Genomic DNA, 144,179 nt, shown 5'->3' on the forward strand with positions numbered 1-144,179 from the left:
GCAAAAGGCCCTTTTAAAGGGACAGTAAACCTAAAAAATAATGTTATATAATTCTGCACATAATGCAGAATTATATAACATTATTTTAGTGCTATAGTTATAAAAGCCTTTTTTCCCTTTTAATATTTTAAAAATATGGCGCTTTTACAGACCCGCTCTCTGCTCAGCAGGTCTGTTTTTTTTACTCAGCGCATCGGGCCAGCTGTATAGTCACAGCCCGGCCCGACCGCGCCATAAGACTAAGTGCAGCTCGCTCCTGCTCTGTCTGACAGCAGGAGCGAGCTTCACTTAGTCTTATGGCACGGTCGGGCCGGGCTGTGACTATACAGCTGGCCCGATGCGCTGTTTAAAAAAAACCCAGACCCGCTCAGCAGAGAGCGGGTCTGTAAAAGCGCCATATTTTTAAAATATTAAAAGGGAAAAAAGGCTTTTATAACTATAGCACTAAAATAATGTTATATAATTCTGCACTATGTGCAGAATTATATAACATTATTTTTAGGTTTACTGACACTTTAAGGGCTGGTAATAGAGCTGGTTACTTTATTATTATTATACTTTATTTATTAAGCGCCAACATATTCCGCAGCGCTGTCCATGGGTACAATTCATTTAAATAAAACAATACAAGACTTGTAAGATACAGGACAAAATTTACAAACACATACAGGAGGGATTGAGGGCCCTATTCCCGTGGGAACTTACAATCTAGAAGGGTAGGAGGTTGAGAAACAGGAGGTGAGGACTGCAAGATTGAGAAGGATGTTAATACAGAGTTAGAAGAGGGAAATGTTAGGTAAGTGAAATTAATTTATTATTGAGTTGGGTAGTAGGCTTCCCTGAACAGAAAAGTCTTCAGGGAACATTTAAAGGAAGAAAGATTAGGGCAAAGCCTGACAGCACGAGGGAGAGTGTTCCAGAGGGTAGGTGCTGCACAACAGAAGTCCTGCAGTCTAGCATGAGAGGAGGTGATAGTTGCGGATGCAAGGAGCAGGTCATTGTTGGATCTTAGTGGACGGGCTGGAGTATACTTGTGTATTAGAAAGGATAGGTAGAGGGGAGCGGCGTTGGTGAGAGTTCTGTATGTAAGGGTGAGAATTTTGAATTTAATTCTGCTGTGAATGGGGAGCCAATGAAGGGATTCACAGAGAGGTGCAGCAGATACAGATCGACGGGAAAGGTGGATCAGCCTGGCAGAGGCATTTAGGATGGATTGAAGGGGGGATAGGCAGGAAAGAGGAAGGCTAGCGAGTAGGTTGTTGCAGTAGTCAAGTCGGGAGATAACAAGGGAGTGGATTATTTGCTTTGTGGTGTCAGCGCTCAGAAAAGGGCGAATTTTGGAAATATTGCGTAGATGATTGCGGCAGGATGTAGAAAGCGATTGGATATGGGGGATGAAGGATAGGTTTGAGTCAAGTGTGACTCTGAGGCAGCGGACTTGGGGTGATGGGGAAATGGTGATGCCGTCAACAGGGATAGAGAAGTCAGAAGTCGGCGTAGAGCTTGAGGGGGGGATAAGAAGGAGCTCAGTCTTGGACATGTTAATCTTTAGGTGGTGAGAGGCCATCCAGGAAGAAATACCAGATAAGCAGTTGCTGACATGAGAGAGGACAGAGGGAGAGAGAGCAGGGGTGGAGAGGTAGATCTGGGTGTCATCAGCATAGAGGTGATATTTGAAACCATAACTGTTGATAAGTTTACCCAGCTAAGAAGTATAGATGGAGAAGAGTAGAGGACCCAGAACAGAATGCCCTGCAAAAGGCCCTTTTAAGGGCTGGTAATAGAGCTGGTTACTTTGGGGCAATGCCACGCAAAAGGCCCTTTTCAGGGCTATTTGTAATTTAGTTTAGGGTAGGGACATTTTAGTATTTTAGTGGGTAATACATTTATTATAGGTGGCGGCGGTGTAGGGGGATTAGATTAGGGGTTAATCATTTTAAAATAGGTGGCGGCAGGGGTAGGGGGATTAGATTAGGGGTTAATCATTTTAAAATAGGTGGCGACGGGGTAGGGGGATTAGATTAGGGGTTAATCATTTGAAAATAGGTGGCGGCGGGGTAGGGGGATTAGATTAGGGGGTAATGTAGTTAAAATAGGTGGCGGCGGGGTAGGGGCTCACATTAGGGGGTAATAATTTTAATATAGATGGCGGCGGTGTAGGGGGATTACATTAGGGGTTAATAATTTTAATGTAGGTGGCGGCGGTGTAGGGGGATCACATTAGGGGGTTAGACATTTAATGTAGGTGGCGGCGGGGTCCGGGAGCGGCGGTTTAGGGGTTAAACAATTTATTAGGGATTGCGGTTGACAGGTAGATAGACATTGCGCATGCGTTAGGTTTTATTTTGCAGCCAGTTTAGGGAGCTACGGGGCTCCAATACTCAGCGTAAGGCTTACTACGCCTGCAATTTGTGGCGAGGTGAAAATGGAGTAAGATTTCTCCATTTTCGCCACGTAAGTCTTTACGCTGTATATTGGATACCAAACTGCGCAGGTTTGGTATACCTGTCTATGGGCCAAAAAACTACGGCCGAAGGCAGAAATATACGAGCGTAACTTCTATGTTACGCCGTATATAGGATACCAAACCAGCGCAATATTGGGCGACGCTGCATATCGGATCGGGCCCTTAATTTCTATTAAAAAAAAAATCAACTTTCAATATGTATTTTACCTAAAAAACAACTTAGATGACATCTAATAAATTAATGTTTACTGGCACTTTAATTCCATATTATATATGTATACTTTACAATAGTATAACATGTTCTATTATTTATGAATGTGACTTTTAAGATATCCAAAGCACAAATTGCATAATTTAACAAAAAAATATTTAATGATTTGTTCAACAAACATTGAAATTATGTAATGTTAGCTATTTTTTATCTTAAAGGGACAGTACAATTGTTTTTATCTTAAAGGGACAGTAAAGTCATAATTAGACATTCATGATTTAGACAGTGCATACAATTTTAAACAACTTTCCAATTTACTTCTACTATTTAATATCCTTCTTTCTTTTGTTATACTTTGCTGAAAGGTTTATCTAGGAGATCTCAGGAGCAGCAAAGAACCTAAGTTCTAGCTGCTGATTGATGGCTGCATATATATATATATATATATATATATATATTTATACTAATTGTCATTGGCTCACCCATGTGTTCAGTTACAAAACAGTAGTGCATTGCTGCTCCTTCAACAAAGCATACCAAGAGAATGAAGCAAATTTGATCAAAGAAGTAAACTGGAAAGTTGTTTAAAATTGTATGTTCTACCTTAATCATGAAAGACAATTTTGGGGTTTCATGTCCCTTTAATGTGTTTCCAATGACATATATCAGCTGCAGAGTATAAAATGTATGAGAAATTGTTCCTTTGGGTTTATTTTTTGTTTTTAAAATAGCTTGTTTTGTTCTTTAAAACCACAACCCATAAAAATGGGTTGAGTTTGCGGGGAAATCAAATATCCTTATTTTATCACCTACTGTACACACACATGCTTCTTTATATTATCTCTGTCTGTAAACCAAAGCCGAATAAAGAGATCAATTGGAAATTAAAATGTTATTGCTTATCTCTTCTAACTCTTTCTGAAAGTGTAATTCCTTCTGCAGGTTATGTTTACACAGCTTTTATATAGCTTATACTTAAAGGGATGTTAAACAGTCTGTTTCATTATTGTGATAAAAAAGCACTAAACAGTTGCAAATAAAGGAACTTTCAGGATGAAGTAGTTTATACTTCATGACTGAAAGTCCCCTTTATTTGTTGCACTGGTAAATCCCAGCGTTTCAAAAACACTAGGATTTATCATCACTTTAAAATATCACAGGCAAAATCTGCCATTTCAAGTGCTGAAATAAATTTAATACACTCCAGCAGGTAAAATGGACTACTGGGGAAAAAAATTAAAAAGGAAAAATGTAGGACATACTGTCCCTTTAACAGTGGCTTACATGTTAGTGGGGTATACCCATTAAAAAAACTTCTGGGGAGAACAGTATATAATTATTATCATGGTTTATTTGTAGAGCGCCAACAGATTCCGCAGCAAATGTTGCTAAGCATTATGATCTAATTAGTCGTATAGGTTTTTTGTACTGTACTAAACTCTGCAAATCAGCTGCCCCCTGCACCCCTCCAAATGTTTTGCTCATATTTGCAACATATATTTCTTCTCACAACCAAATGTCATAGATGCATGAATGAGTCACACACTAGACTGCAGTGGTAATGACATAAATCATTTAGACACCATGTGACAGGGGAAGCATCATCTCATACAAGTACCCAAATGTTCTACCCTCAAACACTAGTCGTCTAAACCAAAATAAAACACTGGCTCCCATATTACAAACGTCTAGCAAGGCGATTTGCCCGTGGTATCTCGTTTCTAAGACTTAAATGTGACATGAATTGAAAAAGGCAAAATCACTTTTTTGTTAACGTAATATGAGTATTGTAACAATCGCGTACCTTGAATTCCGATTCAGTGTACGGCGGCGATCGTATAAAAAGGATCCTCCACGCTCCATGGCTCCGGTCTTCAGTTCCTGTGTCGCCGGTATTCAGTTCCAGGGACGACGGTCTTCAGCTCCGCAGTCATCGGTCTTCAACTCCTCCACTCTGCACCGGCTGGTTCCTGGAAGAAGAGGTCGCCGCCTGGAAGAAGACTTCTCCGCCTGGAACAGGACCTTCTCCGCCGGTCTTCAGGACAGGTAAGGAGCACTTGGGGTTTAGACTTAGGTTTTTTTTAAGGGGGGATAGGGTGGGTTTTAGAGTAGGGGTGTGTGGGTGGTGGGTTGTAATGGAGGGGTTGTTCATTTTTTTTCACAGGTAAAAGAGCTGATTACTTTGGGGCAATGCCCCACAAAAGGCCCTTTTAAGGGCTGGTAATAGAGCTGATAGGTAGGGACATTTTTTTTATTTTGGGGGGCTTTGTTATTTTATTAGGGGGCTTAGATTAGGTGTAATTATCTTAAAATTCTTGAACTCTTTTTTTATTTTTTGTAATTTAGTGTTTGTTTGTTTTTTGTAATTTAGTTTAGTGTATTTAATTATATTTTAGATTAGATAATTGTAGTTTATTTAATTAATTTATTGATAGTGTAGGTGTATTTGTAACTTAGGTTAAAAAATTTTTACAGGTAAATTGGTAATTATTTTAACTAGGTAGCTATTAGTTATTAACTATTTAATAGCTATTGTACCTAGTTAAAATAAATACCAAGTTACCTGTAAAATAAATATAAACCCTAAAGTAGCTACAATGTAATTATTAATTATATTGTAGCTATCTTAAGGTTTATTTTATAGGTAAGTATTTAGTTTTAAATAGGAATATTTTAGTTAATAAGATTAATATTATTTAGATTTATTGCAATAATAATTAAGTTAGGGGTGTTAGGGTTAGATAGGGTTAATATAGTTAATATATATAATATAACTATATTAACCCTAATATAATTAGGGTTAATATAGTTAATATAGGTGGCGGTGGTGTAGGGGGGTCAGATTAGGGGTTAATATATTTAATATAGGTGGCGGCGGTGTAGGGGGATTAGATTAGGGGTTAATATATTTAATATAGGTGGCGGCGGTGTAAGGGGATTAGATTAGGGGTTAATATAGGTGGCGGCGGTGTAGGGGGGGTCAGATTACAGGTAAAAGATCTGATTACTTTGTGACAATGCCCCGCAAAAGGCCCTTTTAAAGGGACAGTAAACCTAAAAAATAATGTTATATAATTCTGCACACCCGCTCTCTGCTGAGCGGGTCTGTTTTGTTTACTCAGCGCATCGGGCCAGCTGTATAGTCACAGCCCGGCCGCGCCATAAGACTAAGTGCAGCTCGCTCCTGCTCTGTCTGACAGCAGGAGCGAGCTTCACTTAGTCTTATGGCGCGGTCGGGCCGGGCTGTGACTATACAGCTGGCCCGATGCGCGGTTTAAAAAAAACAGACCCGCTCAGCAGGGAGCAGAGAGCGGGTCTGTAAAAGCGCCATATTTTTAAAATATTAAAAGGGAAAAAAAGGCTTTTATAACTATAGCACTAAAATAATGTTATATAATTCTGCACTATGTGCAGAATTATATAACATTATTTTTAGGTTTACTGACACTTTAAGGGCTGGTAATAGAGCTGGTTACTTTATTATTATTATTATACTTTATTTATTAAGCGCCAACATATTCTGCAGCGCTGTCCATGGATACAATTCATTTAAATAAAACAATACAAGACTTGTAAGATACAGGACAAAATTTACAAACACATACAGGAGGGATTGAGGGCCCTATTCCCGTGGGAACTTACAATCTAGAAGGGTAGGAGGTTGAGAAACAGGAGGTAAGGACTGCAAGATTGAGAAGGATGTTAATACAGAGTTAGAAGAGGGAAATGTTAGGTAAGTGAAATTAATTTATTATTGAGTTGGGTGGTAGGCTTCCCTGAACAGAAAAGTCTTCAGGGAGCATTTAAAGGAAGAAAGATTAGGGCAAAGCCTGACAGCACGAGGGAGAGTGTTCCAGAGGGTAGGTGCTGCATGACAGAAGTCCTGCAGTCTAGCATGAGAGGAGGTGATAGTTGAGGATGCAAGGAGCAGGTCATTGTTGGATCTTAGTGGACGGGCTGGAGTATACTTGTGTATTAGAGAGGATAGGTAGAGGGGAGCGGCGTTGGTGAGAGTTCTGTATGTAAGGGTGAGAATTTTGAATTTAATTCTGCAGTGAATGGGGAGCCAATGAAGGGATTCACAGAGAGGTGCAGCAGATACAGATCGACGGGAAAGGTGGATCAGCCTGGCAGAGGCATTTAGGATGGATTGAAGGGATAGGCGGGAAAGAGTAAGGCTAGCGAGTAGGTTGTTGCAGTAGTCAAGTCTGGAGATAACAAGGGAGTGGATTATTTGCTTTGTGGTGTCAGCGCTCAGAAAAGGGCGAATTTTGGAAATATTGCGTAGATGATTGCGGCAGGATGTAGAAAGCGATTGGATATGGGGGATGAAGGATAGGTTTGAGTCAAGTGTGACTCCGAGGCAGCGGACTTGGGGAGATGGGGAAATGGTGATGCCGTCAACAGGGATAGAGAAGTCAGAAGTCGGCGTAGAGCTTGAGGGGGGGATAGGAAGGAGCTCAGTCTTGGACATGTTAATCTTTAGGTGGTGAGAGGCCATCCAGGAAGAAATACCAGATAAGCAGTTGCTGACATGAGAGAGGACAGAGGGAGAGAGAGCAGGGGTGGAGAGGTAGATCTGGGTGTCATCAGCATAGAGGTGATATTTGAAACCATAACTGTTGATAAGTTTACCCAGCGAAGAAGTATAGATGGAGAAGAGTAGAGGACCCAGAACAGAATGCCCCGCAAAAGGCCCTTTTAAGGGCTGGTAATAGAGCTGGTTACTTTGGGGCAATGCCACGCAAAAGACCCTTTTCAGGACTATTTGTAATTTAGTTTAGGGTAGGGACATTTTAGTATTTTAGTGGGTAATACATTTATTATAGGTGGCAGCGGTGTAAGGGGATTAGATTAGGGGTTAATCATTTTAAAATAGGTGGCGGCGGGGGTAGGGGGATTAGATTAGGGGTTAATCATTTTAAAATAGGTGGCGACGGGGTAGGGGGATTAGATTAGGGGTTAATCATTTGAAAATAGGTGGCGGCCGGGTAGGGAGATTAGATTAGGGGGTAATGTAGTTAAAATAGGTGGCGGCGGGGTAGGGGCTCACATTAGGGGGTAATAATTTTAATATAGATGGCGGCGGTGTAGGGGGATTACATTAGGGGTTAATAATTTTAATGTAGGTGGCGGCGGTGTAGGGGGATCACATTAGGGGGTTAGACATTTAATGTAGGTGGCGGCGGGGTCCGGGAGCGGCGGTTTAGGGGTTAAACAATTTATTAGGGATTGCGGTTGACAGGTAGATAGACATTGCACATGCGTTAGGTGTTAGGTTTTATTTTGCAGCCAGTTTAGGGAGCTACGGGGCTCCAATACTCAGCGTAAGGCTTACTACGCCTGCAATTTGTGGCGAGGTGAAAATGGAGTAAGATTTCTCCATTTTCGCCACAAAAGTCTTTACGCTGTATATTGGATACCAAACTGCGCGGGTTTGGTATACCTGTCTATGGACCAAAAAATTACGGCTGAAGGCAGAAATATACGAGCGTAACTTCTAGGTTACGCCGTATATAGGATACCAACCAGCGCAATATTGGGCGACGCTGCATATCGGATCGGGCCCTTAATTTCTATTAAAAAAAAATCAACTTTCAATATGTATTTTACCTAAAAAACAACTTGACAGACATCTAATAAATTAATGTTTACTGGCACTTTAATTCCATATTATATATGTATACTTTACAATAGTATAACATGTTCTATTATTTATGAATGTGACTTTTAAGATATCCAAAGCACAAATTGCATAATTTAACAAAAAAATATTTAATGATTTGTTCAACAAACATTGAAATTATGTAATGTTAGCTATTTTTTATCTTAAAGGGACAGTACAATTGTTTTTATCTTAAAGGGACAGTAAAGTCATAATTAGACATTCAATATGTATTATTCATCAACATTTGTGCTTCTTGGCATAGCTCTACATGGAGTTGGAGGTCTTTGCAAGAAGTTGTATCTTAAGCCTGATGGCATAAAACTTCTAGGCTAGTGAATAGACTAGATAACAGGGAGACAGAATAAAAACGTTTTAAAAACGTTTTGAAAATCATCTGCTTTTAAAACTCTGGGGGCAGGGGCTACACCTTCTGCTGCGGGTGTCCTGAGGCAAATAAAGGAACTTTCAGGATGAAGTAGTTTATACTTCATGACTGAAAGTCCCCTTTATTTGTTGCACTGGTAAATCCCAGCGTTTCAAAAACGCTAGGATTTATCATCACTTTAAAATATCACAGGCAAAATCTGCCATTTCAAGTGCTGAAATAAATATAATACACTCCAACAGGTAAAATGGACTACTGGGAAAAAAAATAAAAAGGAAAAAATGTAGGACATACTGTCCCTTTAACAGTGGCTTAAATGTTAGTGGGGTGGTATACCCATTAAAAAGAACAATATATAATTATTATTATCGGTTATTTGTAGAGCGCCAACAGATTCCGCAGCAAATGTTGCTAAGCATTATGCTCTAATCAGTGGTATAGTTTTTTTTGTACTGTCCTAAACTCTGCAAATCAGCTGCCCCCTGCACCCCTCCAAATGTTTTGCTCATATTTGCAACAACAACATATATTTCTTCTCACAACCAAATGTCATAGATGCATGAATGAGTCACACACTACTGCAGTGGTAATGACATAAATCATTTAGACACCATGTGAGAGCTCATACAAGTACCCAAATGTTCTACCCTCAAACACTAGTCGTCTAAACCAAAATAAAACACTGGCTCCCATATTACAAACGTCTAGCAAGGCGATTTGCCCGTGGTATCTCGTTTCTAAGAATTAAAAGTGACATGAATTGAAATAGGCAAAATCACTTTTTTGTTAACGTAATACGAGTATTGTAACAAAAAAAACAAGAGACGTGCAACAGAGGTCTCCAGTTATCAGGATACCCAATATCATCACTACACGAAAGCCACCATAGTACGTTTCCAACAAGCTGTAGGGCGAGCGGAAATTACATAGAACCTGCCCGTACTGATGACGTAGTCGGTGTTGACAGCGGAGGGCGGTTTGTATTTGCCTGAGAGGTCGGTGTCCGGTTTCCCTATCTGGGAGCATGGCGTCACCAAACCAGAGACCCATTAGAGGCATCTTAAAGAACAAAAGCACTGAGTCCGGTGGCCCGTACCTGATTAAAAATCCCGAGCTGTCCAACGACCGGGATGACGATCTGAGGTACCGGGACATTTAACTCTTTAGAGTTTAGACAGGTTGTAACGTATTGTGTAGAAGCTAAAGGGCCAGTTTAAGTATTTATATTTGTTTGAGAGTGCTGCGATTTATGATCAATTTCAAAGTAATTTCCGTTAAGAACATATACTGACCATGTTACACTTTCAGTGCAGATTTAAATCCTTATAAATGTGTACTACCGCATAGACTAAACTGTATACCCCTGACTTGTCCTACTGTGAGGTTTGCTGTCTCAGCTTCTGGACCATTATCCCAAGGAGGCTCCTGTAAGTAAATATACCTACAGATGCAGATTGAAAAGAAGTGTGCATGTATTCGTAAGTGTTAATATATTTTTCTATGTGTATGAAGAAGAGGGCTTGACATTTTTTTTTAAACACATTTAAAAGCCATTCAGAAATTGAGTAGCTGGTCACACATTGTTAGCCTATAGTGAAAAGTATTTATAAAGAATAATCTAAAAATAATAGAAACAATAAGTAAAACTGCAATCATATTTGTTTGTAACCCAGGATAAAGTATAGTTATAGGGTAAAGGCCCACAACATATACAAACAAGTGAATTTTATCTCATTCTTATTCCCCATCATTTTTCTTCAGTGCGCTCTGGTCTGTGCTGCTTCCACTACAGAAGTGTGCTGGAGGCTGCACCCTGAACACAATGCACAGTCTTGAATAATCACATTTGTTCAAGGGCTTCAGCCTGTCCCCTGCTTTAGCCTGTCAACCTTACTTACCCTGCTGTCATTGCTACAACAGAGTGGTACAAAAGTATTGAGTCTGATTATAGGGTAAAGGTGTTGGGTGTTTAAAAGGATAGGTCAAAATTACAAAATAAAAATAATAAAAGACCAGCCGGGTGAGCTTATCTCAAATATGGTAGCTAATAGTTTGGATGGCAGACATACTTTATATAAAGCATCATCAGTAAAAAATAATAATAAAATGTGTAATTTCTCCCTGTATTTTTGCTATTTGAAGTATGTTGCAGAAATGCTTTTATTTCAAATTCAAATGCACCCATGCATATTTACATTTTGACCTTTCTATCCCTTTAAGGTGGTGGTGTGAACTCCCCACTAAACATGTAACCAGCTGTGCTAATTTGCACGGCAGAAGCTCTTTTCATGTCTTGTGTTCTAGCCAGAACAAGGACATCGGTAAAAAAGGTGATGATTATTGTAAAAATAAATACAGGAGTAGGTAGTAGAAGATGAATTTCATCACCAGTGTCAGCCTGCACCAATGATTAGTGTTCACCAAAGAAAAGTTTGCCAGCCTGGTGGCATTGTGTGGTAGCTTGGTGGTTTGGACTAATACTTTGTAATATTATAACATTTTCTCCTATCCAAAGCACACATTTATTGCATAATTTAACCCCTTTTTGACCAGACCACTTTTCCATTTGTTGACCTTCTGGGACCAAGGCTATTTTTGCATTTCTGCGGTGTTTGTGTTTAGCTGTAATTTTCCTCTTACTCATTTACTGTACCCACATATTATATACCGTTTTTCTCGCCATTAAATGGACTTTCTAAAGATACCATTATTTTCATCATATCGTATAATTTACTATAAAAGAATATATAAAATTTGATGAAAAAAATGGAAAAAACACACTTTTTCTAACTTTGATCCCCAAAATCTGTTACTCATCTACAACCACCAAAAAACACCCATGCTAAATATTTTCAAAATTTTGTTTTGAGTTTAGAAATACCCAATGTTTACATGTTCTTTGCTTCTTTGGCAAGTTATAGGGCAATAAATACAAGTAGCACTTTGCTATTTCCAAACCATTTTTCCCCCCCAAAATTAGCGCTAGTTACATTGGAACACTGATATCTGTCAGGAATCTCTGAATATCCCTTGACATGTACATATTTTCTTTCTTAGTAGACAACCCAAAGTATTGAGCTAGGCCCATTTTGGTATATTTCATGCCACCATTTCACCGCCAAATGCGATCAAATAAAAAAAATTGTTAAATTTTTCACTATTTTAGGTTTCTCACTGAAATTATTTACAAACAGCTTGTGCAATTATGGCACACATGGTTGTAAATGCTTCTCTGGGATCCCCTTTAATCAGAAATAACAGACATATATGGCTTTGGCGTTGTTTTTATGGTAATAAGAAGGCCGCTAAATGCCACTGCGCACCACACGTGTATTATGCCCAGCAGAGAAGGGGTTAATTAGGGAGCTTGTGTGGTTAATTTTAGCTTTAGTGTAGTAGACAACCCAAAGTATTGATCTAGGCCCATTTTGGTATATTTCATGCCACCATTTCACCACCAAATGTGATCAAATAAAAAAAATCCCACCCCCTGATCCCTCCCAAACAGCTCTCTTCCCTCCCCCACAATTGTCCCCGCCATCTTAAGTACTGGCAGAAAGTCTGCCAGTACCAAAATAAAAGGCTTTTTTGAAAATTTTTATTTAAAAAATAAATAAAAATTATGTAGCTCTGATGGACCCCCCCTTAGCCCCCAACCTCCCTGATCTCCCCCAAAGAGCTTTCTAACCCTTCCCCCGCTACCTATTTGCCGCCATCTTAGGTACTGGCAGCAGTCGGCCAGTACCCATTTTGCCCCCCTAAAAAAGTTTTTTTTTTAATTTATCTTTTAAAAAATATCAATTTTCTGTAGTGTAGCTGCCCACCTCCCAGATCCTATGATCTTTATTTTTTCTCCCTCCTTCTCATTCATTTCCATTGGTGGCAGTGGTTGCTGCGCAGGTCCTGCCTGCATCGGTAGAGATGGGCCGCCCACTCGCCTCCCTGCTAATGCTCCCACCCACCAATGATCAGCACCATCGCTACCGGTGCAGAGAGGGCCACAGAGGCATCACTTTCAATACCATGAAAGCGTCTGGAATTGATCAGGATCGCTTCCACCGCTTGAAACACTAGAGGAACTGCCAGAAACGTCCTTGGTTGTTAAGGGTATTTTTTTGTAGGAGTTTCCTGGCACGTCCTCGGTCGTTAAGGGGTTAATATAAATTAGTTTAATGATCATTTGTGTAATGTTAATATTAGCTCATTTTAGCTTAACATTGTTTTAAAGGGACAGTCTGCTCCAGAATTGTTATTGTTTAAAAAAATAGTTTATACCTTTATTACCCATTTCCCAGTTTTGCATAACTAACAGGATTATATTTATATACTTTTTACCTCTGCAATTACCTTGTATCTAAGCCTCTGCAGACTGCCCCCTTATTTCAGTTCTTTTAACAGACTTGCATGTTAGCCAATCAGTGCTGATTCCTAGGTAACTCCATGAGCACAATGTTATCTGTATGGCACACATAAACAAACACCCTCTAGCTGTGGAAAACTGTCAAAATGCCCTGAGATAAGAGGCGGCCTTCAAGGTCTTAGAAATTAGCATATGAGTCTATCTAGGTTTAGCTTTCAACAAAGAATACCAAGGGAACAAAGAAAGTTTGATGATAAAAGTAAATTGAAAAAATGTTTAAAAGTGCATGCCCTATCTGAACTATGAAAGGTTAATTTTGACTAGACTGTCTCTTTTAAATTTTAGCCAGGAGGTCAGAAAAATCAACTGGTTGATGTGCCCATTAAAAGGTCCTGGGGACTTCAGTGATTTTGGTTTTAAAGGGACAGTATACACTCCTTTTCATATAACTGCATGTAATAGACACTACTATAAAGAATAAGATGCACAGATACTGATCTAAAAATCCAGTGTAAAACTGTTTAAAAACTTACTTAGAAGCTTTCAGTTTAGCTCAGTTGAAAAGGTAGCTGGAAAGCCCACTGCAAGTGGCAAATAAGACACTCCCCCCTCCCCCTTCTTTTGCATATGAAAAGACCCTTTACACAAACAGGAGCAAACTGGAGAAGGTAGCTGACGGTATTCACATAAAACTTTGGGGCTTGGTTAGTCTGAAAATCAGAGCAATGTTATTTAAAAATAAGCAAAACTACAGGTAGCCCTCAGTTTACGCCGGGGTTAGGTTCCAGAAGGAATTGGTTGTAAATCGAAACTGTTGTAAATTGAAACCCAGTTTATAATGTAAGTCAATGGGGAGTTAAGGAGATAGGTTCCAGGCCCCTCTCTAAAAAAGTAGCACCTAATACATTATTTTAAAAGCTTTGAAATGAAGACTTTAAATGCTAGATAGCATTATAAACCTAATAAAATAATCACACAACACAGAATATATAATTAACTTAAGTTAAATAAACAAAAACATTTGCTAGACAGCATTATAAACCTAATAAAATTATCACACAACACAGACTTCACTTGCATTTTTCTGCAAACAGTTCTTTCTATGCATTCCAATCTGGACTGAGTTATAGACAGGAAGATCTTGTTCCTTTGAAAGCTGCTTGATAGCTCAGGTCTGGTTAAACTGATTAATTTCAGCTTGCTTGGCTTTGCTGTGACACAAGCGGACAGCTCCACCTACTGGCTATTTTAATAAATGCACTGCTTCTCAATGCTTTTCAATATCAGTCACATGACTGGAAAAAAAGGTTGTTATTCTGAAACGTTGTAAATTGAACCGTTGTAAAACGAGGGCCACCTGTATACATTTATTTTTAAAAAAAAACTTTATGGGCTATATAAATAGATCATCTACAAAACATTTATGCAAAGAAAAAATTAGTGTATAATGTCCCTTTAAAGGGACAGTTTACTCAAAAATGTTCTCCCCTTTAATTTGTTCCCAATGATCCACTTTACCTGCTGGAGTGTATTAAATTGTTTACAAGTAGCTCCTTTACCCTTATATTGGCATTTGAAATTGTTGATTTAGCATGTGGTATCCCCACCTATTCTGAAAGTTTGTGGCCGCGCGTACCAGCTATAGATAAGCTTTGTAAACACAGCCAGCAGAAGAAATTATACTCCCAGTGCGATATAGCAGAGATAAGGTAATAAAATGTTGATTTTCCATTGTTCTCTCAAAGTATTGGTGATTGTTTTAAGGACAGATATAAGATAAAGAAGCATGTATATGTGCACAATGTGATACAGTAATGAGATCTGATTATACCTACAAGCTCAACCTATTTTATTAGGCTGTGGCTTCAAAACACAAAATCAGAGCTTTAATATACACAAATAAACCTTAAAAAGCTAATTTTCATACATTTTTTACTCTGAAGTTGGTAAAAAAAGCATTTGTAAACACATTAAGGGAAAAACTATTTTACAGTATACTGTCCCTTTAAGCTTTGTCTTCACCTTTGTTAGCAGCCCCTATTTATATGGTCTAGATTAGAAGCATCATTGAGGGTTAGTTGGCGGTGCTATCTGTCACTCTTTGTCTACGACTCAGTAGTTTCACTTTAGACTCCAACATTTATATATTTTTTGTGACCTCTTGATTTGGTAAGATTTTACTTAACAATTAAAGCTATATTTAAATATACATTTTATTTTCAGCAATACAAATAATGTGCTAAATAAACCTTCTTCTTCCGTGTATGCTTGTGTTTACTTGCCACTTTTCACCAATATCTGTTAATAATCAATATTTATATTGTATATTTGTGTATTTCTTGCTGCATTTTCAAAATGTTTAGTTAGATTATATTTACAGATGCATTTGAATACAGTGCTTGACACATACTGGGAATCATGGTTCTGAATTAAGCAGCTTAGTGATGACCAGCTAGCATCTTGTGAGGCAGCTTGCAGCCTGTCGCACCATTATTTGAGGTCTGCCATACCATTGCGTGATAAGAGCTGGTCCTGTTGTGCAGTGGGGATGTTAGCAGTCAGCCGACAATAGTTATGCTAAGAGTAATCGCTTTGTTTCCTTAAAGGGACGTGAAACCTAATTATTTCATGATTCATGTATGGGATTTTAAACTTCCCAATTTACTTCTATTATCTACTTTGTTTAGTTGTTTTGGTATCCTTTGTTGAAAAGGATTCCTAGGTAGGCTCCAGAGGTGCTGATTGGTGGCTGCACATATATGCCTCATGTTATTGGCTAACCCCAGCTCCCAGTAGAGCATTGCTGCTTTTTCTACAAAGCATACCTAGAGAATGATAATGAGAATTAGATAACAGAAGTAAATTGCAAGGTTGTTTAAAATTGTATGCTCTATTTGAATCAAGAAAGAATAAATGATGGGTTTCATGTCCCTTTAAGGGGACAGTAATACTGTGTAAATTAAGATAGATCGTCAGCATGTAGCAGGTGCTTTGTTTTTAGAGTTCATTCTCTATATGTAGCTAGTCTGCAGCCACTAAGTATTGTATGACTGCCAAGGTGTGCCCAGTATTTTCATCTCCAATGCAGGAGATAAGTGTTTGTGCCATAACTCTGTGCTGGTGCTTTTCAATGCAGTGCCAAATGATCTAATTCCTCAATTCCTCAATTACTCTGTGTGCTCTGGGCAGCTATGCTTTTTTTATATATGTTTTATATATAAGCATAAAAATATGCTTAAAAGTAGATTAAAGGCACATGGATCACAATTTCATTATTCAGATAGAGCATGCAATTTTAAACAATTTACTCATTTTCTTCTATCATAAAATGTTCTTCATACTCTTGGTATCTTTTGTTGAAAAGCTGGTATGTAACACCAGGAGCGTGCACGTGTCTGGAGCACTATATGGCAGCAGTTTTGCAACAATGTTATCCATTTGTAAGAGTGCTAGATGGCAGCACAATTTCCTGCCATGTAGTGCTCCAGACATCTACCTAGATAATAGATAATGTTTCCTATGAAAGATGTTTAAATATGCATGCTCTGCCTGATTGATGGATGTTTCATTTTGACTTCTCTGTCCCTTTAAAGGGACATTATACACTCATTTTTTCTTTGCATAAATGTTTTGTAGATGATCTATTTATAAAGCCCATAAAGTTTTTTTTTTTTTAAATAAATGTATAGTTCTGCTTATTTTTAAATAACATTGCTCTGATTTTCAGACTCCTAACCAAGCCCCAAAGTTTTATGTGAATACCGTCAGCTACCTTCTTCTGCTTGCTGCTGTTTGTGTAAAGGGTCTTTTCATATGCAAAAGCTGGGGGAGGGGGGAGTGTCTTATTTGCCACTTGCAGTGGGCTTTACAGCTACCTTTTCAACAGAGCTAAACTGACAGTAAGTTAAGTTTAAACTGTTTTATACTGGATTTTTATATCAGTATCTTATTCTTTATAGTAGTGTCTATTACATGCAGTTATATGAAAATGAGTGTATACTGTCCCTTTAAGTTTTCTAAATGTTAAAGAAGTTGGACCTATGTGAAGTTGGCACCCCATGTTTGTAAAAACTGAATTAAAATATACAATTCGTTTGTGCTGATTTGTGCCGCAAAAACCAACGTTTGTGCCGGTTTGGTTTAGGAGATATTGCACATTATTTTTTTATGAAACCCCGCCCACTTTGCACCCCATGTTATGCAATTTTAAAAACAAATATACCATTTGTTTGTGCTGGTTTGTGCCGCAAAAACGAACTATAGCGCATTATATTTGCTGAAACTCCGCCCACTTTGCACCCCATGTTATGCAATTTTAAAAACAAATATACCATTTGTTTGTGCTGATTTGTGCTGCAAAAACGAACGTTTGTGCCATTTTGGTTTCGGAGATATAGCGCATTATTTTTTATGAACCCCGCCCACTTTGCACCCCATTGCACAAATATACCATTAGTTTGTGCTGGGTTTGTGCTTATTTGTACCGCAAAAACTAACTTTTGTGCCGGTTTGGTTTAGGAGATATTGCGCATTATTTTTTTTATGAAACCCCGCCCACTTTGCACCCCATGTTATGCAATTTTAAAAACAAATATACCATTTGTTTGTGCTGATTTGTGCCACAAAAACGAATGTTTGTGCCGGTTTCCCACTTTGCACCCCATGTTATGCAATTTTAAAACAAATATACCATTCGTTTGTGCTGATTTGTGCCGCAAAAATGAACGTTTGTTCCGGTTTGATTTTGGGGGTATTGTGCATTATGTGTACATGTACTCTTTGATTCAAAAGTATTATAACAACAAAAATGTTTGTAAGTACAAATAGAATTATAAAACTTTGGGGTATACAAAAGAATAGATGTGACTTCCACACCAGAAAAAAATATTTAAGAACATATGGGGGAGATTACATCCCTGGCAACTGGAAAAAAAACCTGTTTCAGTTTTCTATGCAGCGCAGCAGCGTAGCTGCTCAGCGCAACAGTCTAGTTACGCTGCATAGAAAACTAGTGAGACAATTTTTTCCCCATCCCCAGGAATGTAATGCCCTCCTAAATGTTTTTTTTTTTTTAAAAAAAAGCGACTAAAAAAGAATTGACTTATATAAGAAAACTTGCTTGAGTGCTTTTAAGCGCTTGTTAAATCTAAGCAAGTTAATATTGGGCTGTCTGTGGTTAACATGACATTACAGGCGATTAATATGGCAACAAAGAGGTTAAATTGGCTAAAGGAGGTTTATTAGACCTAATGGGGTTGAAGAGGGCTTTACTGCAATGTAATTGAAAATTTCCTTTTTCAATTAAGTAGTGGGTTTCTACTTATTCACTTTGCAGTTAAATTACTTAAAGGGACACTAAACCCAATTTTTTCTTTTGTGATTCAGATAGAGCATGAAATTGTAAGCAACTTTACTCCTATTATCAAATTTTTTTCATTCTCTTGGAATCTTTATTTGAAATGCAAGAATGTAAGTTTAGATGCCGGCCCATTTTTGGTAAACAACCTGGGGTTTCCTTGCTGATTGGTGGATAAATTCATCCACCAATAAAAAAGTTCTATCCAGAGTCTGAACCCAAAAAAAGCTTAGATGCCTTCTTTTTCAAATAAAAATAGCAAGAGAATGAAGAAAAATTGATAATAGGAGTAAATTAGAAAGTTGCTTAAAATTGCATGCGCTATCTGAATCACGAAAGACAAAAATTGGGTTCAGTGTCCCTTTAAGCTATGGTTTGGGCTTCTTCCAATCCATTACTCTTCAATAACCCCATGTATGCCGTATAAACCGGTATGTTACCATGTTAATCCTTTAATGCCCAGGGCTGGATTTACGTTTCGGGCGCCCATAAGCACAGAGTGCACTATACAGAGTGCATCCCCCTTGTTTTCTGTTACCGGCGTCTTCCGTGGTGCCAATGAAACGCCTGCCTGTGCTGGACAGACTTTTTAATGGGCAGCCTACACAGAGGTCCCTCTGTGCCCCCACGGAAGCTGCCGGTAATGGAAAAGGAGGTGTGCTCTTAATAGTGTTCTATATAGAGCACACCCTCCTTGTTGTTGTTGCCGGTGTTCTGTTGAATTAATTAACAGAACACCAGCAATTAGGCACGGCTCCCCTCTATGGAGGGTGCCTGTAGGCACATGCCTACTCTGCCTCATTACAAATCGGGCCTTGTAAATGCCACATTAACCTCTCTGGTGCAGTATTAACCCTCTTACATTTTACTTTCTGGTGCAGTGTTAAAGGGATAGTATACACCAATTTTCATATAACTGCATGTAATAGACCCTATTATAAAGAATAATAAGCACAGATACTGATATAAAAATCCGGTATAAAACCATTTAAAAACTTACTTAGAAGCTTCCAGTTTAGCTCGGTTTAAAAGGTTACTGGAGCACCCTTTGCAAGTGGGAATTATCAGACACTCCCCCTCCCCCTTCCTTTGCATATGAAAAGACCCTTTACACAAACAGAAGCAAGGTGGAGTAGGTATACTTCGGTATTCTCCTAAAACTTTGGGGCTTGGTTAGGAGTCTCAAAATCAGAGCAATGTTATTTAAGAATAAGCAAAAACTATCCGTTTTAAAAAACAAACAAAAACTTTATGGGATATAGAAATAGATCATCTACAAAACATTTATGCAAAGAAAAAATGTGTATAATGTACCTTTAATCACTGGTGTTCTATATTTCCCTTAAAGGGACACTGTACCCAAAATTTTTCTTTCGTGATTCAGATTGAGCATGACATTTTAAGCAACTTTCCAATTTACTCCTATTATCAAATTGTCTTAATTCTCTTGGTATCTTTATTTGAAATGCAAGAATGTAAGTTTAGATGCCGACCCATTTTTGGTGAACAACCTGGGTTGTCCTTGCTGATTGGTGGATAAATTCATCCACCAATAAAAAAGTGCTGTCCAGAGTACTGAAACCAAAAAAAAAGCTTAGATGCCTTCTTTTTCAAATAATGATAGCAAGAGAACGAAGAAAAATTGATAATAGGAGTAAATTAGAAAGTTGCTTAAAATTGCATGCTCTTTCTGAATTACAAAAGAAAAAAATTGGGTTCAGTGTCCCTTTAACACAACACGACACAAACGTTTGTTTTTGCGGCACAAATCAGCACAAATACAGCACAAGCAATCAGTATATTTGTTTTTAAAATTGAATAACAGGGGGTGCTAAGTGGGCAGGGTTTCATAAAAAATAATGCGCTAATTCTCCGAAACCAAAATGGCACAAACGTTCGTTTTTGCTGCACAAATCAGCACAAACGCAGAACAAACAAATGGTATATTTGTTTTTAAAATTGCATAACATGGGGTGCAAAGTGGGCGGAGTTTCAGCAAATATAATGCGTAATTTCTCCGAAACCAAACTGGTACCAATGTTCGTTTTTGCGGAACAAATCAGCACAAACAAATGGTATATTTGTTTTTAAATTTGCATAACATGGGGTGCAAAGTGGGCGGAATTTCATAAAAAAATAATGCGCAATATCTCCTAAACCAAACCGGCAGAAACGTTTGTTTTTGCAGCACAAATCAGCACAAACGAATGGTATATTTGTTTTTAAAATTGCATAACATAGGGTGCAAAGTGGGCGGAGTTTCAGCAAATATAATGCGCTATATCTCCGAAACCAAACCGGCACAAACGTTAGTTTTTGCGACACAAACCAGCACAAACGCAGCACAAACAAATGGTATATTTGCATACAAAGAGAGAAGCGCTCTACCAGGAACGAACAACGGCTCTGTGGCTTGTTCTATGGCGATTTACCACCCGGAAGCAGCCTCTTTTAGACCAGTGTGCTTTTCACAGAAGAAAACTTTCCTGAAGTATATCAGTCTGATCCTGCCAAGTAAGGTCAGTCCAGCCCCGAAATACCAGGCAATTCTTCTCTGAACAAGGAACATGACAACCCCAGACGATCATTACGGCCTCCTATGGGCCTCATCAGTGAGGTGCAGCCACATTCCTCTAAGCACACTGGGCAAGGAGTCCACGTCTGGTTTCCCCCATCACCCATAGGGAGACTTCCCCAGGGTCATAATAATTTGCATACAAAGAGAGAAGCGCTCTACCAGGAACGAACAACAGCTCTGTGGCTTGTTCTATGGCGATTTACCACCCGGAAGCAGCCTCTATTAGACCAGTGTGCTTTTCACAGAAGAAAACTTTCCTGAAGTATATCAGTCTGATCCTGCCAAGTAAGGTCAGTCCAGCCCCGAAATACCAGGCAATTCTCCTCTGAACAAGGAACATGACAACCCCAGACGATCATTTCGGCCTCCTATGGTATATTTGTTTTTAAAATTGAATAACATGGGGTGCAAAGTGGGCGTGGTTCATAAAAAATAATGCGCTATATCTCCGAAACCAAAATGGCACAAACGTTCGTTTTTGCTGCACAAATCAGCACAAACGCAGAACAAACAAATGGTATATTTGTTTTTAAAATTGCATAACATGGGGTGCAAAGTGGGCGGAGTTTCAGCAAATATAATGCGTAATTTCTCCGAAACCAAACTGGTACCAATGTTCGTTTTTGCGGAACAAATCAGCACAAACAAATGGTATATTTGTTTTTAAATTTGCATAACATGGGGTGCAAAGTCGGCGGAATTTCATAAAAAAAATAATGCGCAATATCTCCTAAACCAAACCGGCAGAAACGTTTGTTTTTGCGGCACAAATCAGCACAAACGAATGGTATATTTGTTTTTAAAATTGCATAACATAGGGTGCAAAGTGGGCGGAGTTTCAGCAAATATAATGCGCTATATCTCCGAAACCAAACCGGCACAAACGTTCGTTTTTGCGGCACAAACCAGCACAAACGCAGCACAAATGGTATATTGCTATATCTCCGAAACCAAAATGGCACAAACGTTCATTTTTGCGGCACAAATCAGCACAAACACAGCACAAACCAATGGTATATTTGTTTTTAAAATTGCATAACATGGGGTGCAAAGTGGGCGGAGTTTCAGCAAATATAATGTGCTATATCTCTGAAAACAAACCGGCACAAACGTTCGTCTTTGCGTCACAAACCAGCACAAACAAATGGTATATTTGTTTTTAAAATGGCATAACATGGGGTGCAAAGTGGGCGGGGTTTCATAAAAAATAATGCGCAATATCTCCTAAACCAAACCGGCACAAACGTTCGTCTTTGCGGCACAAATCAGCATAAACGCAGCACAAACAAAGGGTATATTTGTTTTTAAAATTGAATAACATGGGGTGCAAAGTGGGTGGCGTTTCATAAAAAATAATGCGCAATATCTCCTAAACCAAACCGGCACAAACGTTCGTCTTTGCGGCACAAATCAGCATAAACGCAGCACAAACGAAGGGTATATTTGTTTTTAAAATTGAATAACATGGGGTGCAAAGTGGGTGGCGTTTCATAAAAAATAATGCGCTATATCTCCGAAACCAAAACGGCACAAACGTTCGTTTTTGCCGCACAAATCGGTACAAACGCAGCACAAACAAATGGTATATTTGTTTTTATAATTGCATAACATGGGGTGCAAAGTGGGTGGAGTTTCAGCAAATATAATGCGCTATGTCTCCGAAACCAAACCGGCACAAAAGTTCACTTTTGCGGCACAAACCAGCACAAACGCAGCACAAACAAATGGTATATTTGTTTTTAAAATTGCATAACATGGGGTGCAAAGTGGGCGGGGTTTCATAAAAAATTAATGTGCAATATCTCCTAAACCAAACCGGCACAAATCAGCACAAACGCAGCACAAACGAATGGTATATTTTAATTCAGTTTTTACAAACATGGGGTGCCAACTTCACATAGGTAGAAGAAGTTGGCCATCACTGATGTAGATTATTCTAAATATGTCTGTAAAATTGTGTAAATTGTTGGAAGAACTGCTGCCATTAAAGTGAAGGTAAACAATTGCTTATTGCCTATAGTATTGCCTTACTATAATAGCATAGTATAAAGCTGATCGGCCAAAATAAAAAATATTTATAATTAAAGTATTAGCTTATAATATTATTATAAAGTACCGACCTGATTATCTTATTTTCTACTCCAACTCCACCCACTTAGTTATTTTCCCCTTCCAACAGGTGATTTACATAGCTATACCTCCCACTACATATGTCACCGTTATTGCGTGCTCCTGATAATTAGCATACCAATGCGCATGCTCAAATCCGGAATTTACAATACTACAAGTAAACATTGAATCTTGGGATCCAATGTTTACTTGTGGAGGCGTAAGGTGAACAAACTCTTTAAATTTTCACGCAATTAATCATCAATTTTTTACTTCTATAAAATTGTAAAGGTAAATACAATTTTTCATAGCAAGCACACATGCGCATCCATAATCGTGAACGCGCACGAACACTGAAACTATGATCTGCTTTTAACTAAGATAGCGCAACTACAGGCATGCGCATTAACTAATCACATAGACGAAAGTGAGCGAGTTAAACGGTAATCCGATTGGATAATAGAAACCTTCCAAAAAAGAAAAACCTATTGCGTTAATAGGTTGAATTAGAATATTGACAGAAATCTGTAAGGTAGAGAGAAATAGAAAGCGCAAATATATTTTTTACATGAAACATGACTTATCAGAAAAAGTTTAACAAGTGAGTTTACCAGGATGTGCCACTGTTGCAAACACTGCATTGATATAGTCCTGAGCCTACCTCAGTATGCTTTCATGGAAAGGATCTACATTTCAACAAAGGATACCAAGAGAAAGCGGTACTTTTAGTAATAAATAGGAAAGTATTTTACTGCACAGTCTTTCTGAATCATAAAAGTTTATCTTTGTCTTCCATATCCCTTTTAAGACTCAACAAGAATACTGAGGAACCAGACAAGGATATTTGTTTAGATATATGTAGAGTCAAATTTGTTAGGATTTATCCATCCAGGATTACACAATTGTTTTCCTATGAAATTTCAATATGCTTGGTTTTAGGTTTATTTGTACCGCAATATGTGTTGTAGCATTTGTTTTATGTGGCTCCCTGTATTCTGTCTGCAAGAATCCTAATATTTAGGGCCAGATTACAAGTGGAGCGATGTTTAACGTTCCCGCACTAACTCAATTACAAGTTAAAAGTAAACTTTTTTCACATGTGGGCTTAAAAGCATGAGCGTTAACATATTCCCCCATAGAAGGGGGGGGGGGAAACGAACACCCTACTCGTGCGTAAACCCGATCGCATATTCTCAAGTGTGCTAACCCGTCATGAAAATATGAACATTTTACATTCCTATGTATATTTTCCTGTGTATATTCCTGCAGTTATCAATAAGCAATAAGTATCGTAACCTATCCAAATTCTACATATATTTATACACAAAAACTGTTGTTTCATGTACATTTGTCAGCCCCTGATGTAACAGAATACTAAAAACATTCATGTTTTAACAGCGGGTACCTTTTATTCTGTTAATCTCCAGAGTAACATATGGTCTGTCTGTTCTGTTTGTTTATTTGGTAGGAAAAAAAATATTCCTGGAAAGCAATGAAGGCAATGACGTTGTAGGGTTTTGGACAATTTAAATGACCCTTTTCTGGATTTACTGGCCCAGAGTATTAAAGCTTTATTTTTTTATAAGGTACGGAGATCAATAAAGTAAATAATTGTGCACATGCTGTACAATTGTAGTATACAAATGGGGCTTACTGTCCCTTTAAATCACTGCTATGTTACACTTGGACAGCAATGATTTAAACTCATGATCAAACTCTTTGGCTACTTTTTACACATTAGGAGAGTCACTGGATTAAATAACTACAGATTAACACTCCTGTAGCAGTAACTTGTCACCTTTGCTGCCTGGAACACAAGCAGCAGCCCCTAGGGCCAGGCCACTACATATAAGTTTGTGTGCTGTGCCTGGCTGCCACCTGAAGTGCACACGCTGCACGATTGTACTATTAAAAAGAAAAAAAAATATTTTGCCCACTGTCACTTTAATCCTTGGCTTGCCCTGTGTCCTGGGTATATCTGTAATTGTACTGTTTTCTTTTTCTTGTTTTTTTAAGTGGAATAACCATGCATACAGGGAGTGCAGAATTATTAGGCAAGTTGTATTTTTGAGGATTAATTTTATTATTGAACAACAACCATGTTCTCAATGAACCCAAAAAACTCATTAATATCAAAGCTGAATAGTTTTGGAAGTAGTTTTTAGTTTGTTTTTCGTTATAGCTATTTTAGGGGGATATCTGTGTGTGCAGGTGACTATTACTGTGCATAATTATTAGGCAACTTAACCAAAAACAAATATATACCCATTTCAATTATTTATTTTTACCAGTGAAACCAATATAACATCTCAACATTCACAAATATACATTTCTGACATTCAAAAACAAAACAAAAACAAATCAGTGACCAATATAGCCACCTTTCTTTGCAAGGACACTCAAAAGCCTGCCATCCATGGATTCTGTCAGTGTTTTGATCTGTTCACCATCAACATTGCGTGCAGCAGCAACCACAGCCTCCCAGACACTGTTCAGAGAGGTGTACTGTTTTCCCTCCTTGTAAATCTCACATTTGATGATGGACCACAGGTTCTCAATGGGGTTCAGATCAGGTGAACAAGGAGGCCATGTCATTAGATTTTCTTCTTTTATACCCTTTCTTGCCAGCCACGCTGTGGAGTACTTGGACGCGTGTGATGGAGCATTGTCCTGCATGAAAATCATGTTTTTCTTGAAGGATGCAGACTTCTTCCTGTACCACTGCTTGAAGAAGGTGTCTTCCAGAAACTGGCAGTAGGACTGGGAGTTGAGCTTGACTCCATCCTCAACCCGTAAAGGCCCCACAAGCTCATCTTTGATGATACCAGCCCAAACCAGTACTCCACCTCCACCTTGCTGGCGTCTGAGTCGGACTGGAGCTCTCTGCCCTTTACCAATCCAGCCACGGGCCCATCCATCTGGCCCATCAAGACTCACTCTCATTTCATCAGTCCATAAAACCTTAGAAAAATCAGTCTTGAGATATTTCTTGGCCCAGTCTTGACGTTTCAGCTTGTGTGTCTTGTTCAGTGGTGGTCGTCTTTCAGCCTTTCTTACCTTAGCCATGTCTCTGAGTATTGCACACCTTGTGCTTTTGGGCACTCCAGTGATGTTGCAGCTCTGAAATATGGCCAAACTGGTGGCAAGTGGCATCTTGGCAGCTGCACGCTTGACTTTTCTCAGTTCATGGGCAGTTATTTTGCGCCTTGGTTTTTCCACACGCTTCTTGCGACCCTGTTGACTATTTTGAATGAAACGCTTGATTGTTCGATGATCACGCTTCAGAAGCTTTGCAATTTTAAGAGTGCTGCATCCCTCTGCAAGATATCTCACTATTTTTTACTTTTCTGAGCCTGTCAAGTCCTTCTTTTGACCCATTTTGCCAAAGGAAAGGAAGTTGCCTAATAATTATGCACACCTGATATAGGGTGTTGATGTCATTAGACCACACCCCTTCTCATTACAGAGATGCACATCACCTAACATGCTTAATTGGTAGTAGGCTTTCGAGCCTATACAGCTTGGAGTAAGACAACATGCATAAAGAGGATGATGTGGTCAAAATACTCATTTGCCTAATAATTCTGCACTCCCTGTATTAAAAGACAAGTTTTTGAGAGTTACCTCTTTTTCAGGCCAGATGTAATACTGATCAATATGGTAAAATGTATAAATTATAACTGAGCACACAGATAAGGGTTTAAAGCCTAATTTGATCAAAGTGATGCGAGAACAGACATCAAGGTTGGTAAAATCATGGTCCAGCGAGTAAAAGGTTTATGTGGTTTGAGAAGATGAGCTAATATATGAAAACATTTGGAGTCTAAATAAGCACACTTAAATCAGCTGCTTATATACAATATCAATCTGAAAAACAAATATGTGCAGAGAAAGAAATATAAATACAATTCCATACAAATAAATGCATATACATTTATGTCTAAACAGACTAAGGTAGCATAAGGGTATACATACCCTTACAAACCTACACATCGAGGACACTTCTGAGGACTGTAAACCAGAAAAGGGGCATGGTTTTTATGAAATCTTGTTAATGTGATGGTGCACTGTAACAGTTGTTCCTCTTTAATGTGTTACTATTGATTCATTTGGCCTTCTAGAGTGTTAAAATAAATATAAAATGTGTTTGGTTTTTTTTGTCATATTTTTTTTCTGCTTAAACCCCTATCTATACTGAAAATCTAAATACTACAGTAATGGCTGTAAACAAGTGGCTGCAGAAAAAAACATCTACCAATGGGGATGGGAAAGAAGTAGCCCAGCCCTTTTTTTAAGAGTGCTCCTACATCAGCTTTAAATGCAATCAATGCTTTGCTGCATGTCTGAGTACACTGTCCCTTTAATGTGTTAAGAAGCAACAGTACATATTCAGATGTTTGAGTCATGTGTGGCATGATGGTTGTTCCCATGTGGGCATTCATAATGCCAAGCGGTATTCACAGAGTGACATCAGGCACATGTTCTATTTAAAATGTGTTGTCTGGAACAGTGTGACAGTAGAAAAATGGGGCTCAGCAGGGTTTGCAAATCTAGGCATAAGGCTGAAATGTTTGAATTGCCCTGACGCATTAGTGAAACTGATCTTCATTAAACTGTAAAATTGACTCGGTAGAAATGAGAAAGTATTTGTAATTTTAGCGGTAGCAAGTTATTCTGGTTATAGCGTTTGTTTACTAAAGAGGTTACAGTCTAACATATTATTGTAGTTGAACTTTTTGATAAGAGAATTAATGCAAAATTTGTGTAAAAACATAAGCTTTTAATTCTGACATTTAATGTGGTTTGTTTTAGTAAAAAGTCCCAAAAATGGGATGAAATGAATATACTTGCAACCTACCACCCTTCTGACAAGGACTATGGGCTAATGAAGATAGATGAACCTAGCACACCCTACCACAGGTAAGGCTAGTTTCCTTTCCTAATGCCAGATTTTTTTTTCAGATAGAGCAGTGCTTTCCAAACTGTGTGTCGTGGCGCAGCAGTGTGTAGGTGTGCCTTTGCGTCAGCACAATTTTTTTTAATTTAACATTTTTTGGTTATGCCTGCTGGGCATATCACGTGGTTTACACGTGATTGATACTTAGTGGGTCACAGATCATGTTAAACTATTGGCGCAGCTCAGCGGGAACTGAAACTATTCCTATTGGCGGCTTTGGCGGCACATTGGCTCGTGACTGCAAGTGTAGTCTCCTCAATTGGCTTGTGACTGCATGTGTAGTCAGTGAGTGGGACAGCAGTGTGTTTGTCGCGCCGGCAGTAGTCAGTCAGTCAGACTCGCAGAGCTCTGAGGGCAGCAGCTTAAACGCTGAGCAGAAGTCAGTGTTGTGGTTTTTTTGCAGCTAACTCCCAGTAGTGCATTGCTGCTCCTGCTCTTGATATATGTATAGGAAGTGGAAACTTAAACATGCTTGATGATGAAATGCAAGTGTCTATCTAATATTCCATTAAATATTCAGAAACTGTGTTCATCCCATCAACCTCATGCATCCCATTAAAATAGTAAGTAGCTATTGGTGTTATTAAACTTGTGTTTAATTCTTGCAAATATTTACATACTGTTACTTGTAAATACATTGTTATCATATAATTTATGTATGTGTCCGTATCGCTTAAAACAAGTTAGTTTAACCTCCTGTTTGCTAGTTCAACTGAATTACTGTGTCGCAAAATAATCTAGGTCTAAAAAGTGTGTCACCAACATGAAAAGTTTAGAAAGCTCTGAGAGAGAGCATGCAATTTTAAGCAACTTTCTTATGTACTCCTATTATCACATTTTCTTCGTTCTCTTGCTATCTTTATTTGAAAAAGAAGGCATCTGGACTAAGGAGACAGCCATTTTTTGGTTCAGAACCTGGACAGCAATTGTTTATTGGTGGGTGCATTTAGACACCAATCAGCAAGCACAACCCAGGTTGTGAACCAAAAATGGGCTGGCTTCTAAACTTACATTATCTCACAAAAGTGAGTACACCCCTCACATTTTTGTAAATATTTTATTATATCTTTTCATGTGACAACACCGAAGAAATGACACTTTGCTACAATGTAAAGTAGTGAGTGTACAGCCTGTAAAACGGTGTAAATTTGCTGCCCCCTCAAAATAACTCAACAGACAGCCATTAATGTCTAAACCATTGGCAACAAAAGTGAGTACACCCCTAAGTGGAAATGTCCAAATTGGGCCCAATTGGCCATTTTCTCTCCCCGGTGTCATGTGACTAGTTAGTGTTACAAGGTCTCAGGTGTGAATGGGGAGCAGGTGTGTTAAATTTGGTGTTATCGCTCTCACACTCTCTCATACTGGTCACTGGAAGTTCAACATGGCACCTCATGGCAAAGAACTCTCTGAAGATCTGAAAAAAAGAATTGTTCCTCTACATAAAGATGGCCTAGGCTATAAGAAGATTGCCAAGACCCTGAAACTGAGCTGTAGCACGGTGGGCAAGACCATACAGCGGTTTCACAGGACAGTTTCCACTCAGAACAGACCTCGCCATGTTCAGAACAGGCCTTGCTCAGGGTCATATCTAGAGGTTGTCTTTGGGAAATAGACGTATGAGTGCTGCCAGCATTGCTGCAGAGGTTGAAGGGGTGGGGGGTCAGCCTGTCATTGCTCAGACCATACGCCTCACACTGCGTCAAATTGGTCTGCATGGCTGTCGTCCCAGAAGGAAGCCTCTTCTAAAGATGATGCACCCGCAAACAGTTTACTGAAGACAAGCAGACTAAGGACATGGATTACTGGAACTATGTCCTGTGGTCCAATGAGACCAAGATAAACTTATTTGGTTCAGATGGTGTCAAGCGTGTGTGGCGGCAACCAGGTGAGGAGTACAAAGACAAGTGCGTCTTGCCTACAGTCAAGCATGGTGGTGGGAGTGTCATGGTCTGGGTCTGCATGAGTACTGCCGGCACTGGGGAGCTACAGTTCATTGAGGGAACCATGAATGGCAACATGTACTGTGACATACTGAAACAGAGCATGATCCACTTCGGAGACTGGGCCGCAGGGCAGTATTCCAACATGATAACGACCCCAAACATACCTCCAAGACAACTACTGCCTTGCTAAAGAAGCTGAGGGTAAAGATGATGGACTGGCCAAGCATGTCTCCAGACCTAAACTCTATTGAGCATCTGTGGGGCATCCTCAAACATAAGGTGGGGGAGCGCAAGGTCTCTAACATCCACCAGCTCTGTGATGTCGTCATGGAAAAGTGGAAGAGGACTCTAGTGGCAACCTGTGAAGCTCTGGTGATCTCCATGCCCAAGAGGGCTAAGGTAGTGCTGGAAAATAATGGTGGCCACACAAAATTTTGATTCTTTGGGCCCAATTTGGACATTTCCACTTAGGGGTGTACTCGCTTTTGTTGCCAACGGTTTAGACATTAATGGCTGCGTGTTGAGTTATTTTGAGGGGACAGCAAATTTACCCTGTTATACAGGCTGTACACTCACTACTTGATTTTCAAATAAAGATAGCAAGAGATAGAAGAAAAAAATGATAATAGGAGTAAATTAGAAAGTTGCTTAAAATTTTGCATTATCTATCTGAATCATGAAAGATAAAATTTGGGTTCAGTGTCCCTTTTAATAGAAATTGTGTAGATTTCTCCCACCTACACTATATCCACAAATAAAGTTGTACGCATTGTATTGCTGAAATCGCATTCCAAGATTTTGAATTGCTAAAGTATGAAATGGTGGATTCTGTGTGTAGAAACTAGGAATTGGTGATGCTCTTTCTAATAAGAATTTACCAAGACAATGACTAAACCATCTATAATAAAAATGTCACACCGTGAACTCTGTAGGTTTTTAGAACCAATTTTAAACTGTGATCACTGCAATTAATCATTTGTTGGCATCTGCTAATAGTGAGTTGTTCAATTCATTTAGGTTCAAATGTGTCTTAAAAAGTTATACATAACCCTTTTTTTCACAAATGCATACTTTATACACAGGGTAATAAGTTTTCATAGTATTTTGTTGGGCATTAAAGAATATCCAGTATATCTGCTGAAGAATGTGGATGGTGGCTGCTGCTATAAGTTTATGGATACATATATCAAAGGGACTTTATACTATATGCTAAGTATATGAAAGTGATGAAGCATAACTGTAAAAAGCTGACTTGAAAGTACTACATGAACATCTCTATGTAAAAAAGCAAGATATATTACCTCACAATTTCTTTCCTTAGATATGGTGAGTCCTCAATTACTAGTGGGAATATCACTCCTGGCCAGTAGGAGGAGGCAAAGAGCACCACAGCAAAGCTGTTAAAGGGACAGTCAACACTTCCGTTAACATTATTTGATATTGAAAATTAAAAACCGAAGATCCGCCTGCACTATACCCCTTCTGCCTTGCCGCCTTCTGTACTAATCAGCGTCGCTAACTTCTCTCATACCAGGTAAATATGGCAGCCGAACTCCCCCCACCGTTACGTAGCTGCCTTCTTCTTCAAATGATCAGCAAATCAGAATCCAATCCTCAGTCAGAAATTGCACGCGCTTGCAATAGACTTTTTATTCATGATGGGCATTCAGAAACGTAGGTTTCATTAAAATAAGCAGGCTGCTTGTTTTTGAGGTTGTTTTTTTATTGGTATGTTGGTTTATTCACTGAACAAAGTGAATCTCTCAGTGACATTGGGCTAATGGTTTTTAACTTTGCTGTCGAGCGCTTGCCTTGTAAGTTGTATAAGACAGCGTTAAGGGGGTTGGTGCTTTTATTAATTCGGGTCACTGCTACTGAGGAAGAAACGTGAATTTAGAACATTGATGTTTTTATTACTCTGTTTCTTTTAGCCCACGTGACCCTTTTCCGATTTCTTCAAAGCGGAGTGGCGTCCTCTCTGCTGCCGCCATTTTGCAAACCTCTGTCGGCAGGGGAGTTTTTCCTGCAGCTTGTTCTGCGGTAGTAGTAGTAGTCTGTGCTGCATGGTTCTAAAGGTGGCTAGCTAGTTAGCGACAGTAGTGCTAATCTATCTCAAATTTCTCATGGTTTTTTTGGTAATAATATGACAGTGTTTAATAATTTCTATGTTATTTCATGGAATATGGACAGGGATGTTTGTGTCCTGTGATATTCTTATTTTGCCCTAATACTCATTTTGTCCCCAAGTTTTAGTTTATGCTTATGTTGCCAGCATATGAAGAGCTGGCGTTACCTGCGTATACTCAACCAGCCAAGAGTACACATGTTCATGATAGAATTTCCTTCACTTAAAGGGACAGTCAACACCAACATTTTTGTTGTTTTAAAAGATATATAATCCCTTAATTACCAATTCCCCAGTTTTGCATAACCAACACAGTTATTATACACGTTTTACCTCTGTAATTACCTTGTATCTAAGCCTCAGCAGACTGCCCCCTCATTTCAGTGCTTTTGACAGACTTGCATTTTAGCCAATCATAGTTGTCTCCATGGTAAATTCTCGTGCAAGAGCTCAATGTTATCTATATGAAACACGTGAACTAATGCCCTCTAGTGGTGAAAAACTATCAAAATGCATTTAGATTAGAGGCGGCCTTCAATTAGCATATGAACCTCCTAGGTTTAGCTTTCAACTAAGGATACCAAAAGAACAAAGCAAAATTGGTGATAAAAGTAAATTGGAAAGTTGCTTAAAACAACATGCCCTATTTGAAACATGCAAGTTTTTTTTGGACTTGACTGTCCCTTTAAGGAATTATTTAAATTATTAGTTACTTTTTCATAACTATCCCAATAAAGAATTTTCTATAGTTAGAGAATTGGGGTTATTTTTATGTTATACTACAGGAGTAGTATAAAATGAAAGTAGTATAACAGAGGTCTGTTCCTATTTATATTTATATTTTTCCTGTTCTAAGACAAGCCTCTATACTCTTAAAGTGACGGTGTTCATTTTTAAGTATTTTAATTTTCAATAATTATAGCAAATATATTTTTATAGCCTTGTGTCTCTCAGGGTGATGCTGTTTAGGCAATGTCACAGCTTTCTCCTCAATTGTCCCAAGCCTTTATGGCATCACATGCAGTGCCCTGCGGTTTCTTCTCAACCTCCTGGAGGAGTTATTTGCCTGCAGAATTGTTGCCCAGGTATCTTCTGCAGTATCTGTGGTATTATCTGCTTTTCCTTTACTAAAGGCAAATAGCAAGAGGAATATTAGAGATTCAGATATTAAGCTTTATGTTCCACCTACTGCTACATAGGTTGCCCGTCCTCATAGGTCTGATGAGGAGGATACGTTGGTAGCCTCTGGGGGTGAAATCTCAGATTCGGACAGTATAATTCCTAAATCTGATGCTGAAGTAGTATCCTTCATATTTAAGCTTGAACACCTCAGTGTATTGTTTAGGGAGGTTTTGGCTACTTGGACGACTCCGATAAGCTTGTCGTTGACAACCCTAAGAAATCTAGTAGACTTCTTAGTTACTATGATGTTCCTCTGTGGAAATGTTTCAGTTCCAGACTGTGGAATGGAGGTATTTCGCAGGAATTGGATAAGTCAGGGATTCCTTTTCCCCGTCTCCTGTATCTAAAATATTTCCTGTCGCTGACTCACTGACATTAATGGTTCATGGCGCACGGTGCCTACAGTAGAAGGGACTATTTCTACTCTGGCTAAGAGAACTACGATCACTATAGAGGATAGCTGCTCTTTTAGGCTCACTGGACTAAGCTGGAGGCTTATTTTAACTTTGTATTTGTACTGTGTCAAGTGCGGCATTTTTGGGTGCGACGCCTTGTCTGATTCAATTTGGTAGAGACTCCTTTGGAAGATCCTGGCCAGAAGCCAATTCTTTTATTTCTGATGCTATCTTCCAGGTTATTAAGCTGGGAACCAAAATGATCTAGTTTCGCTGTTCTAGTCCACAGGGAGTTGTGGTAAATTCTTGGTCAGTGGAATTGTCCTTTTAAGTCCAAGCTTCTGGCGCTTTCTTAAAAGGGTAAGACCTTGATTTTGGTCATGGTCTGGCAACAAAATTTTTTTTTTTTAAAAATTTGACTTTACGGGTGGAAAAGCGTCTCTTCTACCACAAGATAAGACAAATAGACCTAAAGGACATCAGCCCCTGATCCGGGATTTATCTGTTTCTTCAGAATGAATACGAGTTGTCTCAGATGGGCTGTGGACTTTGTAATTCAAGGTTTCTAAAAAAGATTTAAAACCTTACTTTCCAGAGGCAGGTTCTTCCTCCTCAAGTTTATCTACAGTCCAGATAAAAGAGGCATTTTGGAATTGCGTTTGGGATTTTTTTCTCTCTGGGAGTGATAGTTACTTTCCTGTAAGGGCACCGGGTCTAGGATTCAAGATGGAAATATTTGTTCCATTCTCCTTGGTCCAAGAGGATCAGTTTTTGATTACCATTGACCTGAAGGGCACGTATCTTCAAGTTCATTAGAATTGCCTTTCTGGACAAACTCTTTCAACTTGTGGCTATTTCCTTTGGCCTTGCCACGGCTTCCAGAATTTCTTCAAAGGTTCTGGAGACTCTTAGGTTTCAGGGAATTGCAGTGGTGCCTTTCTGGATGATATATTGGTTCAGGCACCATCTTTAAAAAGCAAATTCTCAACTGACATCTTGTCCTTTCCGCCTTCTCATGGATGGAAAGTGGAATCTGGAAAAGAGTTCCCTTGTTCCAGCTGCAGGGGTATTTTTCTAATGGACCATAATAGTTTTCCCTATCTATGAAAATATTCTGACGGAGGTCAGAAAATCAATGAATTTCTTCTTGCCTCTTTCTGCAGTCTACGATTTGTCCATTAGTGGCTCATGGTATGGAGGTCATTGGTCCGATGTTTGCTTCCATGGATATCATTCCCTTTGCTCGTTTCCGTCTGAGAGTTCTGCAGTTATGCATACTCAGACAATAGAACGGAGACCATTCGGATCTGTCTGAGGATAGATCTAGATCAATCGACAAGAGATTCTCTTCCGTGGGGTTTTCTCAGGAGCATCTGTCTCGGGGCACATGTTTCTGGAGACTTTCCTGGGTGATCATGACCACGGACGCTGGGCTGGGGAGCAGCCTTGGACTCGTTTAAGGGGCTAGGACTTTAGAGGAGTCTGCTTTCTCCATAAACATATTGGATTTGATTTTCTATGCTCTGATATATTGGCCTCAGTTGTCCTTAGCCTGGTTTATCAGGTTCCAGTCGGACAATATCACCTCTGTGGCTTACTTCATTTTCCTGGGAAGGAACTCAGAGCCATGAAGGAGGTGACTCAGATTGTTCAGTGGGTGGAAGCTCACAATTGTTGTCTATCTGCCATCCACATTCCAGGACAACTGGGAAGCGGATTTCCTGAGCAGGCAGATTTTTCTTCCGGGGAGTAGACTCTCCATTCGGAGGGAGGTGTTCTCCAGGTTAGCCCTCAAATGTAGGGTGCCGGAGTTGGACTTAATGGTGTCTAGGCAGAATGCCAAGCCTCCAAGGTACGGTTCAAGGTCAAGAGTTCCGCAGGCCGCCCTGATAAATTACCTGGCGGTTCCTTGGGATTTCAGTCTGGCATACCAGTGTGCTCTCCTTTCACGAGTAATTGCTTGTATCAATCAGGAGAGAGCATAATTTTAATAGCTCCCGTGTGGCCTTGCAGGATCTGGTATACAGACCTAGTGGAGATGTCATCTCTTCCACCTTGGAAGTTGCCTCTGAGGAAGGACCTTCTAACTAGGGTCCATTCCTTCTCCCAAATCTCGTTTCTCTGAAGCTGTCTGCTTGGAGATTGAACCCTTAGTTCTTTCTAAGCATGGTTTTTCTGAGGCAGTCATTGGGACCATGATTCGGGTTTGCTAGCCTGTTTCTATAAAGATTTTCCATAAGATATGGCATAAATATCTTTCTTGGTATGAATCTGAGGGCTACTCCTTGGAGTAGGGTCAGGTTTCCTAGGATTTTTTGTCTTTTCTCCAGGAAGGTCTGGAGAAGGGTTTGTCAGTCAGTATTCTGAAGAGTCAGATTTCTGCATTATCCGTTTTGTTACATAAGTGTTTAGTCGGATACGTCAGATGTGCAATCTTTTTGTCAGGCCCTGGTTAACATCAGGCCTGCATTTACATCTTTTTCTCCTTTTGGGAGTTTCAATCTTGTTCTTTTAGTTTTGCAGCAGGCTATGTTTGAGCCTTTGCATTCCATAGATAATAAATTGTCTTGGAATGTTTTTTATTTCTTTTTTGCTATCTTTTCTGCTTGGAGAGTTTTAGAACTCTCGGCCTTGCAGTGTGATTCGCCTTATCTTCTCTTTCATGTTGATAAGTTGGTTCTAAGTTGTTGTTTTTGTTTGTTTTTTCTTCCTATTGTGGTTTCTGATAGAAATGTTAATCCGGAAATTGTTGTTCCTTCATTAAATCCTTCTTCTCATAAGGAACGTTTGTTGCACAACTTAGATGTTCTGTGTGCTCTAACACTCTACCTATTGGCAACTTAGGATTTTCGACAGTCTTCTGTCCTTTTTGTTTCCTTCTCAGGAAAGTGTAGGGGTCAGAAAGCCACTGCTACTTCTTTTTTCCTCTGGTTGAGAAGTATTTTTAGTTTTGTTTATGAGATGGCTGGTTGGCAGCCTCCTGGGAGAATTACAGCTCATTCCATGAGGGCTGTATCCTCTTCTTGGTCCTTCATAAATGAAGCTTCTGTGGATCAGATTTGCTAGACTGCAACTTGGTCCTCTCTGCATACTTTTTCCAAATTTGATTCTTTTGCCTCGGCTGAGGCTTCTTTTGGGAGACAGGTTCTTCAAGCGGTGGTGCTTTCTGTTTAGGTCTGCCCATCTTGTGTTCCCTCCCTAGTCATCTGTGTCCTCTAGCTTGGGTATTGGTTCCCACTAGTAATTGAAGACATGGATTCACATATCTTAGGAAAGAAAACAAAATTTATGCTTACCTGATAAATTTCTTTCTTTCCGGATATGGTGAGTCCACGACCCAACCCCCTTTTTTTTTTTTTTTAATCAAAACATTTATTTTTGACTATACGTCAGACACTTCTACACCTTGTATTATTCCTTTTTACATTTCCCTTTGGTCGAATGATTGGGGTTTGTGGGAAGGGAAGTGATACTTAAAGGGACACTAAACCCAAAAATTTTCTTTCATGATTGAAGTAGAGAATACAATTATAAACAACATTCCAATTTACTTCTATTATCTTATTTGCTTAATTCTTTATATATCTTTTGTTGAAGAAATTGCAATGCATATGGGTGAGCCAATCACATGAGGCATCTATGTGCAGCAACCAATCAGCAGCTACTGAGCCTATCTAGATATGCTTTTCAGCAAAGTATATCAAGAGAGCAAAGCAAGTTAGATAATAGAAGTAAATTAGAAAGTTGTTTAAAATTGCATGCTACTTCTATATCATGAAAGAAAAAATTTGGGTTTCATGTCCCTTTAACAGCTTTGCTGTGGTGCTCTTTGCCTCCTACTGCTGGCCAGGAGTGATATTCCCACTAGTAATTGAGGATGTTGTGGACTTGCCATATCTGGAAATAAATACATTTGTCAGGTAAGCATACATTTTTGTTTTCTTCAGCCCACCAGAGTAAATGCTTTTGTGAGCAGTTATCATTCAGCTACTATCATTTGTATAGTGAAAAACAAAAATGCCAATCTGCTGCATTAGTGCTGAGTTCACCCTTTGCTTTAATATGATCACAGGATTTCACTGAATTAATGTGTATGGTTCTTATTGACTCACAGATAAAATCAATTTTTAGAGCAGCATGTTCCATCATGTTCAATACTTTGACTATGTGTTTGACTCCCTTTCTTGAGTTTTTTTTTTTTTTTTAGACAGTAAACTAATTATTTTGTTTACAAATGGTCTGCTTTAACAAAATAGATAATTGTATTTAAATGCTAGAATGCCCCTAATGCATGTTACAGCCACAGTTGTTTTAATTTATTTTATATATATAATTTTATTTTTATTGACCAGTGATACAATGAAAATTTTCAAAGTACAGATATTATCCAAACATATGACATCAAGTTGGGATTACAAGTCCGCTTGATTGTTGGATCTCATCTTGCTGTAAGTTCTTATATCTTTAAATGTCCGTAAATATATTTAAGTAAATTAACTTTTTCAAACTTAAACCAAAACCATAACAAAAAGGTATCCGGTCTCTGGGTAATTGGTTAGGGGTCTAGATATTTCTCCATATCTTAATCAATCCACATCTGCTAAGTTTCTGTGAAGCAGTGATATTGAGTGGACTTAAGCATATGGGGTGTTTTGGGGTTGAAGGGAAAGGGTGGGGGAAAGGACGAAGGCAAGATCGTATTATTAGCCCCTTTTTAAGGTTTTTAATGTAAATTGGTGAATCTTCTATGTCACACTAGAGTCTTGGGTGGCACTTTGTGGATTGCAGAGCAATTCAGGTTGAATATCCTCCCAAATTTCATATCACGAAGGAATGCTAAATTGTTGGTTTCAAAGTAGCCATGTTCTTCCAGTATTAGTGTGTGATGCAGCTACTAAGAGTATTGCTATTTTGGGATTTCCAGAGTTCTGCTATTAAGGATCTGGCTGAGTTCAATGTCAATTGAATTAATCTAAGTCTTGAGTTTACATGTGCATGGGGGAAGTAGGTTAAAGGGACATGAAACCCAATTTTTTTTCTTTTATGATTTAGAAAGAGCATGCAATTTTAAACAACGTTCTAATTTACTTATATTATCTAATTTGCTTTATTCTCTTGAAATACTGTGCTGAAAAGCTATCTAGATATGCTCAGTAGCTGCTGATTGGTTGCTGTACATAGATGCCTCGTATGATTGGCTCACCCATTTGCATTGCTATTTCATCAACAAAGGATAGCTAAATAATGAAGCAAACTAGATAATAGAAGTAAATTGGAATGTTGTTGAGAATTGTATTCTCTACTTGAATCATGAAATAATTTTTTGGGGTTTAGTGTCCCTTTAAGTAGTGCCGTTGTTGGGTCCAGTGTGAATTGTGTGTCTTGACCTATTAAAATGTAAATATTGTTTTGAATGATTTCCCAGAAAGGCTTCAATTTGGGGCATTCCCACCAGATGTGTATCAGAGTACCTTTTCTCCCACATCCTCTCCAGCAAAGATCTGAAGAGGCTGGGAAGATGCTTTTTCTATCTAGCTGGAGTAAGATACAACCTGGTGAGAAGCTTTATAATTTGTTTCTAAAAATTTAGTGGAGGAGGATGATTTCCTGTGTTATTGAAAATAAGTTTCCAGTCTGTATCTTACCCAAGTCTTTGTGCCATCTTTCTGTGTAGTCTGGGTGTTAAGGATTTTGTGCTGCTGTTAAAAGTTTTCTAGCCCATGAAAAGCGTATTACGAACTGGAAGCTCCATTAAACAAACTCGTTCAAATGGAGTTAAAGCTCTAATTAAAGGGACCGTAAACCATGTAATTTTATTCCTAACTTATAATTTTATAACCAATGTGATTCTGTGTTTCTTCTGTTAAGTGTGATCAGTCCACGGGTCATCATTACTTCTGGGATATTACTCCTCCCCAACAGGAAGTGCAAGAGGATTCACCCAGCAGAGCTGCATATAGCTCCTCCCCTCTACGTCACTCCCAGTCATTCTCTTGCACCCAACGACTAGATAGGATGTGTGAGAGGACTATGGTGATTATACTTAGTTTTATATCTTCAATCAAAAGTTTGTTATTTTAAAATAGCACCGGAGTGTGTTATTATCTCTCTGGCAGAGTTTGAAGAAGAATCTACCAGAGTTTTTGTTATGATTTTAGCCGGAGTAGTTAAGATCATATTGCTGTTTCTCGGCCATCTGAGGAGAGGTAAACTTCAGATCAGGGGACAGCGGGCAGATGAATCTGCATAGAGGTATGTAGCAGTTTTTATTTTCTGACAATGGAATTGATGAGAAAATCCTGCCATACCGATATAATGTCATGTATGTATACTTTACACTTCAGTATTCTGGGGAATGGTACTTCACTAGAATTACACTGTAAGAAATACATAAAGCTGTTTAATAACTAGAGATTATGTTTAACGTTTTTGCTGGAATGTAAAATCGTTTTCATTTACTGAGGTACTGAGTGAATAAATGTTTGGGCACTATTTTTCCACTTGGCAGTTGCTTAATCTGTTTTCTGACAGTTTCTGTTCTCCCTCACTGCTGTGTGTGAGGGGGAGGGGCCGTTTTTTGGCGCTTTTACTACGCATCAAATATTTCAGTCAGCAACTCATTGTATTCCCTGCATGATCCGGTTCATCTCTACAGAGCTCAGGGGTCTTCAAAACTTATTTTGAGGGAGGTAATTTCTCTCAGCAGAGCTGTGAGAATTATAGTTTGACTGAGATAAAAAACGTTTATTCTGTAATTTGTTTCCTGCTTTCAGAATTTGTTATCTTTGCTAATGGGATTAAACCTTTGCTAAAGTTGTGTTATTTACAAGGATTGAGGCTATAACTGTTTCAATTTATTAATTTTCAACTGTCATAGATCTTCTGTGCTTCTTAAAGGCACAGTACGTTTTAATATTATTCTAATTGAATTGTATTTCCAAGTTACAAGTTTATTTGCTAGTGTGTTAAACATGTCTGATTCAGAGGATGATACCTGTGTCATTTGTTGCAATGCCAAAGTGGAGCCCAATAGAAATTTATGTACTAACTGTATTGATGCTACTTTAAATAAAAGTCAATCTGTACAAATTGAACAAATTTCACCAAACAACGAGGGGAGAGTTATGCCGACTAACTCGCCTCACGTGTCAGTACCTACATCTCCCGCTCAGAGGGAGGTGCGTGATATTGTAGCGCCGAGTACATCTGGGCGGCCATTACAAATCACATTACAGGATATGGCTACTGTTATGACTGAGGTTTTTGGCTAAATTACCAGAACTAAGAGGTAAGCGTGATCACTCTGGGGTGAGAACAGAGTGCGCTGATAATATTAGAGCCATGTCAGACACTGCGTCACAGGTGGCAGAACATGAGGACGGAGAGCTTCATTCTGTGGGTGACGGTTCTGATCCAAACAGACTGGATTCAGATATTTCAAATTTTAAATTTAAACTGGAAAACCTCCGTGTATTACTAGGGGAGGTGTTAGCGGCTCTGAATGATTGTAACACAGTTGCAATACCAGAGAAAATGTGTAGGTTGGATAAATATTTTGCGGTACCGACGAGTACTGAGGTTTTTCCTATACCTAAGAGACTTACTGAAATTGTTACTAAGGAGTGGGATAGACCCGGTGTGCCGTTCTCACCCCCTCCGATATTTAGAAAAATGTTTCCAATAGACGCCACCACAAGGGACTTATGGCAAGCGGTCCCTAAGGTGGAGGGAGCAGTTTCTACCTTAGCTAAGCGTACCACTATCCCGGTGGAGGATAGCTGTGCTTTTTCAGATCCAATGGATAAAAAATTAGAGGGTTACCTTAAGAAAATGTTTGTTCAACAAGGTTTTATATTGCAACCCCTTGCATGCATTGCGCCGATCACGGCTGCAGCGGCATTCTGGATTGAGTCTCTGGAAGAGAACATTGGTTCAGCTACTCTGGACGACATTACGGACAGGCTTAGAGTCCTTAAACTAGCTAATTCATTCATTTCGGAGGCCGTAGTACATCTTACTAAACTTACGGCGAAGAATTCAGGATTCGCCATTCAGGCACGCAGGGCGCTGTGGCTAAAATCCTGGTCAGCTGATGTTACTTCTAAGTCTAAATTGCTTAATATACCTTTCAAAGGGCAGACCTTATTCGGGCCCGGGTTGAAAGAGCTTATCGCTGACATTACAGGAGGTAAAGGCCATGCCCTGCCTCAGGACAAAGCCAAGACTAGACAGTCTAATTTTCGTTCCTTTCGTAATTTCAAAGCAGGAGCAGCATCAACTTCCTCTGCACCAAAACAGGAAGGAGCTGTTGCTCGCTACAGACAAGGCTGGAAACCTAACCAGTCCTGGAACAAGGGCAAGCAGACTAGGAAACCTGCTGCTGCCCCTAAAACAGCATGAATTGATCGGATCTAGTGGGGGGCAAACTTTCTCTCTTCGCCCAGGCTTGGGCAAGAGATGTTCAGGATCCCTGGGCGCTAGAGATAATATCTCAGGGATACCTTCTGGACTTCAAATACTCTCCTCCAAGAGAGAGATTTCATCTGTCAAGATTGTCAACAATCCAGACAAAGAAAGAGGCGTTTCTACGCTGCGTACAAGAGCTCTTGTTAATGGGAGTAATCCATCCAGTTCCACGATCGGAACAGGGACAGGGGTTTTACTCAAATCTGTTTGTGGTTCCCAAAAAAGAGGGAACTTTCAGACCAATCCTGGACTTAAAGATCCTAAACAAATTCCTAAGAGTTCCATCGTTCAAGATGGAGACTATTCGGACAATTTTACCTATGATCCAAGAGGGTCAGTACATGACCACTGTAGATTTAAAAGATGCTTACCTTCACATACCGATTCACAAAGATCATTATCGGTACCTAAGGTTTGCCTTCCTAGACAGGCATTACCAGTTTGTGGCTCTTCCATTCGGATTGGCTACAGCTCCAAGAATCTTCACAAAGGTTCTGGGTGCTCTTCTGGCGGTACTAAGACCGCGGGGAATCTCGGTAGCTCCATACCTAGACGACATTCTGATACAAGCTTCAAGCTTTCAAACTGCCAAGTCTCATACAGAGTTAGTGCTGGCATTTCTAAGGTCACATGGATGGAAGGTGAACGAAAAGAAAAGTTCACTCGTTCCACTCACAAGAGTTCCCTTCCTGGGGACTCTTATAGATTCTGTAGAAATGAAGATTTACCTGACAGAGGACAGGCTAACAAGACTTCAAAGTGCTTGCCGCACCCTTCATTCCATTCAACACCCGTCAGTGGCTCAATGCATGGAGGTAATCGGCTTAATGGTAGCGGCAATGGACATAGTACCCTTTGCACGCTTACACCTCAGACCACTGCAACTGTGCATGCTAAGTCAGTGGAATGGGGATTACTCAGACTTATCCCCTTCTCTGAATCTGGATCAAGAGACCAGAAATTCTCTTCTATGGTGGCTTTCTCGGCCACATCTGTCCAGGGGGATGCCATTCAGCAGACCAGACTGGACAATTGTAACAACAGATGCCAGCCTTCTAGGTTGGGGTGCCGTCTGGAATTCTCTGAAGGCTCAGGGACAATGGAGTCAGGAGGAGAGTCTCCTGCCAATAAACATTCTGGAATTGAGAGCAGTTCTCAATGCCCTCCTGGCTTGGCCCCAGTTGACAACTCGGGGGTTCATCAGGTTTCAGTCGGACAACATCACGACTGTAGCTTACATCAACCATCAGGGAGGGACAAGAAGCTCCCTAGCTATGATGGAAGTATCAAAGATAATTCGCTGGGCAGAGTCTCACTCTTGCCACCTGTCAGCAATCCACATCCCGGGAGTGGAGAACTGGGAGGCGGATTTCTTAAGTCGTCAGACTTTTCATCCGGGGGAGTGGGAAATTCATCCGGAGGTCTTTGCCCAAATACTTCGACGTTGGGGCAAACCAGAGATAGATCTCATGGCGTCTCGACAGAACGCCAAGCTTCCTCGTTACGGGTCCAGATCCAGGGATCCAGGAGCAGTCCTGATAGATGCTCTGACAGCACCTTGGGACTTCAGGATGGCTTACGTGTTTCCACCCTTCCCGTTACTTCCTCGATTGATTGCCAGAATCAAACAAGAGAGAGCATCAGTGATTCTAATAGCACCTGCGTGGCCACGCAGGACTTGGTATGCAGACCTGGTGGACATGTCATCCTGTCCACCTTGGTCTCTACCTCTGAAACAGGACCTTCTGATACAGGGTCCCTTCAAACATCAAAATCTAACTTCTCTGAAGCTGACTGCTTGGAAATTGAACGCTTGATTTTATCAAGACGTGGGTTTTCTGAGTCAGTTATTGATACCTTAATACAGGCTAGGAAACCTGTTACCAGAAAGATTTACCATAAGATATGGCGTAAATACCTATATTGGTGTGAATCCAAAGGTTACTCTTGGAGTAAGGTTAGGATTCCTAGGATATTGTCTTCATTCCATTGATATAAAGTTGTTATCTTGGAAAGTTCTATTTTTAATGGCTATTTCATCGGCTCGAAGAGTCTCTGAATTATCAGCCTTACATTGTGATTCTCCTTATTTGATTTTTCATTCGGATAAGGTAGTCCTGCGTACTAAACCTGGGTTCTTACCTAAGGTAGTTACTAACAGGAATATCAATCAAGAGATTGTTGTTCCTTCTTTATGCCCAAATCCTTCTTCAAAGAAGGAACGTCTACTGCACAACCTGGATGTAGTCCGTGCTCTAAAATTTTACTTACAGGCAACTAAGGAATTTCGACAAACGTCTTCTCTGTTTGTCATTTACTCTGGGCAGAGGAGAGGTCAAAAAGCTTCCGCTACCTCTCTTTCTTTTTGGCTTCGTAGCATAATTTGTTTAGCTTATGAGACTGCTGGACAGCAGCCTCCTGAAAGAATTACAGCTCATTCTACTAGAGCTGTGGCTTCCACTTGGGCCTTCAAGAATGAGGCCTCTGTTGAACAGATTTGCAAGGCTGCAACTTGGTCTTCGCTTCATACTTTTTCCAAATTTTACAAATTTGACACTTTTGCTTCATCGGAGGCTATTTTTGGGAGAAAGGTTCTTCAGGCAGTGGTTCCTTCTGTATAAAGAGCCTGCCTATCCCTCCCGTCATCCGTGTACTTTTGCTTTGGTATTGGTATCCCAGAAGTAATGATGACCCGTGGACTGATCACACTTAACAGAAGAAAACATAATTTATGCTTACCTGATAAATTCCTTTCTTCTGTAGTGTGATCAGTCCACGGCCCGCCCTGTTTTTAAGGCAGGTAAATATTTTTTAATTTATACTCCAGTCACCACTTCACCCTTGGCTTTTCCTTTCTCGTTGGTCCTTGGTCGAATGACTGGGAGTGACGTAGAGGGGAGGAGCTATATGCAGCTCTGCTGGGTGAATCCTCTTGCACTTCCTGTTGGGGAGGAGTAATATCCCAGAAGTAATGATGACCCGTGGACTGATCACACTACAGAAGAAAGGAATTTATCAGGTAAGCATAAATTATGTTTTCTGAATGAGCGGTGAGTCAATCCTATAGACGAACGAGCAACTGAAATAGTTTTTATGTTAAAATTGCATCATTTTTTTACAATCATATTTCAAATGTAATAATATCATCTTAACCCCTTATCAAGTTTGCATAAGACTTAAAAATCTTCTGGGACATAAAGCATAATTCCTGTGTTGTTCTATGCATATATTAGATTACACTATTAAATTTTTATTTGCTCGTTATAGTCTAGGGACAATGTTAGAATCGATTGGTAAGAGATTTTCATATAAGCAGTAAATCGCAATGCGTTTTGCGTCGCAATCCACTGCTTATATTGTGAAGCTGAGTGGTGGGAATGCGCATGTGTAAAAGAAGAGTAAACGCCCGCTCCGGATCAGAAAATGGGCGTCTATAATGTCATGTGTGACGTAACGTCCCTGAAACTCTGATTAAAAAAATTGCTCCGGCTGCATGGGTGGATAGAGCAGAAAAAAACAGGTTATTTTTAAAATTCATTTTAAATTGCTTCCGTAGCGATTATACTCTGCAAAATAGGATACTTATATTACAAATATAATTATTAACATAATCATTGTCATTGGGGTGTTATGATTTACTTTCACTTTAATGCTTCTTGATGTGGGGGTGTATGTAAGAAATGTTGTATTTGGCTGTATTTCAACCATTTTGAGAAAGCACCTCCCATTACACCTGTAAGGTCTTGTCTATCTCTAAGTCTACCTTCTCTGAGCAATTTACAAATCGGTACTGTGTATCTCATTTCCCACTTGGTCAAATTTATTTAAATCAAATTTAATACCCCCTAAATGTTCAGCATTTGGTGAGATAGGAGACCTTAATGTAGAAATACCTGGTTGCCTTCTTATAATAATATCCCATAATTCAAACACATGGTGATGTAGAGGGTATGCTTTTAACTAAGGCGGTCGGTTCTGTTTTGCCACCCAGCACAAGGCACCATGTGATGGAGAATGTAGTATGTGTGAATCCATTGGGATCCAAGCTTTTGTGTCACTGTTTCTATGCCAGTCTATTATTCTCTGTAAACAAGTGGCTTGGTAATATGTTTCTATGTTAGGTAATCCTAATCCACCTTCTTTAACTGACCTGTACATCGTCGTTTTCTTTATTCTAGGCTTTCTGTTTCCCCACACAAATGAGTTTAATGTCTTTTGTGCTTGTGTAATGACACTTTGTGGTAAAGTGATTTGGGCTGCCTGGATTGTATATAATAATCTGGGCAGGATGTTCATTTTCAGAATTTGTATCCTGTCCCACCAGGAAAATGGATGATCCTAGGTATTTTAATGCCTTATGTTAATGTTTGAATGGACAGGATTGTAATAATGTGTGGAACACAGGGTTTGGGAGGGAGATGTTTAGTATTTCCGATTTCTGTTAATTTACTGCAAAGTTGGAGAATTTGCCAAATTGTCGGAGTTCTTTCAGGTACTGAGGTTTGGGGGAAGAAATTATCTGCATACAAAGATAATTTATGTTCCAGTGGACACACCCCTACTCCTGAAATTCGTGGGTTTGAGCTAATACCTCCATGCCGATAATAAATAAGATGGGTGAGAGTGGACACCCCTGTGTCTTTCCATTATGAATAGAGAAAGAATCTGATAACATGTTGTTATTAACTCTAACTTTCGCCGTAGGTAAGATGTATAGGCTATGAATTCAATGGAGCATTTTTCTTTCATGTAATTAACAAGAGTCCATGAGCTAGTGACGTATGGGATATACATTCCTACCAGGAGGGGCAAAGTTTCCCAAACCTTAAAATGCCTATAAATACACCCCTCACCACACCCACAAATCAGTTTTTACAAACTTTGCCTCCAAGGGAGGTGGTGAAGTAAGTTTGTGCTAGATTCTACGTTGATATGCGCTCCGCAGCAAGTTGGAGCCCGGTTTTCCTCTCAGCGTGCAGTGAATGTCAGAGGGATGTGAGGAGAGTATTGCCTATTGAATGCAGTGATCTCCTTCTACGGGGTCTATTTCATAAGGTTCTCTGTTATCGGTCGTAGAGATTCATCTCTTACCTCCCTTTTCAGATCGACGATATACTCTTATATTTACCATTTCCTCTACTGATTCTCGTTTCAGTACTGGTTTGGCTTTCTACAAACATGTAGATGAGTGTCCTGGGGTAAGTAAGTCTTATTTTCTGTGACACTCTAAGCTATGGTTGGGCACTTTATTTATAAAGTTCTAAATATATGTATTCAAACATTTATTTGCCTTGACTCAGAATGTTCAACTTTCCTTATTTCCAGACAGTCAGTTTCATATTTGGGATTATGCTTTAAATTATCATATTTTTTCTTACCTCAAAAATTTGACTTTTTTCCCTGTGGGCTGTTAGGCTCGCGGGGGCTGAAAATGCTTCATTTTATTGTGTCATTCTTGGCGCGGACTTTTTTGGCGCAAAAAATCTTTTCCGTTTCCGGCGTCATACGTGTCGCCGGAAGTTGCGTCATTTTTGACGTTATTTTGCGCCAAAAATGTCGGCGTTCCGGATGTGGCGTCATTTTTGGCGCCAAAAGCATTTAGGCGCCAAATAATGTGGGCGTCTTATTTGGCGCCAAAAAATATGGGCGTCGCTTTTGTCTCCACATTATTTCAGTCTCATTTTTCATTTGCTTCTGGTTGCTAGAAGCTTGATGTTTGGCATTTTTTTCCCATTCCTGAAACTGTCTTATAAGGAATTTGATCTATTTTGCTTTATATGTTGTTTTTTCTCTTACATATTGCAAGATGTCTCACGTTGCATCTGAGCCAGAAGATACTACAGGAAAACCACTGCCTGCTGGATCTACCAAAGCTAAGTGTATCTGCTGTAAACTTTTGGTAGCTATTCCTCCAGCTGTTGTTTGTAATAATTGTCATGACAAACTTGTTAAAGCAGATAATATTTCCTTTAGTGATGTACCATTGCCTGTTGCAGTTCCCTCAACATCTAAGGTGCAGAATGTTCCTGATAACATAAGAGATTTTGTTTCTGAATCCATAAAGAAGGCTTTGTCTGTTATTTCTCCTTCTAGTAAACGTAAAAAGTCTTTTAAATCTTCTCTCTCTACAGATGAATTTTTAAATGAACACCATCATTCTGATTCTTTGGACTCTTCTGGTTCAGAGGATTCTGTCTCAGAGATTGATGCTGATAAATCTTCATATTTATTTAAGATGGAATTTATTCGCTCTTTACTTAAAGAAGTACTAATTGCTTTAGAAATAGAGGATTCTAGTCCTCTTGATACTAATTCTATACGTTTGGATAAGGTTTTTAAAGCTCCTGCGGTTATTCCAGAAGTCTTTCCTGTTCCTAATGCTATTTCTGCAGTAATTGCTAAGGAATGGGATAAATTGGGTAATTCATTTACTCCTTCTAAACGTTTTAAGCAATTATATCCTGTTCCGCCTGACAGGTTAGAATTTTGGGACAAAATCCCTAAAGTTGATGGGGCTATTTCTACCCTTGCTAAACGTACTACCATTCCTACGTCAGATGGTACCTCGTTTAAAGATCCTTTAGATAGAAAAATTGAATCTTTTCTAAGAAAAGCTTATCTATGTTCAGGCAATCTTCTTAGACCTGCTATATCATTGGCTGATGTTGCTGCAGCTTCAACTTTTTGGTTGGAAACTCTAGCGCAACAAGTAACAAATCGTGATTCTCATGATATTATTATTCTTCTCCAGCATGCTAATAATTTCATCTGTGATGCCATTTTTGATATTATTAGAGTTGATGTTAGATTTATGTCTCTGGCTATCTTAGCCAGAAGAGCTTTATGGCTTAAGACTTGGAATGCTGATATGGCTTCTAAATCAACTCTACTTTCCATTTCTTTCCAGGGAAACAAATTATTTGGTTCTCAGTTGGATTCTATTATTTCAACTGTTACTGGTGGGAAAGGAACTTTTTTACCACAGGATAAAAAGTCTAAAGGTAAAAACAGGGCTAACAATCGTTTTCGTTCCTTTCGTTTCAACAAAGAACAAAAGCCTGATCCTTCGTCCTCAGGAGCAGTTTCAGTTTGGAAACCATCTCCAGTCTGGAATAAATCCAAGCCTGCTAGAAAGGCAAAGCCTGCTTCTAAGTTCACATGAAGGTACGGCCCTCATTCCAGTTCAGCTGGTAGGGGGCAGGTTACGTTTTTTCAAAGAAATTTGGATCAATTCTGTTCACAATCTTTGGATTCAGAACATTGTTTCAGAAGGGTACAGAATTGGTTTCAAGATGAGACCTCCTGCAAAGAGATTTTTTCTTTCCCATGTCCCAGTAAATCCAGTGAAAGCTCAAGCATTTCTGAATTGTGTTTCAGATCTAGAGTTGGCTGGAGTAATTATGCCAGTTCCAGTTCCGGAACAGGGGATGGGGTTTTATTCAAATCTCTTCATTGTACCAAAGAAGGAGAATTCCTTCAGACCAGTTCTGGATCTAAAATTATTGAATCGTTATGTAAGGATACCAACGTTCAAGATGGTAACTGTAAGGACTATATTGCCTTTTGTTCAGCAAGGGAATTATATGTCCACAATAGATTTACAGGATGCATATCTGCATATTCCAATTCATCCAGATCATTATCAGTTCCTGAGATTCTCTTTTCTAGACAAGCATTACCAATTTGTGGCTCTACCGTTTGGCCTTGCTACAGCTCCAAGAATTTTCACAAAGATTCTCGGTGCCCTTCTGTCTGTAATCAGAGAACAGGGTATTGTGGTATTTCCTTATTTGGACGATATCTTGGTACTTGCTCCGTCTTTACATTTAGCAGAGTCTCATACGAATCGACTTGTGTTGTTTCTTCAAGATCATGGTTGGAGGATCAATTTACCAAAAAGTTCTTTGATTCCTCTAACAAGGGTAACCTTTCTGGGTTTCCAGATAGATTCAGTGTCCATGACTTTGTCTTTAACAGACAAGAGACGTCTAAAATTGATTACAGCCTGTCGAAACCTTCAGTCTCAATCATTCCCTTCGGTAGCCTTATGCATGGAAATTCTAGGTCTTATGACTGCTGCATCGGACGCGATCCCCTTTGCTCGTTTTCACATGCGACCTCTTCAGCTCTGTATGCTGAACCAATGGTGCAGGGATTACACGAAGATATATCAATTAATATCTTTAAAACCGATTGTTCGGCACTCTCTAACGTGGTGGACAGATCACCATCGTTTAATTCAGGGGGCTTCTTTTGTTCTTCCGACCTGGACTGTAATTTCAACAGATGCAAGTCTCACAGGTTGGGGAGCTGTGTGGGGATCTCTGACGGCACAAGGAGTTTGGGAATCTCAGGAGGTGAGATTACCGATCAATATCTTGGAACTCCGTGCAGTTTTCAGAGCTCTTCAGTTTTGGCCTCTTCTGAAGAGAGAATCGTTCATTTGTTTTCAGACAGACAATGTCACAACTGTGGCATACATCAATCATCAAGGAGGGACTCACAGTCCTCTGGCTATGAAAGAAGTATCTCGAATTTTGGTTTGGGCGGAATCCAGCTCCTGTCTAATCTCTGCGGTTCATATCCCAGGTGTAGACAATTGGGAAGCGGATTATCTCAGTCGCCAAACGTTGCATCCGGGCGAATGGTCTCTTCACCCAGCGGTATTTCTTCAGATTGTTCAATTGTGGGGGCTTCCAGAGATAGATCTGATGGCCTCTCATCTAAACAAGAAACTTCCCAGGTATCTGTCCAGATCCCGGGATCCTCAGGCGGAGGCAGTGGATGCATTATCACTTCCTTGGAAGTATCATCCTGCCTATATCTTTCCGCCTCTAGTTCTTCTTCCAAGAGTAATCTCCAAGATTCTGAGGGAATGCTCGTTTGTTCTGCTAATAGCTCCGGCATGGCCTCACAGGTTTTGGTATGCGGATCTTGTCCGGATGGCATCTTGCCAGCCATGGACTCTTCCGTTAAGACCAGACCTTCTGTCACAAGGTCCTTTTTTCCATCCGGATCTGAAATCCTTAAATTTAAAGGTATGGAGATTGAACGCTTGATTCTTGGTCATAGAGGTTTCTCTGACTCCGTGATTAATACTATGTTACAGGCTCGTAAATCTGTATCTCGAGAGATATATTATAGAGTCTGGAAGACTTATATTTCTTGGTGTCTTTCTCATCATTTTTCTTGGCATTCTTTTAGAATACCGAGAATTTTACAGTTTCTTCAGGATGGTTTAGATAAGGGTTTGTCCGCAAGTTCTTTGAAAGGACAAATCTCCGCTCTTTCTGTTCTTTTTCACAGAAAGATTGCTATTCTTCCTGATATTCATTGTTTTGTACAAGCTTTGGTTCGTATAAAACCTGTCATTAAGTCAATTTCTCCTCCTTGGAGTTTGAATTTGGTTCTGGGAGCTCTTCAAGCTCCTCCGTTTGAACCTATGCATTCATTGGACATTAAATTACTTTCTTGGAAAGTTTTGTTCCTTTTGGCCATCTCTTCTGCTAGAAGAGTTTCTGAATTATCTGCTCTTTCGTGTGAGTCTCCTTTTCTGATTTTTCATCAGGATAAGGCGGTGTTGCGAACTTCTTTTGAATTTTTACCTAAAGTTGTGAATTCCAACAACATTAGTAGAGAAATTGTGGTTCCTTCATTATGTCCTAATCCTAAGAATTCTAAGGAGAAATCATTGCATTCTTTGGATGTTGTTAGAGCTTTGAAATATTATGTTGAAGCTACGAAATCTTTCCGTAAGACTTCTAGTCTATTTGTTATCTTTTCCGGTTCTAGGAAAGGCCAGAAAGCTTCTGCCATTTCTTTGGCATCTTGGTTGAAATCTTTAATTCATCTTGCCTATGTTGAGTCGGGTAAAATTCCGCCTCAAAGAATTACAGCTCATTCTACTAGGTCAGTATCTACTTCCTCGGCGTTTAGGAATGAAGCTTCGGTTGACCAGATCTGCAAAGCAGCAACTTGGTCCTCTTTGCATACTTTTACTAAATTCTACCATTTTGATGTATTTTCTTCTTCTGAAGCAGTTTTTGGTAGAAAAGTTCTTCAGGCAGCGGTTTCAGTTTGAATCTTCTGCTTATGTTTTTTGTTAAACTTTATTTTGGGTGTGGATTATTTTCAGCAGGAATTGGCTGTCTTTATTTTATCCCTCCCTCTCTAGTGACTCTTGTGTGGAAAGATCCACATCTTGGGTAGTCATTATCCCATACGTCACTAGCTCATGGACTCTTGTTAATTACATGAAAGAAAACATAATTTATGTAAGAACTTACCTGATAAATTCATTTCTTTCATATTAACAAGAGTCCATGAGGCCCACCCTTTTTTGTGGTGGTTATGATTTTTTTGTATAAAGCACAATTATTCCAATTCCTTATTTTATATGCTTCGCACTTTTTTTCTTATCACCCCACTTCTTGGCTATTCGTTAAACTGATTTGTGGGTGTGGTGAGGGGTGTATTTATAGGCATTTTAAGGTTTGGGAAACTTTGCCCCTCCTGGTAGGAATGTATATCCCATACGTCACTAGCTCATGGACTCTTGTTAATATGAAAGAAATGAATTTATCAGGTAAGTTCTTACATAAATTATGTTTTTCTCCTATTCCTACTCTGTCTAAGGTTGCGAAGAGAAACTTCCAGTCAAGGCGATCAAACGCCTTTTCGGCATCTGTTGATATTACTACCATGTCTGTTTTTGTAAATTTAGCGTGATCCATTAGCTGAAGTGTTCTGATGGTATTGTCCCTGGATTCCCTTTTTCCGGGTACAAAACCTGCTTGGTCTGAGTGAATGATTTGAGGTAAAATTTTGTTTAGCCTATTTGCTAGTATTTTGGTGTATATTTTCCATTTACCTGCCAATTCTTCTAATTTTTGTAGATCCTCTTGTAAAGCAAGTTTATCCTGCCCTGACCTAATGACCTTATACAACTTTGTATCATCTGCAAACATAGAGATATTGCTATTTAATCCTTGCTCCAAGTCATTAATAAAAATATTAAAAAGAACAGGGCCCTGTACTGATCCCTAGGGGACTCCACTGATTACTTTTGTCCTATCTGAGTATGGCCCGTTTGCTACTACTACTCGTGGCTTCCTGTCTTTTATCCAGTTACTTATCCATAAACTAACATTTTAAGCTATTCCTATTCTTTTAATTTTGTACATTACTCATGCAGCATTGTATCAAGAGCCTTTGCAAAATCCAATCGTGTAAGAGATATTTGTATTTCTTTCCTATGACATACTGACATTAAACTTTGGTGTCTTCTATATTGTATTGTACTGTACTTTTATCTTTGTACCCATGGACAGCGCTGCAGAATCTGTTGGCGCTTTATAAATAAAGAATAATAATAATAATGACATGGAGAGTTTACGACTTCATTCCAATTACTAGTGGGATTTTCAACTCCTGGCCAGCAGGAGTAGGCAAAGAGCACCCCAGCAAAGTAACTGCCTTACCCATAACCCCCAGTCAGTCATTCTCTTTGCCTCTGTCAATGGAGGTTGTGCTAAGTTAGTGTCTGAAGAATTTAATCCTTTTATGGGTACTTTTCCCTGTAAGCAAGGATTGGGGTCTAGCTGTGTCCACGTCAATCTCTTTAGTAAGAGCAGTGGTGGCTTTTAGCAGTATAAATGCGGCGAGGCAGTCCTTTGCTTTACTTTTAACACTTTGCTACCCCTTTGTGGAAAGCCAGGGTTGGTTACTCTGTACTTTCTTTTCCTACAGGTCCATGACAGGCAGCGTAGTGCCTGCCACACCTTAAGGATCAGCATCTCTTATGCAGTAGGATCTAAGGTAAGCGCCTGTGCCTTCTAGGTAATGAAGGATAGCAGCACTTATGGGGTTAATCCCCCTTCCAGATCCCTTTTTGTTGTTATCTAACAAAATATAATAATCCTTGATTACTAAGGGTATTCATATGGGGACATTTTTATTGGCACATATTATGGGATAAGTTTATTTATAATTTCTTTCATGTAATTAGCAAGAGTCCATGAGCTAGTGACGTATGGGATATACATTCCTACCAGGAGGGGCAAAGTTTCCCAAACCTCAAAATGCCTATAAATACACCCCTCACCACACCCACAATTCAGTTTTACAAACTTTGTCTCCGATGGAGGTGGTGAAGTAAATTTGTGCTAGATTCTACGTTGATATGCGCTCCGCAGCAAGTTGGAGCCCGGTTTTCCTCTCAGCGTGCAGTGAATGTCAGAGGGATGTGAGGAGAGTATTGCCTATTTGAATGCAGTGATCTCCTTCTACGGGGTCTATTTCATAGGTTCTCTGTTATCGGTCGTAGAGATTCATCTCTTACCTCCCTTTTCAGATCGACGATATACTCTTATATATACCATTACCTCTACTGATTCTCGTTTCAGTACTGGTTTGGCTTTCTACAAACATGTAGATGAGTGTCCTGGGGTAAGTAAATCTTATTTTCTGTGACACTCTAAGCTATGGTTGGGCACTTTGTTTATAAAGTTCTAAATATATGTATTCAAACATTTATTTGCCTTGACTCAGAATGTTCAACTTTCCTTATTTTTCAGACAGTCAGTTTCATATTTGGGATTATGCATTTAAATTATTCATTTTTTCTTACCTTCAAATTTGACTCTTTTTTTCCCTGTGGGCTGTTAGGCTCGCGGGGGCTGAAAATGCTTCATTTTATTGCGTCATTCTTGGCGCTGACTTTTTTGGCGCAAAAATTCTTTTCCGTTTCCGGCGTCATACGTGTCGCCGGAAGTTGCGTCATTTTTTTGACGTTATTTTGCGCCAAAAATGTCGGCGTTCCGGATGTGGCGTCATTTTTGGCGACAAAAGCATTTAGGCGCCAAATAAATGCGCTAAAAAATATGGGCGTCGCTTTTGTCTCCACATTATTTAAGTCTCATTTTTCATTGCTTCTGGTTGCTAGAAGCTTGTTCTTTGGCATTTTTTTCCCATTCCTGAAACTGTCATTTAAGGAATTTGATCAATTTTGCTTTATATGTTGTTTTTTTCTCTTACATATTGCAAGATGTCTCACGTTGCATCTGAGTCAGAAGATACTACAGGAAAATCGCTGTCTAGTGCTGGATCTACCAAAGCTAAGTGTATCTGCTGTAAACTTTTGGTAGCTATTCCTCCGGCTGTTGTTTGTATTAATTGTCATGACAAACTTGTTAATGCAGATAATATTTCCTTTAGTAAAGTACCATTGTCTGTTGCAGTTCCTTCAACATCTAAGGTGCAGAATGTTCCTGATAACATAAGAGATTTTGTTTCTGAATCCATCAAGAAGGCTATGTCTGTTATTTCTCCTTCTAGTAAACGTAAAAAATCTTTTAAAACTTCTCTCCCTACAGATGAATTTTTAAATGAACATCATCATTCTGATTCTGATGACTCTTCTGGTTCAGAGGATTCTGTTTCAGAGATTGATGCTGATAAATCTTCATATTTATTTAAAATTGAATTTATTCGTTCTTTACTTAAAGAAGTATTAATTGCTTTAGAAATAGAGGATTCTGGTCCTCTTGATACTAATTCTAAACATTTAGATAAGGTATTTTAATCTCCTGTGGTTATTCCAGAAGTTTTTCCTGTTCCTAATGCTATTTCTGCAGTAATTTCCAAAGAATGGGATAAATTGGGTAATTCATTTACTCCTTCTAAACGTTTTAAGCAATTATATCCTGTTCCGTCTGACAGGTTAGAATTTTGGGACAAAATCCCTAAAGTTGATGGGGCTATTTCTACCCTTGCTAAACGTACTACCATTCCTACGTCAGATGGTACTTCGTTTAAAGATCCTTTAGATAGGAAAATTGAATCCTTTCTAAGAAAAGCTTATCTGTGTTCAGGTAATCTTCTTAGACCTGCTATATCATTGGCTGATGTTGCTGCAGCTTCAACTTTTTGGTTGGAAACAAGTAACAAATCGTGATTCTCATGATATTATTATTCTTCTTCAGCATGCTAATAATTTTATCTGTGATGCCATTTTTGATATTATCAGAGTTGATGTCAGGTTTATGTCTCTAGCTATTTTAGCTAGAAGAGCTTTATGGCTTAAGACTTGGAATGCTGATATGGCTTCTAAATCAACTCTACTTTCCATTTCTTTCCAGGGTAACAAATTATTTGGTTCTCAGTTGGATTCTATTATCTCAACTGTTACTGGTGGGAAAGGAACTTTTTTACCACAGGATAAAAAATCTAAAGGTAAAAACAGGGCTAATAATCGTTTTCGTTCCTTTCGTTTCAACAAGGAACAAAAGCCTGATCCTTCATCCTCAGGAGCAGTTTCAGTTTGGAAACCATCTCCAGTCTGGAATAAATCCAAGCCTGCTAGAAAGGCAAAGCCTGCTTCTAAGTCCACATGAAGGTGCGGCCCTCATTCCAGCTCAGCTGGTAGGGGGCAGGTTTCGTTTTTTCAAAGAAATTTGGATCAATTCTGTTCACAATCTTTGGATTCAGAACATTGTTTCAGAAGGGTACAGAATTGGTTTCAAGATGAGACCTCCTGCAAAGAGATTTTTTCTTTCCCGTGTCCCAGTAAATCCAGTGAAAGCTCAAGCATTTCTGAATTGTGTTTCAGATCTAGAGTTGGCTGGAGTAATTATGCCAGTTCCAGTTCCGGAACAGGGGATGGGGTTTTATTCAAATCTCTTCATTGTACCAAAGAAGGAGAATTCCTTCAGACCAGTTCTGGATCTAAAAATATTGAATCGTTATGTAAGGATACCAACGTTCAAGATGGTAACTGTAAGGACTATCTTGCCTTTTGTTCAGCAAGGGAATTATATGTCCACAATAGATTTACAGGATGCATATCTGCATATTCCGATTCATCCAGATCATTATCAGTTCCTGAGATTCTCTTTTCTGGACAAGCATTACCAGTTTGTGGCTCTACCGTTTGGCCTAGCTACAGCTCCAAGAATTTTTTCAAAGGTTCTCGGTGCCCTTCTGTCTGTAATCAGAGAACAGGGTATTGTGGTATTTCCTTATTTGGACGATATCTTGGTACTTGCTCAGTCTTTACATTTAGCAGAATCTCATACGAATCGACTTGTGTTGTTTCTTCAAGATCATGGTTGGAGGATCAATTTACCAAAAAGTTCTTTGATTCCTCAGACAAGGGTAACCTTTCTGGGTTTCCAGATAGATTCAGTGTCCATGACTCTGTCTTTAACAGACAAGAGACGTCTAAAATTAATTGCAGCTTGTCGAAACCTTCAGTCACAATCATTCCCTTCGGTAGCCTTATGCATGGAAATTCTAGGTCTTATGACTGCTGCATCGGACGCGATCCCCTTTGCTCGTTTTCACATGCGACCTCTTCAGCTCTGTATGCTGAATCAATGGTGCAAGGATTACACAAAGATATCTCAATATCTTTAAAACCGATTGTTCGACACTCTCTAACGTGGTGGACAGATCACCATCGTTTAATTCAGGGGGCTTCTTTTGTGCTTCCGACCTGGACTGTAATTTCAACAGATGCAAGTCTCACAGGTTGGGGAGCTGTGTGGGGATCTCTGACGGCACAAGGAGTTTGGGAATCTCAGGAGGTGAGATTACCGATCAATATTTTGGAACTCCGTGCAATTTTCAGAGCTCTTCAGTTTTGGCCTCTTCTGAAGAGAGAATCGTTCATTTGTTTTCAGACAGACAATGTCACAACTGTGGCATACATCAATCATCAAGGAGGGACTCACAGTCCTCTGGCTATGAAAGAAGTATCTCGAATTTTGGTTTGGGCGGAATCCAGCTCCTGTCTAATCTCTGCGGTTCATATCCCAGGTATAGACAATTGGGAAGCGGATTATCTCAGTCGCCAAACGTTGCATCCGGGCGAATGGTCTCTTCACCCAGAGGTATTTCTTCAGATTGTTCAAATGTGGGAACTTCCAGAAATAGATCTGATGGCGTCTCATCTAAACAAGAAACTTCCCAGGTATCTGTCCAGATCCCGGGATCCTCAGGCGGAGGCAGTGGATGCATTATCACTTCCTTGGAAGTATCATCCTGCCTATATCTTTCCGCCTCTAGTTCTTCTTCCAAGAGTAATCTCCAAGATTCTGAAGGAATGCTCGTTTGTTCTGCTGGTAGCTCCGGCATGGCCTCACAGGTTTTGGTATGCGGATCTTGTCCGGATGGCCTCTTGCCAACCGTGGACTCTTCCGTTAAGACCAGACCTTCTGTCTCAAGGTCCTTTTTTTCCATCAGGATCTGAAATCCTTAAATTTAAAGGTATGGAGATTGAAAGCTTGATTCTTGGTCAAAGAGGTTTCTCTGACTCTGTGATTAATACTATGTTACAGGCTCGTAAATCTGTATCTAGAGAGATATATTATAGAGTCTGGAAGACTTATATTTCTTGGTGTCTTTCTCATCATTTTTCTTGGCATTCTTTTAGAATACCGAGAATATTACAGTTTCTTCAGGATGGTTTAGATAAGGGTTTGTCTGCAAGTTCCTTGAAAGGACAAATCTCTGCTCTTTCTGTTCTTTTTCACAGAAAGATTGCTATTTTTCCTGATATTCATTGTTTTGTACAAGCTTTGGTTCGTATAAAGCCTGTCATTAAGTCAATTTCTCCTCCTTGGAGTTTGAATTTGGTTCTGGGGGCTCTTCAAGCTCCTCCATTTGAACCTATGCATTCATTGGACATTAAATTACTTTCTTGGAAAGTTTTGTTCCTTTTGGCCATCTCTTCTGCCAGAAGAGTTTCTGACTTATCTGCTCTTTCTTGTGAGTCTCCTTTTCTGATTTTTCATCAGGATAAGGCGGTGTTGCGAACTTCTTTTGAATTTTTACCTAAAGTTGTGAATTCCAACAACATTAGTAGAGAAATTGTGGTTCCTTCATTATGTCCTAATCCTAAGAATTCTAAGGAGAAATCGTTGCATTCTTTGGATGTTGTTAGAGCTTTAAAATATTATGTTGAAGCTACTAAATCTTTCCGAAAGACTTCTAGTCTATTTGTTATCTTTTCCGGTTCTAGAAAAGGCCAGAAAGCTTCTGCCATTTCTTTGGCATCTTGGTTGAAATCTTTAATTCATCTTGCCTATGTTGAGTCGGGTAAAACTCCGCCTCAGAGGATTACAGCTCATTCTACTAGGTCAGTTTCTACTTCCTGGGCGTTTAGGAATGAAGCTTCGGTTGATCAGATTTGCAAAGCAGCAACTTGGTCCTCTTTGCATACTTTTACTAAATTCTACCATTTTGATGTATTTTGTTCTTCTGAAGCAGTTTTTGGTAGAAAAGTACTTCAGGCAGCGGTTTCAGTTTGAATCTTCTGCTTATGTTTTTCATTAAACTTTATTTTGGGTGTGGATTATTTTCAGCAGGAATTGGCTGTCTTTATTTTATCCCTCCCTCTCTAGCAAGAGTCCATGAGGCCCGCCCTTTTTTTGTGGTGGTTATGATTTTGTATAAAGCACAATTATTCCAATTCCTTATTTTATATGCTTTCGCACTTTTTTATCACCCCACTTCTTGGCTATTCGTTAAACTGAATTGTGGGTGTGGTGAGGGGTGTATTTATAGGCATTTTGAGGTTTGGGAAACTTTGCCCCTCCTGGTAGGAATGTATATCCCATACGTCACTAGCTCATGGACTCTTGCTAATATGAAAGAAATGAATTTATCAGGTAAGTTCTTACATAAATTATGTTTTTAAAGAATGTGATTGAAGAGACAGAGTTCTCTCAATTGGCTGGGATGTGAGAAATCTTTATCATTTTCTATGAGACATGTGTTAGGCTTTGGGATGTTAAGGCTTGTGAGCCAAGCAGTGCTTTTACTTGCAGTTTTCCTGTTCTGGGTAATAGACGGTAATGCCGTTTTTTACAAACTGTATATTTAAACTGGTGCTTTTTTTCTCTGCAGAGAAATGTTGCACACTTTATTTTCAGTCCGGTCACGTGACACCCACACTTCTGGTTTAGCGGAGCGGTGCCGTTGCAACCAGAATGATACACAGTAGAATTCAGATCTTCAAGTTGAGGCTGCATTTGGTGTATACGAGCGGATCGTATTGCTGAGCAAGTCAGGACTCCATTCCTATTAACTAGTGGGGTATTATCTTGGCGGTAGGAACCTCGGGCAATCTGAAGTATTTTTTGATCTAACAGTTACTTTCCTTATTTTGATTTTTGATCTTTAATACAATTTTAAAGCATTTTTTTCATTGCCTTTTTTACTTGTTGGAATTGTTAGTTATGGACTTAGAACAGGATCAGTCCAGCTCCATGGATAAATGTTTACTTTGTTTAGAAGCCCAAATTGTTTTGCCTATGCAATTTTGTTCTTCTTGTTTATCTAAGACTTTCAAATTTAAAGACAAATTACTCCCTTCTGAGCCTAATGTCTCTCAGGATAATGCTGTACGTGACATGCTCTGCTTTCTCCTCAAGCTTCCCAAGCCTTAGTTGTTTCTCATACTGTGCCTTCTTTGTCCTCTCATCCACCTGGGGTTTTTTATTTACCTTGGGATTTTGCCGCTCAGGTTTCTTCTCCAGTAGTAGTGGCTTTGTCAGATTTCCCTTCATTGGGTAAGCTTAAGAGAAAATCTAAACACTTGCCTGATGCTAAGGCTAGAACTGCATTAGCCACTCTTGCTCAAATGTCTAATGAAGAGAATACTTCAGTAGCTACTGAAGGTGAGATCTCTGACACTTTAGCAGAAAAATATTCAGAATCTGAAGTTAATTTTAGATTTAAGCTTGAGCACCTCCGGGTTACTATTGAAGGAGGTTCAAGCTACTTTAGACGACTCTGAACTGGTGGTTGCTGTCAACCCCACAAAGTCTTTAAAGTTAGATAGAGTCTATGATTCCCCATTTTCAGAGGAGGTTTTTCTGGTACCAAGGAAGATGTCTGAAATTATTGCTTAGGAATGGGATAAACCAGGGGTTCCTTTTTCCCCTTCCCCTGTTTTTAAGAAGATGTTTCCTGTGGCTGACTCTATTCTTGACTCATGGCGCACTGTTCCGAAAGTAGAAGGAGCTGTTTCTACTCTTGATAACAGGACTACCATTCCTAAAGAGGACAGTTGTTCTTTTAAGGACCCAATGGACAAGAAGCTAGTGGCTTACTTAAAAAAGATGTATGTCCATCAAGGGTTACAGTGGCAACCAGCAGCGAGTATCTAGACGACATTTTGGTTCAGGCGTCAACTTTTCAACTATCCCAATCTCCTATAGAGATGCTGTTGTCTTTTCTACACTCCCATGGGTGGAAGGTGAAATTGGAAAAAGAGTTCTCTTGTTCCATCTACCAAAGTGTGTTTCCTAGGGACTATAATAGATTCCCTGTCCATCAAGATTTTTTTTGACGGAGGTCAGAAAAGACAAGATTCTTGCTTCCTGCCTTTCTCTCCAGTCTGCCTTTCGTCCATCTGGGGCCCAATGCATGGAGGTGATTGGACTGATGATGGCATCCATGGGCATTATTCCCTTTGCTTGGTTCCATCTACAACCGCTGCAGCTTTGTATGCTCCGTCAATGAAACGGAGATCATTCGGATTTAACTCAAAGGATACATCTGAACCCTCTGACAAGAGACTCTCTCTCGTAGTGGTGTCGCAGGAACATCTGTTTCGGAGCACTTGCTTTCTGAGACTTTCCTGGGAAATTGTGACTATGGACACCAGCCTTGGGGACCTCCTAAAGGCTCAGGGCCTGTGGTTTCAGGAAGAGTCCTCTCTTCCCATAAACATTGTGGAGTTGAGAGCTATCTTCAATTCCCTATTAGCGTGGCCTCAACTGTCGTTGGTCCGGTTTATAAGATTTCAGTCGGACAACATCACCTAAGTGGCTTACATCAACCACCAGGGAGGGACTCTGAGTTCCTTAGCCATGAAGGCGGTGACTCGAATTCTGCAGTGGGCGGAGGCCCACGATTGTCTCCTGTCTGCCATCCACATTCCAGGAGTTGACAACTGGGAAGCAGATTTTTTGAGCAGACGGACCTTTCATCCCGGGGAGTGGGCTCTCCATCTGGAAGTGTTCTCTAAGATTACCCTCGAGTGGGGGGTTCCAGAGTTGGATTTGATGGAGTCTCGCCAAACGCCCAGGTTCCAAAGTAAGGTTCATGGTCAAGAGATCCTCAGGCCATTCTGATAGATGCTGTAGAGGTTCTTTGGAGGTTTTCTTTGGCTTATCTGTTTTCTCTTTTTGCTCTCCTTCCACGAGTCATCGCTCGTATCAAACAGGAGAGAGCATCGCTGTTTCTAATAGCTCCTGCATGGCCTCGCAGGATCTGGTTCGCGGATCTGGTGAGGATGTCATCTCTACCTCCTTGGAGATTACCTCAGAGGAAAGAGCTTCTACTTCAGGGTCCTTTCTTCCATCCAAACCTAGATTCTCTAAAACTAACTGCTTGGAGATTGAATGCCTAGTTCTGTCTAAATGTGGTTTTTCGGAAGCGGTCATTGAAACTGATTCAGGCTCAAAAACCGGTTACTCACAAGATTTGCCATAAGATATGGCGTAAATATCTTTATTGGTGTGAATCTAAGGGGTTCTCCTGGAGCCGGGTGAGGATTCCCCCGGATTTTTTCTTTTCTTCAGAATGGATTGGATAAGGGTTTATTGGTCAGTTCTTTAAAGGGTCAGATTTCAGTGTTATCTATCCTTTTGCACAAACGTCTGGCAGATCTACCAGATGTTCAAGCCTTTGTACAGGCCCTGGTTAGAATCAGGCCTGTGTTTAAACCTGTTTCTCCCCCATGTAAAGTTTTACAGCAGGCTCCGTTTGAGCCTATGCTTGTTGTTGATATAAAACTGTTATCCTGGAAGGTTTTGTTTCTTGTGGCCATTTCTTCCGCTCACATTTCTTCATGCTGATAAGGCGGTCCTTTCGTACTGAATTTGGGTTTCTCCCTAAGCTAGTATCGGATCCAAACATTAATCATGAAATTGTTGTTCCTTCTCTTTGTCCTAATCCTTCTTCTCAAAAGGAACGTCTTTTGCATTACTTGGATGTTGTGCGGACTCTAAAATTTTACTTACAAGATACTAAAGATTTTCAGCTATCTTCTGCCCTATTTGTTGTTTTCTGTGGAAAGCATAAGGGTCAGAAGGCCACTTCTACTACTCTGTCTCTCTGGTTGAGAAGATTGATTTGTTTGGCTTATGAGACTGCTGGACAGCAGCCTCCTGAGGGAGTTGCAGGTCATTCAACTAGGGCTGTATCCTCGTCTTGGGCTTTCAAAAATGAAGCTTCTGTGGAACAGATTTAAAAGGAGACTACATGTTCCTCTCTGCTCTCTGCATACTTTTTCCAAATTTGATACTTTTGCCTCGGCCGAGGCTTCTTTTGGGAGAAAGGTTCTTCAAGCGGTGGTGCCTTCTGTTTAGGTCCTCCTGCCTTTTTTCTCCCTCCCTGTTCATTCCGTGTCCTCTAGCTTGGGTATTGGTTCCCACTTGTAATTGGAATGACGTTGTGGACTCTCCATGTGTCATGGATTCCTGTTCCTTTATGAGTCTACTGTTCCTTTAAGCATCCTAGGTGTCGACTTTCTAAGTCTATTTAAGTTGGGTCACGCCCACTCCAACCTGCTTCAGTATTGTATGACAAATGTTTGTTGCAAGTCTCCAGTACCTACGCTGACTCCTCAGAACCTTTTCCAAGGATATTCTTCAGTCTTCCTAAAAACTAACTTTGGGTATACTTACACTTTAGCCTCTGTGGTTAACAAGCAGCCACGCCGTGTCAAGCCATCTCAGCTGTGAAACAGTTTCTCTGCAAGCTTTCCCTGTACAGCCGGAAGAACCCGCTCCCCAGCACAGACACAGCCTGACACTACCCCTGAGACCGGAGCTTCGTTCAGCTCTCTGAGTGCTCTAACGGCTACAAGTTCTCCCGGCACAGAGACTCCTGCAAGTTACGTTATTCTCAGCGTTCCGGATCACTTCAGTACAAAGAGCCTGTTAGCTCCATGTTCATCTGTGCAGAATCAACTCACGCTGCACTTAGCCATACACTGAGCTTACCGGATTACTTCAGTGTAAGAGCCTGTCAGCTCCTGTTACATCAGAGCAGTTACAACTCATACTGCACTGGGCTTACCACTCTCAGCTTGCTGAAACAACCTAGCAGCTCACTACTTGTCAAGGCTAAACAAATTCAGACAAGAGTTTTACTACAAGTAGTAGGTTGTGAGGATACTCAATTACCCTGCTCTCTCTTTATGTGTTACATAAACTGCACTGTATATTTGATACTTTGTATACAGTATCTTGAAGTCTATGCTGTTCATTCCATCAGCTTATGTGCTCTCCCTGAATCAGATCATACTGATCAGGAGTTATTATTATACTTAAAAATATTAACTCTTCATTGCCTAGCAGAAACTACCTTGTGTCTGTTACACTGTAATTAGCTGCACAGGCATACATTTATACACATTTACTCCGCAGTTGAGATCCATAAACTCAATTTAACTCAAGCCTTACACCATGCCATAGGAAAGAAAACAAAATTTATGCTTACCTGATAAATTTATTTCCGGACATAGAGAGTCCACGACCCTCGCCCTCTTTTAATTATAATTCAGCAGTGTTTTTGTGTAACCTTCAGGCACCTTTTCACCCTTGTGTTTTCTTCCATTTCCTTTGGCTGAATGACAGGGGGTTATGGGTAAAGAGTTGAATATCCCACTAGTAATTGGAATTACGTTGTGGACTCTCCCATGTCCGTAAATAAATAAATTTATCAGATAAGCATACATTTTCTTTTTTATCCCATAAGTCTTCAATGCTTTTAAAAGTTGAGGTTTTATTTCTGTTTTTTTCTTCTCATATTGTTAGTATATTCTATATAGCTTGGTTAACTGTTCATGATATTTAGGGGAACTTATACTGTCTTCTTTCTCTTCCTAAGGATGGTTGGAGATGAGGATGACGAAGGAGCCATGAGTGATTCAGAAGCAAATGAAGTAATGACTGCTGATATCTTAGCTGAAAAGTAAGATATATACAGAGTATTCATCCGTAGCAACAAAGAAAGTAACATTAGATAAGATCTTCCTTACTTCATCTAATCATCCCATGTTATGTTTTCCTTTTATTTTAAAATGTAATTCTGTATGATTGTTCCCTTTTTATTTTAGTATCATCAGTTATTTGTAGAGCACCAACAGAGTCTGCAATCATTTTGTTATTAATGTGGCTGTTCTTTTCCAGCTTTTTGTAAAAGGCAAGATAGGATAATCTGCCAACTCTTGTGCCTGTTAAAAATTCAGGGTTTAAGGTTCTAGGCCCGGGAAGGCCATCTTAGTCTTATGTTATTGACTACTGTGAAGCCTGGTTGTAGCCAGTTAGCTGCAGCTGATGTAAAAGATTCAGCGCTGCGGAATCTGTTGGCGCTCTACAAATACCTGATAATAATAAAGTGACACATAAAACGTACTGCAGTTTGTTTTGAATATCATTCGAAGCATTTTAATACCGTTGTTTTTTGCAAGACTGCTTCTCACACATCACATGCACGTGATCTGCTGCAGATGCCCTGTACACCATGGGCTGCATGTGTGGGAGAAAAAAGGATGTGCACACAGCTCATGGCTCCTCAGTGGGTCACTTGCAAAGTACGCTATGAATTTAAGAATAGTAATTTAACTCAAAGCGTTTTCCCAATACGTTAAAACATTTTTTTAATAATATTAAACCTAACGATATTTGAAATACGCTGTATTTTGAAATGCCATTTTTATGGTTTCTGTAAATTATTGAGCCATCTTGTGGAGAAAAGTGCTATAGCAATAATACAATTCTGAAGAAAAAAAATAAAGCGTTGTTTTTTAAACCCACTTGTGTAAAAAGCAATATTGAATATTTTAAAACTGTGAACCTGATTTTGAGTGCCCACTGACTTTGATATCATCATTTTAATTGCAAATGACATTAGAAGGTGCATTACTTCTTCATTGACACCAACCATATGACATGAAATCATCAGGAGAGTTTTATTACTAACATTACATGAGATCACGTGCCATTGTTAAACACACATTAAAAGTGCTGCTTGTGACCCGCAGAGCATTGCAGGCCCTGAGCGTAAACTGCTGCTAATCTAATTCTCAGCGCTAGACGCACTTTTCGGATATCTATATTTAGTGGCGTTCCATACTGTACATGCACATGCATTTTGGCTGTACACCATTCCACTGTTAATTTAAAGCATTTCATAACATCTGCTATGCAGCACAAATGTTGATTTACTAGAGAGAGGTAAAAATTATGTTTCACGATATGGCAAATTCCAGTGCTAAATTGGGTGCAATATCTTCAGGTTAGCAGCTGCAGAAGGGACAGAGCCTAAATTCTTGGCAGAAGATGACAGCAGTGAAGAGGAGGAGGAAGAGGAGCTAACGCCGGAAGAGAGAGGTAATTAATATCCTTGTTTTTAACTCTTTCGCTGCTAAGCCTTTTTTACACCCCAGTGAGCCAATTTTGAGCTTTTTTTGCTACCTACATTTAAACCTTAATGTAAGTGACTGACACAAATTATATATTCTTTTTTCAGCAGGCCCAGCAGATTCACAATATACCATTATTATTTTTATATTTCATGGCATGTGTGATAGCTGTGGCATAAACTGTAAAAAAAAAACAACAAAAAAAATTTAAATTTTTGCTTAGATTTTAGTGAATAATATTGAAAATGGCCAGGTGACCACTGCTGTTGATGTGATATCCTGACTAAATTGTCATCAAGGGTGAAATAGGGGCCCATACAGGCTTTTTGGGGTTACAATATAAATTTGAGAGGACTCATTTTGTAGTACAGAAATAAAAGCACCTGATGTTTTTTTTAAGAGAGGGTCTTCTCTGCTATAAAATTAACTTTATTAGGGGGTCTCTAGATATAACACTTTTTTGTGTGCATATAATGTATTATCCCCAAGCAAATACCCATGTGTTTTTTTAAGAACAGCACCATTTGGAAGAGCAGACAATTTTCTTTCAAATGAGGGATCTTGGAGGTTTGTAGCTACTAAGGGAACTGAGATCGATGGGTTTGAAAATACTCCCCCCCCCATCCAGTTCCCTTGCAGCTACTGGTGCATCCTGGTTCAGCCCCTTTGACATTTACCACGTGGGTACGTGGTGATGTCACCGGCACTGCCATGAAGCCTGGGAGTGCCGCCCACTTGGCTACAAATGATCCCCAAACTGTAGTAAGTACGATCGGTGAGGGGTTAATAACCTTTAGTGTTTGTTCTCAGTGGTTTGTATTGTCTTGTTTGTGAGATCTGCATGCTATTTTTTTGTTTTTGTTGTATGGCATATATGTTGTTTTTATACATTTTATTGTTTCTTGAAAGGGACATAAAGGGCTAAAAGAGAATGCCCTGGTCAGTTAGATCATTTTATTATTGCACTATTGCATGCACATAACCCTGAAAGAAGGGTTAACACATTGTAAAAGTCTGTTTATAAGCTACAATGTACTACTGGGACCTAACTGAATACATCTGGTGAGCCACTGACAAGAGGCATATATTTGTTGCCACCAATCATCAGCTCGCTCTTAGTAGTTTATTGCTACTGCTGAGCATACACGGGTATGCTTTTAAACAAAGGAAAAATAAATGTAATAATAAAACTAAATTTAGTGTCTTAAAATTCTATGCTCTATCTGAATCATGAACGTTAAATTTTTACTTTCATTTCCCTTTAAAGGGATAGAAAGGTCAAAATTTAAATGTGCATTTAATTTTAAATTGGAGGCATTTCTACTAAAAATAATTTTACATACAACACATGCTGTGAGTGCTCTGTGTGCCAGTATGCAAACACCACACCTTCTCAGCGAGTCAGCAGTGACTTATATGACAAATTAAGTGTTTCCTGATGCAATACATATACCGCCAGCACTCAGGGCAAGCGTGATGTTTGAATCCTGATCCTGTCATCACACGCAGCATATTTGAGTATGCCACTCAAACAGTAATACGTTTTACTTGAAGCATTTATGCTAATAGAATTTTATATTGCAAAAATACTACCATTTAAAAATTTAAATGCACCCATGCACTTTTCAGTATTCACCTTTCTATCCCTTTAATGCAACAGTGGAGGGTGCTTACAGCTATAATACTTCATATCCTATAAGTTGCTCTTCTTTCTTCAACTTAACTTCTGATAAATAAAGACATTAAAAGGTGTGTTTTAGCGTTCTAAAAATTAGGTCTCTCTAAGCTTATGTAAAAGGAAAGAAAAGGAGCGTGCTGAGACTTGCCTAGATAGAAAACTGCGTAATGCACTTGCAGGTCTATTTTCGTGTACAGAACTATCAAATATATTTACACTGTGCTCACTGCTTTCACATTATTAGCTGGGAGGGAGCGATCAAACAAAGTATACTATAGGCAAAAGTTCCCACAATTGGTCTCAGACGCAATAATTCATACAGATTACAGGTATTTAAAATATAGAATTTTAAAATTGCTGCAGCGCTGTAAAATAAACAGATTTATATTTAAGGGACTGCTTGCAAAAACATCTTTACAATGTCTTCTGATGTAGGGTTGTCCTGTGATCTATGCTTTATCTTGCATTTTTTATTTAAAATGTCGTGGGGTTTTTTTTATACCCAGAGAAAAAAAAGGAATTTGAAACGAAAAGAAAACATCATTACAATGAGGCAATGAATATCAAATTGGCACGGCAGTTAATTGCAAAAGAATTAGCTGGGGAAGATGACGATGATGATGAAGATGAGGAGATGCAAGATATCACAGAGTCAGAAGGTAAGCAAAGCCTTGTGTAACTTGGGTATAGCTTGCTATGTGTTGCTTAAAACCAGGCAGATATCTCTCTTTAAAATGTATTTATTCATTTAACAGTAGACGAAATGTAGAACTCTGCTAATACTTTCTTCTTTAGTAGCAATAACACGTACTGGAAATACATATGCACATTTTCATTTCATTCACCACCAAGCTTTTAATTTAGTTGAATAGTAATTATATAATAGTAATATTTTTTTTATTTTTTTTTAATGGATCTTCTAGTGTAAAAATAGAATGCCTTATTTCTTTCCTAAAATATGGAGAGTCCACAACGTCATTCAATTACTAGTGGGAATATCACTCATGGCAAGCAGGAGGAGGCAAAGGGCACCACAGCAAAACTGTTAAGTGTCACTCTCTTTGACTCTTTTAATGGAGAAGGGGAAGTTTAGTGTCTGAAGAAATGAATTCCTTTTTCGGGTACTTTTCCCTACAAGCAAGGATTTGGGTTTAGCTTTAGGTTTAGGTTTGAGTCCACGTCAAACTATTCAGTAGAGTAGTGGTGGCTTTGAGCAGTTAGGAAGTTGTGAGGTATTCCTTGCTTTGTTTCTTAACACATTGCTGACCATGGTACAGAAAGCCAGAGTTGGTTACTCTGTTCTTTGTTTTTCTACAGGTTTCTGTAAGGAGTATGTGTCCTTTCACGCCTTGTGAGCTGTCTTCCTGCCGGACAGCTAGACTGCAGTTAAGTGCTTTTGTCTTCTAGGTCTTGGAGACTTGCACTTCAGAAGAATGTTATGCAGTAGATGGGGACATTTTTAAAATCCTTGATACGGGATTTTATTTGGCAATGGGCAGACACATTATGTATGCTGAGACTAGGGGTTACTCTTCCCTTTATTGGGATACTTTTCCTCTTTGGGTTAATTTTGTTGAAATACTTTATTATTATATGTGTGACTTATGTTTTATACAGGGATTTATGTATAAACTTAAAATTTGGCAGTTGGTTTTCTTGCTTGCTTAGCTAGAACAGGCTAACTGACAAAGGGTTTGAAACCAGCTGCAGCTACTTGCATCTTACGTTGTAGGCAGGGGGAAACGTGCACCTTTCTCCAACATTGGTGTGTCCGGTCCACGGCGTCATCCTTACTTGTGGGAATATTCTCTTCCCCAACAGGAAATGGCAAAGAGAGCACAGCAAAAGCTGCCCATATAGCCCCCCCTCTGGCTCCGCCCCCCAGTCATTCTCTTTGCCGCTCTGAACAAGTAGCATCCCACGGAGATGGTGAAGAATATGTGATGTTAGTTGTAGTTTTTCATTCTTCTATCAAGAGTTTGTTATTTTAAAATAGTGCCGGTTTGTACTATTTACTCTAAAACAGAAAAGGATGAAGAGTTCTGTTTAAAAGAGGAGTATGATTTTAGCAGCAGTAACTAAAATCAATTGCTGTTCCCACGCAGGACTGTTGAGCCCAGAGAACTTCAGTTGGGGGGAACAGTTTGCAGACTTTTCTGCTCAAGGTATGACTAGTCCATTTTCTAACAAGACTTAGTAATGCTAGAAGATTGTCATTTTCCCTCTTTGGGATCGGTAAGCCATTTTCTTAGACTCATAACAGAATGAAGGCTTATTAATGGGCTATATACTGGTTGACACTATTGGGGACTAAATCGATTGATTTATTCGATATTTATATGTTGTTTGAAGTGTTTTGAAACTTGAAAATACTTTGGTAACGTTTTTAAGTGCCAGGCAGTCGTTTAGACACCTTTTCCAGTCAGGAAGGGCCTTTCACTCTAGTAGGCAGAGCCTCATTTTCGCGCCTTAATTGCGCAGTTTCTTCTGGATGCAGTGCATGCAGCTTCATGTGAGAGGGTCCGGTGGCCATTAAAAACGTTTCTGGAAGGCTTATTTCTGTGACGAATAACCCCCAAGGACAGGTGAAGCCGCAGCAAACGCTGTGGCTGGGACTGTGGTGGGTTTAAAATAGTTAATTTGATAAAATAGCTCCGGTTTGCTCATTTAAGGGGTTACAAACTTAAAAATTGGTGTGCAATACTTTCAAAGCATTAAGAGACTAGGGCAAATTTGGTAAGGATCGGATATTTCCTTCATAGTTTTTCACACATTCAGAAATAAAGTGTGCTCTGTTTAACATTTAAAGAGACAGTAACGGTTTTGTTTAAAAACGGTTTTATTGCATTAATAGCCTGTATAAGCCTGTCTAACATGTCTGTACCTTCAGATAGAACATGTTCTGTATGTATGGAGGCCAAGGTGGTCCCCCCTTTAAATGTATGTGAGAATTGTGCCATGGCGTCCAGACAAAGTAAGGACAGTACTGTCACATTTAATAAGGTTGCCCAAGATGATTCCTCAAATGAAGGTAGTGGGGGTAGTTCACCATCCTTTCCTTCTGTGTCAATACCAGTTATGCCCGCGCAGGCGACACCTAGTACATCTAGCGCGCCAATGCTTGTTACTATGCAACAATTAACAGCAGTAATGGATAATTCTATAGCTAATATTTTATCCAAAATGCCGGCATTTCAAAGAAAGCGTGATTGCTCAGTTTTAAATACAGTGGAAGCGCAAGAGTGCGCTGACGATAATTTATCTGTCATACCCTCACACCAGTCAGAATTGGCAGTGAGGGAGGGTTTGTCGGAGGGAGAAATTTCTGATTCAGGAAAAGTTTCTCAACAGGCAGAACCTGATGTTGTGACGTTTAAATTTAAGTTAGAGCATCTCCGCGCCCTACTTAAGGAGGTACTAACTACTCTGGATGATTGTGACTCTTTGGTCATTTCAGAAAAATTGTGCAAAATGGACAAATTCCTAGAGGTCCCTGTGCACCCTGATGCTTTTCCGATACCTAAAAGGGTGGCGGACATAGTGACTAAGGAGTGGGAGAAACCAGGCATACCTTTTGTCCCACCTCCTATATTTAAGAAAATGTTCCCCATTGTCGACCCAAGGAAGGACGCATGGCAAACAGTCCCTAAGGTTGAGGGGGCAGTTTCTACGCTAGCCAAACGCACAACTATTCCCATTGAGGACAATTGTGCTTTCAAAGATCCTATGGATAAAAAGTTGGAGGGTTTGCTTAAAAAGATTTTTGTTCAGCAAGGTTTCCTCCTCCAACCAATTTCGTGCATTATTCCTGTCACTACGGCGGCGTGTTTTTGGTTCGAAGAACTAGAAAAGTCGCTCAATAAGGAGACTCCATATGAGGAAGTCATGGACAGAATTCACGCACTAAAGTTAGCTAATTCCTTTATTTTAGATGCCGCTTTGCAATTGGCAAGGTTAGCGGCGAAAAATTCAGGTTTTGCAATTGTGGCGCGCAGAGCGCTCTGGCTAAATTCTTGGTCGGCGGATGTGTCTTCCAAGACAAAATTGCTTAATATTCCTTTCAAAGGTAAGACCCTTTTTGGGCCAGAATTGAAGGAGATTATTTCAGACATCACTGGGGGAAAGGGCCATGCCCTCCCACAGGATAGGCCTTTTAAGGCTAAGAATAAATCCAATTTTCGTTCCTTTCGTAACTTCAGGAACGGACCGTCTCCTAACTCTGCAGCCTCTAGACAAGAGGGTAACGCGTCCCAGGCTAAGCCAGCTTGGAAACCAATGCAAGGCTGGAACAAGGGTAAACAGGCCAAGAAGTCTGCTGCTGCTACCAAGACAGCATGAAGGGGTAGCCCCCGATCCGGGACCGGATCTAGTAGGGGGCAGACTTTCTCTCTTTGCTCAGGCTTGGGCAAGAGATGTTCCGGATCCCTGGGCACTAGAAATAGTCTCTCAGGGTTATCTTCTAGAATTCAAGGAACTTCCTCCAAGGGGAAGGTTCCACATGTCTCGCTTATCTTCAGACCAGATAAAGAGACAGGCATTCTTACATTGCGTAGGAGACCTATTAAAGATGGGAGTGATACACGCAGTTCCAACAGTGGAACAAGGTCAGGGGTTTTACTCAAACCTGTTTGTAGTTCCCAAAAAAGAGGGAACCTTCAGACCAATTCTGGATTTAAAATTTTTAAACAAATTTCTCAAAGTTCCATCGTTCAAAATGGAAACCATTCGAACTATTTTACCTACAATCCAGGAGGGTCAATATATGACTACCGTGGATTTAAAGGATGCGTACCTACATATTCCTATCCACAAAGATCATCATCAGTTCCTAAGGTTCGCCTTCCTGGACAAACATTACCAGTTCGTGGCTCTTCCGTTCAGTTTAGCCACTGCTCCCAGAATCTTCACAAAGGTGCTAGGGTCCCTTCTAGCGGTTCTAAGACCGAGGGGCATTGCAGTGGCACCTTACCTAGATAACATTCTAATTCAAGCGTCGTCCCTTTCCAGATCAAGGGCTCATACAGACATTGTATTAGCTTTTCTCAGGTCTCACGGGTGGAAGGTGAACGTGGAAAAGAGTTCCCTGTCCCCGTCTACAAGAGTTCCCTTTCTGGGAACAATAATAGATTCTGTAGAAATGAAGATTTTTCTGACAGAGGTCAGAAAATTAAAACTTCTAAAGGCTTGTCAAGTTCTTCAATCTATTCCTCAGCCTTCCATAGCTCAGTGCATGGAAGTAATAGGTCTAATGGTTGCAGCAATGGACGTGGTTCCTTTTGCTCGAATTCATCTAAGACCATTGCAACTGTGCATGCTCAGACAGTGGAATGGGGATTATGCAGACTTGTCTCCCCAGATTCAAGTAGACCAGTTAATCAGACACTCACTCCGTTGGTGGTTGACTCAGGATCACCTGTCTCAGGGAATGAGTTTCCGCAGACCAGAGTGGGTCATTGTCACGACCGACGCCAGTCTATTAGGCTGGGGCGCGGTCTGGGACTCCCTGAAAGCTCAGGGTCTATGGTCTCGGGAAGAGTCTCTTCTCCCGATAAACATCCTGGAACTGAGAGCGATATTCAATGCGCTCCGGGCTTGGCCTCAACTAGCGAAGGCCGGATTCATAAGATTCCAGTCGGACAACATGACGACTGTAGCTTACATCAACCATCCGGGAGGAACAAAGAGTTCCTTGGCGATGAGAGAGGTATCCAAGATCATCAAATGGGCGGAGGATCACTCCTGCCATCTATCTGCAATTCACATCCCAGGAGTAGACAACTGGGAGGCGGATTATTTGAGTCGTCAGACTTTCCATCCGGTGGAGTGGGAACTCCACCCGGAGGTGTTTGCCCAGTTGACTCAATTATGGGGCATTCCAGACATGGATCTGATGGCGTCTCGTCAGAACTTCAAGGTTCCTTGCTACGGTCCAGATCCATTGATCCCAAGGCGACTCTAGTGGATGCATTAGTGGCGCCTTGGTCGTTCAACCTAGCTTATGTGTTTCCACCGTTCCCTCTCCTTCCCAGGCTTGTAACCAGGATCAAATAGGAGAAGGCCTCTGTGATTTTGATAGCTCCTGCGTGGCCTCGCAGGACTTGGTATGCAGACCTGGTGAATATGTCATCGGCTCTACCATGGAAGCTACCTTTGAGACAGGATCTTCTAGTACAAGGTCCATTCGAACATCCAAATCTAATCTCTCTGCAGCTGACTGCTTGGAAATTGAACGCTTGATTTTATCCAAGCGTGGGTTTTCAAATTCAGTGATAGATACTCTGGTCCAAGCCAGAAAACCTGTGACTAGAAAGATTTACCATAAAATATGGAAAAAATATATCTGTTGGTGTGAATCCAAGGGATTCTCCTGGAGTAAAATTAAAATTCCTAAGATTCTTTCCTTTCTCCAAGAGGGTTTGGATAAAGGGTTGTCAGCGAGTTCTCTAAAAGGACAGATTTCTGCTTGATCTGTTTTGTTACACAAACGCCTGGCAGCTGTGCCAGATGTACAAGCTTTTGTACAGGCTTTGGTCAGAATCAAGCCTGTTTACAGACCCATGACTCCTCCTTGGAGTCTAAATTTAGTTCTTTCAGTTCTTCAAGGGGTTCCGTTTGAACCTTTACATTCCATAGATATCAAGTTACTATCTTGGAAAGTTCTGTTTTTGGTTGTTATTTCTTCTGCTAGAAGAGTTTCTGAATTATCTGCTTTGCAGTGTGATCCACCCTATCTAGTGTTCCATGCAGATAAGGTCGTTTTGCGTACCAAGCCTGGTTTTCTTCCAAAAGTAGTTTCCAACAAGAATATTAACCAGGAAATAGTTGTTCCTTCTCTGTGTCCGAATCCAGTTTCAAAGAAGGAACGTTTGTTACACAATTTAGATGTGGTCCGTGCTTTGAAGTTCTATTTAGACGCAACAAAGGATTTCAGACAAACTTAATCTTTGTTTGTCGTTAATTCTGGTAAGAGGAGAGGACAAAAAGCTACTGCTACCTCTCTTTCTTTCTGGCTCAAAAGCATCATCCGATTGGCTTATGAGACTGCTGGACGGCAGCCTCCTGAACGAATCACAGCTCACTCTACTAGGGCTGTGGCTTCCACATGGGCCTTCAAGAACGAGGCTTCTGTTGATCAGATATGTAAGGCAGCGACTTGGTCTTCTCTGCACACTTTTTCCAAATTTTCCAAATTCGATACTTATGCTTCTTCGGAGGCTATTTTTGGGAGAAAGGTTTTGCAAGCCGTGGTGCCTTCCGTTTAGGTAACCTGATTTGCTCCCTCCCTTTATCCGTGTCCTAAAGCTTTGGTATTGGTTCCCACAAGTAAGGATGACGCCGTGGACCGGACACACCAATGTTGGAGAAAACAGAATTTATGCTTACCTGATAAATTTCTTTCTCCAACGGTGTGTCCGGTCCACGGCCCGCCCTGGTTTTTAATCAGGTTTGAAAAATGTCTTTCTCTATACACTACAGTCACCACGGCACCCTATAGTTTCTCCTTTTTCTCCTAACCGTCGGTCGAATGACTGGGGGGCGGAGCCAGAGGGGGGGCTATATGGGCAGCTTTTGCTGTGCTCTCTTTGCCATTTCCTGTTGGGGAAGAGAATATTCCCACAAGTAAGGATGACGCCGTGGACCGGACACACCGTTGGAGAAAGAAATTTATCAGGTAAGCATAAATTCTGTTTTTACTTGCTGCGTAGTTTCCTCTCTCTGCCGGTCATGTGACTTCTCTCTGCTGTTGGATTGTCTCGGAGGAGCATCATTGAATTTCAGTCTCTTAAGTGTCGATCTACTATACGATCGTTTTGGAGACTTCTGGCAGCCAAATTGTGGTATTAAAAATTCTTAAAGTGACAGTGTATTTAAAAAAAGTTTTTATTTAGTATTATGGACCAAGACTCTTTGTTTTTTGACAAATGCTTGTTTTGCCTATGCAATTCTGTGCTGCATGCTTAGGTAGAACACTTCAATTTAAAGATAAATTGTTGCCCTCTGAGCCCAATGTCTCTCAGGATGATGCTGTTCAAACAATGCCACAGCTTTCTCCTGAAACGTCCCAAGACTCTATGGAGTTACATACAGTTCCTCTCAGCCCCCTGGAGGAGTTTATTTGCCTGCAGATTTTGCTGCACAGGTATCTTCTGCGGTATCTGCAGTATTATCTGCTTTTCCTATGCTGACAAAACGCAAGAGGAAAATTAGACATTCAGATAGTAAGGTTTCTGTTCCACCTTCTTCTGCACAGGTTGCCCTCCCTCATAAGTCTGATGAGGAGGATATGCTTGTAGCCTCTGAGGGTGAAATCTCTGATTCGGACAGTATTATTCCTTCATCTGATACTGAAGAAGTAAACTTCAGATTTAAGCTTGAACACCTTTGTGTACTGTTAAAGGAGGTATTGACTACTTTGGACGACTCCGATACTTCTGTTGTTGTCAACCCTAAGAAGTCTAGTAAACTTAATAAATATTATGATGTTCCTTCCTCTGTGGAGGTTTTTCCTGTCCCAGACTGTGTGACGGAGATTAATTCACAGGAACGGGAGAAGCCAGGGATTCCTTTCTCCCCGTCTCCAGTATTTAAAAAGATGTTTCCTGTTGCTGACTCCATTAAAGATTCTTGGAGCACGGTGCCTAAAGTAGAAGGTGCTTTTTCTACTCTGGCTAAGAGAACTACGATCCCTATAGAGGATAGCTGCTCTTTTAAGGATCCCATGGACAAAAAGCTGGAAGCTTATTTGAAGATGTATGTTTCTCTTGTTAAGTGTATCCAGTCCACGGATCATCCATTACTTATGGGATATTAACTCCTCCCCAACAGGAAGTGCAAGAGGATTCACCCAGCAGAGCTGCTATATAGCTCCTCCCCTAACTGCCATTACCAGTCATTCTCTTGCACCCAACGAATAGATAGGATGTGTGAGAGGACTGTGGTGATTATACTTAGTTTCATACCTTCAATCAAAAGTTTGTTATTTTATAATAGCACCGGAGTGTGTTATTCCTTCTCTGGTAGAATTTGAAGAAGAATCTACCTGAGTTTTTCTATGATTTTAGCCGGAGTAGTTAAGATCATATTGCTGTTTCTCGGCCATCTGAGGAGAGGTAAACTTCAGATCAGGGGACAGCGGGCAGATTAATCTGCAAAGAGGTATGTAGCAGCTTATTATTTTCTGATAATGGAATTGATGAGAAAATTCTGCCATACCGATATAATGTAAACTCAGCCTTAAATGCAGTAGCGGCAACTGGTATCAGGCTGTCATGTATGTATATTTTACACTTCAGTATTCTGGGGAATGGCACTTCACTGGAATTATACTGTATGCATAAAACTTTAGCCTAATTTGCAGGGACTAGCAACAGGCTTTTTAATAACACTCAATTTATTAATGTTAAACGTTTTTTGCTGGCATGTAAAATCGTTTAATTTTCTGAGGTACTGGGTGAAAAAATGTTTTGGGCACTTTTTTTTTCCACTTGGCAGTCGTTTTATTTAATTTATGACTGTTTACTGATCTCTCTCACTGTTATGTGTGAGGGGGAGGGACCTTTTTTGGTGCTTTTGCTACGCATCAAAAAATTCAGTCAGAAGTTTGTCTTCCCTGCATGATCCGGTTCATCTCTACAGAACTCAGGGGTCTTCAAAACTTGTTTTGAGGGAGGTAATCACTCACAGCAGAGCTGTGAGATTGTAGTTGACTGTGATAAAAAAACGTTTATTTTTTTTTTTATTTTTTTTTTCTGCTATCAGGGTTAGTTATCCTTTGCTAATGGGAGCAATCCTTTGCTAAAATTGTGTTTTTTACAAAGATTTGATGCTATAACTTTTCAGTTTATTAATTTTCAACTGTCATAACTTTTTCTGTGCTTCTTATAGGCACAGTACGTTTTCATATTATAGTAAATTACTTGAAAAGTATTTCCAAGTTGCTAGTTTATTTGCTAGTGTGTTAAACATGTCTGATTCAGAGGAAGATATCTGTGCTATATGTGCTAAAGCCAAAGTGGAGCCCAATAGAAATTTATGTACTAACTGTATTGATGCTACTTTAAATAAAAGTCAATCTGTACAAATTGAACATATTTCACCAAACAACGAGGGGAGAGTTATGCCGACTAACTCGCCTCACGTGTCAGTACCTGCATCTCCCGCTCGGGAGGTGCGTGATATTGTAGCGCCGAGTACATCTGGGCGGCCATTACAAATCACATTACAGGATATGGCTACTGTTATGACTGAAGTTTTGGCTAAATTACCAGAACTAAGAGGTAAGCGTGATCACTCTGGGGTGAGAACAGAGTGCGCTGATAATATTAGGGCCATGTCAGACACTGCGTCACAATTTGCAGAACATGAGGACGGAGAGCTTCATTCTGCGGGTGACGGTTCTGATCCAAACAAACTGGATTCAGATATTTCAAATTTTAAATTTAAGCTGGAAAACCTCCGTGTATTACTAGGGGAGGTGTTAGCGTCTCTGAATGATTGTAACACAGTTGCAATACCAGAGAAAATGTGTAGGTTGGATAAATATTTTGCCGTACCGGCGAGTACTGACGTTTTTCCTATACCTAAGAGACTTACTGAAATTGTTACTAAGGAGTGGGATAGACCCGGTGTGCCGTTCTCACCCCCTCCGATATTTAGAAAGATGTTTCCAATAGACGCCACCACACGGGACTTATGGCAAACGGTCCCTAAGGTGGAGGGAGCAGTTTCTACTTTAGCTAAGCGTACCACTATCCCGGTGGAGGATAGCTGTGCCTTTTCAGATCCAATGGATAAAAAGTTAGAGGGTTACCTTAAGAAAATGTTTGTTCAACAAGGTTTTATATTGCAACCTCTTGCATGCATTGCGCCTGTCACGGCTGCAGCAGCATTTTGGTTTGAGTCTCTGGAAGAGACACTTGAATCAGCTCCATTAGATGAGATTACACACAAGCTTAAAGCCCTTAAGTTAGCTAACTCATTTATTTCAGATGCCGTAGTACATTTAACTAAACTTACGGCTAAGAATTCCGGATTCGCCATTCAGGCACGCAGAGCACTGTGGCTAAAATCCTGGTCAGCTGACGTTACTTCTAAATCTAAATTGCTTAATATACCTTTCAAAGGGCAGACCTTATTCGGGCCCGGGTTGAAAGAAATTATCGCTGACATTACAGGAGGTAAAGGCCATGCCCTGCCTCAAGACAGAGCCAAACCTAAGGCTAGACAGTCTAATTTTCGTTCCTTTCGTAATTTCAAAGCAGGAGCAGCATCAACTTCCTCTGCACCAAAACAGGAAGGAGCTGTTGCTCGCTACAGACAAGGCTGGAGACCTAACCAGTCCTGGAACAAGGGCAAGCAGGCCAGGAAACCTGCTGCTGCCCCTAAGACAGCATGAATCGAGGGCCCCCGATCCGGGAACGGATCTAGTAGGGGGCAGACTTTCTCTCTTCGCCCAGGCTTGGGCAAGAGATGTCCAGGATCCCTGGGCGTTAGAGATCATATCTCAGGGATACCTTCTAGACTTCAAATTCTCTCCCCCAAGAGGGAGATTTCATCTGTCAAGGTTGTCAACAAACCAAATAAAGAAAGAGGCGTTTCTACGCTGCGTACAAGATCTTTTATTAATGGGAGTGATCCATCCGGTTCCGCGGTCGGAACAAGGACAAGGGTTTTACTCAAATCTGTTTGTGGTTCCCAAAAAAGAGGGAACTTTCAGGCCAATCTTGGATTTAAAGATCCTAAACAAATTCCTAAGAGTTCCATCGTTCAAAATGGAAACTATTCGGACAATTTTACCCATGATCCAAAAGGGTCAGTACATGACCACAGTGGATTTAAAGGATGCTTACCTTCACATACCGATTCACAAAGATCATTACCGGTATCTAAGGTTTGCCTTTCTAGACAGGCATTACCAGTTTGTAGCTCTTCCATTCGGATTGGCTACGGCTCCGAGAATCTTCACAAAGGTTCTGGGTGCTCTTCTGGCGGTACTAAGACCGCGAGGAATTGCGGTAGCTCCGTACCTAGACGACATTCTGATACAAGCTTCAAGCTTTCAAACTGCCAAGTCTCATACAGAGTTAGTACTGGCATTTCTAAGGTCGCATGGATGGAAGGTGAACGAAAAGAAGAGTTCTCTCTTTCCACTCACAAGAGTTCCCTTCTTGGGGACTCTTATAGATTCTGTAGAAATGAAGATTTACCTGACAGAAGACAGGTTAACAAAGCTTCAAAATGCATGCCGTGTCCTTCATTCCATTCAACACCCGTCAGTAGCTCAATGCATGGAGGTGATCGGCTTAATGGTAGCAGCAATGGACATAGTACCCTTTGCACGTCTACATCTCAGACCGCTGCAATTGTGCATGCTAAGTCAGTGGAATGGGGATTACTCAGACTTGTCCCCTACTCTGAATCTGGATCAAGAGACCAGAAATTCTCTTCTATGGTGGCTTTCTCGGCCACATCTGTCCAGGGGGATGCCATTCAGCAGGCCGGACTGGACAATTGTAACAACAGACGCCAGCCTACTAGGTTGGGGCACTGTCTGGAATTCTCTGAAGGCTCAGGGACAATGGAATCAGGAGGAGAGTCTCCTACCAATAAACATTCTGGAATTGAGAGCAGTTCTCAATGCCCTTCTGGCTTGGCCCCAGTTAACAACTCGGGGGTTCATCAGGTTTCAGTCGGACAACATCACGACTGTAGCTTACATCAACCATCAGGGAGGGACAAGAAGCTCCCTAGCAATGATGGAAGTATCAAAGATAATTCGCTGGGCAGAGTCTCACTCTTGCCACCTGTCAGCAATCCACATCCCGGGAGTGGAGAACTGGGAGGCGGATTTCTTAAGTCGTCAGACTTTTCATCCGGGGGAGTGGGAACTTCATCCGGAGGTCTTTGCCCAAATATTTCGACGTTGGGGCAAACCAGAGATAGATCTCATGGCGTCTCGACAGAACGCCAAGCTTCCTCGTTACGGGTCCAGATCCAGGGATCCGGGAGCGGTTCTGATAGATGCTTTGACAGCACCTTGGACCTTCGGGATGGCTTATGTGTTTCCACCCTTCCCGATGCTTCCTCGATTGATTGCCAGAATCAAACAGGAGAGAGCATCAGTGATTCTAATAACGCCTGCATGGCCACGCAGGACTTGGTATGCAGATCTAGTGGACATGTCATCCTGTCCACCTTGGTCGCTACCTCTGAAACAGGACCTTCTGATCCAGGGTCCCTTCAAACATCAAAATCTAATTTCTCTGAAGCTGACTGCTTGGAAATTGAACGCTTGATTTTATCAAAACGTGGTTTTTCTGAGTCAGTTATTGATACCTTAATACAGGCTAGGAAGCCTGTTACCAGAAAGATTTACCATAAGATATGGCGCAAATACTTATATTGGTGCGAATCCAAGAGTTACTCATGGAGTAAGGTTAGGATTCAGAGGATATTGTCTTTTCTACAAGAAGTTTTAGAAAAGGGTTTATCCGCTAGTTCCTTAAAGGGACAGATTTCAGCTCTGTCCATTCTTTTACACAAACGTCTGTCAGAAGTTCCGGACGTTCAAGCTTTTTGTCAGGCTTTAGCTAGGATCAAGCCTGTGTTTAAAACTGTTGCTCCACCATGGAGTTTGAACTTAGTTCTTAATGTTTTACAGGGGGTTCCGTTTGAACCCCTTCATTCCATTGATATCAAGTTGTTATCTTGGAAAGTTCTGTTTTTAATGGCGATTTCCTCGGCTCGAAGAGTCTCTGAGTTATCTGCCTTACATTGTGATTCTCCTTATCTGATTTTTCATTCAGACAAGGTAGTTCTGCGTACTAAACCTGGGTTCCTACCTAAGGTGGTCACTAACAGGAATATCAATCAAGAGATTGTGGTTACATCTTTGTGTCCTAATCCTTCTTCGAAAAAGGAACGTCTGCTACACAATCTAGATGTAGTCCGTGCCCTGAAATTTTATCTACAGGCAACTAAGGATTTTCGACAAACGTCTTCCCTGTTTGTCGTTTATTCTGGTCAGAGGAGAGGTCAAAAAGCTTCGGCTACCTCTCTCTCCTTTTGGCTTCGTAGCATAATACGGTTAGCCTATGAGACTGCTGGACAGCAGCCTCCTGAAAGAATTACAGCACATTCTACTAGAGCTGTGGCTTCCACTTGGGCCTTTAAGAATGAGGCTTCTGTTGAACAGATTTGCAAGGCTGCAACTTGGTCTTCTCTTCATACTTTTTCCAAATTTTACAAATTTGACACTTTTGCTTCTTCGGAGGCTGTTTTTGGGAGAAAGGTTCTTCAGGCAGTGGTTCCTTCCGTATAAAGAGCCTGCCTGTCCCTCCCGTCATCCGTGTACTTTAGCTTTGGTATTGGTATCCCATAAGTAATGGATGATCCGTGGACTGGATACACTTAACAAGAGAAAACATAATTTATGCTTACCTGATAAATTTATTTCTCTTGTAGTGTATCCAGTCCACGGCCCGCCCTGTCACTTTAAGGCAGGTAATTTTTCCATTAAACTACAGTCACCACTGTACCCTATGGTTTTCCTTTCTCTGCATGTTTTCGGTCGAATGACTGGTAATGGCAGTTAGGGGAGGAGCTATATAGCAGCTCTGCTGGGTGAATCCTCTTGCACTTCCTGTTGGGGAGGAGTTAATATCCCATAAGTAATGGATGATCCGTGGACTGGATACACTACAAGAGAAATAAATGTATCAGGTAAGCATAAATTATGTTTTATCAAGGTCTTCAATGGCAACCTGTAGTTTGTATTGCCACAGTAGCAAGTGTGGCATCTTATTTGTTCGACGCCTTGTCTGAATCAATTTTAGTAGAGACTCTGTTGGAGGAGATCCAAGATAGGATTAAGGCTCTCCAACTAGCCAATTCCTTTATTTCTGATGCTAACATGCAAGTTATTAGACTGGGAGCCAAGATATCTGGCTTCATTGTCCTAGCCCACTGGGCATTGTGGCTAAAATCTTGGTCAGCTGATGTTACCTCGAAGTCCAAGCTTCTGGCACTTCCTTACAAGGGGAAGACCTTGTTCGGACCTGGTCTGGCAGAAATAATTTCTGATATTACGGGTGGAAAAGGGTCTTTTCCACCACATGGACGCCAAAGTAATTTTCGTTCCTTTCGTAACTTTAATGGTCAAAAGTCTTCCTCTTCCAAGCAGGAGCAGTCCAAGTCTTCTTTGAAGCCCAATCATTCTTGGAATAAGGGAAAGCAATCAAAGAAACCCTCAGCGGAGTCTGTCAGCATGAAGGGTTGGCCCCTGGTCCGGAATCCGATCAAGTGGGGGGGCAGACTTTCCCTGTTTTGTCAAGCGTGGAGACGAGATGTCCCAGATCCTTGGGCTGTGGACATAGTATCTCAGGGTTACAAGGTAGAATTCAAAACGTTCCCTCTCAGGGGCAGATTTCACCTCTCAAGATTATCTGCACACCAGAGAGGCATTCTTGAACTGCGTTCAGGACCTTTTCTCCCTGGGAGTGATTGTTCCAGTAAAGGAACAGGGTCTAGGATTCTATTCAAATCTGTTTGTGGTTCCCAAAAAAGAGGGACTTTTTGACCCATACACATCCTTCAGGTCTATGGTCAGCATGAACTGACCCTCTTGGTCCAAAGGAAGAATGGCCCGAATGGTTTCCATTTTGAAGGACGGTACCCTGAAAAACTTGTAGAGGCGCTTTAGGTCTACTAAAGTGCCTCTACAAGTTTCTCAGGGTACCGTCCTTGAAAATGGAAACCATTCGTTCCATTCTTCCTTTGGTTCAAGAGGGTCAGTTCATGCCGACCATAGACCTGAAGGATGTGTATCTTCATGTTCCCATCCACAGGGATCATCACAAATTCCTGAGATTCGCCTTTCTAAAGGAACACTTTCAGTTTGTGGCTCTTCCGTTTGCCTTCCCACAGCTCCCAAAATTTTCTCAAAGGTTATGGGTGCTCTCTTGGCAGTGATTAGGTCTCAGGGAATTGCAGTGGTGCCATTACCTGGACGACATATTGGTTCAGGTGCCATCTTTTCAACAAGCAAACTCTCATACAGAGATCTTTTCTACGTTTGCACGGTTGGAAAGTGATTCTGGAAAAGAGTTCCCTTGTTCCAGCTACAAGGGTGGTTTTCTTAGGGACTATAATAGATTCCCTATCTATGAAAATGTTTCTGTTGGAGGTCAGAAAATCCAAAATTCTCTCCTTGCCTCACTCTTCAGTCTACTGTTCGGCTCAATGTATGGAGGTAATTGGTCTAATGGTCGCTTCCATTTACATTATTCCCTTTGCTCGATTCCATTTGAGAGCTCTGCAATTATGCATGCTCAGACAATGGAACGTAGACAATTCTGATTGGTCTCAGAGGATAGATCTAGACCAGTCGACAAGAGACTCTCTCCCATGGTGGCTTTCTCAGGACCATCTGTCTGGAGACCTTCCTGGGTGATTGTGACCTCTGATGTCAGCCTGCTAGGCTTGGGAGCAGTCTGGGACTCGTTAAAGGCGCAGGGACTATGGACTCGGGAGGAGTCTGCTCTCCCCATAAACATCTTGGAGTTGGCTTGGCCTCAATTGTCAGCCTGGTTTATCAGATTTCAGTTAGACAACATCACCTCAGTGGCTTACATCAACCACCAGGGAGGAACTCGGAGGTGGCACCGATTTATTCCGTGGATGAAAGCTCACAATTGTTGTCTATCTGCCATCCACATTCCTGAAGTGGACAACTGGGAATTGGATTTCCTGAGCAGACTGACATTTTATCCCAGGGAGTGGGCTCTCCATCCAGAGGTGTTCTCCAGGTTAACCCTCAAATGGGAGGTGCTGGAGTTGGATCTGATGGCGTCTCTGCAGAACGCCAAACTTCCAAGGTACGGTTCAAGGTCAAGAGATCTTCAGGCCGCTCTAATAGATGCTCTGGCGGTTCCTTGGGATTTCGGTCTAGCATACCTGTTTCCTCCGTTTGCGCTCCTTCCACAAGTTATTGCTCGTATCAAACAAGAGAGCATTGGTAATTCTAATAGCTCCTTCATGGTCTCGCAGGATCTGGTATGCAGACCTAGTGAAGATGTCTTCTTGGCCGCCTTGGAAGTTGCCTCTGAGGAAAGACCTTCTAACTCAGGGTCCATTCCCCCATCTAAATCTCGTTTCTCTGAATTTCCCTCCCTGTTTTTTCTGTGTCCTCTAGCTTGGGTATTGGTTCCCAGTAGTAATTGAATGACGTCATGGACTCTCCATATCTTAAGAAAGAAAACAAAATGTATGCTTACCTGATAATTTTCTTTCTTTCCGGATATGGAGAGTCCACGACCCCACCCTTTATTAAGACAGTTATTTTTTACTAAACCTTAGGCACCTCTACACCTTTGTGTTATTCTTTTTCCATTTTCCTTCGGTTGAATGACTGGGGATTATGGGTAGGGGAATGACGCTGCTCTTTGCCTCCTCCTGCTGGCTAGGAGTGATATTCCCACTAGTAATTGAATGACATTGTGGACTCTCCATATCCAGAAATAAATAAATTTATCAGGTAAGCATAAATGTTGTTCTTGTTAAACAAATAATTTACTTTTCCTATTACACCTGTGCCACTGCTGGTGAGGCTCTCAGAAGCAGACACACATGCGTTTGTTCTAGTCACTGACTATATCCTCCTCTGGAGCAGAATGCGGGTGTTCCAAGAGTACAACTTTAACTTACATGTTTAGATGGAGCTAAATGCATAGTAAAAGAAGGGAATTCAATAAAAAATAAAATGCGGAATTCAATTTAAAAAAAAAAAAATGCTCTGATGAAACATATTTAAAGGATATCCCAGTAGGGAAAAAAATGCTTTTGCTGTTTTTACTCATTTCTGTTTAAGCCAGGATTTCCTTTAAAAAAAATATATATATATATATATATTTTAATTTCCATCCCTTGAGTATGCATGTGATAAATTTGCACTCATGGTTTAAAAGTTATACATTTTTCATCTTCACAGTGACTTTAAAAGTTCCATGCTTTCATAAAAATAATTAATCTGTTACCTTACACCCAAAAGCTTGTTATAGATGTTTTACTTGTAACGTAACTGGCTTAAATCAGTAGTCAGTAAGACTCTATTTAAATCATGGTTTTCTAAAGGTTTTAGAATAATAACTTTTCAGTTATATCAGATAATTACTTATTGAATTTTATATATATATATATATATATATATATATATATATATATATATTAGGGCTGCGCATCTTCACTGTTCTCACGATTCGATTACGATTATCATGGTAACGATTCGATTCGGCGATGCGTCGCGATTAGTGGCCTATTTATGCCCATGATTTAAATTTTTCACAAAAAAAAAAATCAAACAGTCAAAAGAACTCTTTTTTTTTTTTTTTTTTTTTTATTTTATTAGCTCAAAAAAGGACACTCTTCCTGTGGCAAAGTCTGAACACAGCAGACAACAGTATTTATAGAACAGTAAATACTAAATAAATGGCAATTGTTGTATTGGTTTGGCAACAATATTATGGCATCAAACTGTAGTAGTGTAAAAAGTGCAGTGCTCGCAGTGTACTTCTTCAATAAAAGAAAATATTTAAATGTATATAGTATACAAATACAGTCAAGTATAAACAAACATGAACATAAATAAATGTCTAACCTAAGTATCTATCTATGTTGGTTTTAATGTAATGTCTATTTACTTAGTAATAATAATAATATAATAGACATTAAATTAAAACCAAAATCTATAGGTTAAAGTTACCACCATTACCTACTCCTAGTACCAATACCATTATTATTTGTGTGAAAATGGTCATCCTCAGAAAACAAAACATAAATCCCTTATATTATGCGGTACAATAAATTACAGGTGTGCCACTGCCTTGAATCATGACTGGCAAACAAACATCATGTGAATCTGGAACACAACACACACACACACACATGATATAATACACAGTACTACAGACTGTAGTAAAGAGACATTTAAAACGAGTAGCATTGAACTGAACTATAACTACTAGTTTCTTGATTATAATATCTTTATGGTATCACAAATATATTACTTAGTGTTAAAGCAGTATACTACAGTACACACACAACTGAACACACAGTCATACACAGTGTATTTAATGAATTACAGTATTACACACACACAAACAAACAATACATAAAAAAAAACCACAGACATCAAGGAGTAAAAAATTATGGTGAAGAAAGAAAGGGTGGCATGCCACTCACATGAGGTCACTGTGTGTGTGCTTTATTTTTGTATTTGTATTTGTGTTGTGTGTGTGTGTGACTGTGTGTGTGTGTGCTGCTGTCTGTGTACTGTCTGTTACAGTGTATATTTGTTATCCAATAAAGATTTACTCAAGGTTTTAAGCTTCAATTTACGATTTATTCTGTCAAGGCTTTTCCTTCCCCTAATAGTGGTTTGGCTTCAGTGGTCTCTGGAGGAGTACACATTTAGAATTTATTAGTAGAGGCGGTTGCGGGTGGTGGTGGTTAGGTTATGGTTATTGTTATTAATTAACTGGTTGGTTAACCCCTACAGATCTGCCTGGGAGTGGGATGGCATATTGTTGTGATCATATATCTTTCTTTAAGGGTCTATTTAAAATAGACACTTTTTAAAAGTTTTTAGTGTGAATGAATAATCCCTTATGCAATATGCACTCACTGCATTGCAAACAATACAGGTGTGCTGTAAACAATAGCACAACATCTACAAAACAGAGCACTTCCAAATTCCAATTCTAACTGGCAAACCTCACACAGTATTAACTAGAAGTAGTAATAGACATTACAACAACAAGTAGCATTGAACTACTAGATGAACTAACTTGATTATCTTTATGGGATCACAAATATATTATTGTTACACAACCCAACATACACACACAAAACACACTGTAAAACAATACAAAAAAAAACACACATCAAAGAGTGAAGAAGGGTGACACACAAACAATGAGGTGTGCAGTTGTGTGTTTCGTTTTTTATTGTTTGTGTATGTGTGTGTGATTGCCTGTGACAGTGAGTTACGTGGTCGGGTCGTTTGTATATTTGTGATCTAACAAAGATTTACTCAAGGTTTTAAGCTTCAATTTTCAAAAAGCTATAACATTAAAGTGATGGTAAATTCACCCAAACACAGTTTCACATATTATAAAAGGTCTTCTCCTAAATAGCATTATTGATATGCTTGTTTAGCACAAACGTCAGCTGTACTTTAATTTATCAGTGTTTTATTCACTCTGAGTCTATATATTAGCAAATCTAATGCAGCCTCTCACTACGATTCTCATTTGGCTTACTTGACTGGCAGCAGTTGTAGCCAATCGTAGCCTCACCATGCGCCCCATGTAAATGAATTGCTGCACGCTCCCGTGCTTGGAACTCTGCCTATGATCACGGTTTATGTTGCGCAAATAGCGTAGAGGGTCGCGCATGTGCATTTTAAATTATATGCAGAGTTCCAAGCACGGGAGCGTGCGGCAATTCCTTAACATGGGGCGCATGGTGAGGCTACGATTGGCTACAACAGCTGCCAGTCATGTAAGCCAAATGAGAATCGTAGTGAGAGGCTTCATTAGATGAGCTAATATAGAGTGAATAAAACGCTGATAAATTTAAAGTACAGCTGACTTTTGTGCTAACAAGCATATGCTATTATTTATATATTATTTAGGATAAGACCTTTTATAATATGTGAAACTGTTTGGGTGAATTTACCATCACTTTAACAAATATAAAATAACTTAATAACAATACTGCAGTGGGCAGTGGGGCACACAGCACTTTCTGGATGTGCCAAAAAACATTAAATATAAACCTGAATCACTACTCAGAATTATGGAATATGTAGGTTTTTCTGTAAGAACACTAGTTGATCCACATGCTCTGGTTTGAGGGTGCTTCTTTTTGCCGTTACCACATCTCCTGCAGTGGAGAAAACCCGCTCTGCAGACACGCTTGTACCTGGGATACACAAGTATCGCTTTGACAAATGAGAGAGGAGGGGAAATATGACCTCATGTACATGCCACCAGTTCAAAGGGTCTTCAATGAGAGGCAGAGATGGTGCTTTACAATATTTCTCTATTTCCTCTTCAGCCTTGGCATAGGGGGTCTTGGGTTCTATTGTACCTTCAGTGTCAGTGAAAGACTGTCCCAGCAAAGTCATGAGCAGCGATGTGGACTTTCTTTTGGGAGGAGAAGGGTTATCCTCCTCGATGGGTGATTTTTCTTCCAGAGTTTTTTTTCCCTCAGGCAGTGGCACTTCATCCACGTTTGTCTTCCTAGGTGTAACTGTACTAGTACACTCAATCTGTGTTTGAACAAAAGAATAGAAAAAATAGCATTCATTATTACCTCTAGCAGCCAGCTAAATTAGCTAATGCTATGTGCTACTGCAGTGCTCACTCACTGGCACTGCTTAGTAATGCAACATTACGGCTCACATCTCTATTAGCCTAGGAGGAGGAAAGTTGACTGTGGCGTTAGAACTGTCTTATATAAACCTTGTACTCATTAAACTAGCTACTAAGCTACTGTCTGCTAGCTAAGCCTATTTTGTTATGACTTATGTTTTATGTTTGTTTTAAATTTATACATTTTTCAAGAAACATGATGAAATTAAAATTACCTCCAAGGATGCAGCCTCCTCAGTCACTCCTCTGTATATCTCCAATCTCTCCTCCTCTGTGAGAATAAAAGGCAGTCCCTTAAAACGAGGATCCACGGCAGAGGCTGTATAAATTATCTTCTTCTCTGCCTCACTGCTGTACCTCTTCAGGAGATCTGTTTTGATGGCATTCTTGATCTCATGGATCATGGGTGTGTCTCCCATGGTGTCTGTCATGTTCTGGAGCAGTTGTGCATTTAGAGGGGCAATGAGAGACACTGTTGGATTGCGCTCTTCTGACATCAATGTGGTTGCATCCTTAATTGGCTTTAATGCACTCACAGCATCCTCTGCATTTGACACATCTGTTTCGTTGAGAGTGCAGAGATCTGACTCCCTTTTTCTGACTTCTGGAGACAGCAATGTGGCACAGATTGCAGGTTGCTGTTCTAAGAACCTCTCGACCATGTCATATGAGCTGTTCCACCTTGTTGTCACATCAGTTATCAGTTATGATTCTTCAGGCCAAGACATTTCTGTTTTTCTTTCAGACAGTGGTTTGCTGTAGTGCTGCGGTGAAAAAATGTTGATATTCGTCGCACGCTGCCTAAAAGCCTGGAGAGCGTGGACACTTTCAGCGCCCGCTGGGACGTGTGATTCAGTGTATGGGCGAAGCATTTTACATGAGGGAATTTTCAAACTTGAGCAGCAACAACCATGTTCGACGCATTGTCGGTCACAAGCACTACAGATTTATCGGACAGCTGCCATTCTTCCACGACACGAGACAGTAGTTCCGCCAGATGAGAACCCGTTTGAGACTCATAAACTGCTCTCGTTTGCAGCACATGCGACAAGATCTGCCCGTCCTTGCTAACGTAATGTGCAGTTACTATAACATAAGACTCCGTCGTGACTGAAGTCCATGAATCACACGTTATTGCGACTCGACTGGTTTGGCTCATTGATGCCATTACCTGAGCTTTGGTTTCGTGGTAGAGTGCAGGTATAACGTTTTCTGTGAAGTGATTGCGTGACGGGAGCTTATAATGTGGCTCTAGCGTCTTCAACAGGTTGCGAAAGCCGAGGTTTTCCACAACATAGTAAGGCCGTAGGTCTTTCGCTATGAAACTTGCCACAGCTTTGGTTATTCTCTTCCCTTTTTCAGAGTTGGGCGGCAAAGTTGACAGCATTGCATCAATTCTTGGCTGATTAGCTAGTCTTGTTATTTCCTTGGCAGTGGCACTGGTGGCAGGTGTTAGCATCTCAGAGTGAAAACGGCTAACGTGATTTCTCAAGTTAGTAGTAGTTCATGCCGCATCGCGATGCATCGCCAATACGATTATTTTTGACAGCTCTAATATATATATATATATATATATATATATATATATATATATCATTAGAAATACATAGATTTTCTTCTTAAATGGAAATAGTCCACAGCTGTATTCATTACTTTTGGGAAACAAGAACCTGGCCACCAGGAGGAGGCAAAGACACCCCAACCAAAGGCTTAAATACTCCTTTCAGGTTTAACTTATAACATAAGGGTCTCAGTGAGTCTCTGTTAGATCTTGGAATCGAGGGTTAATATCTCCTGAGGGGGGTTATTGGACAGGGAGGTTTATAATCCTGTTTATGTGATTCAACCTGCTTATGTGTGAGGTTTATGGGCTCGTGGTTTGGAACTTTGAGGCCTTGGAAGTGACAAGGCCTTTTGGCCTGTACGGTTCACCCTGTGTCCAGGCGTGGTTACGCTCTGTTTCCCATTTCCGCATTCCCGACCATGTGGTGACTGAGATATTCTAGTCCGCAGGGGTCTGGTCATAGGAGGTGGGGAGTGCCCCAGCCATTGGTGGTGTCAGGTGCTGTTTTTGTTTTTTTACTGTTTATAGTCCATATTGACATATCCTCTTATAGTTATGGGGGGTTCTGATGCTGAGACTGTGCTCATTTCAGATTCAGTTGGTGGTGTGTTCCCCCGGAGCTTGCAGCACGTTTTCGCCTTCAGATAATGTTGGCGCTTGCTCGTCTGCATAGTCCAGATATTTCTTTGAGACTGTGCTTGTGCCCTTTTATCCCAGGTATTCCGCCTTGGGGTGGCCTCTGCAGTATCCTGAGGGCTCTGTTCCGGAGTGCTGTGCTTTTCGGTACAGGATTGCACGCCTTCGCGTATTGCTCAGACATCTGTTTAAGTCACTGAATGACCCTATAGTTCATAGATATGGGAATTTTCAGTCTTATGGTCCGAATGGTACAACTCGTTAGACATATGGGGATGAGTTAATAGCCTATTGTCTTTATTTTGAGTTATTTCCCAGTTTTTGTGGGTCTCCGTTTGGCTGTTCCTACGGGTAGGCCCATGTCTCTGATGTCTTTTAGTTTTTTGTTTCCTTCGGGAACCATCTGGGATTGATACTCTTTGTTACTTCTGCATAAGTTGTTTGGACATTTTAGTCCTATGTTAAAAATGTCTGTTTCTCTTACTTGGTGTATTCAGTCCACGGATTCATCCTTACTTGTGGGATATTCTCAATCCCTACAGGAAGTGGCAAAGAGAGCACACAGCAAAGCTGTCCATATAGCTCCCCTCAGGCTCCGCCCCCCCCAGTCATTCTCTTTGCCGCTCTAACTAGTAGCATCTCCACGGGGGTACTAAAGAGTATGTGGTGTTTAGTTGTAGTTTTTTATTCTTCTATCAAGAGTTTGTTATTTTAAAATAGTGCCGGCTTGTACTATTTACTCTGCAGCAGAAAATGATGAAGATTTCTGCCGAGAGGAATATGATTTTAGCACCAGTAACTAAAATCCATTGCTGTTCCCACGCAGGACTGTTGAAACCAGAGAACTTCAGTTGGGGGGAACAGTTTGCAGGCTTAACTGCTTCAGGTATGATCAGTCATTTTTCTAACAAGACCAAGTAATGCTAGAAGACTGATAGAAATCCCCATGTGGGAAGGGAAGGTAAGCCATTTTCTGAGACTCCGTATAGAAGGATGGCTTATTTTATAGGGCTTAAATTACTGGTGGACACTGTTATGGGTAAAATCGATTATTTTTTAATATAATCTGATGTTTGCACAAGTGTTTATCATGTTTGGAACACTTTTTAGGGGTTTTATACGCCTGGCATAATTTTAGACACCTAATTTGGCTTAGGAAGGCCTCATAACTCCGGAGTGAAGAGGGAGAGGGCCTAATTTTTGCGCCTCAGTTACGCAGTTATTTTACAAGATAGCTTCATGCAGCTTCACATGTAGAGTCCAGAGATTGCAGGAGGACTACAGGGAGGCTTATTTTTGTTCCAAAACTAATCCCCAAGGAGGGTAGTGTGTTAAACTGGTGGCCAGCTTCAATTTGCTCCGGTTTGGGCAATAACGGGTTAATTGACTTGAAACTTGGTGTGCAATCTTTTCAAAGCATTGGGATTGGATATGGTGTAAATTTCATAAAGATCGGATGTTTTTTTGAGATTTGGTAAAAAAGTGTGTGCGGTTTATTATTTAAAGGCACAGTAACGTTTTTTCAAAAAGTGTATTTTTCTGTATTTGAGTGCTATCTAATTCTGTCTAACATGTCTGAGCCTACTGATAGACCTTGTTCTATGTGTTTAAAAGCCATGGCGGTACCCCCATTGCATTTGGGTTTAAAGTGTGCTAAGGTATTTAAACATTTTAATGACCATGCATTGACACTTAAAAATGTAGCCCAAGATGATTCTTTGATGGAAGGTAATGAGGATAGTCCTCCTTCCTCTCCCCATGTGTCGACACCAGTTACGCCCGCGCAAGCGTTGCCTAGTACCTCTAGCGCATTGGCCCCTATTACTTTACAACAATTAGCAGCAGTAATGGATAATTGACTTGCAGCATTTTTATCCAAACTGCCGTTTTTTCCAAAAAAGCGCGATAGCTCAGTTTTAAATACAGAGGTTGAGCAATCTGAAGCTTTGGATAATTTATCTGTAGTACCCTCACAAAACTCAGAAGTAGCAGTGAGGGACGGTCTGTCTGAGGGAGAAATTTCTGACACAGGAAAAGTTTCTCAGCAGGCAGAGTAATATTCCTTAGCGTTTACATTTAAGCTGAAACACCTCCGCGTTCTGCTCAAGGAGGTTTTAGCTACGCTGGATGATTGTGACCCCACGGTGGTCCCTGAAAAATTGTGTAAAATGGACAGGTTTTTAGAGGTCCCTGTATACACTGAGGCATTTCCGATCCCAAAGAGGGTGGCGGATATTGTGCCTAAGGAGTGGGAGAGACCAGGTGTACCCTTTGTTCCCCCACCTATCTTTAAGAAAATGTTCCCCATAAATGACCCCAGGCGGGGACGCGTGGCAGACGGTCCCCAAGGTAGAGGGGCTGTTTCAAGACTTGCTAAGCGTACAACTATACCAATAGAGGACAGTTGTGCTTTCAAAGATCCTATGGATAAAAAATTGGAAGGTTTGCTGAAGAAAATTTTTGTTCAGCAAAGTTTTTCTTCTTCAACCAATTGCCTGCATTATTCCAGTATCTACTGCAGCGGCTTTTTGGTTCGAGGCCCTGGAGGAGTCGCTCCAGAGGGAGACTTTATATGATGAGGTCATGGATAGAATTCATGCTCTAAAGCTGGCTAATTCTTTTATCACTGATGCCGCTCTCCATTTAGCTAAGCTAGCGGCGAAAAACTCAGGTTTTGCCATCATGGCGCGAAGAGCGCTTTGGCCCAAATCGTGGTCGGCTGATGTGTCGTCCAAAATGAAACTGTTAAATATTCCCTTCAAGGGGAAAAACCCTATTTGGCCCAGAGCTGAAAGAAATTATTTCAGATATCACTGGGGGCAAGGGCCATGCCCTGCCACAAGATAGGCCGTTTAAGGCCAAAAACAAGGCTAATTTTAGCTCCTTTCGCAACTTCAGGAGCGGTCCTGCCACAACCTCTGCTGCCGCAAAGCAAGATAACGCTTCCCAGCCCAAAGCAACTTGGAAACCCCTGCAGGGCTGGAATAAGGGTAAACAGGCCAAGAAGCATGCTCCTGCTACCAAGACAGCATGAGGGGGTAGCCCCCGATCCGGGATCGGATCGAGTAGGGGGCAGACTTTCTCTCTTAGCTCAGGCTTGGGCAAGAGATGTTCCAGATCCCTGGGCATTAGAAATAGTTGTTCAGGGATACCTTCTAGAATTCAAGGATTCTCCCCCAAGGGGAAGGTTCCACATTTCTCATTTGTCTTCAGACCAAATAAGGAAACAGGCGTTATTACGCTGTGTAGAAGATCTACTAAAGATGGGAGTGATACACCCAGTTCCAATTGTAGAACAAGGACTGGGCTTTTACTCAAACCTGTTTGTAGTTCCCAAAAAGGAGGGAACTTTCAGGCCAATCCTGGATCTAAAAATTCTAAACATTACCAGTTCGTGGCCCTTCCTTTCGAGTTGGCCATCACTCCCAGAATTTTCACAAAGGTGCTAGGGTCCCTTCTAGCGGTACTAAGACCGCGGGGCATTGCAGTAGCACCTTACCTAGACGACATATTAATACAGTCGTCGTCCTTTCACAGAGCCAAGGCTCATACGGACATCGTTCTGGCTTTTCTAAGGTCTCACGGGTGGAAGGTGAACGTAGAAAAGAGTTATCTGCCCCCGCTCACAAGGGTTCCTTTCCTGGGAACACTAATAGACTCGGTAGAAATGAAAATCTTTCTGACAGAGGTCAGGAAGTCAAAACTGCTGAATACTTGCCGAGTTCTTCATTCCATTCCTCGGCCTTCCGTGGCTCAGTGCATGGAAGTAATTGGTTTAATGGTTGCGGCAATGGACGTAGTCCCTTTTGCCCGAATTCATCTCAGACCACTGCAGCTGTGCATGCACAAACAGTGGAATGGAGATTACGCAGATTTGTCTCCTCAAGTACAAATGGACCAGAAAACCAGAGACTCTCTTCTCTGGTGGTTGTCTCAAGATCACCTGTCTCAGGGAATGAGTCTCCGCAGACTGGAGTGGATCATTGTCACGACCGATGCCAGTCTGTTAGGCTGGGGTGCGGTCTGGAACTCCCTGAAGGCTCAGGGATTATGGTCTCGGGAAGAATCTCTTCTTCCGATAAACATTTTGGAGTTGAGAGCGATATTCAATACGCTCCAGGTGTGGCCTCAACTAGCGGAGGCCAAATTCATCAGATTTCAGTCGGACAACATCACGACTGTAGCGTACATCAATCATCAGGGAGGAACAAAAAGTTCCCTAGCGATGAAGGAAGTATCCAAGATCATCAAATGGGCGGAGGATCACTCCTGCCATCTATCTGCAATTCACATCCCAGGGGTAGACAACTGGGAGGAGGATTTTCTAAGTCATCAGACTTTCCATCCGGGGGAGTGGGAACTCCACCCGGAGGTTTTTGCTCAGCTGACTCAGCTATGGGGAATTCCAGAATTGGATCTGATGGCGTCCCGTCAGAACACCAAACTTCCCCTTTATGGATCCAGATCCAGGGATCCCAAGGCGGCATTGATAGATGCATTAATAGCGCCTTGGTCGTTCAGTCTAGCTTATGTCTTTCCACCGTTTCCTCTTCTCCCTCGGCTAGTAGCCAGAATCAAACAGGAGAAGGCTTCGGTAATGCTGATAGCGCCTGCGTGGCCACGCAGGACTTGGTATGCAGACCTAGTGGACATGTCATCGGTCCCTCCATGGAAACTGCCATCGAGGCAGGATCTTCTAATTCAAGGTCCTTTCAAGCATCCAAATCTAGTTTCTCTGCAACTGACTGCTTGGAGATTGAACGCTTATTTCTAGCTAAGCGTGGTTATAGACACTCTGATACAGGCCAGAAAGCCTGTCTCCAGGAAAATTTACCATAAGATATGGCGGAAATATCTTTGTTGGTGTTAAATCCAAGGGTTACTCGTGGAGTAAGATTAGGATTCCAAGGATATTGTCTTTTCTCCAAGAAGGATTGGAGAAGGGTCTGTCAGCTAGTTCCTTAAAGGGACAGATATCTGCTCTGTCCTGTTACATAAGCGTCTGGCTGCTGTACCAGACGTTCAGGTGTTTGCACAGGCCCTAGTCAGAATCAAGCCTGTTTACAAGCCTGTGCCTCCTCCATGGAGTCTAAATTTAGTTCTTTCAGTTCTTCAAGGGGTTCCGTTTGAACCTTTGCATTCCATAGATATCAAGCTTTTATCTTGGAAAGTTTTGTTTTTAGTAGCCATTTCTCCAACATAGGTGTGTCCGGTCCACGGCGTCATCCTTACTTGTGGGATATTCTCTTCCCCAACAGGAAATGGCAAAGAGCCCAGCAAAGCTGGTCACATGATCCCTCCTAGGCTCCGCCTACCCCAGTCATTCTCTTTGCCGTTGTACAGGCAACATCTCCACGGAGATGGCTTAGAGTTTTTTAGTGTTCAATCAAGAGTTTGTTATTTTCAAATAGTGCTGGTACGTACTATTTACTCAGAAACAGAAAAGAGATGAAGAATTCTGTTTGTATGAGGAAAATGATTTTAGCAACCGTAACTAAAATCCATGGCTGTTCCACACAGGACTGTTGAGAGCAATTAACTTCAGTTGGGGGAACAGTTTGCAGTCCCTTGCTGCTTGAGGTATGACACATTCTAACAAGACGATGTAATGCTGGAAGCTGTCATTTTCCCTATGGGATCCGGTAAGCCATGTTTATTACGATTGTAAATAAGGGCTTCACAAGGGCTTATTTAAACTGTAGACTTTTTCTGGGCTAAATCGATTGATTATTAACACATATTTAGCCTTGAGGAATCATTTTATCTGGGTATTTTGATATAATAATATCGGCAGGCACTGTTTTAGACACCTTATTCTTTAGGGGCTTTCCCAAAGCATAGGCAGAGTCTCATTTTCGCGCCGGTGTTGCGCACTTGTTTTTGAGAGGCATGGCATGCAGTCGCATGTGAGAGGAGCTCTGATACTTATAAAAGACTTCTGAAGGCGTCATTTGGTATCGTATTCCCCTTTGGGTTTGGTTGGGTCTCAGCAAAGCAGATACCAGGGACTGTAAAGGGGTTTAAAGCTTAAAACGGCTCCGGTTCCGTTATTTTAAGGGTTAAAGCTTCCAAAATTGGTGTGCAATATTTTCAAGGCTTTAAGACGCTGTGGTGAAAATTTGGTGAATTTTGAACAATTCCTTCATGTTTTTTCGCAATTGCAGTAATAAAGTGTGTTCAGTTTAAAATTTAAAGTGACAGTAACGGTTTTATTTTAAAACGTTTTTTGTACTTTCTGATCAAGTTTATGCCTGTTTAACATGTCTGAACTACCAGATAGACTGTGTTCTGAATGTGGGGAAGCCAGAATTCCTATTCATTTAAATAAATGTGATTTATGTGATAATGACAATGATGCCCAAGATGATTCCTCAAGTGAGGGGAGTAAGCATGGTACTGCATCATTCCCTCCTTCGTCTACACGAGTCTTGCCCACTCAGGAGGCCCCTAGTACATCTAGCGCGCCAATACTCCTTACTATGCAACAATTAACGGCTGTAATGGATAATTCTGTCAAAAACATTTTAGCCAAAATGAACCCTTGTCAGCGTAAGCGTGGCTGCTCTGTTTTAGTTACTGAAGAGCATGACGACGCTGATATTAATATCTCTGAAGGGCCCCTAACCCAATCTGAGGGGGCCAGGGAGGTTTTGTCTGAGGGAGAAATTACTGATTTAGGGAACATTTCTCAGCAGGCTGAATCTGATGTGATTACATTTAAATTTAAATTGGAACATCTCCGCATTTTGCTTAAGGAGGTATTATCCACTCTGGATGATTGTGAAAATTTAGTCATCCCAGAGAAACTATGTAAAATGGACAAGTTCCTAGAGGTGCCGGGGCTCCCAGAAGCTTTTCCTATACCCAAGCGGGTGGCGGACATTGTTAATAAAGAATGGGAAAGGCCCGGTATTCCTTTCGTCCCTCCCCCTATATTTAAAAAATTGTTTCCTATGGTCGACCCCAGAAAGGACTTATGGCAGTCAGTCCCCAAGGTCGAGGGAGCGGTTTCTACTTTAAACAAACGCACCACTATTCCCATAGAGGATAGTTGTGCTTTCAAAGATCCTATGGATAAAAAATTAGAAGGTTTGCTTAAAAAGATGTTTGTTCAGCAGGGTTACCTTCTACAACCCATTTCATGCATTGTCCCTGTCACTACTGCCGCATATTTCTGGTTTGATGAACTGCTTAAGGTGCTCGATAGTGACTCTCCTCCTTATGAGGAGATTATGGACAGAATCAATGCTCTCAAATTGGCTAATTCTTTCACCCTAGACGCCTCTTTGCAATTGGCTAAGTTAGCGGCTAAGAACTCTGGGTTTGCTATTGTGGCGCGCAGAGCGCTTTGGTTGAAATCTTGGTCGGCTGATGCGTCTTCCAAGAACAAGCTACTAAACATTCCTTTCAAGGGGAAAACGTTGTTTGGTCCTGACTTGAAGGAGATTATCTCTGACATCACTGGGGGTAAGGGCCACGCCCTTCCTCAGGATCGGCCTTTCAAGGCAAAAAATAGACCTAATCTAAGCAAGAGGGTAATACTTCTCAGGCCAAGCCAGCTTGGAGACCAATGCAAGGCTGGAACAAGGGAAAGCAGGCCAAGAAACCTGCCACTGCTACCAAGACAGCATGAAATATTGGCCCCCGATCCGGGACCGGATCTGGTGGGGGGCAGACTCTCTCTCTTCGCTCAGGCTTGGGCAAGAGATGTTCTGGATCCTTGGGCGCTAGAAATAGTCTCCCAGGGTTATCTTCTGGAATTCAAGGGACTTCCCCCAAGGGGGAGGTTCCACAGGTCACAGTTGTCTTCAGACCACATAAAAAGACAGGCGTTCTTACATTGTGTAGAAGACCTGTTAAAAATGGGAGTGATTCATCCTGTTCCATTAAGAGAACAAGGGATGGGGTTCTACTCCAATCTGTTCATAGTTCCCAAAAAAGAGGGAACGTTCAGACCAATCCTAGATCTCAAGATCTTAAACAAATTTCTCAAGGTCCCATCGTTCAAGATGGAAACCATTCGAACTATCCTTCCTTCCATCCAGGAAGGTCAATTCATGACCACGGTGGATTTAAAGGATGCGTATCTACATATTCCTATCCACAAGGAACATCATCGGTTCCTAAGGTTTGCATTCCTGGACAAACATTACCAGTTCGTGGCGCTTCCTTTCGGATTAGCCACTGCTCCAAGGATTTTCACAAAGGTACTAGGGTCCCTTCTAGCGGTGCTAAGACCAAGGGGCATTGCAGTAGTACCTTACCTGGACGACATTCTGATTCAAGCGTCGTCCCTTCCTCAAGCAAAGGCTCACACGGACATTGTCCTGGCCTTTCTCAGATCTCACGGCTGGAAAGTGAACGTGGAAAAGAGTTCTCTATCCCCGTCAACAGGGGTTCCCTTCTTGGGAACAATTATAGACTCCTTAGAAATGAGGATCTTTCTAACAGAGGCCAGAAAAACAAAGCTTCTGGACTCTTGTCGGATACTTCATTCCGTTCCTCTTCCTTCCATAGCTCAGTGCATGGAAGTGATCGGGTTGATGGTGGCGGCGATGGACATAGTTCCTTTTGCGCGCATTCATCTAAGACCATTACAACTGTGCATGCTCAGTCAGTGGAATGGGGACTATACAGACTTGTCTCCGAAGATACAAGTAAATCAGAGAACCAGAGACTCACTCCGTTGGTGGCTGTCCCTGGACAATCTGTCTCAAGGGATGATGTTCCACAGACCAGAGTGGGTCATTGTCACGACCGACGCCAGTCTGATAGGCTGGGGCGCGGTCTGGGGATCCCTGAAAGCTCAGGGTCTTTGGTCTCGGGAAGAATCTCTTCTACCGATAAATATTCTGGAACTGAGAGCGATATTCAATGCTCTCCAGGCCTGGCCCCAGCTTGCGAGGACCAGGTTCATACGGTTTCAGTCAGACAACATGACGACTGTTGCGTACATCAACCATCAGGGGGGAACAAGGAGTTCCCTAGCGATGGAAGAAGTAACCAAAATTATTCTTTGGGCGGAGTCTCACTCCTGCCACCTGTCTGCTATCCACATCCCAGGAGTGGAAAATTGGGAAGCGGATTTTCTGAGTCGGCAGACATTGCATCCGGGGGAGTGGGAACTCCATCCGGAAATCTTTGCCCAAGTCACTCACCTGTGGGGCATTCCAGACATGGATCTGATGGCTTCTCGTCAGAACTTCAAAGTTCCTTGCTACGGGGCCAGATCCAGGGATCCCAAGGCGGCTCTAGTGGATGCACTAGTAGCACCTTGGACCTTCAAACTAGCTTATGTGTTCCCGCCATTTCCTCTCATCCCCAGGCTGATAGCCAGGATCAAGCAGGAGAGGGCGTCGGTGATCTTGATAGCTCCTGCGTGGCCACGCAGGACTTGGTATGCAGATCTGGTGAATATGTCATCGGCTCCACCTTGGAAGCTACCTTTGAGACGAGACCTTCTTGTTCAGGGTCCGTTCGAACATCCGAATCTGGTTTCACTCCAGCTGACTGCTTGGAGATTGAACGCTTGATTTTATCGAAGCGAGGATTCTCAGATTCTGTTATCGATACTCTTGTTCAGGCCAGAAAGCCTGTGACTAGAAAGATTTACCACAAAATTTGGAAAAAATATATCTGTTGGTGTGAATCTAAAGGATTCCCTTGGGACAAGGTTAAGATTCCTAGGATTCTATCCTTCCTTCAAGAAGGATTGGAAAAAGGATTATCTGCAAGTTCCCTGAAGGGACAGATTTCTGCCTTGTCGGTATTACTTCACAAAAAGCTGGCAGCTGTGCCAGATGTTCAAGCCTTTGTTCAGGCTCTGGTTAGAATCAAGCCTGTTTACAAACCTTTGACTCCTCCTTGGAGTCTCAATTTAGTTCTTTCAGTTCTTCAGGGGGTTCCGTTTGAACCCTTACATTCCGTTGATATTAAGTTATTATCTTGGAAAGTTTTGTTTTTAGTTGCGATTTCTTCTGCTAGAAGAGTCTCAGAATTATCTGCTCTGCAGTGTTCTCCTCCTTATCTGGTGTTCCATGCAGATAAGGTGGTTTTTCGTACTAAACCTGGTTTTCTTCCAAAAGTTGTTTCTAACAAAAACATTAACCAGGAGATTATCGTACCTTCTCTGTGTCCAAAACCAGTTTCAAAGAAGGAACGTTTGTTGCACAATTTGGATGTTGTTCGCGCTCTAAAATTCTATTTAGATGCTACAAAGGATTTTAGACAAACATCTTCCTTGTTTGTTGTTTATTCAGGTAAAAGGAGAGGTCAAAAGGCAACTTCTACCTCTCTCTCTTTTTGGATTAAAAGCATCATCAGATTGGCTTACGAGACTGCCGGACGGCAGCCTCCCGAAAGAATCACAGCTCATTCCACTAGGGCTGTGGCTTCCACATGGGCCTTCAAGAACGAGGCTTCTGTTGATCAGATATGTAGGGCAGCGACTTGGTCTTCACTGCACACTTTTACCAAATTTTACAAGTTTGATACTTTTGCTTCTTCTGAGGCTATTTTTGGGAGAAAGGTTTTGCAAGCCGTGGTGCCTTCCATTTAGGTGACCTGATTTGCTCCCTCCCTTCATCCGTGTCCTAAAGCTTTGGTATTGGTTCCCACAAGTAAGGATGACGCCGTGGACCGGACACACCTATGTTGGAGAAAACAGAATTTATGTTTACCTGATAAATTTCTTTCTCCAACGGTGTGTCCGGTCCACGGCCCGCCCTGGTTTTTTTTTTTTTTTAATCAGGTCTGATATTTTATTTTCTTTAACTACAGTCACCACGGTACCATATGGTTTCTCCTATGCAAATATTCCTCCTTAACGTCGGTCGAATGACTGGGGTAGGCGGAGCCTAGGAGGGATCATGTGACCAGCTTTGCTGGGCTCTTTGCCATTTCCTGTTGGGGAAGAGAATATCCCACAAGTAAGGATGACGCCGTGGACCGGACACACCGTTGGAGAAAGAAATTTATCAGGTAAACATAAATTCTGTTTTCTTCTGCTCGAAGAGTTTCTGAATTGTCTGCTTTGCAGTGTAATTCATCCTATCTGGTGTTCCATGCAGATAAGGTTGTTTGGCGCACCAAACGTGGTTTCCTTCCAAAAGTGGTTTCTAATAAGAATATTAACCAGGAAATCATTGTTCCTTCTCTGTGTCCTAATCCAGTTTCTAAGAAGGAACGACTTTTACACAATCTTGTCGTGGTTCGTGCTTTAAAATTTTATTTAAAAGCAACTAAAGATTTCAGACAAACATCATCCTTGTTTGTTGTCTATTCTGGTAAGAGGAGAGGTCAGAAAGCGACTGCTACCTCTCTTCCCTTTTGGCTGAAAAGCATCATCCGTTTGGCTTATGAGACTGCGGGACTGCAGCCTCCTGAACAAATCACAGCTCATTCCACTAGAGCTGTGGCTTCCACATGGGCTTTCAAGAATGAGGCTTCTGTTGAACAGATTTGTACGGCAGCGACTTGGTCTTCACTGCATACATTTGCCATATTTTACAAATTCGATACTTTCGCTTCTTCGGAGGCTATTTTTTTGGGAGAAAGGTTTTGCAAGCAGTGGTGCCTTCTGTTTAGGTTACCCGACTTGTTCCCTCCCTTCATCCGTGTCCTATTGCTTTGGTATTGATATCCCACAAGTAAGGATGAATCCGTGGACTGAATACACCAAGTAAGAGAAAACAGAATTTATGCTTACCTGATAAATTACTTTCTCTTACGGTGTATTCAGTCCACGGCCCGCTCTGACATTTAAGTCAGGTTCAAATTTAATTTTTAATAACTACAGTCACCACTGCACCCTATGGTTCTCCTTTTTCTCCTAACCGTCGGTCGAATGACTGGGGGGGTGGAGCCTGAGGGGAGCTATATGGACAGCTTTGCTGTGTGCTCTCTTTGCCACTTCCTGTAGGGATTGAGAATATCCCACAAGTAAGGATGAATCCGTGGACTGAATACACCTTAAGAGAAAGTAATTTATCAGGTAAGCATAAATTCTGTTTTCGTTTTCCCCTATGAGGGAAAGTTTTTGCAGCTTGCCGGTTAGGACCCCTGGTACAGGCTTATCCTGTCCGGTTTGTTCGGTCTTGCGGCTGTTCAGACATGTGGCGCTGTTCTGCTGAGCTGGTTCTGTAGAAGCACTGAGTGCTCAGGTTATCATTTGGTTTTTCATGTTCCACTAAGCATTCGAGAAGAACCGGTGGGTTCGTGAGGCGGGAAGGATTGTCTCAGTCCTTATAGCCTCCAGTCATAGATGACTGGGCGGGGGAGTGTTCCGCTGCGTCTCTCTATCTGACATCTGATTTCATCAGAACCTACAGTTACTCCTCCATGTGGGTAAGGGTTGGGGGGTTTAGGCCCCATCACCGCTGTTTGGGTGTTTTGGCCTTCAGTTTTAGTCCTCTGGATAGTCCTGTGGGACTTGATCCTACGGCTTGTATGGATAGCTGTCCAGCATGCGGAAGGTTTTGCATTTTGAAGCCTATTGCAGCTCTTGGCACCTTGTGGGTGTTTGTGTAAGCCATTTCTAGTGTATCTAGATACAGCTTTTACTCTTAGACGTGATGGTGTGACTGACTTATTAGACCTTTGGGTCTCCTTATATGTCTCCGGGTGAGTTAGATCTCCTTTTAGGGATCGGCATTCCGGATGATGGTTGATCTCTGTGGGGACTTTGCTTAGCTTGGGGTTCTCCGGAGCTGGGAAGGTTTAGCGCCTTTCTCTTCCCTGTGTCCTCTGCCTATGTGGAGGTGATGGGCTAGTAGGGTTTTGTGGACCTCGTGGTATCCCTTTTGTTGTCCTGAGGCTTTGAGAAGTCCCTTCATACAACTTCTAGCCCTGCTCCTTGGAGCGTTGGACTTTGGCTAGGGGTGGTTCCTTCTTTGGTAGGGACTTTTGAGTTCTCCTCGCTATCCGGATTCTCTTGATATGTGTCCATTTCCCTTTCTGGCTTTTTGGTCAGTTGGGATGGTTAGTTCCAGGGTAAGGTTTCCTGAACTATTTGGCACCCAGACCTGTTTTTCTCCCTGTGACTTCCGCTTTCTGAGGCTTTGCTTGGCCTTCTTCCTGACCCAGTCTTGGGTTGTTTTGGAATCTTGGATCTCAGGGTTGGTCGGGGGGTTTTGCCCGGTAGTGGGAACTTGGGTTATGTCCTTGCTCCGTCTACCTGACTGGGTCAGGGTTGTCTTGGTTTTAGGAGTATTTCTTACTCTTCACAACAGAGTAACCCATGTCATCTAGGGGTTAGCTGTGTGGCTTGAGCCTCAAGGGTTGTGGGTTTATACCCAGTTGCTGGCGTTGGATTCCAATTTCTGGTGCACTTTAAGGTTGCATTCCCCTGGTCAGTTTGCCAGTGTACCCGTGGATTCTCTGCTCTAGGAATGGGTCAGCTGTGCCTCTGTTTGGCAACGCTACCTGTAGGGGGGTCCTTTCTAGGACATTTGTGTTGGGAATTTTTCTTCACAGTTGGCCAGTGGCTTTGGGTCTTGAGGACAGTTGTTGACCTTCCGTCTTCTTCCCCTTTTTCTTTAGGGGATATTCTCCCTCCTATGGAGATGGAGTTCTTTCTTAGGGCTTCTCCTGGTCGGGAGTGGAGGGTGAAATTGGCTCCACTTGGGGTCTTGCTGGCTCCAAGTCAGACTGTGGGGCTTTATTTGAATGGATCCTTAGGTCTATGGCCTTGTCTGTTTTCAGAGTCAAGTTATACTTTTACTCTGGGGAGAGGGCTGTACCATCTTTATGCTCGTTCCTGTACCAGTTTTGGGATACTTTTGTTCCCTGTATTGGATTCCTGTGGCTGGGTTGGTCCAGCTGGTTGTGGGTTTACAGATCAGGATGACCGAGCGGTCTGAGTCTATCTCTTCTGGATGTGTGAACTTATTGAGTTTATCCCGATAGCTCAGTTTCCTAGGAGATGGATTTTCCTTGCTCCTTTGACAGCAGAGGGTTTACTCTTCCTTCGGGTTCTGAGGGTATACTCTCCTCGGGGGCCTTGATGGAGGTCTTGTGTTCCCCTTTTTTTAGGGACCTGTGAGTAGGTCCGGCAGCTTAGATTGCCTGGAGCGTGCCCTCTGTCGAGGGGCTGTTTTATGCGGTCTGTCTTTCTTGAGGACTGCTTCTTATCCTTGCAAGCTTCCTCTGTGCTGTCCTGTTATGGACTCTGTGTTCTCAAGCTTGGGCTTTTGCCTGGGGCTATTACACGCTTTTCACGGTCGAATCCTTTACTATTCTATGGACTGGCGCTGGGAGGATTTTGCCTCTTTAGTTGCACTCCATGCTTGCGGGATGTTGAGGACACGTCCTTTCTGTCTCCATGCCTGGTATTATCCCGGGTTTCGCTTGGTATAGGCGTGGTCTCCTTCCCTGTTGGGTCCATTCGGGTCTCTGTGAGCGGGGCCCACTCTTGGTGGTGTTTTTTCTTGTGTTCAGGGACCTTGCAGTTTTCTCGGTCCTCCTTTGCCTTGTCCCCATGGGATTTCAGCTGGGTTTCCCTTCATCGTGAGGGATGAGTGGTGGGGGACCGTCTGTTGGGCGACAGTGCCTCTTGGTGGACTGTCGGCTCAGTCGAGTCCATTTTGCGGTCTCTGGGTTTGCTCTGGACTAGCTGCGAGTCAGTGTCACTGGGGCTTTTCCTTTGAAATTTTTTCTTGGCTTCAGACAAAGTGGGATTTTTCGTTGGGTAGAGGTTCAGGCTTGATGCCCTCAGTATGGGCCACCTAATGTATCCTCCCGTCTTGGCATTCAGTGTCCTCTAAAGCTTGGGTATTGTTTTCCCAAAAGTAATGAATGCAGCTGTGGACTCTTTCCATTTAAGAAGGAAAACATAAATTATGCTTGCCTGATAATTTCCTTTTCTTCTGATGGAAAGAGTCCAATGCTCCCTACCCGTAATTTTATGTGGGGTGTTCTTATATTCTTCTGGCACCTTTTCACCCTGATGTTTCTTCTACTGTTCCTTGTTCCTCGGCAGAATGACTGGGAGATGAGGGAAGTGGCAGGAGTATTTAAGCCTTTGGCTGGGGTGTCTTTGCTTCCTCCTGGTGGCCAGGTTCTTATTACCCAAAAGTAATGAATGCAGCTGTGGACTCTTTCCATCAGAAGAAAAGGAAATTATCAGGTACGCATGATTTGTTACTTATGAAATTATTGGGAGGTGAACTATCTCCAGTTTAATAGGTTAATCATTTGTTTTATCAACTTTTCATCTGAAGTTTATTGGAAGGATAAATAATAACAATTTAACTAAAACTATGAAGTTAAAGGTTTAGCTTTTATCTTTACTGCTTGCCCCTCCCTCCTCACACATAGGCCACACATTGCTCCAAGCAATCTTCTATAAACAACTTGACAATGTACTTCTATTATTTAATTTGCTTTGTTCTTTTTGTATCATTTATTGAAAAGAATACCTAGGTAGGCTCAGGTGCCCCAATGCACTGGAGCTAGCTGCTGAATTGTGGCTGTACATATATACTCCTTGTCATTGTCTTACCCAGTGTGTTTAGCTAACTCCCAGTAGTGCATTGCTGCTCCATCAACAAAGGATACCAAGAAAATAAAGCAAATCTGATTTTAAAAACGTGATGTCTGCATCATAAAAAAATTGTGTTCTATGTCCCTTTTATGGACTATTTCTCTACTTTGTATGTTTTTTATATCAGTTTTGAGAACTACAAAAATAAGAATATGTAATAACTTCTAGATAGAAAACCTGCCCTAAATAATCTTACAGAAGCCCCTGGGAGAACATGACTTCTGAAATAATTTACTAAAATATTAAGCATTACCGCCATGAATATACAGCCTAATGCTACATAATTAAAAAAACAACTCATCTTTATTCAGGATTATGTCTTAAAGGGACATGAAACCCAAAATGTTCTTTCTCTTGTTAAGTGTATCCAGTCCACGGATCATCCATTACTTATGGAATATATTCTCCTTCCCAACAGGAAGCTGCAAGAGTCCACCCACAGCAAAGCTGCTATATAGCTCCTCCCCTAACTGCCATATTCAGTCATTCTCTTGCAAGCCTCAACATAGATAGGAGGTCGTGAGAGTCTGTGGTGCTTTCTACTTAGTTTATTCTTCAATCAAAAGTTTGTTATTTTTAAATGGCACCGGAGTGTGCTGTTTATCTCAGGCAGTATTTGGAAGAAGAATCTGCCTGCGTTTTTCTATGATCTTAGCAGACGTAACTAAGATCCATTTGCTGTTCTCACACATTCTGAGGAGTGAGGTACTTCAGAGGGGGAATGGCGTGCAGGTTTTCCTGCAGATAAGGTATGTGCAGTAAAATATTTTTCTAGGAATGGAATTGACTAAGAAAATACTGCTGATACCGAAGTAATGTAAGTAAAGCCTTAAATGCAGCGATAGCGACTGGTATCAGGCTTATTAATAGAGATACATACTCTTATAAAAATGTGTTTTATAACGTTTGCTGGCATGTTTAATCGTTTTTTAACGTACATTGGTGATAACACTGTAATGTTGGTATAGCCTTAAATGCAGTAAAAGCGACTGGTATCAGGCTTATTAATAGAGATACATACTCTTGTAAAAATGTGTTTTAAAACGTTTGCTGGCATGTTTAATCGTTTTTTAACATATGTTTGGTGATAAAACTTATTGGGGCCTAAGTTTTTTCCACATGGCTGGCTTAAATTTTGCATAGAAACAGTTAACTGAAGCTTCCCACTGTTGGCTGTGGCAGTTTGTTGTGTCTGTTTTTAAAAACGTCTATGTCGTTTTTTTGATCTGTTTTTTGCATTAAGGGGTTAATCATCCATTTGCAAGTGGGTGCAATGCTCTATTACCTTATTACATGTACTGTAAAAATTTCGTTTGTTTTACTGCCTTTTTTTTCACTGTTTTTCAAATTTTGACAAAATTTGTTTCTCTTAAAGGCACAGTAACGTTTTATATATTTGCTTGTTAACTTGATTTAAAGTGTTTTCCAAGCTTACTAGTCTCATTATTAGTCTGTTCTTACATGTCTAACATAGAGGAAGCTCTGTGTTCATTATGTTTTAAAGCCATGGTGGAACCCCATCTTAGAATGTGTACCAGATGTACTGATTTCATGTTAAACAATAAAGATCATTTTTTGTCTTTAAAAACATTATCACCAGAGGATTCTGTCGTGGGGGTAGTTATGCCGACTAACTCTCCCCACGTGTCAGACCTTTTGACTCCCGCTTTAGGGACTCACGCTCAAATGGCGCCAAGTACATCAAGGGCACCCATAGCGTTTCTTTTACCAGGGGATTCTGTCGAGGGGAAAGTTATGCTGACTAACTCTCCCCACGTGTCAGACCCTTCGACTCCCGCTTCAGGGACTCACGCTCAAATGGCGCCAAGTACATCAAGGGCGCCCATAGCGTTTATTTTACAAGACATGGCAAAGGTGGTGAATAATATTCTGGCAGCAGTATTAGTCAGACTACCTGAAATTAAAGGAAAGCAGTTAGCTCTGGGGGTAGATACAGAGCATACAGACGCTTTAAGAACCATGTATGATACTACCTCACAATATGCTTAGTCTGTGAGTGATTTTTTTTGACTCAGGGAAGATGATTTAACCTGATTCTGATATTTCTACATTTAAAATTTATGCTTGAGAACCTCCACTTGTTGCTCAGGGAGGCTTTGGCTGCTCTGAATGAATGTGTACAATCGCAGGGCCAGAGAAATTGTGTAGACTGGATAAATAATATGCAGTGCCGGTGTGTACTGATGTTTTTCCAATACCTAAAGAGGTTTACTAAAAAGTTTTTAATAAGGAATGGAATAGACCAGGTGTGCCGTTCTCTTCCCCTCCTATTTTTTAGAAGAATGTTTTCTAATAGTTACCACCACACGGGACTTCTGGCAGACAGTTCCTAAGGTGGAGAGAAGAGTTTCTACTCTAGCTAAGCGTACCACTACCTCTGACGAGGACAGTTGTGCTTTTTAGATCCAATGGATAAAAAATGTTTATTCAACAGGGTTTTATCCTGCAGCCCCTTGCATACATTGCTTCTGTCACTGCTGCTGCGGCGTTCTGGGTTGAGTCTCTTGATGAGGCTTTACAGTTAAGCGACTCCATTGGATGAATATATTTGACAAGCTTATGCTAGCCAATTCCTTTGTTTTCTGATGCCTTGTTCATTTGACTAGACTAACGGCTAAGAATTCTGTTTTTTACTATACTGGCGCGCAGAGCGCTATGGCTTATATCATGGTCAGCTGTCGTGACTTTAATAAATAAGCTACTTAACTTCCCTTCAAGGGGCAGACCCTATTCGGGCCTGGTTTGAAGGAGATTATTGCTTATATCACTGGAGGAAAAGGTCATGCCCTTCCTCAGGATAGGTCCAAATCAAGGGCCAAAAAAAAAAAAAAAAAAAAAAGTCTAATTTTCGTGCCTTTTAAAAACTTCAGGGCAGGTGTGGCATCCTCTTCCTCTAAGGCAAAACTAGAGGGAATTTTTGCTCAGTCCAAGGCGGTCTGGAGACAATCGGACCTGGAACAAAGATAAGCAGGCCAAGGAGCCTGCTGCTGCCTCTAAGGCCGCATGAAGGAACGGACCCCTATCCGGTAACGGATCCTATAGGGGGCAGACTTTCATTCTTCGCCCAGGCGTGGGCAAGAGATGCCCAGGATCCCTAGGCATTGGAATTTATATCCCAGAGATATCTTCTGGATTTCAAAGATTCCCCCCCAAAAAAAGGGGAGATTTCGCCTTTCACAATTATCTGCAAACCAGATAAAGGAGGCATTCTTACATTGTGTACGAGATCCATCCAGTTCCAAGAGAGGAACAGGGACAGAGTTTTTACTCAAATCTGTTTGTGGTTCCCAAGGAGAGGGAACCTTCAGACCAATGTTCCCTCTAAAAAAATTTTTGTGTGTGCAATTATTTTTTTCTGTGTGCGGGCTTGATACAGCTTGTGTGTGGCATTGAGTATATATATATATATATATATATATATATATATATATATATATATATATATATATATACACACACCGAAGCAATACTGATTAAATAGACCCTCATGTAAAAGCAGCAATAGCAATACACAATACTACAGATATTGCTCAAACTGTATATCAAAACTGTCAGCTTGTGACACAGACAAGCGTCAGTCTCCTGCATAACCTCCTCAGATGCCTAGACCACCTTGTGAGCATAATTTAACCCCACATCTGCCAAAAAGGGCTACAGTGCATTGTATATGAATACGCTGCAATCCTCTCTGGTAGCCAGGGGGTTAAATAATGATTAGCATGTTTGTTTGTTTTTGTTAAAAGAATCCTGGATTGGAAAAAAGACAAAAAAGCTTCTTCTATTGCTAGACTAAGTTGTGTGAGCATTGTGCACTATTTCATGACCCTGTGTGTGTTTTTGATTAACCTCTAACTATCACAAACTTTCACTGGCAGGTGAACATGAAAAAGGCTTCTATTCAAAAGTAAAATAAACTAATGCACATTTTAATTTTGACTGGAATGTCCCTTTTAAAATAATTATTTCCCCTTTTTTTCATACACTTGCCAGTAGAAATTATATATTTATGGTATTATGCCCTAGTATAGTATCACATATAGCAAGGTTTGACTGTGTACTCCTATGCATATGCATTATTTCTGTTCAGTAAATGAAAGGAATGTCACCAGCAGCCTGTCTATGTATGTACATGCAAAAGCATTTATTTTTAACTTTACTCCTATGTTATAAGTTTGACTGAAATGTTGCACTGAAATATTGATGAAGAAAGAAAAAAACTATTTTACAGTGCTGTATCACACAACAGGGAGATCCTATAGAAATCTCAGATGAATGCTAATGTGTTAACAGTAAAACATTTTAAAACAAATGCTGATAAAGGCTAACATGTTAACACAGAAGAAGAAGTAATATTTGCCTCTAAAACTGTGATAACCTGCAGCAAACGCTACCATCATGCCAACTTGGTAACTTAAGGCATGTGAGGAAAATCTCCAACCTCACCTACTCGGCTGCCTTCAGTGTCTGCTCTGCTGTACGGAGGAGGGAGGGCTGCACTTCTTCCACTGACATTCTTTCTATCCAGGGCCGGACTGGGACCAAAAGGAGGCCCGGGCATTTTAGGACAAAGAGGCCCACCCCCTCCACTAACCCTTTAACCGCATACCAAACATATATATGACATTGTATGTAAATATACACACACAGTATAATTACTCCAATCATTATGTAATGTAATGGGTCTTTATATGAAAAAAAGCAGCAGTTTAAAGAAATAGTAATTTGCCTGAAATTTTGGAATCAATACATGTTATTATTTAATTGGTTCTATGCAGAATTGCCTTTTCCATAATTGCTATGATATTTAAGAGGGGTATTTATCAAAGTAAGATAAAACCAGCTAATGTCCATTGTATTAGTAGTAGGCATCAGCTTGTTTTTTTACCAATTTACTGAGCAATGTATCAAAGGTATAAAGTCACACACATACACAGTGTACCTTGTATTTCCATCTATAGAAACAAATGATAATGATAACAATTACCTATATATCTCTGAATTATTTATTATGAGTCACTGTCACATACTGATATTCTGATAAATTATCAGAATATCAGTATGTGACAGCGATTCATGATAAATATTTCAGAAATAGAAAGGTAATAGGTATCATTATTCGAATCAGTGATAATCAGATTAGGCCCATAATAAGAGATTATTACATACTGGCTCAGGCAATACATTTTTAAACAAAATGCAACCTCACTTGCTGGGTGATGACCAATACCTGACAGCTACAGATATAAATGACATACAGTTAACTGTTTCCCTGCAAGAATGCATGACAGACATCGTTACCCACTCACCCTCGCACTTACAAACTTCTCTGTCGTCATCTCATATCTGTCTCTGGGAATCTGGCTAATACCTCCCAACATTTGAAATGTTCAAAGAGGGACAATATCTCCCCCCCGCCATGGGTACTATATTATATATCCTATTAGAGGACACACACACACATACATTTACACACAGAACATACATATACACATACTCATTCATTCACACACACATACACATTTACATACACACACATTTACACACAAACACACACAAGCATTTACATACACATTTACACACACATAGACATTTACATACACAAGCATTTACATACACATTTACATACACATTTACACACAGAACATACATATACACATACTCATTCATTCACACACACATACACATTTACATACACACACATTTACACACAAACACACACAAGCATTTACATACACATTTACACACACATACACATTTACATACACATTTACATACACATTTACATACACATACACATTTACATACACACATTTACACACATTTACATACACACACACATTTACACACACACACAAGCATTTACATACACATTTACACACACATACACACATTTACACACATTTACACACACAAGCATTTGCATACATACACATTTACACACACATACACACACATTTACACACAAGCATTTACATACACATACACATTTACACACATTTACACACACAAGCATTTACATACATACACATTTACATACACATTTACATACACACATTTATTTACATACACATTTACACACAAGCATTTACATACACATTTACACACATACACACATTTACACACACAAGCATTTACATACACATACACATTTACATACACACACATTTACACTCTCATACACATATTTACAGAAATACATCAGGAAAGGGCACTAGGACCATGGTATTATAGTAGCCACAACTCACTTTTCAGAAGCAGTCATTTCTGTGAGCTGGATGCCAGTGTAAATAATTTGACCCCTGACAGATGTTGACTGGAGAATTGTGCCTGACCTGCTTCAGTGATCAAAGTTTAACCACTAAGAGCAGCTTTAAATATATTATGTGCATTGACTCGGGACATGTTGTTTTCTTTTCATTTAGATTAGGGAGCTCTTGACTACAGCGTGTAGAGGACCGACATCGGATTCCTCAAATGTGCCCTGTCAGCTCCAGCGACTCTCTGCAAAATCTTAAAGGGCAAGCAAACTTTTTTGCTGGTATATTGTAATTAACCCCCTACTGCCACCACTCTATTTACAATATATACTATCACTCAGACCTCCATTATACAAATAAATCCTAAGTAAATCCTCAGTTAAACCCTGCCCAGACCCTCACATGTACTATATTACTGGGGAACAAGTAAGGCTTACCGGTAACGGTAAGATGTCAGTGACCGGCTTCCAGCAGTGCACAGTGAGCTAAAAATGCTTATTTCCTGCTGCCCTCCGTTTTGATCTGTGTTTGATCTCTCTGGTCTCTGACAGCACTGTGTGATTTATGCACACAGCTGTCAGTCAGCTTAGGTCCTCCCCCTCAGTGTAGCACAGGAAACAGATTAAGCTGTTCTACATGGAGGGACCTTTTAACAGTGCTTCTGTCAAACGTCTTGCAGCTGTGTTTTCCTGAAGGCTACTGCAGTGATGAATTAAAAAAAAAAAACTTTCTACATTCCTTCTGTGTTTTGCGCGGCCTGATGTACTGCCTGCGCTACACAGAGAGGGAAGGTGCGCTGCCGCGCACCTTAGAGGGAACAGTGCTTCAGACCTATTTTGGATCTAAAGATCTTAAACAAATTCCTCAGAATTCCGTCATTTAAGATGGAAACTATTCGTACCATCTTAAATATGATCAAGGAGAGTCAATAGAGGACAACAATGGATTTGAAGGATGCTTATCCTCACATTGTGATGCATAAAGATCACCATCGTTTTTCAAGTTTGCCTTTCTAGACAGGCATTACCAGTTTGTAGCTCTTTCCTTTGGGATATCTACAGCCCCAAGAATCTTTATGGAGGTTCTGGGGTCGCTTTGGCGGTCCTTAGACCGCGGGGCATAGAAGTGGCCCCTTATTTAGATGACATCCTGATACAGGCGTCAAACATCCAAATTGCCCAGTCTCATACGGACGTAGTACTGGCATTTCTGAGATCACATGGGTGGAAAGTGAACAAGGAAAGAGTTCTCTATCCCCAATCTCAAGGGTTTCCCTCCTAGGGACTCTGATAGATTCTGTAGAAATGAAAATTTACCTGACTGAGTCCAGGTTGTCAAAGTTTCTAAATTTCTGCCGTGTTTTTTCATCCCATCCGCGCCCTTCGGTGGCTCAGTACATGAATGAAATCGGCTTAATGGTAGCGGCAAGGGACATAGTACCGTTTGCACGTCTACATTTCAGACCGCTGCAACTATGCATGCTCAGTCAGAGGAACGGGGATTACACAGATTTGTCCCCCTGTTAAACCTGGACCAAGAGACCAGAGATTCTCTTCTCTGGTGACTGTCGGGTCCATCTGTCCAAGGGTATGACCTTCCGCAGGTCAGATGGGACAATTGTTACAATAGATGCCAGCCTTTTAGGTTGGGATGCAGTCTGGAACTCCCTGAAGGTTCAGGGATAGTGGACTTAGGAGGAGACCCTCCTTCTAATAAATATTCTGGAACTGGGAGTGATATTCCATGCTCTTCAGACTTGGCCTCAGTTAGCAACTCTGAGGTACATCATACTCAGTCGGACAATATACACGACTGTGGCTTACATCAGCCATCAAGGGGGAACAGAAGTTCCCTAGCGATGTTAGAAGTCTTACAATAATTCACTGGACAGAGACTCACTCTTGTCTATCAGCTATCCATATCCCAGGTGTTGAGAACTGGGAGGTGGATTTTCTAAGTCGTCAGACTTTTCTTCCGGGGGAGTGGGATTTCCTCCGGAGGTCAAGACCAAGCAGGAGAGGGCTTTGGTGTTTTTGACAGCGCCTGCGTAGCCACGCAGGACCTGGTATGCAGATCTGGTGGACATGTCATCCTTTCCATCACGGTCTCTGCTTCTGAGACAGGTCCCTCTACCTCAGGGTCCTTTCAACCATCTAAATAGAATCAATCTGAGATGGACTGCCTGGAGACTGAACGCTTGATGTTATCAAAGCATGGCTTCTCCGAGTCAGTCATTGATACCTTAATACAGACATGAAAGCCTGTCTCTAGGAAAATTGAACATAGATATGGTGTAAATATCTGATTTTTATGAATCCAAGGGTTACTCATGGAGTAAAGTCTGGATTCCCAGGATATTATCTTTTCTCCAAGATGTTTTTGAGAAAAGGGTTGTCAGCTAATTCCTTAAAAGGGGACAGATTTTTACTCTGTCTATTTTTTTGCACAAGCGTCTGGCAGGTATTCTAGACGTTCAGGCATTTGGTCAGGCTTTGGTTAGATCCAAGCCTGTGTTTAAAACTGTTGCTCCGCCATGGAGCTTAAACCTGATTCTTAAGGTTCTTCAAGAAGTTCCGTTTGAACCTTTTTTGTTCCATAGATATCAATCTTTATCTTGGAAAGTTCCTTTTGGGTAGCTAATTCCTCGACTCGTAGAGTCTCCAAGTTATCTGTGTTACAATGTGATTCTCCTTATCTGGTCCTTCGTACGGATAAGGTAGTCCTGCGTACCAACCTGGGTTTTTTCCTAAGGTGGTATCTAACAAGTACATCACTCAAGAGATAGTTGTTCCATGCTTCTATCCTAATCCTTCCTCAAAGAAGGAACGTCTATTACACAATATTGGACGTGGTTTGTGCTTTAAAGTTTTACTTACAAGCTACTACAGTTTTCATCAAACGTTCACCTTGTTTGTTGTCTATTCTGGACAGAGAGGAGAGGTCAAAAGACTTCAGCAGCCTCTCTGTCTTTTTGGTTAAAAAGCATAATTCATTTAGCTTATGAGACTGCTGGACAGCAGCCTCCTGAAGGGATTACAGCACATTCTACTAGAGCTGTGGTTTTCACTTGGGCCTTTTTTAAATGTGGCTTCTGTTGAACAGATTTACAAGACGGAGTCTTGGTCTGCGCTTCATACTTTTCAAATTTAACAAATTTGATACCTTGCTTCTTCGGAGGCTATTTTTGGGAGAAAGGGTTTTTTACAGGCAGTGGTAACTTCCGTTTAAGTACCTGCCTTGTCCCTCCCATCATCCGTGTACTTTAGCTTTGGTATTGGTATTCCATAAGTAATGGATGATCCGTGGACTGGATACACTTAACAAGAGAAAACATAATTTATGCTTACCTGATAAATTTATTTCTCTTGTAGTGTATCCAGTCCACGGCCCGCCCTGTCACTTTAAGGCAGGTAATTTTTTCATTTGAACTACAGTCACCACTGCACCCTATGGTTTTTCCTTTCTCTGCATGTTTTCGGTCGAATGACTGAATATGGCAGTTAGGGGAGGAGCTATATAGCAGCTTTGCTGTGGGTGGACTCTTGCAGCTTCCTGTTGGGAAGGAGAATATATTCCATAAGTAATGGATGATCCGTGGACTGGATACACTACAAGAGAAATAAATTTATCAGGTAAGCATAAATTATGTTTTCATGATTCAGATAAAGCATACAATTTTAAACACATTTCTTATTTATTTCTATTAACAAATTGTTTGTTCTCTTGGTATCTTTAGTTGAAAACCAGGGAGGTAAGCACAGGAGCATGCATGAGTCTGAAGCACTATATGGCAGCAGTCACCATTTGTAAGAGCTCTGTATGGCCGCACTATTTTCTGTCATGCAGTACTCCAGACACTTGCCTAGTTATCGCTTAAACAAAGAATGCCATTGGAATTAAGCACATTTGATAATAGATGTAAACCAGAAACCTTTTTTTTAATTGTATGCTCTGTCTGAATCAAAACATTTGTTTTGGTTCCAAATCCCTTTAGTTTCCTCGAAAAATAATTTTATTTAAAAATATACAAACAAACCTTACTTAAATAAAATAAAAAATCAGATTTTTTTTTTTTTCTCCCTCTCTGGTGTCACAGAGTGCATAATTATAGCATCAACATCTTCTTTTCTTCTTCTTTTTATCTTCTTTACAGCCCTTGATGTTCTTTCATTTTTATTTTGCAACTGAGGGAGATGTTTCAGGGTAGTCTTAGAATAGGGCAGTATTTGCAATTTTATTTAAGACTATTAAATACAGCATAATTGCATAGTCAACAAATGCATAATGAAAAGACAACTCAAAGGCACTTAGTCTGAATTTCAAATGAGTAGTAGATAGTAGATTTTTTTTTTATTTCCTGAGAAATTTCAAAGTTAGTTATTTTCTTTCCGCCTGCATTATGGGACAGCCATCAGCCAATGACAAATGTGAATTCTTGCACATGCTCAGTAGGAGCTGGTGCCTCATAAAGGGTGTATATAAAAAGTTTGCGCACGTTTTTTATAAAGTTGTTTACAATTACATGCTCTTTCTATTCTGAATCGTTAAAGTTTAACTTTAGTGTTCCTTTTTAATAGTGATAGTTACTAATATTTAATGCGTGTTTTTTTTTAAATATTAATTTTGGACATCGTTTTATATATTTAAATTGTATCCATTAAATTTAGCATTTATTTTAAATGTAATAGAAGGCTGGCGTAATAGAAGACTATTGTATAATGTTGTATTTTCTTTTAAACAGCACATTCTGATCACCTGCAGATGAATGAACAACTGGTATAGTGGAATGCTGAACTGCACTGCTTGAAAAAGATCTATTTATTACCACGCCTCTGTCAAGATTTGCAAATTGTGGACTAAGTTGGGGAGTATTTATAAATGATGCTTCTTAGTTCTCACTGTTACGTCATCAGACTTCTAAATAGTGCAGCCATTTCTGATTACAGTATTTATTTGTGTGTACTGCATATACAGTTTCAGAAATTGGCAGGGCAGAAATCCAAGTATTGTTTACAAGATGTTGTTTGATACTGTTTAATCTTGCAAAAACTGCTTGGCATCAGTAAGATCATTTTATGAACTGTGCTTTTTCAGATGGAAGCTATTCTGTAAGGAGAAAAAAACAAACACTTATCCATAAAATACCGAAAATATATTCTTTATTTTTTTAAATTAGCACTTGATTTTGTTGCACATTTTGTTTCACCTCCAATAATTGCTGTGTATCTGCAAACACCACTGTTTATTTTAGTCACAGTCTTTGATTTTTTTTCTCCATGTTTATTAAACATATTTTTTTGTAAGATCTGCTTCCCCCCCCCCCCCACAAATTTATTTTAACAGCGTAACCATATTAAGAATCTGCCAATATGGTACAGGATACGGGTGTATTTAATGGTATTTACGAAGAGTCAATTGGAGGTTTGCAAGAAACATGTCACAATTTGATAGGCAAATTTTGCTACATTCATATTGTATGCCTATAAATAAGAAACATTTTGTTATGTTCATTGGATGGTCTATTAATTTGTTTGAGTGCAGATAAAAGTAACGTATGGTGAACAGTGCTGAGCAGCGCAGTAGTAAGAGTGAAAAGGGTAGCTTTTCCAACATTAGAATTTTGAATCAGTCTTTATTTCTTTACTATTTTTTGAAAATAAACATTTTAGTTAAAGGGTAGATAGCAACATAGTTATATGCTCTAATTGTGTTTAAAGTTACATCTGATAACATACGAACACTTCATATTCAAATATAGTAAACATGATTTGTGCATTATATGTACTGTGCCACAAATTCAAATATATTAAGTAAATCTTATTGCTGGTAACTGTCCTGGCAATTAATTCAATACCTAAACACCTCATTTTGACAATATTTTCCGATTTGTATGATATAGCCTTTTACATGAATGTAAATGTCTACTCTTCTTAGGTGGATATACAAAAAAAGATAGATATATAGTGTGTAAAGATAAAGCTGTATGCCTTATGATGTAACTACATTGACTTTCTGAAACCATTGTTTTTTTTTAAATTTTCCCAATGTACATTATTCAAAAATTATATCTTATATCTTTATCATATTTGCATTTGCACAATGTACCCTTTTTTGCATAACATTATTTTAGCTCTTTGGTCACCTGTAAGATGGATTTTAGCTGATCCAAAGGGACAGATGAGTATGTAAACTACTGATGCATCCTGAGACTGCTTAATGTCTATATGTGATGTCAATAAATGATAAGAAGGGATCCTTGTTTCTTTTTTGTTTTTCCCCCCCAAATAACTTTGTACTACTACAAACCTCTACACAACTAAACTGTTTACAGTGCCGGTGTTCTGTCGGATTGTGCGACAAGACTTCATTGCATTCCATTCACATTCCATGGGTTGCAAAATTCTTCAGAACAGCTTACATCAGATTTTGCAACCCCGAAGTGCACGTGACGTAGGTCAGCGGTTGCAAAATCCGACACAAAAACAGCTGTCGTCGGATTTTGTGACTGGGGAGGAGTGCGCATGCGCCTATATCAGCGCTTCTCATGTTTTTTTTTTTTTACAAACGCCGGAATATTAGAGCGTGATTTTCTTCTGTTATGTGTGATCAGTCCACGGGTCATCATTACTTCTGGGATATAACTCCTCCCCAACAGGAAATGCAAGAGGATTCACCCAGCAGAGCTGCATATAGCTCCTCCCCTCTACGTCACTCCCAGTCATTCTCTTGCACCCAACGACTAGATAGGATGTGTGAGAGGACTATGGTGATTATACTTAGTTTTTATAACTTCAATCAAAAGTTTGTTATTTTACAATAGCACCGGAGCGTGTTATTGCCTCTCTGGCAGAGTTTGAAGAAGAATCTACCAGAGTTTTTACTATGATTTTAACCGGAGTAGTTAAGATCATATTGCTGTTTCTCGGCCATCTGAGGGAGGTAAAAGCTTCAGATCAGGGGACAGCGGGCAGATGAATCTGCATTGAGGTATGTAGCAGTTTTTATTTTCTGAATGGAATTGATGAGAAAATCCTGCCATACCGTTATAATGACATGTATGTATACTCTACACTTCAGTATTCTGGGGATGGTATTTCACTGGAATTACTCTGTTAAAAGTACATTAAACCTTTTAATAGGTTTTTATTATGTTAAACGTTTTTTGCTGGAATGTAGAATCGTTTGCATTTTCTGAGGTACTGAGTGAATAAATGTTTGGGCATTATTTTTCCACTTGGCAGTTGCTTGTTTTAATTGTGACAGTTTCGTTTCTCTCTCACTGCTGTGTGTGAGGGGGAGGGGCCGTTTTTGGCGCTCTTTGCTACGCATCAAAAATTTCCAGTCAGTTACTCTTGTATTTCCTGCATGATCCGGTTCATCTCTAACAGAACTCAGGGGTCTTCAAACTTCTTTGGAGGGAGGTAGATTCTCTCAGCAGAGCTGTGAGACTTATATATTGACTGTGATTAAAAACGTTGCTCTGTAATTTTTATGTTTCAAATTTAATTATTGTTACTTTACTAATGGGAACAAACCTTTGCTAAAAGTTGTGTTGTTTTTAAGGATTGATGTTATAACTGTTTTTCAGTTCATTATTTCAACTGTCATTTAATCGTTTAGTGTTTCTTTGAGGCACAGTACGTTTTTGTTAAATAAGATTGTAACCAAGTTGCAAGGTTATTGCTAGTGTGTTAAACATGTCTGATTCAGAGGAAGATACCTGTGTCATTTGTTCCAATGCCAAGGTGGAGCCCAATAGAAATTTATGTACTAACTGTATTGATGCTACTTTAAATAAAAGCCAATCTGTACAAATTGAACAAATTTCACCAAACAGCGAGCCGACTAACTCGCCTCACGTGTCAGTACCTGCATCTCCCGCCCGGGAGGTGCGTGATATTGTGGCGCCTAGTACATCTGGGCGGCCATTACAGATAACATTACAAGATATGGCTACTGTTATGACTGAAGTTTTGGCTAAATTACCAGAACTAAGAGGCAAGCGTGATCACTCTGGGGTGAGAACAGAGTGCGCTGATAATACTAGGGCCATGTCTGATACTGCGTCACAGCTTGCAGAGCATGAGGACGGAGAGCTTCATTCTGTGGGTGACGGTTCTGATCCAAACAGATTGGATTCAGATATTTCAAATTTTAAATTTAAATTGGAGAACCTCCGTGTATTACTAGGGGAGGTTTTAGCGGCTCTTAATGATTGTAACACTGTTGCAATACCAGAGAAATTGTGTAGGTTGGATAAATACTTTGCGGTACCGGCGAGTACTGACGTTTTTCCTATACCTAAGAGACTAACTGAAATTGTTACTAAGGAGTGGGATAGACCCGGTGTGCCGTTCTCACCCCCTCCAATATTTAGAAAGATGTTTCCAATAGACGCCACCACACGGGACTTATGGCAAACGGTCCCTAAGGTGGAGGGAGCAGTTTCTACTTTAGCTAAGCGTACCACTATCCCGGTGGAGGATAGCTGTGCCTTTTCAGATCCAATGGATAAAAAATTAGAGGGTTACCTTAAGAAAATGTTTGTTCAACAAGGTTTTATATTGCAACCCCTTGCATGCATCGCGCCGATTACGGCTGCGGCAGCATTTTGGATTGAGTCTCTGGAAGAGAACCTTAGTTCAGCTACGCTGGACGACATTACGGACAGGCTTAGAGTCCTTAAACTAGCTAATTCATTCATTTCGGAGGCCGTAGTACATTTAACCAAACTTACGGCTAAGAACTCAGGATTCGCCATTCAGGCACGTAGGGCGCTGTGGCTAAAATCCTGGTCAGCTGATGTAACTTCTAAGTCCAAATTACTTAATATACCTTTCAAGGGGCAAACTTTATTTGGGCCCGGTTTGAAAGAAATTATCGCTGACATTACAGGAGGTAAGGGCCACGCCCTGCCTCAAGACAAAGCCAAAGCTAAGGCTAGACAGTCTAATTTTCGTCCCTTTCGGAATTTCAAAGCAGGAGCAGCACCAACTTCCACTGCACCAAAACAGGAAGGAGCTGTTGCTCGTTACAGACAAGGCTGGAAACCTAACCAGTCCTGGAACAAGGGCAAGCAGGCCAGGAAACCTGCTGCTGCCCCAAAGACAGCATGAACCGAGGGCCCCCGATCCGGGACCGGATCTAGTGGGGGGCAGACTCTCTCTCTTCGCCCAGGCTTGGGCAAGAGATGTTCAGGATCCCTGGGCGCTAGAGATCATATCTCAGGGATACCTTCTAGACTTCAAATTCTCTCCCCCAAGAGGGAGATTTCATCTGTCAAGGTTGTCAACAAACCAGATAAAAAAAGAAGCGTTTCTACGCTGTGTACAAGATCTGTTATTAATGGGAGTGATCCATCCGGTTCCGCGGTCGGAACTAGGACAAGGGTTTTACTCAAACCTGTTTGTGGTTCCCAAAAAAGAGGGAACTTTCAGGCCAATCTTGGATTTAAAGATCCTAAACAAATTCCTAAGAGTTCCATCGTTCAAAATGGAAACTATTCGGACAATCTTACCCATGATCCAAAAGGGTCAGTACATGACCACAGTGGATTTAAAGGATGCTTACCTTCACATACCGATTCACAAAGATCATTACCGGTATCTAAGGTTTGCCTTCTTAGACAGGCATTACCAGTTTGTAGCTCTTCCATTCGGATTGGCTACGGCTCCAAGAATCTTCACAAAGGTTCTGGGTGCCCTTCTGGCGGTACTAAGACCGCGAGGAATCTCGGTAGCTCCGTACCTAGACGACATTCTGATACAAGCTTCAAGCTTTCAAACTGCCAAGTCTCATACAGAGTTAGTTCTGGCATTTCTAAGGTCGCATGGATGGAAAGTGAACGAAAAGAAGAGTTCTCTCTTTCCTCTCACAAGAGTTCCATTCTTGGGGACTCTTATAGATTCTGTAGAAATGAAGATTTATCTGACAGAAGACAGATTAACAAAGCTTCTAAATGCATGCCGTGTCCTTCATTCCATTCAACTCCCGTCAGTAGCTCAATGCATGGAGGTGATCGGCTTAATGGTAGCAGCAATGGACATAGTACCCTTTGCACGTCTACATCTCAGACCGCTGCAATTGTGCATGCTGAGTCAGTGGAATGGGGATTACTCAGACTTGTCCCCTACTCTGAATCTGGATCAAGAGACCAGAAAATCTCTTCTATGGTGGCTTTCTCGGCCACATCTGTCCAGGGGGATGCCATTCAGCAGGCCGGACTGGACAATTGTAACAACAGACGCCAGCCTACTAGGTTGGGGCGCTGTCTGGAATTCTCTGAAGGCTCAGGGACAATGGAATCAGGAGGAAAGTCTCCTGCCAATAAACATTCTGGAATTGAGAGCAGTTCTCAATGCCCTTCTGGCTTGGCCCCAGTTAAAAACTCGGGGGTTCATCAGGTTTCAGTCGGACAACATCACGACTGTAGCTTACATCAACCATCAAGGAGGGACAAGAAGCTCCCTAGCAATGATGGAAGTATCAAAGATAATTCGCTGGGCAGAGTCTCACTCTTGCCACCTGTCAGCAATCCACATCCCGGGAGTGGAGAACTGGGAGGCGGATTTCTTGAGTCGCCAGACTTTTCATCCGGGGGAGTGGGAACTTCATCCGGAGGTCTTTGCCCAAATACTTCGACGTTGGGGCAAACCAGAGATAGATCTCATGGCGTCTCGCCAGAACGCCAAACTTCCTCGCTACGGGTCCAGATCCAGGGATCCGGGAGCGGTTCTGATAGATGCTTTGACAGCACCGTGGAACTTCGGGATGGCTTATGTGTTTCCACCCTTCCCGCTGCTTCCTCGATTGATTGCCAAAATCAAACAGGAGAGAGCATCAGTGATTCTAATAGCGCCTGCATGGCCACGCAGGACTTGGTATGCAGATCTAGTGGACATGTCATCCTGTCCGCCTTGGTCCCTACCTCTAAGACAGGACCTTCTGATACAGGGTCCATTCAAACATCAAAATCTAACTTCTCTGAAGCTGACTGCTTGGAAATTGAACGCTTGATTTTTATCAAAACGTGGTTTTTCTGAGTCGGTTATTGATACCCTGATACAGGCTAGGAAGCCTGTTACCAGAAGGATTTACCATAAGATATGGCGTAAATACCTATACTGGTGCGAATCCAAAGGTTACTCCTGGAGTAAGGTTAGGATTCCTAGGATATTGTCCTTTCTACAAGAAGGTTTAGAAAAGGGTTTATCGGCTAGCTCATTAAAGGGACAGATCTCAGCTCTGTCCATCTTGTTACACAGGCGTCTGTCAGAAAATCCAGACGTCCAGGCCTTTTGTCAGGCTTTAGCTAGGATCAAGCCTGTGTTTAAAACTGTTGCTCCGCCATGGAGTTTAAACCTTGTTCTTAACGTTCTACAAGGAGTTCCGTTTGAACCCCTTCATTCCATTGATATAAAGTTGTTATCTTGGAAAGTGTTATTTTTAATGGCTATTTCTTCGGCTCGGAGAGTCTCTGAGTTATCAGCTTTACATTGTGATTCTCCTTATTTGATTTTTCATTCAGATAAGGTAGTTCTGCGTACAAAACCTGGGTTCTTACCTAAGGTAGTCACTAACAGGAACATCAATCAAGAGATCGTGGTGCCTTCCCTGTGCCCGAATCCTTCTTCAAAGAAGGAACGTCTTCTACACAATCTGGATGTAGTTCGTGCCCTCAAGTTCTACTTGCAGGCAACTAAGGATTTTCGACAAATGTCTTCCCTGTTTGTCGTGTACTCTGGTCAGAGGAGAGGTCATAAGGCTTCGGCTATCTCTCTCTCCTTCTGGCTTCGTAGCATAATTCGTTTAGCCTATGAGACTGCTGGACAGCAGCCTCCTGAAAGAATTACAGCTCATTCTACTAGAGCTGTGGCTTCCACTTGGGCCTTTAAGAATGAGGCCTCTGTTGAACAGATTTGCAAGGCTGCAACTTGGTCTTCGCTTCATACTTTTTCCAAATTTTACAAATTTGACACTTTTGCTTCTTCGGAGGCTATTTTTGGGAGAAAGGTTCTTCAGGCAGTGGTTCCTTCTGTATAATGAGCCTGCCTATCCCTCCCGTCATCCGTGTACTTTTGCTTTGGTATTGGTATCCCAGAAGTAATGATGACCCGTGGACTGATCACACATAACAGAAGAAAACATAATTTATGCTTACCTGATAAATTCCTTTCTTCTGTTGTGTGATCAGTCCACGGCCCACCCTGTTTTTTAAGGCAGGTAAATATCTTTTAAATTATACTCCAGTCACCACTTCACCCTTGGTTTCTCCTTTCTCGTTGATTCTTGGTCGAATGACTGGGAGTGACGTAGAGGGGAGGAGCTATATGCAGCTCTGCTGGGTGAATCCTCTTGCATTTCCTGTTGGGGAGGAGTTATATCCCAGAAGTAATGATGACCCGTGGACTGATCACACAACAGAAGAAAGGAATTTATCAGGTAAGCATAAATTATGTTTTTGTATATACATACAACACCAGTGTTCTGTCGGGTTCTGCAAACCGTCTCACGCATGCACACTCCTACTGTCATAAAATGCAATGACGGCTGTTTTGTGTTGGATTTTGCAACCACTGTCCTATGACCCATGTGTACTTTGCGGTTGCAAAATCTGATTGGAGCTGTTCTCTAGGATTTTGCAACCCATGGAATGCAATGACGTAACTGCTCGCATGCGCAGATCATCTGGTCGCACATTTCGACATAACACCGGATATTTTATGTGCAGAGTTTCAGCTGATATTTTCCATTTTTTAAGAACTACTTTAAAGGCACAGTCTACTTGATTTTATTATTGTTTATAAAGATACATGACGCCTTTACTGCCCATTCCCCAACTTTGCATAACCAACATTGTTATATTAATATGCATTATAACTTGTAAGTTTGCCTGTTTATTTTAATTGGCCGGCCAAGATGTGTGTCATTTAAAAAAAAAAAAAAAAAAAGCTGTGAGAATGGGGAGCACAACTAACCAAAACACTATTAGACAAATTTGCAGTACATTTTATGACAAAGATTTCCTAGTAGGTACGAAGTCACAAAGTCCAGCGTACTGTGTTTTATGTAGTACCTACTTCCAATACTTTGGCCCATGCTGCGTTCCCTGCTGTCAGTTTTAACTGTGGATTCTGCAGCTGGGGAATAAGGCACTTGCCTTCTTATTAAGGGAGTGCTGTGGTGCCATGGGAGGTTCGGAAGGGAAGGAGGGGTCGGGTGGGCGGTCCATCACAGGAGGGGAAAGAAAGGGAGAGGGGGTTCCCTATGCTACAGAAAGATTTTTGGTCCCTACACTACAGAAAAGGGGAAAATTAGAGGGGCTGGTGGGTTCTTATGCTGCAATCGCATGAAGGGGGAGGTGGGGTGGATCCCTACACAACAGAAAAAATAAATAAAAACAAAAAACACTATCCCTCCCCCCAGGCTGCACTCTGGCATACTGCCAGCAACAAATATCCAGTGTGCAGTACGAGGGGGAGGGGAGATAACTATTTCTGAGGTATCAGGGAGGTGGGAGGGTGAGGAAGTATCCCTGCACTACAATAAATAATAATAAAACAAATACTTTTAACTGCATACTGGCTGCCATGCCAGTACCTAAGATGGTAGAAAATTATGGTGACCAGTGAGAGGGGGGAGGGAAAAGAGCTATTTAGGAGAGATCAGGAATGTGGGAGGGCAATCCCTGCACTAAAATACCTTTTTAACAGTTAACTGATTAACCCCTTCACTGCATTAAATTTCAGAAGTGTGGTGAGCAGTTGCAATTAGCGTCCTAATTACCAAAAATCAATGGTAACGTCATGTCATTTCTGAGCAATGGGGTCCTAGAGAAACTTTTACAACTTTTTCTGATGACTACAGTAGTTGTGTGTAAATAATATTTCCTTCTTAATATGAGGAGAGTCTACGGCTTCATTTCTTACTTGTGGGAAATACGGAACCTAACCACCAGGAGGAGGCAAAGACACCCCAGCCAAAGGCTTAAATACCTCCCTCACTCCCCTCATCCCCCAGTCATTCTTTGCCTTTCGTCACAGCAGTGTTAATTTCGTCGACTAAAACTAGTCTAAAATGACTATAAAACTAAAGAAATTCTAATGACTAAAATACGACTAAAACTAAAATGACATTTTAGTCAAAAGACTATGACTAAAACTAAATCAAAATGACATTTTAGTCAAAAGACTATGAGTAAAACTAAATCAAAATTTGCTGACAAAAACAATTTATGCAAGGTGTTATAATCAATCCATATTCAATTACTGCTCTTTTGTAAAATTTACGAAACTTCATTTTATTAAATTTTAGGATAAAGACATGTTATATACCACAACAGTTAAATCTGTTAAATCTGTATTGCATGTTCAAACCTTAATACCATAACAGAAAACAGGTTAATAAACCTTTACTCCAGGAGTTTATAATAAGTTTGGAAGTTCTAGAACAGTGCTAATATTGTTGCTGAAACGTTTTTGAATCTGTGAACAATCAATTGATTCTTCCTATAGAAATAAGCATAAACCACGAATATGGGTTTAAGTTATACTGTGCCTGTGCTAGCTGCTGAAACTTTTTGTTGTGTTGAGTTTCTTGATACTTGTTTTAATTATTAACAGAGAACTGTTAAAGTTTTTATATTGGGTAATATGGCCAATACAGTTTTTTTTTATATTTTAAAGTTGCACTTCTGTTTATGAAACTTGGTTTTATTTAATTTTAAGTTTAATAAAGATGTTACATATCACAACGGCTAAATCTGTGTCTGTATTGCATGTTTAAACCTTAATACCATAAATATTAACAGGTGTTATGTTTACTCCTGGAGTATGTAATCATTTTGCAAATGATAGAGAAATGCTTAAATAATGCATTACACTTTAACTAAACCCCTTAGATTTTAGTTGACTAAAATCTACTGGAGATTTAGTCGACTAAAATGTATTGGAGATTCAGTCAACTAAAACTAGACTAAAACTAAAACAATTCAGATGACTAAAATATGACTAAAACTAAAATGGCATTTTAGTCAAAAGACTAAGACTAAGTTGAAACTTGCTGTCAAAATTAACACTGCGTCACAGGAGGTTGGCAGAGAAGTGTCAGAAGATACAGAGTAGTTCCTTATGGAGGCTAGTACTCTTCGGAATGAGACTGGAGTTTTAAGTAGTCTTGTCAGCCTCTCAGTGAGCAATCAGTGTTGACGAGTTTCACTGCCTGCTTCTATCACTCAAGTCCATGTCAGGAGCTATGCTACAAGACTGTCAAACTTGAGAGGCTGTGTTTCTGTTCCACGGCATAGATTCCGGTAAGATCGTTTAATTGTTTTATACACATTTGATAATGCTAGAAGGCAGGTTCACAGTGTAACCCTCGATTCCATGCAGATAAAAGGAGTCAATGTCTCCAGAAGGGGATTATTGAACAGGAGGGATTAATCACATATTTTTAATATTGTGTTTATGCTGTGACATGTGTTAGATGTGGCTCAGGCAGATACAGGTTTTACTTTCATTTTGGAGCACTGCGCAGCCAGTTAGGCTTGGCGCGCTTTTAGTGGTGCTGGGGCGGTCCTGCATTGCGCACCACGTGACCGGGTGTAGTGATTCTCTTCTTCCTGTCCGTGCGGTGTCTGGCGACAAAGTGGTTTCTCTCTTGGACCTGGATCATAGGAGGTGGTGAGTGCCCCAGCCATTGAGGGTATAAAGTTGCCATTTATCTTTGTCTATAGTCCTTTTTATAAGCGCAAGCTATTAAGGACTCGTACGTTAGAGGGTACTCCCTCTTTACTTAAATCTAATACCTGTCTATATTGTGAGGAGGCCACGGTATACCCGCCTGCTCAATTATGTTCCACATGCCTTGATAAAGTAATCTTATCAAAGAAAGCTAATATGTTTAGTACTACTGAGCCTTCTACCTCTGTGAGGTGCGCACCCTACATTCATCTCCTAATACACATGCAGCTTCCCGTAACACTCCTATTCCTACATCTGGAGAGGCCCTTTTACCGCCAGACTTTACTGAACAGTTACAGACGGCAGTGTCTGCGGCCTTTAGTGCTTTACCTCGCACTGCTAAGCGCAAGCAAAAGGGTAAATATTACTGTCCTTCCTAGGGGTCATCTACCAGCCTATTGGATTTATTTGATACAAGATTATCCGATGATGAAGACGCCTCTTCTACTTCAGAGGATGCTCTTTCTGGGTCGGAATCTGCTGCCACTAAGCCTCCAGCTGCGGAAGAACCAGACTTTAGATTTAGGATTGAACACTTAAGCTTTCTGCTAAAGGAAGTTTTGGCTACTTTAGAAGTTCCAGAACCTAAATTACCTGAAGAACCTCGTATTCTTAAATTAGATAAGGTCTATGAGGACTGGGTTGTACCACAGACTTTCCCGTAAAGATGGCGAACATTATTAAAAATAAATGGGAAAGACTCTGTTCTTCTTTTTCCCCTTCTTCTTCCTTTAAGAAATTGTTCCCATTCCAGACTCTCAGTTGCAGTTGTGGGGTTTGTCCCTAAAGTAGACGGTGCTATCTCCACGCTTGCTAAGCGCATTACTATCCCACTTGAGGATAGTTCATCGTTTAAAGAGCTCATGAATAAGAAGATGGAAACTCTTAAGAAAAATGTTTCAGCATATGGGATACTTGTTCCAACCGGCAACGTCTGTTGTTGCGGGAGCGGCTACCTACTAGTGCGACTCCTTATCTGAGTTGCTTGAGGTTGAGGGGCCCCTCTACATAATTCAGGAAAGAATTAGGGCTTAAGGGTAGCTAATTCTTTTATTTGTGATGCAAATATGCAGATTATTTGCCTGAATGCCAAGGCTTCAGGTTTTTCTGTGCTAACCGGTAGGGCACTCTGGCTAAAATCTTGGTCTGTGGACATGACTTAGAAGTCTAGACTTATTTCCCTCCAATTCAAGGGAAATATTCTTTTTGGTCCAGACCTGGACTCTATCATATCCACGGTTACTGGAGGCAAAGGTGCCTTTTTACCGCAGGATAAGAAAAACAAACCTAAGGGATAAGATTCTAATTTTCGTTAGGACTCTGCAAAGCCGGAGCAGTCCAAGGGAACTTGGAAACCTCCTCCTGTCCTGGAATAAATCCTAGCAGACTAAGAAGTCCGCCAAGTCAAAGTCGGCATGAAGGGGTGGCCCCCCGATCCGGCTTTAGATCTGGTAGGGGGCAGACTTTCACTCTTTTCGGATGCTTGGTTTGTGGACGTGCAAGAGCCGTGGGTACTGGAGGTCATCGCTCAGGGATACAGGATAGGTTTCAAATCTCATCCTCCCAGGGGCAGATTCCTCTTATCAAACCTGTCTTCAAGGCCAGAAGAGAGAGGCTTTTCTAGGGTGTGTGAGAGATCTTTTCGCCCTAGGGGTCATTGTACCGGTACCTCCAGCAAAGAGAGGTCTGGGATACTGCTCAAACTTGTTAGTGGTCCCAAAGAAGGAGGCTACTTTTCGTCCAATTCTGGACCTAAAGCGTTTAAACAAATTCCTGTCTGTTCCCTCGTTCAAGATGGAGACAATAAGGTCCATTATTCCTTTAGTCCAGGAAGGACAATTTATGACCACGATAGACCTTAAGGATGCCTACCTTCACACCCCTATACACAAGGAACACTTCAAGTTTCTAAGATTTGCAGAGTATCTGAGATGGCTGCCTTGCAATGTGAGCCACCTTACATAGTATTCCATGCTGATAAGGCTGTTCTTCATACTGGGTTAGGTTTTCTTCCTAAGGTTGTTTCTCATCGCAACATCAATCAGGAGATTGTTGTTCTTTCCTTGTGTCCTAGCCCTTCTTCTTCGAAGGAGCGGTTACTTCATAATTTGGATGTGGTTCGGGCCTTCAAGTTCTATCTTCAAGCCACTAAGGAATTTAGTCAGACTTCTTCTTTGTTTGTTTATTCTGGCAAGTGTAAAAGGCAGAAAGCCTTGTCCATTTCCTTGTCTTTTTGGTTGAGGAGCATTATTCGCTTAGCATATGAAACGGCGGGACATAAGCCTCCTCAGAGGATTAAGGCTCATTCTACTAGAGCAGTGGCTTCCTCTTGGGCCTTAAAGAATGAGGCATCTTTGGAGAAGATTTGTAAGGCGGCTACCTGTTCCTCTTTATATACCTTTTCAAAAATTTTCAAGTTTGACGTTTTTTGCTTCGGCTGAAGCATCTTTTGGGAGAAAGGTTTTGCAGGCTGTGGTGCCCTCAAAATAGGGTCCGCCTCTCTTTTTACCCTCCCATTTCATTCAGTGTCCTCTAGAGCTTGGGTATGTGTTTCCCACAGGTAAGGAATGAAGCCGTGGACTCTCCTCATATTAAGAAGGAAAGCATAGATTATGCTTACCAGATTTTCCAGACTTTCCTTCTGTATGAGGAGAGTCCACTATCCCCGCCCGTTTTCTCCATTGGGCGGACATAAATTTTGTTTGGTTCTTCTGGCACCATTTATACCCTGATATTTCTCCTACTGTTTCTTGTTCTCTTGGCAGAATGACTGGGGGTTGAGGGGAGTGGGGGAGGTATCTAAGCCTTTGGCTGTGGTGTCTTTGCCTCCTCCCGGTGGCCAGGTTCAGTATTTCCCACAAGTAACAAATGCAGCCGTGGACTCTCCTCATACAGAAGGAAAGGAAATGATCTTTTAAGCATAATTTGTTTTGTTTGAAATCCAAAGAAAAAGTGAGCTATTTGTTTTTATATGAGTCATAGTTCCTGTTCCAATGCAGGAACAGGGTCTGGGATTTTACTCCAATCTGTTTGTGGTTCCCAAAAAAAGAGGGAACTTTCAGACCAATTTTAGATCTCAAAAGTCTAAACAAATTCCTGCGTATCGTCCTTCAAGATGGAAACTATTTGTTCCATTCTTCCCTTGGTTCAAGAGGGTCAATTTATGTAAACGGTAGATTAAAAGGACGCATACCTGCATGTTCCCATCCACAGGGATCATCACAAGTTTCTGAGGTTTGCATTTCTAGACAAACACTTCCAGTTTGTGGCTCTCCCATTCGGCCTTGCCACAGCTCCCAGAATTTTTTTCAAAGGTTCTGGGATCCCTGTTGGTGGTGCTCCGGTTGCGAGGCATTGCAGTGGTGCCTTATCTGGATGACATTCTGGTTCAGGCGCCATACTTCCAACTTGCAAACTCCCACACAGAGATGTTGTTATCCTTCCTGCGATCTCACGGATGGAAGGTAAGTTTGGAAAAGAGTTTCTTAATTCCAACTACAAGGGTAGTGTTCTTGGGAACCATAATAGATTCCATATCAATGAAAATATTTCTGACAGAGGTCAGGAAATCAAAGATTTTCAATTCTTGTCTGGCGCTTCAGTCCCCTCCTCGACCATCAGTGGCTCAATGTATGGAGGTGATCAGTCTGATGGTAGCTGTTATGGACATCTTTCCGTTTGCCCGTTTCCACCTCAGACCTCTGCAGTTATGCATGCTCAAGCAGTGGAACAGAGATTATGCAGATCTGTCTCCACGATTACATCTGGATCAGGAGACAATGGATTCTCTTCTTTGGTGGTTGTCTCGGGTTCATCTCTCCCAGGGAACCTGCTTCAGACCCTCCTGGGTGATTGTGACAATGGACGCCAGCCTACTGGGATGGGGAGAAGTCTGGGGCTCTCTAAAGGCTCAGGGGACAAGGACTCGGAAGGAGTCTGTTCTACCCATAAACATTTTGGAGCTGAGAGCAATCTTCAATGCTCTTCTGGCCTGGCCTCAGCTTCGGCCTGGTTTATTAGGTTCCAGTCGGCCAACATAACTTCAGTGGTTTACATCAACCATCAGGGGGGAACTCTGAGTTCCTTGGCCATGATAGAGGTTTCTGAGCAGACAGACATTTCACCCGGGGGAGTGGCAACTCCATCCGGAAGTGTTTTCCAGCTTGATTCTCAAATGGGGACAACCGGAACTGGATCTCATGGCATCTCGGCAGAATGCCAATCTTCCGAAGGAATGGGTCGAGGTCAAGGGATCCTCAGGCTGTACTGATAGATGCTCTGGCGGTCCCTTGGAATTTCAGTCTTGCATATCTATTTCCTCCGTTCGCTCTCCTTCCTCGGGTCATTGCTCGAATCAAACAGGAGAGGGCATCAGTGATCCTCATTGCACCGGCGTGGCTTTGCAGGATCTGGTATGCAGATCTAGTGGAGATGTCATCTATCCCTCCTTGGAGACTTCCATTGAGGAAGGACCTTCTACTTCAAGTGCCCTTCCTTCACCCAAATCTAGTTTTTCTGAAGCTGACTGCTTGGAGATTGAATGCTTAATTTTATCTAAGCGTGGTTTTTCTGAGTCAGTCATTGAGACCATGATTCAGGCTCTTAAGCCTGTCACCAGGAAGGTTTACTATAAGATATGGCGTAAATATGTGCATTGGTGTCAATCCAGAGGCTAATCTTGGAGTAGAGTTCGGATTCCTAGATTTTTTTCCTTTCCTTAAAGAGGGTTTGTAGAAGGGTTTATCGGCAAGTTCCTTAAAGGGTCAAATATCTGCCTTGGCTATTTTGTTACATAAATGTCTCGCAGATGTACCAGACATGCAATCGTTCTGTCAGGCCTTGGTCAGAATCAGGCCTGTGTTTAAACCGATTACTCCTCCCTGGAGTCTTAACCTTGTTCTTAAAGTTCTTCAGCAGGCTCCATTTGTACCTATGCTTTCCATAGATATTAAATTGTTATCTTGGAAGGTTTTGTTTCTTGTTGCTATTTCATCTGTTCGTAGAATCTCAGAGCTCTCGGCATTACAGTATGAGTCTCCTTACCTTATTTTTCATTCGGATAAGGTAGTTTTGCATACTAAGTTAGGGTTTCTCCCTAAAGTGGTTTCAGATCGGAACATCAGGAGATTGTTGTTCCTCCTTTGTCCTAACCCTTCTTCTCATAAGGAACGTCTGCTGCACAACCTAGACGTGGTGCGTGCATTGAAATTCTATTTACAGGCGACTAAGGATTTTTGTCAGTCTTCTGCTTGCTTTGTGGTTTTCTCAGGGAAACATAAGGGGCAGAAAGCTACGGCTACTTTTCTTTCTTTGTGGCTGAAGAGTATCATTCGCTTGGCCTATGAAACTGCTGGACAGCAGCATCCTGAGAGTTTCGACTCATTCTACGAGGGCTGTTTCCTCTTCCTGGGCATTTAAAAATTAAGCTTCTGTGGAACAGATTTGCAAGGCTGCAACTTGGTCCTCTTTACACTTTTTCAAAATTCTATAAATTTGATACTTTTGCCTTGGCCTCGGCTTCTTTTGGGAGAAAGGTTCTTGAAGCAGTGGTGCCTTCTGTTTAGGTTCCCTGTCTTGTCCCTTCCTTATCATCTGTGTCCTCTAGCTTGGGTATTGATTCCCAATAGTAATTAGATGATCCGTGGACTAACCGTGTCATTAGAAAGAAAACAAAATTTATGGTTACTTGATAAATGTATTTCTTTCTTGACACGGTGAGTCCACGGCCCTCCCTGTTTTTTAAGACAGGTTTTTTTTTTTATGTTATAAACCTCAGACACCTCTGCACCTTGTTGCTTCCTTTCTCTCCTTTTACTTCGGTCGAATGAATGGGTTTGGAGGAAAGGGAGATGATATTTAACAGCTTTGCTGTGGTGCTCTTTGCCACCTCTGCTGGGCAGGAGTGATATTCCCAATAGTAATTAGATGATCCGTGGACTCAGCGTGTCAAGAAAGAAAGAAATTTATCAGGTAAGCATAAATTTCGTTCTCTGTAATGTTAGATTAGTTTAAACTTAGTTTTCTTTATTTTTAAAGTAATGTTAGGTTTTTTATTTTAATTGTAAATAAGGGTTATTTTAATTTATGTAATGGGGTTAATTTAGGGGGTGTTAGGTTAGGGGGCTTAGTGATTAGTTATTTGCGTTGTGGGGTTTGGCGGTTTAGGGGTTAATAGATTTATGTTAATTGTGATGTGGTTTAATGGCGGTTTAGGGGTTAATAGATGTATTAGGTAGTTTGTGATGTTGGGGTTGGCGGATTTAGGGGTTAATAATTTTATTAGGTAGTTGGTTAGTTGTTTTTTAAATACTTATTGCGGGAGGTTAGGTTTTTTTTTTTAATACTTATTGCAGGCGGGTTTTTTTGGCAGTGCTCCGTTCGCCTTCGCTGCATCTGCAAGAGGATCACCCACAGTAGAGCTGTCTATATAGCTCCTCCTTTAACTGCCACCTCCATTCATTCTCTTGCAGCTCTCGACAAGGGACGTATCAAGAGAGATGTGGTGAATTAGTGTAGTTTATCTTCAATCAAAAGTTTGTTATTTTTAAACGGTACTGGCGTTGTACTGTTTTTTACCTCAGGCAGAAATTAGAAGAAGAGTTTTGCCTGAGGTTTTTGATGATCTTAGCAGGTTGTAACTAAGGTCCACTGCTGTTCTCACACATAACTGAAGAGTATGGGGAAACTTCAGCTGGGGGAACGGCCTGCAGAATTAACTGCCCTGAGGTATGTTCAGTATATTTTTTTCTAGAGGATGATAAGAACTAGAAAATGCTGACAGTGCCTGATATAGTTAAGGTAAGCCTGATTGCAGTGATTTAATAAACGACTGGCATCATGCTTGCAGTAAAGGGTAATATTCATATTACTTTCTATTATGGCTTAGTATGTAAAACGTTTGTATATATATAAAGAACGTTTTTTTACTGAGGGTGATAAATCTTTATTTGGGGCCTAGTTTTCCACATGGCTGACTAGATTTCTCCTAGGAGTAGTTATTTATGGCCCTTTCACTTTGAGTGCATGGTGGGAGGGGCCTATTTTCACGCTCTAATTGCACAGTAGTTTTTACATTCTGAGACATCCAGCTTCCCTGAAGGAGTCCCCTGTCATATTGGACCTCTGTAAGGGGTTTTTGTGCCTACAAAAGTCGTTTTATGGGAAGGTAGGCGCCACAGTAGAGCTGTGGCAGTTTGCTTGTGACTGTGATAACGGTTTTACTGTTTTTTTGCTTCGTTTTTGAGCCTGAGGGGTTAATCATCCATTTGCAAGTGGGTGCAATGCTATTTTAGTCTGTTATACACACTGTAAAAATTTCATAAAGATAACTGCTTTTTTCACTGTTTTGCAGTTTTTGTGTTTGTTTTTTTTCCCTTAAAGGCACAGTACCGTTTTTTATAATCTGCTTTTTTCACATTAATTAAAGTGTTTTCCAAGCTTGCTGGTCTCATTACTAGTCTGTTAAACATGTCTGACAGAGAGGAAACTCCTTGTTCATTATGTTTAGAAGCCATTGTGGAACCCCCTCTTAGAATGTGTACCAAATGTACTGATCTTACTATAAGTTATAAAGACCATATTCTGGCTTTAAAAGATTTATCACCAGAGGAAATTGACAAGGGGGAAGTTATGCCGACTAAATCTCCCCACGTGTCAGAGCCTATAACTCCCGCTCAAGGGACGCCAAGTACATCTAGCGCACCCATTGCGTATACTTTACAAGACATGGCGGCAGTTATGAATCATACTCTTACAGAAGTATTGTCCAAACTGCCAGGGTTACAAGGAAAGCGAGACAGCTCTGGGGCTAGAACAAATACAGAGCTCTCTGACGCTTTAGTAGCTATGTCTGATATACCCTCACAATGTGCAGAAGCCGAAGAAGGAGAGCTTCTATCTGTGGGTGATTTTTCTGACTCAGGGAAGACACTTCAACCTGATTCTGATATGTCTACCTTTAAATTTAAGTGTGAACACCTCTGCATGTTGCTCAGGGAGGTTTTAGCAACTCTGGATGACTGTGACGCCATTGTAGTCCCAGAGAAATTGTGTAAATTGGATAAATACTATGCAGTGCCTGTTTATACTGATGTTTTTCCAATACCTAAGAGGTTTTCAGAAATTATTACTAAGGAATGGGATAGACCAGGTGTACCGTTCTCTCCCCCTCCTGTTTTTAAAAAGATGTTTCCTATAGATGCCGCTACACGGGACTTGTGGCAAACGGTCCCTAAGGTGGAGGAAGCAGTCTCTACCCTAGCAAAGCGTACAACTATCCCTGTCGAGGACAGTTGTGCTTTTCTAGATCCAATGGACAAAAAATTAGAGGGTTACCTTAAGAAAAAAAAATTTCAACAAGGTTTTATTCTCCAGCCCCTTGCATGCATTGCCCCCGTCACTGCTGCTGCGGCCTTCTGGTTTGAGTCTCTAGAAGAGGCTCTACAGGTAGAAACCCCATTGGATGATATCCTTGACAAGCTTAAAGCTCTTAAGCTAGCCAATTCATTTGTTTCTGATGCCGTTGTTCATTTAACCAACCTAACGGCTAAAAACTCAGGTTTTGCTATTCAGGCGTGTAGGGCGCTATGGCTTAAATCCTGGTCAGCTTACGTTACTTCAAAGTCTAAGCTTCTCAATATTCCCTTCAAGGGGCAGACCCTATTCGGGCCTGGACTGAAGGAGATAATTTCTGATATTACTGGAGGAAAAGGTCACGCCCTTCCTCAGGATAGGTCCAACAAATTAAGGACCAAACAGACTAATTTTCGTTCCTTTCAAAATTTCAAGAGTGGCGCAGCTTCAACTTCCTCTAAAACAAAACAAGAGGGAAATTTTGCCCAGTCCAAGCCGGTCTGGAGACCTAACCAGGCTTGGAACAAAGGAAAGCAGGCCAAAAAGCCTGCTGCTGCCTCTAAGACAGCATGAAAGATCAGCCCCCGATCCGGAAACGGATCTAGTAGGGGGCAGACTTTCTCTATTCGCCCAGGCTTGTGCAAGAGATGTCCAGGATCCCTGGGCGTTGGAAATTGTGTCCCAGGGATATCTTCTGGACTTCAAAGCTTCTTCCCCAAAAGGGAGATTTCATCTCTCACAATTATCTGCAAACCAGATAAAGAGAGAGGCATTCTTACATTGTGTTTCAAGACCTCCTAGTTATGGGAGTGATCCACCCAGTTCCAAAGGAGGAATAGGGGCAAGGCGTCTATTCAAGTCTGTTTGCAGTTCCCAAGAAAGAGGGAACTTTCAGACCAATCTTAGATCTCAAGATCCTAAATAAATTTCTCAGGGTCCCATCCTTCAAGATGGAGACTATTCGAACCATCCTACATATGATCCAGGAGGGTCAGTATATGACTACCGTGGATTTAAAGGATGCTTATCTTCACATTCCGATACACAGAGATCATCATCAGTTTCTCAGGTTCGCCTTCCTAGACAGGCATTACCAGTTTGTGGCTCTTCCCTTTGGGTTAGCTACGGCACCAAGAATCTTTACGAAGGTTCTAGGGTCACTCCTAGCGTTCCTAAGGCCACGGGGTATAGCAGTAGCCCCTTACCTAGACGACATTCTGATACAGGCGTCGAATTTTCAAATCGCCAGGTCCCATACGGACATTGTGCTGGCATTTCTGAGGTCTCATGGGTGGAAAGTGAACGAAGAAAAGAGTTCTCTATCCCCTCTCACAAGAGTTTCCTTCCTAGGAACTCTGATAGATTCTGTAGAAATGAAGATTTACCTGACAGAGGCCAGGTTGTCAACTTCTAAATTCCTGCCGTGTTCTTTATTCTACTTCTCGCCCTTCAGTGGCTCAGTGTATCGAAGTAATCGGCTTAATGGTAGCGGCAATGGACATAGTGCTGTTTTGCCCGCCTACATCTCAGACCGCTGCAACTTTGCATGCTCAGTCAGTGGAATGGGGATTACACAGATTTGTCCCCTCTACTAAATCTGGATCAAGAGACCAGGGATTCTCTTCTCTGGTGGCTATCTCTGGTCCATCTGTCCAAGGGGATGACCTTCCGCAGGCCAGATTGGACAATAGTAATGACAGATGCCAGTCTTCTGGGCTGGGGTGCAGTCTGGAACTCCCTGAAGGCTCAGGGCTTGTGGACTCAGGAGGAGGCACTCCTTCCGATAAACATTCTGGAACTAAGAGCGATATTCAATGCTCTTCAGGCTTGGCCTCAGCTTGCTGCGTTCAGGTTCATCAGATTTCAATCGGACAATATCACTACTGTAGCCTACATCAACCATCAAGGGGGAACAAGGAGTTCCCTAGCAATGTTGGAGGTTTCAAAAATAATTCTATGGGCAGAGGTTCACTCTTGCCATCTATCAGCCATCCATATCCCAGGAGTAGAGAACTGGGAGGCGGATTTTCTAAGTCGACAGACTTTTCATCCGGGGGAGTGGGAACTCCATCCGGAGGTGTTTGCACAGTTGATTCAATTTTATGGCAAACCAGAACTGGATCTCATGGCGTCTCATCAGAACGCCAAGCTTCCTTGTTACGGATCCAGGTCCAGGGATCCCAAGGCAGCGCTGATAGATGCTCTAGCAGCGCCTTGGTCCTTCAACCTGGCTTATGTGTTTCCACCGTTTCCTCTGCTCCTTCGTCTGATTGCCAAGATCAAGCAGGAGAGAGCTTCAGTGATTTTGATAGCACCTGCGTGGCCACGCAGGACTTGGTATGCAGATCTGGTGGACATGTCATCCCTTCCACCATGGACTCTGCCGCTGAGGCAGGACCTTCTACTTCAGGGTCCTTTCAACCATCCAAATTTAATTTCTCTGCGTCTGACTGCTTGGAGATTGAACGCTTGATTTTATCAAAGCGTGGGTTCTCCGAGTCAGTCATTGATACCTTAATTCAGGCTCGAAAGCCTGTCACCAGGAAAATCTATCATAAGATATGGTGTAAATATCTTCATTGGTGTGAATCCAAGGGTTACTCATGGAGTAAAGTCAGGATTCCCAGGATATTATCTTTTCTCCAAGAAGGATTGGAGAAGGGATTGTCAGCTAGTTCCTTAAAGGGACAGATTTCTGCACTGTCTATTCTTTTGCACAAGCGTCTGGCGGATGTTCCAGACGTTCAGGCGTTTTGTCAGGCGTTGGTTAGAATCAAGCCTGTGTTTAAACCTGTTGCTCCGCCATGGAGTTTAAATTTAGTTCTTAAAGTTCTTCAAGGGGTTCCGTTTGAACCTTTGCATTCCATAGATATCAAGCTTTTATCTTGGAAAGTTCTGTTTTTGGTAGCTATCTCTTCGGCTCGAAGAGTTTCAGAGTTATCTGCCTTACAGTGTGATTCGCCTTATCTGATCTTCCATGCAGATAAGGTAGTTTTGCGTACCAAACCTGGGTTTCTTCCTAAGGTGGTATCTAATAAGAATATCAATCAGGAGATTGTTGTTCCGTCACTGTGTCCTATTCGGCATTGTTTGTTGTCTACTCTGGACAGAGAAGAGGCCAAAAGGCTTCAGCAACTTCTCTTTCTTTTTGGTTAAGAAGTATAATCCACTTAGCTTATGAGACTGCTGGCCAGCAGCCTCCTGAAAGAATTACAGTTCATTCCACTAGAGCGGTGGCTTCCACATGGGCTTTTAAAAATGAGGCTTCTGTTGAACAGATTTGTAAGGCGGCGACTTGGTTTTCGCTTCATACTTTTTCTAAATTCTACAAATTTGATACTTTTGCCTCTTCAGAGGCTATTTTTGGGAGAAAGGTCTTACAGGCGGTGGTGCCTTCCGTTTAAGCGCCTGCCTTGTCCCTCCCTTCATCCGTGTCCTATAGCTTTGGTATTGGTATCCCACAAGTAATGGATGAATTCGTGGACTGGATACACCTTACAAGAGAAAACAAAATTTATGCTTACCTGATAAATTTATTTCTCTTGTGGTATATCCAGTCCACGGCCCACCCTGTCGTTTTAAGGCAGGTGTTTTTTATTTTTAAACTACAGTCACCACTGCACCCTATAGTTTCTCCTTTCTCTTGCTTGTCTTCGGTCGAATGACTGGAGGTGGCAGTTAGGGGAGGAGCTATATAGACAGCTCTGCTGTGGGTGATCCTCTTGCAGCTTCCTGTTGGGAAGGAGAATATCCCACAAGTAATGGATGAATCCGTGGACTGGATACACCACAAGAGAAATAAGTTTATCAGGTAAGCATAAATTTTGTTTTTTCTTGTGCTGGATCTTTTCTTATGCTGGACTTTCACTTGTGTTGGACTTTAACCAAAATTTTTATGGGATAACATTCCCCAATCTGAATCCCTGTTTGGTCTCTTTATAATTGTTACTGTTGTTTATCCATTATTTATCCATCATTTATGGTCTAACATTTATACATTGTCAACGATATATATGGTGTTGTAATCGTATGCACCTGGGCATACAATAGGGTGCGCTAAATGTATAGAAAACAGTGAAAAAATCTCCTAAATATAGAACAGAAAATAAAATATGAGGTGTTGATTAACGTGATCAGAAAATTCTGTGCTGACTATATCATAAAATAATACACTTTTAGTGTTATAAAAATATTTTGCAAATTAATTTTAAAATGAAACAAATAATATATTAGGAATGTGATTATGATATTATTAGACAATTCCCCCTAAAAATCAAAAAAATAATAAACCAAGAAAAATTTCTTAAAGAATTAATAACGTCTTTTTGTTCAAAAGTCACCGAATAAGTGCATATACAAAGCTCATGTAGGGGGCGTGTCCGAGCAGCGTACCTGATAGGACGCAAACACTGCAAGCTCTGAAAGAATTTTCTACAATCCGCCGATTTGGGAACTTTCAACAGCTAAATCACCTATAAAACTCATTAAATAGCAGTCACTGAGATCACGGTGGCTATATTGCAACCCTTGAAGGCTGTTTTTATGACATCAGAGCTACAGACCCGGCGCTTAAGACCTAGGGCGGCGGCCTACCTATAGGTAACGACCTCCCCCGGCTCCACCGGGTTTTCAGTGCTGGCAGCAGGTATCTGCCTTACTGACTTTTTCAGCAATAATACATTGGGGAATATAAGCCCACTAACTTTCGGATTTACACAACCTCATCTCTAGAAGCTGCAGTAACACAACACACAAGATGTATTGCTGCGCAGCAAAGATGGCCACCACAGAAGAATCAGACGCGCATAATAACTTCCAAGTGCGATGGCATAAATTTGAATTACTGTGCCAGCAACTAATCGACAATGCTCCGTTTGATATCCTAATGAAGCGCCTCACCATTCCCTCTGCTGATAATACTGTGTTCTCACTAGAGACAGGTTACAGGCAAGAGGAGCGCTTAGAAGATGCTTTACCTTGCAAACCACAACGGATCATGCCGGCATCAGAGATAGTGAGCGATCCACACGCAGCAACTTTGCAGCAGAAGATTTCAACCAAATCAGAGACACTGGACCTTTCCGGTAGGTCAAGCGGGCTCCAGTGGATGAAAAGACATAACTTAATGGCTGTGGCTGAAGGGGGTTTCTGGGGTGGCCCCCGGGAGGCCGCCACTGCATTACAACTACTTCCCACACTGGTAGCTCCGCTTGGTACCTACGATCCATGCCATCACTTGACAGAGGCCCTCCACGTTGTGCAACAATGTCGGCAAGTAGTGTATGACCAACTGACTGTACATGAGACTCTTTTTTTCTTCCAGAGACTTTTTTTTATTGTCCTACTCAGAGCCTCATGCGATACTGTCAAGGTACTCCCCAACGGGTAGACAAAGCATTGGGGCTAAAAATAAATCAGAACTTTAGCTTGTATTATGCCACTATTTAGGCCAGTTGAATTGTTGTATATTTTTAGTTACTCGTTTTAAGAACAGTTAAGTATTCCAAATATAACATAAATAACGGTTGTGGCACACTATAGGGCTCCACAGGATGGTAGCATGATATTATAATGATAAACCAGCTATTTTTGACATCATTTTATTGACACTAGTACTGCAGACATGGTTGATGTCCTAATATTACCTAAATTGTTGGTCTGTCTTCATTGGGGGTATGTGGGGGGCCCCTGGTGTGACATCCTAAACAAGCAAAAGCATACCATGGGACATTATTGCATTTACCCACAACATACCACAACACATACTCGCCGGGTGGCCTGCGGCCGAGGCTATGGGCGAAGTAAGATATACTTTACACTTAATGAAGTGCTGTGGGCCCTAAAGTTCAGAGTGCTGGATAATATGCATAAGCATGAAGACAGTAATATTCAATCACAAATCCCTCTTGTGGAATGTATGTCACCCAAATATAGTGCAAACATGGTTGTTGTTATTATTCTTTATTAATAATTCTAATGGTCAGAGTTAGAATATATGGAGCAATATCACTCTTGACATGTTCGGTGTTGTGTTGTGCCTCTGTAAAACACTAAATACAGTGTGTGTGCCTCTTATTTATTTTTCTTTCTTTAGAATGACATTTGAAGGTTTAATCTATACCTTTATTCCCCAATGCCCCTCTGGATTGTGTTTGTTTGTACCTTTCTTGTTTCCTATTTGTGTTTTCTTTATTGTGTTTTATATTGACCCCTAACACCATTATAATTTAAAAGGTAAGGTCCATAAGTGACCTAAATTGCATTATCAGGGGAAGAAATTATAATCCTTATTGCTTCCTTATCTTGTTATTT

General features: G+C 40.9%; 1 protein-coding gene across 1 annotated transcript; it reads left to right on the plus strand.

Annotated features, from left to right (window-relative positions):
- Positions 1 to 9,677: 9,677 nt before the first annotated feature.
- On the plus strand, positions 9,678 to 120,028 carry PPP1R2 (protein phosphatase 1 regulatory inhibitor subunit 2). Its single transcript, XM_053710198.1, has 6 exons — positions 9,678 to 9,874; positions 27,947 to 28,054; positions 65,111 to 65,194; positions 66,521 to 66,615; positions 68,832 to 68,984; positions 118,517 to 120,028. Exons 1-6 carry the CDS (start codon positions 9,756 to 9,758, stop codon positions 118,555 to 118,557), a joined length of 600 nt encoding a protein of 199 aa, XP_053566173.1. The 5' UTR covers positions 9,678 to 9,755; the 3' UTR covers positions 118,558 to 120,028.
- The last annotated feature ends 24,151 nt before the right edge of the window (positions 120,029 to 144,179 follow it).

The sequence above is a fragment of the Bombina bombina genome, chromosome 4, assembly GCF_027579735.1.
Source record: "Bombina bombina isolate aBomBom1 chromosome 4, aBomBom1.pri, whole genome shotgun sequence".
NCBI lineage: Eukaryota > Metazoa > Chordata > Amphibia > Anura > Bombinatoridae > Bombina > Bombina bombina.

Coding starts and splice junctions, on each gene's coding strand:
- PPP1R2 (XM_053710198.1), top strand. CDS start 9,756: ATGGCGTCACCAAACCAGAGACCCATTAGAGGCATCTTAAAGAACAAA. Junction 28,055..65,110: donor CCTAGCACACCCTACCACAG/GTAAGGCTAGTT, acceptor TCTCTTCCTAAG/GATGGTTGGAGATGAGGATG. Junction 65,195..66,520: donor GCTGATATCTTAGCTGAAAA/GTAAGATATATA, acceptor CAATATCTTCAG/GTTAGCAGCTGCAGAAGGGA.